The sequence below is a fragment of the Chenopodium quinoa genome, unplaced genomic scaffold, assembly GCF_001683475.1.
Source record: "Chenopodium quinoa cultivar QQ74 unplaced genomic scaffold, ASM168347v1, whole genome shotgun sequence".
Lineage (NCBI taxonomy): Eukaryota > Viridiplantae > Streptophyta > Magnoliopsida > Caryophyllales > Amaranthaceae > Chenopodium > Chenopodium quinoa.
Genome location: NW_018742730.1, coordinates 682,431 through 826,609, shown reverse-complemented (window position 1 = coordinate 826,609; position 144,179 = coordinate 682,431). Strand labels below are relative to the sequence as shown.

The 144,179-nt window shown below is 36.4% G+C and overlaps 9 protein-coding genes and 1 long non-coding RNA gene across 11 annotated transcripts; 5 read left to right on the top strand and 5 right to left on the bottom strand.

Moving 5' to 3' along the window:
- Positions 1-49,891: 49,891 nt before the first annotated feature.
- LOC110723444 lies at positions 49,892-50,572 on the bottom strand. Its single transcript, XM_021902802.1, has one exon. The coding sequence runs from the start codon at positions 50,570-50,572 to the stop codon at positions 49,892-49,894; it is 681 nt and encodes a 226-aa protein (XP_021758494.1).
- A 10,395-nt stretch (positions 50,573-60,967) lies between these two features.
- LOC110723443 lies at positions 60,968-62,137 on the top strand. Its single transcript, XM_021902801.1, has one exon. It carries the CDS (start codon positions 60,968-60,970, stop codon positions 62,135-62,137), a length of 1,170 nt encoding a protein of 389 aa, XP_021758493.1.
- A 583-nt stretch (positions 62,138-62,720) lies between these two features.
- On the top strand, positions 62,721-64,085 carry LOC110723442. The gene has a single exon (XM_021902800.1). It carries the CDS (start codon positions 62,721-62,723, stop codon positions 64,083-64,085), a length of 1,365 nt encoding a protein of 454 aa, XP_021758492.1.
- Positions 64,086-65,985: 1,900 nt separating this feature from the next.
- LOC110723388 lies at positions 65,986-68,025 on the bottom strand. Its single transcript, XM_021902732.1, has one exon. It carries the CDS (start codon positions 67,519-67,521, stop codon positions 66,157-66,159), a length of 1,365 nt encoding a protein of 454 aa, XP_021758424.1. The 5' UTR covers positions 67,522-68,025; the 3' UTR covers positions 65,986-66,156.
- A 962-nt stretch (positions 68,026-68,987) lies between these two features.
- On the top strand, positions 68,988-87,846 carry LOC110723386 (recQ-mediated genome instability protein 1-like). Of its 2 annotated transcripts, none has more exons than XM_021902728.1 (9): positions 68,988-69,872; positions 71,009-71,179; positions 71,833-71,978; positions 73,521-73,690; positions 82,622-83,124; positions 83,555-83,665; positions 83,754-83,882; positions 84,090-84,705; positions 86,795-87,846. In XM_021902728.1, the coding sequence occupies exons 1-8, from the start codon at positions 69,267-69,269 to the stop codon at positions 84,258-84,260; spliced, it is 2,007 nt and encodes a 668-aa protein (XP_021758420.1). In that variant the 5' UTR covers positions 68,988-69,266; the 3' UTR covers positions 84,261-84,705; positions 86,795-87,846. The 2 variants fall into 2 exon arrangements, with proteins under 2 accessions (XP_021758420.1, XP_021758419.1); XM_021902727.1 differs by having other exon boundaries at positions 86,782-87,846.
- On the bottom strand, positions 86,801-89,544 carry LOC110723387 (11-beta-hydroxysteroid dehydrogenase 1B-like). Its single transcript, XM_021902731.1, has 5 exons — positions 89,301-89,544; positions 88,059-88,251; positions 87,427-87,512; positions 87,187-87,318; positions 86,801-87,104 (listed from the first exon to the last, which is right to left on the bottom strand). The coding sequence occupies exons 1-5, from the start codon at positions 89,484-89,486 to the stop codon at positions 86,889-86,891; spliced, it is 813 nt and encodes a 270-aa protein (XP_021758423.1). The 5' UTR covers positions 89,487-89,544; the 3' UTR covers positions 86,801-86,888.
- Positions 89,545-91,601: 2,057 nt separating this feature from the next.
- On the bottom strand, positions 91,602-96,110 carry LOC110723441 (11-beta-hydroxysteroid dehydrogenase 1B-like). Its single transcript, XM_021902799.1, has 6 exons — positions 95,854-96,110; positions 93,194-93,386; positions 92,644-92,729; positions 92,388-92,519; positions 92,147-92,311; positions 91,602-91,934 (listed from the first exon to the last, which is right to left on the bottom strand). The coding sequence occupies exons 1-6, from the start codon at positions 96,034-96,036 to the stop codon at positions 91,602-91,604; spliced, it is 1,092 nt and encodes a 363-aa protein (XP_021758491.1). The 5' UTR covers positions 96,037-96,110.
- A 29,187-nt stretch (positions 96,111-125,297) lies between these two features.
- LOC110723384 (uncharacterized protein DDB_G0286299-like) lies at positions 125,298-132,513 on the top strand. The gene is made up of 7 exons (XM_021902726.1): positions 125,298-126,064; positions 128,423-129,608; positions 129,839-131,041; positions 131,134-131,220; positions 131,315-131,668; positions 131,840-131,899; positions 131,978-132,513. Exons 3-7 carry the CDS (start codon positions 130,352-130,354, stop codon positions 132,050-132,052), a joined length of 1,266 nt encoding a protein of 421 aa, XP_021758418.1. The 5' UTR covers positions 125,298-126,064; positions 128,423-129,608; positions 129,839-130,351; the 3' UTR covers positions 132,053-132,513.
- LOC110723385 lies at positions 127,121-128,469 on the bottom strand. The gene is made up of 2 exons (XR_002511718.1): positions 127,827-128,469; positions 127,121-127,344 (listed from the first exon to the last, which is right to left on the bottom strand). It is a non-coding gene; the product is annotated as an uncharacterized LOC110723385 (long non-coding RNA).
- Positions 128,971-129,471, top strand: LOC110723440 (protein FAR1-RELATED SEQUENCE 8-like). The gene has a single exon (XM_021902798.1). It carries the CDS (start codon positions 128,971-128,973, stop codon positions 129,469-129,471), a length of 501 nt encoding a protein of 166 aa, XP_021758490.1.
- Positions 132,514-144,179: the final 11,666 nt, after the last annotated feature.

Genomic DNA, 144,179 nt, shown 5'->3' with positions numbered 1-144,179 from the left:
TTTAGGGTTAATATGATTATAATTTCAAGTGATCGCCAATAATAGATTTATTTGTGCATTAATATTCAACCAACATAGATAAACAGGTTTAGGGTTAATCCTATTGATTGTATGCTAATCAGAAAGCGCACATGAATACGAGCAGAATAAAGTAGAGGACTATTATTAGGGCAGGTTCAATCTTTTTTATGTTGGATTTGTACCTTCATCCCCGAACCCTTATTTGGTTCAAGACCTATTGGAGTTGACGATCTCTTGGATTGTTAAGGGTGTAACCTTCACCTCGTGGACGGTTTACAAGTTCCTTTAAAAAACTTGTTGGCGACTCTTTTGTTCTATCTTCTTTCCCTTTGGAAGCCACCGTACTTTAGTGTATGATCACAGTGGGGTTCAAGCTAGGGGATTAACGCTTGAATTATTCCCTACAGTATGCAAAGTAAGCATTATGAGCATGAACAAAGTTTCCAAAAGCATGACATATACATACCAACATATATATATATTTGCTAAAAACAATAATCTTTGATAACATACTCAACGTAACACAAGATTCATGGTAAAGTTTATAAAACCTACAATTTAACAAGTCTTAAAAATTAACCATGAATAATCTATCAACATAGGCATGTAAACATTAGGTACTTATCAACACATTGCTAATAGAAATTAATCTAAAACAATAGCCCCATATTTACTTTCTCAATGAACAAAACAAAAAAATATGTTCAAAAAACCAACAAATTGGTAAATAAAATCAATTAACATATTTATAAGTATTAAGTTTCAAACCACAAGTATAGAAAAAAGAAATAGAAATAATCATATCATGTAATGTCACACATAAATAACATGAATTATACCCTAGCCAATAAATTAATAATCATATAACAAATAATACATTATGTACAAAATAATCATCCAACATTATAATGCCAAAGAATCACAACTCATATATTTGTCAGGATGATTATTAGAATTAAAATCACATGCTAAGCATAACCAAAATTAAAAATTAGTTTTAAAAAAACCTCCCTTGAATTAATTCAAGTGTTGAAATGAACATTCTCTGTGGTATGCCCAAATATCCTTTCAAAAAATGCAGCTCAACTTTGAAGCCATAACTCCCAAACGTGAGCAGATATAAACGATCCAAATGTTGAAAATAAATCCTCACATGTCCTAAATAAGCTCCCAAAATTTCAGCAGAGACGGAGAACGGTTGACCTTCGATCAGGGGCCATTTGCGGGACTGCTCTCACAAAAACGTGAACAAAATTTCCTTCAAAACTTATATTTCTTTGCACATTATTTAATCTTCCGATCAATAACCAATAAATATCCATGAAAATAATAATTTTGTTTTCAAATTGTTGTAAAATAAGGTGTTTTTCAAGGCTACAAAAAATAAAAAAACAACAAGATCGAAAAGTTGATCTTCTAATCAATGGAACAAATATGGTGTGTCGTGATGCAAATCAATGACTTGAAAACGAAATTTCGATGCAACCGTGGTGCTCAATTGTATTTGACGACACGTTCCCTAAGACTCACACACCACTCTCATACAAAGGCACTTAGGTGAAGGTTGGAGTCACATAAACTTATGCCCAAAGAGAGAAATGTGTTTAGCTTAATCTGTTTGATGTAATCTTGTATATTTGTTCTTGCAACCATGAAATATACAATGCGAATGAAAAGATCAAGATATTAGAAAGTCAAAAAAGACAATCTTTAATCATATATTAAGGTATATTAATAACCCCATAAACCTCCCATTAATTCGAAGTTAAGAGGAAATTACAAGGAGAAGAGGAAGAGAAAGAGTCATTAGTAATCTGACGTTTTGGCTACACCCGGTGGTGCTCCTGGAAGGGTGACCTTCCGCCCAGTAGGGCGAACAAACGACAAAAATCAACTTTACTCGCGCCCGATCGGGAGGTCACCACCCGATCAGACACCCGGTCGTATAAAAAAGACTTATTCTCGGGCCCGGTCGTGCGAGCTCCACCCTATCGGGCGAGAGGTCAACTAGGTTTCCTCTCTTTATTCCAACAACTTCAGTTGTATTATGTTTGCTAAGATTTGCTACACTATAACTGAAATTAACTTCACCTTATTTTTGTTGAACTGAAATTGTTTTAATTGATTATCGATTATTTTTCTTCTTTAACTTTACTGATTTTACTGAACTGAAATTATTTTTACTAAATAAAACTTATTTGTGCATAAATGAACTTATTTTTATAGAACTGAAATTAATTTTACTAAACTGAAATATTTTTTAAAGTGAACCAAACAAGGCCTAAATTGTAAGTACTTATATATATATTAGCTTGAAAACCATGTGATAATGGATTAATGATTGAAATGTTAGTCAAGAAAATTATCAATAACATAATACTAAAACAGATATCATGAATAACACGTGTCACTTGATGGTGCTATTTTTTTTTTTTCCACCAACAACTTTTAAAGAAAAACTTGTATAAAAAAAATATTTTTTTTAATTATTGTTAAATATCTCTTGATTGATTATACATAGAATTTTCCGTATTTTTACCAAAACAGAAAATTCTTGCCTAAAAATTTTACAAATATATGTTTAGCTCATTATCAAGTATATAGCTATGTAACTAAAAAATATATAATAATAATGATGATGATAATAATAATAATAATAATAATAATAATAATAATAATAATAATAATATAAATAAATAAATAAATAAATAATAATGATAATAATAATAATAATAATAATAATTTCAATTATACATGTATCAGAATCTATTTATTTATCTATAATCATACTAAAACACAAGACACTAGAATCAAATTTGACACGTGTCACTATCTCATCTCCCGCGCATTTTCTAAATAAAGCAATTTCAATAGTATGTGTATTTGACATCTTTTTATTTTCTTTTAAATCTTAGAAAGAGATTTTTTTTTTTGGGTTCTAGTAATGATAATTACCTAAATAATAATAAGTTATGATTATATTTGACATCAATATATAATCATATATAGTGTAATAGTCTTATTTAAACCAATAATATATATACTAAAATAATATGAAGTACAAATTTGTCAAAATTTATTTTGGCCATTATGTAATAATTCAAAATTTCATCTAACACTTTTAATTTGTATTGAACTACTATTTACCTAGCATTAAAGTTGTATTTATATATAGATGATTGAAATGTAATTAGTTAGAACATGAATATTATACTTGTATATACTTTATAGTGTAGATATGTTATTGTAACATACTAATAAACAATCTATTAACATTAAAATAAATAAATAAAGAAAATTATTTCGTATACCCCTAAGGTTTTGAAAAATGCACCGTGTACCCATGAAAATTTTTAAATGCACCATGTACCTTTGAAGTTTGTAAAAAAAAAAAAAGCACCAAATACCCTTATCGTCTAACAGAAGCACATATCATTGACTTATCAAACTTTAATCACCCACACAATGACTCTCTTTTGGTACTTTATAATTATGCAGTAAAACTGCCTACAAACATGTGTTACATTAAAATTTGAACTTCATCTATCATTTTAGATTCTAACTACTACACTAGGGTAAATAATAAATCAGTTCCATAAACCAAGGAATATAAGTAACAGTACAAATCAATCCCTTAAATCAAGAAGAGAATCATTTTTTTAAAAAAAAAATTATTCATTTACTTCATATTTTTACATAGCGTTCTTTTCGCGTTTTTATAACCCTTATATTTTGACCGGGTGTACCGTGCACATGATACACCCAGGTGTATATATGATAAGATTTTCAGTATTTAGTCAAGCTCGCTTGTTGGTGTTGTTGGAGGCATAGACCAAATGATGATGATTGGAACTGTCAGGATACTGGCAACCCTCGTACAGTTCGTGCACTCTGATCTTGGAGTCGCACTTTGTGCTCGACGTTGTTTTCTTATTAGAGACAATGATTGATAGTGGATGTTCTGAGAATTTAAAAAGGTAGTTTGGCTTCTCTATGGCCATGGGTGTTGACATCAAAGGTAAGTCAAGAGGTTTATATACCTTCAGGAGGGAAGGTGTTGACTTTGCTATAGTTTCTTTTCCGGACCATCGCGATGACAACATTGAGATTGGAGGTAGGAAATGGAGATTTGTTGGGATTTATGGTGGGCAGACAAGGCTCTTAAAGGCAACAATTGGGCTCTTATTCATGACATTTTTCTATGCTTTCCTCATCCCATTATTTTTGGTGGCGATTTCAATAAAATAACTAGTGGCAATGAGAAGTCAAGTGGGGCGATAAAACATGTTGGCTTTTTAAAGAGGAGGTTTCTCACGACTCTTGGAATAAATATTCTAGGCACCTGAGTGTGACGCACAACCTTGATATGGTGGCCAAACATCTCTCTTAATAAAGCATGGCTTCTTTTGACAATCTAACCTGGTAAGCAAATTGAAGACGCTAAATAGGCTCTAAAATGTGCACAAAATAATCAGGGAGTTCACCCAAACTTCTAACAATGCAAACTTCTTGAAGCTATTTTAGATGACCTCACGGAAAAAAAAAAATGAGGCTTTTTGTTTTCACCGATCAAGGGTCTCCAAAAACAAAGATGGTGATCGAAATACAAAATACTTTCATCATAAAGCTTCGTACCAGAAGAAAAAGTACTATATTAAGGGCTTTACGGAGGTTGAGCCGAGAGAATGAGGTTGAGGGCATCATCATGAAGTTCTATTATTTTCTCTTCACTACAGGGAGGTTTGATGAGCACTTGGTGGAGGAGTTTCTATATAGTGTGTTGAATCTGGTGCCGGAAGGTATGAATAGCTCTCTTTGTTGATCTTATTCAAAAGATGAAACTTTTATTACTCTCTTCAAATGAGTTCCTACAAGGCCCTTAACCCTAATGGTTTACATGTTATATTTTATTAGACTTCCATATTGTTGGTAATGATGTGACAAATTTGGTGAACAATATTATTTATGGTATAATCTCTCTTAGTCATGTTAACGGGACCAATGTGGCTCTTATCTCGAAAGTGAAAGATCATGCTTGTATTTCTCAGTTTCGCCCCATTGCTTTGTGTAATGTCCATTACAAACTTTCTTCAATATCTGTTGAAAATAGGCTCAAACCTCTCTTACAAGATATTGTTTTTGAGAATCAGAGTGCTTTTGTTCCAAAGAGATTAATTATTGATAATGCTTTGATTTCACTTGAACAATTCCATACTATGAAAAAGAGGGCTAAGAGTTGCCAGTAATTTATTGAGATGAAGCTTGATATGAGCAAAGCCTATGACCCTATAAAAAAGAAGGCTAAGAGTTGCCAGTAATTACTATAAAAAAGAGGGCTAAGAGTTGCCAGTAATTACTGTTAACCAAATTAGGCATTGCTAGAGTTTAGGTTGACATAATCATGATTTTTGCGTCGACGGTGCAACATTCTTTTATTATAAGTGGCAAGCCTTCGGGGTCTTAATTCCTTCAAGAGGCCTCGTCAAGGTGATCCTATTTCTCCGTATCTTTTCATTCTAGCTGCAAATGTACTTTCTAGAACGTTAAAGTTAGCTACGGAGAAAAAACAAATCCATGGTGTTCGAGCTAGTATAAGAGGCCAAAATATTACTCATTTGTTTTTGCAGATGACATCCTACTTTTCACGAAAGCCACCCGATTAAAATGATTAGTCATTTTTAATATTCTCAACAAATACAAAGCAACTTCCGGGCAAAAAATCAATCTGAAAAAGTTGGAGGTTTATTTTAGTAAAGGAGTTGATCTTGCTTCTAGAGTTTCTTAACTGGATTCTTGGTGTGGAAATGGCTGATAATCATCTGAAGTATTTAGTGTTTCGGGTGATTTTTAGAATTCCTCAGACACTAGTCACGTTCATCAGGCAATGAGACTCGGACACCTGCAAAATGAATGAATATTCCTTTACTGAAATATTCGCCTCTGACGATCAAGTCGGTGATCTGAAACGGAAAAGCTAGAGAGAGAAGGTAGAGAGAAGTTGGAGCTATTTAGTGCTCTCTTTAATGTGATGTCACAATCCACCCCTCCCATCATAAATGATTAGGGTATTTATAGGGTGGGAGTTTGTGCCCCTTTAGGGTTTGTACCCTAAATTTGTGTGACCTGATTGGTTACGCAATCAGGTGGTGCCACGTATAGGATGGGGGTGCCGCTTTGCAGCTTTCAATAGTATTTCTCGGGATTTGGGCTCTGATGTAAGAAAGACCTTTTCCTCCTATCTCAGGTGCTCTTTTTGAGCATTAGACACGCGTCATCTTCCCATAGGGACACGTGTCACCCTTTGGGTCAGCCATGTGTCACTATAGGATTAGACCTCGTGTAAGGGGTATTTTTACCCTAAACATTTCCCCTCGGAGGGGGTGGCTTGTACGCTACAGGCTGCCTCCTCTGATCTTCTACTCATCTTGATGCGTCCGAGTTCATGGAGACTGGGCATGTAGCTGAGAAGGCGAACATGCATGTCCGCTCCTTCAAGGTTGGCCGCCTTGGGCTGGATGACTTGTATTGTCCTCCTGAAGATTTTCTATGGAACGCTTGAGTCTGAGAGTTAAGCGGACGAAACATGCCACCTGAATTTTCGGAGAAGAGCTCAGATGCCCGGATTTTCAAGATGAAAACTTCAATTCTGTTCACTTGACCGTCCATTTGGACACACCGTAACTCGTCTGTCTCTTTCTCCGTCTAAATTAACAGAATCATCTTTTTAATTTTTGAATTCTAGGTTAACTTTTTCAAAAAAGTAACCGTTTGAATTCTTGGACGGAAAACATGGATTTACCACTTTGCCCCCATAAATTCGGTCTATAAATAGAAGAGGTTTGACCCCATTTTAGCACTTTAGCATCTTGAGAATTATAGAGAGAAGTCAGAGCTTTTTATAGAGAGAGAGTGATTTTTCCCCTAATCTTCGAGAGCTCCGCCGTGTGATTGAGTTTTCCGGGCAAATTTTTTTAGTTTTCCAGTCAGCCTTCAAGATTTTTCAAGGACTTTTCAAGTTTCCTACGCGAACAGAGGTAGGCCGTCTATTTTCTCTTCCTTCTCCTTTACTTGAATTATTATATATTTTTTTTTTGTTATTATTTTTTAAATCTGGCTCAACACTTGGCTTCATCCGTTTCTCCACATGAGGCTGGCCGTTTTCTTGGGACTGAGGAGTCTAGAGTGGACGGAGACAAGTTGTCTCCTTCATGGAGTGGGTCCAATTCTAGTGTGTACCAACTCACTTCCACCTATTCTTCTCTGTCCCTGCAGTCGAACATGGCAAGGATGAACGAAACGCGCGATCTACACGCGGCCAGAAACCCAGACGGCAGTCTGGTTAATCCTAGAACCACTTATGACTCGAATATTACAGACATAGAGACCGAGTCTACCGCCCATACAACCACTTCCACGGGTACTCATTACTCGGCCGTGGAAGTAACTTCTTCTTTTGAAGAGCGCCAACGAATACAAGGCGTTTCTTCTGCTGCGAGAGTGTCCAGGCAAACCCCTGAACTTAGGTCTCCATAATATGCCAACTCGGTCATGGATTCGGCCGAGTTGTTATCTCGAGAGAGACCTCCTTCCCTTTTTCGGGCGAACGCTGCTGGTCCGTCCGTCTCACATCCTGTACAATCCCATCTCCAACATAGCAGGTCGGACAGGACAAGGGTTGGGATATCCATTAATTTACCGTCTGACCTGCCTCCTCGCAGTGGCCCTTCTATGGAAAATCGGGCAGCCACTGCCAAGGACAAAGGCAAAGGCCCTTAGTGCCTGAAGAGTTTCCCTCAGCTGGGGCGGACATGACTCCAGGAGCCGAAGCTCGGCCAAGCAGTAGATTTGGGCAGAGTGTTGTCCTCTGAGTTTGGGACTGCCCCTCGCCAAGAGGAAGAGGAGGCAAAAAAATGAGGCCGAGGGTGAGGTGGCCGAAGGTGAGGCAGCGACCGAAGAGGACGTCGCCAATATTGACAATTTTAAGGACTCGTACGCCTATACAGTGGGTAGCACGGCCTTAGGCTACCTTCATGAGGGGTTCGAGGAGTACAAGGAATTCCTCCTTCTCGGGGAGGAATTAGAACTGGTAGCGCCAAAGAAGTCTCACTCTGTGGCCACCTGTGAGGACGAGCGGTCGCGCCGCAAAGCTTTTAGCGTCTATAGGGCCCCCCTAGACGCTGGACTCCGCTTCCCCCTTTACCCCTTCGTCCGCACGATCCTAAACGAATACAAATTTCTCTCTTCCAGCCGATGCCAAACTGCTGGTTGAATGTTTTTGGGTACTTAGTGCATCCGCCAAGGCTTCAAGCCGGACTTTCCGATTTTCTGCGAGATGCACTCTATGACCAAGCTAGAGAAGCACACAGACGGCTGGACGGCTGGTTCATCCTTAATACCACTAAGGATTAAATGGTGGTGGTTAACCGCGTCTCCAAGTTGGCACCTCCTCCATTCACCTTCAACACTCTTTCTCCTCCGAACTTCTCGGACGTTTAGTCTAAATAACCTTTTGCACGATTTTACTTGTTTTGATACAAGTCCTTTTACTAACACCCTTTTGCGGTTGTATGCAGATATTGAGAAGATTTTAACATGAAGCTGCCTGAACAGTCTCTTATTGGCACATAAAGGAAGGCCATGCGAGAAGCCATGTCCAGGGCCGTCTCCCTAGAGCAACGAGACAAGTTGCGGGGGATCCATGAGGGCTTCCTTGGCCCTATGATTAACTGCAGCGTCGAGGTGACTTTTCACAACCCTTTTCCGATTTCATACTTAGAGCATTTACCTTATTGCTCTACTAACTTGTTTAGTCATGTACGCAGCTCTTCCTTCGGCTTAACGCCTTCCTCAAATGGAAGGTTAAAGAAAATGAGAGGCTGAAGAGGGCTTGGAATGAGGTTCAGAAGGCTTAAGACACCGTCACAAGGATGACCGCGATCCAATGGATCCACCTCAAAACCCAGATCACCGCGTTGTCCGACAAGGCTGCTCGGTAGACTGAAGACCTAGTCAAACTGGGTAAGGCTCTTGAACAAGAGTCTTTGGCTAGGGAGACTATGAGGCATGAAAGAGATGCGGCCATCCTGGAAGGCCAACGCTGGAAGGAGGGCTTTGAGGCCTCTGAGAAGCTGAAGGGGGATGTGGCCCTAGCTCAGCGGAATCTTAAGGAGGCCTTAGATGAGGCGGATGCTCTTAGGGCCGAGGTGGAAACTTTAAAGAAGTCCATTTCGAACTTAACAGAACAGCTGAAATCACCTCGGCTGCCCAGTGGCGATGAGGTCATCCGCATAGAGCACAACGCTGAAGAGAGGCTAAAGAGCCATTTCTTTGATGCTTTCGAACTTATGGTGGATGCAGGAGACGCCGCCTACTACCAGGAGTGCTTTATTAAGCGCCTTGAGTATATCTGCCTCAGAGAAGAGGCTAAGAAGGTTGGGCAACCTTCTCCTGAGTTGATCGTTACCTCTCCCGAGTCTGGAGAGGACAACGAGGAAGAGGAAGAGGAAGAGGTTGAAGAAAAGGCAGATGGAGGCAGGGAGAAGCTAAAAGAAGAGACGTCATCCCTCCCCTCGGCCAATGAGAAAGAATTGGCCGTGGAGGAGCCTGCCAAGTATGACAATCCAGCTACATAGAGCTCAGGTCCTCTAACAACAGCTGCCAAGCTTCAGTCTTCTTATTTTCAACCCTTAGTTTATTTTGCTTTATGTTTGAACAATTTTATTTCTATTTGGTGTCGCCTGTTTTGAGAGGCTATGTAAGATATTTTACCGCCTCTGAGCAGCTTTATTTTTAATGTTAATTTTGCCGCCTTCTGAGCAGGTTTTTTATATATATATATGTTCCAAACTTAGCAAATTTTTGTGATGATTTTTTATTTTTAACGCTTTATTGCTTTTGTACGAACCTGGGGATATGCCCCTTTATTCGGCGTTTGCCTAGTCCATACTCTGAGTGGTTTGATTGGCTTGGTAGTTCTTATACCTTAAAGGGTATGTTAACTAGCAAGTTAATCAAATCATAGTAATGATTGCCCTTGGACTAGGTGAAGCGCCGAATCAACAGCTTGTGCGACCGCTTGATTGGCCTTATGTGAGCCATCCGTTGAAACTATCGCTCGGAAATACTCAGGAAATTTCAAGTAATATCTCAACTCGGAAATTTCTAAGTTTGGCTGGGCTAGAATGCCTAGGTATGCCCTTGCCCCATTTCTAGGAGGTGAATGCCTTGGACAAACTTGGGATACCTGGTGCCTTTACCGTCTGCCCCGGTGGGGGTCGGACATTTACTTGTGACTTTCCAATCATTTTTTTTTCAACTAATTCACTTAAGTTTTCCCTTTGTGACCGGATTACTATATCGTGAGCAATCTTGTTTAGCCTTTATAGGCCATGTTGCTATGTTGCAAGCAACATCATTATAGTTTCCACTCGGCATTTTAGCTCAAATAATGAAAAGCATACGTAAACAAAATCAGATAACTCAACAATGTTTGACTTTTTCATTAATTTGTCAAAGTTACATTGTTAGGGCCATACGACTTTAATTACATTGCTCGGTCATTAAGACATAGCTATATATACAGCTTTTTGGCTAAGTACAAGGAAAAGACTTAAACATAATACTTTTTCAGGTTGTCCGTGTTCCATGTTCGTGGAATTGGACGGCCATCTAAGGCATCAAGACGGTACGTGCCATCTCGAACTTTTTCTCTGATTCGGTACGACCCTTCCCATTTTGGGGTTAACTATCCATCCTCATTCGCTCGGCCTACCGCTTCCATTTTTCTCAACACCAGATCCCCTATTTTTAGCGGTCGCTTAGACACTCGGCGGTTGTAAGCGCTCGTCATTCTCAGACGATAAATTTCATGTCTAAGTGCCGCATTGCCCCTTGCCTCAGGAAGAAAATCCAAGGTGCTCTTCATAGCCTCCCAATTGGCGTTCTCATCGTATAGCATCACTCAGAGAGTTGGTTCGTACATCTAAATTGGGAGCACAGCCTCTGCGCCATAGACTAAGAAAAATGGGGTCTCCCCTGTAGAGCTCTTTGTTGTTGTCCGTATAGACCACAAAACATTAACTAACTTATCAGCCCACATGTCGCCTGCTTTCTCAAGCTTACGCTTGATACCTTTGGAGATCAGATTGTTGTAGGCCTCAACTTGGTCGTTGGCTTGAGGACGGCCAACTAAATCAAAATATTGAGTTATGCCCTGGTCACTTAGTCATTCCTTGAGTTGACGCACCTCGCAGTGAGGTCCATTATCAAATATCGTGGGTTGTGGTACCCCATAACGAATAATGATTTTCTTACACGTCTGTCCACTTAATTCCTCGGACGGCCTCAACCTCAACCCACTTGGTAAAGTAGTCTACTGCCACCAGTAGGGGTGATAATGAGACTAAGCTATTCGTGAACTATTCGAGCTCGATTCGGTCAAAGATCGATTCGTGGTGGCTCGACTCGGGTTTGAGTTTGGCTCGAGATCTTAACAAGCCAAGCTGAGTTATGCCAAGCTCGGCTCGAAAAGTTCGTGAACAAGCTCGTTTATTTTTTCCACATAAAAAAATCATGTATATAAATAAAAAAAATTTATCAATAGATATTACACAACAATGAGTTAGTATTTTCATTATTAAAACAATAAACTCGTTAAAAAGTAAAAAATTTAATAATGAACAATAAAGAAGACAAGTAAATTAGGGCTAAGAATAAATCAAGGTTGTTCGTGAACAGTTCGAGTTCGGCTCGGTCAACGTTTAGTTAAAGCTCGACTCATAAAGGTTCGAATTCGGTTCGAGTTCGAACAAATTTAAACGATCATGAGCCGAGCTGACCAAAGTTCGAGCTCGGCTCGCCCGATTAGCACCCCTAGCCACCAGCACATACAGTCTTTAGTCGGACGCTGGAGTGTACAGCCCTAAGATATCCATGCCCCATTTTGAAAAGGGAAGTGGACTACTTATGGCGGACAAACTATTGGTCGGACGGTGGATCAGGGTTGCAAATCTTGGGCACTTGTCACATTTCTTTACCATTTTTCTTGGGTCCACGTTGAGGCTCGGCCAATAGTACCCCAAGTGAGTAACTTTCTCAACCAAGTGGCGTCCTCCTATATGCGACCTACAATGGCCCTGATGGATGTCGTCCAACACATCATGCCCCCTCTCTAGAGTCACACACTTCAAATACGGTTTCACAAAAGCCCTTTTAATTAAATAACTCCCCGTTCTTCATGTCGAACCAGGCCGCCTTCTTTTTCATCAACCAGCTTTCTTTTGGATTGTCCGGGAGAATTTCATCCCTCATAGGAAATGATTATGTCCATCCATGTTGATCTTCTATCAATAATCTGAATGGGCTCGGCATTAATACTTCGCTTCTCTTTTACTTCCCAAAGCACCGATCTGGGAGTGTCGCATGATGCCGAGGATGCTAACTTAGAAAGCGCGTCAGCTTGATGATTTTTAGAACGGGGGACCTGCTGTAAAGTGAAATATTCTAGGCACCTGGCCTCTTCTTTGGCCATTTGCATGTATTTCATCATGGCCGGCTCCCTAGCCTCAAAGTCACCATTCACTTGGCTAACTATCAGCTGGGAGTCCGAGCAAGCTTCTACCTTTGTTGCCTCAGCCGCCTTGCACATTCTTAGGCCAACCAACGGAGCCTTATACTCAGCCTCATTATTAGAATCTTGGAATTTAAACCTCATAGTGTACTCAAACTTATCTCCCTCAGGAGACTGACAGATAATCCCAGCGCCGCACTTGGTCACTGTTGCACTAACATCTACATATACTTTCTAGATCTGGTCTCCAGCTGGCTGTAAGTCAGGTCGTGTCATCTCGGCCAAAAAATCAGCAACGGCCTGCCCCTTTATCGCTTTTCTGGGCTCGAACGTGATGTTGAAGCCTCTCAATTCTAAAGCCCATTTAAGCATGCGGCCACTGGCTTCTAAAGTTGCAAACGGCTTCTTGAGCAGTTGATCTGTATAAACCACAATTGAGTGTGCCAGGAAGTACGGCCGCAGCTTCTTTGATGCCATATATAATGCTAGGCCAAACTTTTCAACGGGGGGATACCTAAGCTCGGAATTGTGTTATACGTGACTGATAAAATAGACTGGAATCTGGTGGTCGTCCCTTTCAGCAAGTAGGACCGCACTTAAAGAGTGTTCAGAGATGGCAAGATAGATGTACAACTTCTCATTCTTGAGTGGACTGACAAGTCGAGTCAATGTATGCAGATGACTTTTTAACTGTACGAATGATTCCTCGGCCTCTTCCGTCCATTCGAACATGGCTTTATTTTTTATGGTTTGGAAGAAATATCGGCACATATCCCCTGACCTTGACAAAAATCGACCCAATGCTGCTAGTCAGCCGGTCAGTCTCTGTACTTCTTTGATCGTTCTTGGTGACTTCATGTCCAAGACGGCTTGAAGTTTTTCAGGGTTATCCTTAATTCCACGTTGATCAATAAAAAATCTGAGAAATTTACCGGACTCAACACCAAAGGCACATTTCTTCGGGTTTAACATCATCCTATGCCGCCTGAGTTCGGTAAAAGTTTCTTAAAGATCCTTTAGATGGTCGGCCGGCTCTTTTGACTTGACAATCATGTCATCAATGTACGCCTCCATACTCTAGCCGAGCTGATCCCTAAAGACTGTATTGACAAGTCGTTGAAAAGTACCAGGGGCATTCTTGAGGCCGAATGGCATAACTCTGTAACAGTTTAACCCCTGCTCGGTTACAAATGCGGTTTTCTCTTGATCTTCTTCCCATAGAGGAATTTGATGGAATCCGGAGTATACGTCCACGAAGCTCATTAGGACATGCCCGGCCGTAGAATCAACTAGACAGTCGATTTTAGGCAAGGGAAAGCTATCCTTAGGGCATGCTTTGTTCAAATCTGTATAGTCTACGCACATCCTCCAAGTCCCATTCGGCTTTTTTCCAAGAACCACATTAGCTACCCAATCAGGGTAGAAACATTGCCAAATAAAACCAGCGTCCAGCAGCTTTTTCACCTCGGCTGTGGCCGCCTGATTCCTCTCCTCTCCATGATTTCTTTTCTACTAGCGGACTGGTTTAATGACTGGGTCCACAGCCAGCTTGTGCACAGCCACGTCAGGGCTTTTGCCTGGCATTTTGCTATTTTTAAACACAAACATGTCTTTAAATTCTCTAAACAGCTGGACTAACTCATCCCCAAGCAGACCCATAGCTATAGTGTCTACACTGACCTTCTGACCTGGTTGATCGGGGTCAGCACTTCTGGCGATCGCCGACTAGGGCTTTAATTCTTCTGACCGACCGACGGTCAGTAACTACTATGCTTGATCGGCCTTGGTCACTTTACGCTTCTGGCCGACCTAGTATGCTAGGAGTGAGGGCTCTTTGGCTTTTACCTCGGACGATTTCCCCTGTCCGCGTATTGTTGGCTTTATTGCCAACTGATTACATTCCTAAGCCATTTTTTGACTTCCTTGAATTGAGCCAATCTTCCCGTCTGTCTTTTGAATTATAGCAGCATCAAATGAGGAACGATTACTACCTTAGCTACATTTAGTGTGGGGCGCCCGAGTATGACATTGTAGTCAGTATGGTCTTTGTGAAGGAGTTGTGTCTTCGATAAGTGCAATTACTAGATATATCAAGGATCACTATTATGGAGATAATAAGTTCGTTCTCTTGGGGCGTCATCATTTGTTGCTAGACTATGAGAGATGATCTTTGGACTAGTCAAATAGTCCAAAGACCGCTAAAATGATGAGGTCACACATAAGGGTATTGGGTTAAGCAAGTTAGAGGCCCATTAATGGGCCTCATGAGCAATTAACTAATTATGAAATGGATTGGACTAGCATAGTTAGATTAAAATTAGGTTTTAGGCTTTTTACATGGGCTCTTATTTAGAGATGAGATCTATAAATAAGATCTATACCTAGGGTTGCAACCAAGCAGTCATAATTCACACACAGTGAATTTTGACATCAAGGCAACCAATCTCAAAACCCTAATTCCTCTCTCTAACTCACGGCTTTCCCTCTCCTCCCCTCTGGACTCACGGCCGGCCACCCTTGGTGGCGAGTGTGGTGGTTCGTGGTGGTTCGTGGTTGGTTCGTTGCTCGTTCTTCTCCGTAGAAGGTTAATTGAAGGGTTCAATTGCAACTAACTAGCATTAGTGGAGGTCTTAATCTGTGCCTGTGGACTAAGTAGAGGAATCACACTTGAGGTTCTTTATCTCCCATTGTTTTTGCTCGATTGCACGTGGAATCACGCTTCAAAGGTACGATTATATGTTCTTTATGTGTTATGCATTAGATCTTGGGATTAGGTACTACATGAATATGATTCATGTTTTTCCGCTGCATAGTACCTATAATTCCCCACAGTGGTATCAGTTAGCCTATTGCATTTACGCATATTGACTATAATTCTTTGATAGTCCACAATTTTAGTTCAATTAGGAGGGAGAATAATTTAATTATGGGTCAATTATTATATTAAATGTGATTTAACTTTTGGAATCTATTAAATGTGATTTAATTACGCTCAAAAAATAGCCATGAAGAGGACCAAATTAAGCCCTAGAGCATTCGAAATTTTCAAACCCTAACCCTATTTTTTTCGAAAATTTTGAACCTAATTAGCCCTAAAATCTGATTTTTGTGCTTGATTTTCTGTTCGATTTAGTTTGTTTTATGCTTCATGAATTTAATCTAGTTGATTTTATGTATAAATTGTGAATTTTGCATGATCAATGATTTGATTTAAAAGTTAAATTAAATTGGGGATTTTTTTTCATGAAGAACCCTAGATTTAAAAATTAGATTGTGAATTTAATTTTAATTGGATGAATTAGCATAAAATTTATGTTTTAATTTATCATGGACCACATGAATTTTATTTAACAAAATTTGTTAATTAAAATTGAATAAAAATTAAAAAAAAAAAATTATTTTTGGTATAATTTTGGGCGGCAGCCACGTGACCGCCGCAGGTGGTGGTCCAAGTGGGAGAGCAGCAGAGTCCGAGAACAAAAGAGCAGCAGCAGCAGCAGCACCGTGCAAAGTGTTGCACGGTACTGCTGCCGTTGCTGCTGCACCGTTGCTTCGGCAGCGTACACCACAAGGTGTACGACCACCGTGGCCGGCTCAAGCTGGCCTCACCACGGTGGCTGGTGCATGGTTTTTCAAAAAAAAAATATTTTATTTTAAAAATATTTCAAGATAAATATGATTTATTTTGGATGAGATAAAATATTTTGAAAATATGATCTTTTATTTTGAAAGATAAAATCGATTTTATTTGAATAAAATCTTTTATTTTAGGATAAAATCAAATATTCAAAAGTTGTTATATTTGATATTATTCATATTTTAAGTTGTTAAATTGGTAATTATCCATAATTAAAGTGGTTAATTTTGGATAAGATTTGTTAGGATATTCTGAGCATATTCCAAATGGATAATAATTGATTTAAATAATGTGATTATCCCATGATTAATTTTGGATATAATTGATTGAAAATTTTGTGATTGGCTAGTAATTAGGATAGAATTTCCTAACTTTGTTAGGATAATCTTTGAGGATAAATATGATTTATCTTTTAAGATTAAAATAAGATTTGATTCTATCTCATGACTAGTTTAAAATATATGATATTTTATTGATAATGGTCATGAATAATATATGATATTATCTAATTACATATTAAAAATATGAGATATTTTGGTGTCATGTTTCCTTAATTGTGAACATTCGATGTTGTAGTTTAGGAAAGCATGATGAGTGATTTATTATGTGGCAATTTTATAATATATGATATTGTTTATTTCTATATAATGACTAGTATGGCCCAATAGATTGCTAAATACGATCTGCGCATCGTGATGTATTTTTGTAATCTTAGTACGGTCTTCGTACTGATAAAGTATTTTTGTAATTTTATTTCATTTTATTTAATTTGTATATAGAATAGAATAGTATTACAAGTTGCATTTTATCCAAGAAGCCCATGAAGTGAAGGCCCAAAGGAGTAAGGTGGATGAGATTCATGAAGGTTCAAGTGGGAGTTTTTTGCTTTATTAGTTTCTTAGGATTAGGGGTCATGCTATGTCTTGTTTATGCATTCAGTTTATTATGCATGTTAGATTTTATGGATGTTTTATGATGATGTGCTAGAGTTCACTATTTAATCACAACATAATAAATCTAGGTCCCAGTAATATTGAGGTTGCTTTTCCAATTAAAAACCCGATGAAACCTTCGATATTTATGATAGGTCATGCCTCAGCTGGGTGTCATATTATATCTTAGGGGAGTGGGGGTAAATCACGTTTTACAATTTTAATTGGTTATACTCAACAAGGTTACCTAAAGCGTTTAGAACCTTGAAGATAAGGGTAATAATTAAACATGTGATGATTAATTATTCAACCAAGAGTTACAAAGAGTTGTAATCAGTAAAGAGTTTACTCACCTTGAAAAATGCAATACTTAATGGTGGGGCCTCAGTCCGGTCAACTATTGCACAAATAAAGGATCTTGGAATCATTTTATTCAATAGGGATCAAATTAAAATTGAATAAATGCTTTAAAGTTGCCAATTTAATTCGCTTATGGCACTTTAAATTTTTATTAAACATAATTGAATTTTGCGTTTACTTATAAGTAACATGTCGTTCTAATTTTATTATTATATATAATCTCCTCAATTGAAAATAAAGTTGAGAAATGTTCTCAAAAGGTTAAAAGATAATCCATAAAACTATATTCCAATTTTGCTAAGATGGTTCTAAAAGGCAAGTTTTAGGAATCCATGTCACACGTCTAAGGTCGGTTTTATTCAAAATGTTTGAGTAAAATGCCAACACATCTTCATTTTGAAAAGTGTTTCAAGGGATATAATGAGATGGGAGGTACAAACCCTCTAAAATACAAGTATAAAAGTTCAATAAAAGCTCTTATCTTCAATATGATTGAATATAAGAAAGTGATTGGAAATCTCTATGATCAAAAGTTGATCAAATGACGCTATTCTTCATCCACTTTATATAAGAGTTAAATAGTTGATTAAACTCTATTATAAATAATGATTGAATAGACTTAGCAAAATTATGAAAAATGCTTAAAGTAGTTAAGCAAGGCATCATTTTGAACCTAAGAGAAGTGTTCTAAATGGCTCAAATGGGAAAGGTTTAGGAATATATGAGGATTACATTAAGAAGTTATAGGCCAAGAAGTGCAAACAAGTTTCTACTTCTCAAACTTATAACTACTTACATGTTAAGAGTTGTTATGAACAACAAATGTTTCCGATTAAATGGACCAATTCCAATTGATTAGATACTACCTCATATAGTTGGAATGTAAAAGAATGGAAATGTTCCAATTTAAGAAGTATGTTATAGAAATTGATTTAGCACATTGCTACTTCTTGGACATATGATGTCTTATTTAGTTCTCTCTCATTGAGAATGAGGTTGAACTAAATGAAGAAGTATGACTAAAGGAGAAATAAATCTACAAGTTTAGAAGCAAATGTTTCTACTTCACTAGAATCTACAAGTCTGGAAGCAAAAATTGCAACTTTACAAGTAGAACCTATATTTCACCTTACCTTGTTATTGGCTAGAATTAAATAAATGTTATTCATTCTTGCCATCATCAAAACACCATTCAATGTTAGTAATGACTAAGCATCGAAGATTCAAAAACGTGGAATAAATGTTATTCTACGCTTCATTGAGTCATAATGTGTTTTGAAATTGCTAAGCAGGTTTAAAGTTCTATATTATAGAAATAATTAAACCATTTCTATATATATATAAATTATCTCTAAAATGTCAATTAATTCGAATGAAAAATGAACATTGCATGTGAAAGATCCAAAGGGATGGACTTTCAATATCATTGGATTATGAATCCATTGATATATGTAAATATCATTCTAATTTGAAAGTATTGACAAAGTCATCATTTAGAGAAATGATGATGAGAACTCAAGGTTGAATACATATCGATGTAAGAAAACCAAAGGTTCAAATGCTAGAGATGGACAATGAAACTTCATTTGTGATATGATCATATGTGCTTAGTTGAAGCATAAGTACGAAAATTTTGAAAATGTTCAAAAGGTTCAGTATGAAGTTCAGTATCAACTTGACAAGATAATGATTACATTACAATATGATTGTAATTGTGAAAATTTAAGTCAAGACAAATACTTGGAAACACATTTAAAGTATTGCGATATGATCGTAATAATAAAAATTTAAGCCAAGACCTTGATAAACATCCAAGAGTTGTGAAATCGTTTTACAAAAAACTCTAAAAGAAAACCTTATGAAATGTTCATAAAAAGGAGCTATCAATCTAAATAGGATATATTTTGATAATGGATGTAAATTACCTATCTTCCAACCATTGTTCAAGGGATATACTTTTAAGATAAGCTACAAAACTAAACAAAGAAACATAGGTCAATTCAAAATGTAGCAAAGGTTTCATATGTGATATGGATAAGAAAAATTCTTATTAAGTCTTTTTACAAAGTTAGGAATAAGAGATGTATTAAATCGTTTGATGCACGTTCGATTCCTACACAGAGCACGGGGTACTACTACACAAATCATACTTAGCACAAAATGTTTGTTGCTCAAGTAGGTGCCCTTATGGAAATTGTTCCAAAAGGTCAAGTGGGAGTAGTATAAATCTCAAAAGAGTTCAAGAAAAGCAACAAACAAACATGGTTCAAACCATGGTTGGTTCACCCTATGCTAAAAGTGCCTCCTCAAAAAGGCAAGTGGGAGTATAAGAATCTCGAAAAGTTCGAGAGCCTTGAAAGAGTTCAAGAAAAGTGATTCGAAAATCTTGAAGAAATTTGAGAAATAATCGAATCAAAGCAACAATATGAGCATGATTCACCTCATGTTACAAATGACAACGCGTGGTCTCATTAAGTGCAATGAGATTAATAACCATGTGTCGAAGGTAGTACATTCCAAGTGCACATCCTCAATTGTCGTTTCTCATTGAAAGCTAAACAAAGCTGTTGTATGAGTTTCAATTGTTGCATAAAAACCCACAATGATGACTAGAATATGTAAAACTTAGCCAAAGAAATATGATTTCATATTGACTAAGAGTTCCAAAATATTTATTTTGGAACATGATGATTATGCAAGTAACAATGATGATTTGACAAGTAATAACTCCAAGTGGTTTAAAAACCAGGAAATCTGAAATAGATTCTAAGTCTGTAAGAAAGTGTATGACACTTGATTAATTTTCCTAATTGGGTGAGACCCATTATAAGCAAAACAGACAAGAAAGAAAAATGTTTTCTAACTAAGCAAACACTTGTTAAAGGATTCAACTAATTCATAGTATGACTATGACTACGACGAAAACTTTACATTAGTCATGTTGCAAAGATCTATTAAAGATATTTTAGAGATTACTGCCTTATAAGATTTGGTAGATGGACTTCAAAATAGTTTATTGAAATTGTTCATGAAAGAATATTTGCATATGATACAATCAAAAGTTTGAAGATCCAATAATCCTAGGAATGCATAGTATCATGGAGTTAGTGTTCTTAATTTTGTGAGTTAATCAAATCGTTTGACATTCTCGTAAAATGAAGAAAAGGTCTTGTGTGTACAAGATGTTTAGTGGGAGCTATGAAGTCTTCTTGGTCTAGTATAAAGAGAAAATTATTCATTGCTTGAAGAATCAAGTGGTGGGTAGTGCATTTTTGTATGAAAAACCTTGAAGAGGATGATGAGTACATTTGGGATTCAAGATCTATAGTGATAGGTCTCGAAGGATGTTTGAGCTTGGTTAAGAAGCTTATATTGATAAGATTCTTATAGGGTTCAACATTATATTCAAAGGAGTTTCAATCCCATGTAACATGGCACATTGTTTAATGATTCAATACTTTGAGAAAGGTTGATGAAACTAAGGTTTTGAGTGATGATCCTTATGCAATTTGCAAAGGATGCATCATGCATGCCATGGACTATACTCGTCTATTTGATTCACGTGTTTTTAGAACAAGTGATAATAGGTTTCAATCGAAATCCAATGTGATGTTGGAATACAAATTAGAAATTCCAAAATTCCTAGTAAAGGGATGAAAGAAGATTCTTAGTGTATAGAGATGAATATTATTAAAATTTAGAAATTGCAAAATTCATGTTTATGAGAATGTCTCATGAACTTTACTTACTAAACCCCTTCCATTACCAAAGCATGAGAAACATGCTAATGAAATTGGATTGAGGTAAATGATGTAATTAGAAGTTGTATTTGTTTTTGGAGAAAAATAAGTTACATATGTAATACATTCATTTGCAGAATTATGTTTATCAATTGAAACCAAGTTTCAATCTTATTTAATCGTGATTTCAAGATTAAATAAAATGTCCAAAATAATTATGAATTGATGGGCTCATCAGGTTGATGACCTGTTGAATGAAACCCCACAGGTGAACTAAATTCATACATTATTTAAGTTCCTAGTTCGGAATCATTAAACTGGACATATTGATTTTAATTAATGGACTAGCATGTAAGATTGATTGGATAGCGCAGTTTCATGGGCTATAGGAGCGTAGTGAAGCTCGGTCAATCACATCAATATGCATGAATTATGCATGATCGAACTATAGACCTACTTTGAAGTTAAAGTATAGAGCTTCCGGATATATTAGTGGATTCCTTTAACATGAGTGGAACACTGATTCCATTCAATGGCTGATTTGACTGTGGTACATTCAAACGTCTGCCCGTAACTGGAGATTATAAAGGATGTTTCACGGTTATTTCAAAAGTTGAGTGGGAGCTTTGGTTGCCAAAATATTGGATTGGGTCTACCTATTTAATTAGGAATGTGTCTTGGCCCCTTGAAGAGGGAGAATTCAGAAAATGCATGGTCGTGCTCAAATGGATTACATAGTAACCATTTGTTTTGTAATTCTCACTCAGTTTTCAAGAAAATATTTGTAGACTAATATGATCACGACATGAGATGCAATCATATTATCAAATTGACACACATTGACTTAAGGAATTTGAATATTGCACACTTGTCTCAGACAAGTGGGAGATTGAAGGAGTTATGTCTTCGATAAGTGCAATTACTAGATATATCAAGGATCACTATTATGGAGATAATAAGTTCGTTCTCTTGGGGTGTCATCATCTGTTGCTAGACTATGAGAGATGATCTTTGGACTAGTCAAATAGTCCAAAGCCCGCTAGAATGGATCCTATGAGGTCACACAGAAGGGTATTGGGTTAAGCAAGTTAGAGGCCCATTAATGGGCCTTATGAGCAATTAACTAATCATGAAACGGATTGGACTAGCATAGTTAGATTAGAATTAGGTTTTGGGCTTTTGACATGGGCTCTTATTTAGAGATGAGATCTATAAATAAGATCCATGCCTAGGGTTGCAACCAAGCAGTCATAATTCACACACAGTGAATTTTGACATCAAGGCAACCAATCCCAAAACCCTAATTCCTCTCTCTAACTCACGGCTTTCCCTCTCCTCCCCTTTGGACTCACGGGAGGCCACCCTTGGTGACGTGTGTGGTGGTTTGTGGTGGTTCGTGGTTGGTTCGTTGCTCGTTCTTCTCCGTAGAAGGTCAATTGAAGGGTTCAATTGCAACTAACTAGCATTAGTGGAGGTCTTAATCTGTGCCTGTGGACCAAGTAGAGGAATCACGCTTGAGATTCTTTATCTCCCATTGTTTTTGCTCGATCGCACGTGGAATCACGCTTCAAAGGTATGAGTATATGTTCTTTATGTGTTATGCATTAGATCTTGGGATTAGGTATTGTATGAATATGATTCATGTTTTTCCGCTGCGTAGTACCTATAATTCCCTACACTTTGACCACCAGGAAACAAACAACCATGTCCCTTCCTTCCCTCTTCTGCCCAAAACGGACGAGCAGATCTATCTACCCGACTAGATGAATGACATTTCCCCCAAACCCAACCAAAGGGTGGGTGACGTCTTTAAGAGCATCTTCTGGGAACCTTAAATTCTTCAGGGTGGCCAGACTGATGATATCGAACGAGCTTCCCATATCTATCAGTATGCGGCCCACTTTCAAGTTGGCCATCTTCATGATGAACACCATAGGATCGTTGTGCAGAGCTTTGACCTCCCCTCGGTCGGCCTCGCTGACGGTTACTTTGGGGAAGGGTTCGGACTTCACCACGTCCTCCTGCATCACCTTTCCCAATTTCTAGGAGTCCTGCTTGATTCCCTTCATGGTGGGGCCGCCTGAGGCAAATCCCCCCGTTATTACGGCCACAAAGCCTGAATTAGTACTATCACCATTGTCTTCCTTGTCATTCTTCTTTTTTTTTTTACTTGTCGTCTATCCGTGTGTAGGTGAACTTGGACTTCATTACAAACGAGTTCAGAATGCCCTTCTCGGCTAACTTGTCCAACAGCCTCTTCAAGTTTATATAATCGTTCGTGTCATGCCCACATGTTTGTGGTAATGACAGTACTTGTTTTTGTTCCTGTACTGGGCCGATCCTCTCAACGGATTGGGCTTTTCAAACTCAAACTTATCCTTAATTTCTATCAGGATAGAGTAGCAATCCTTGTTGAACTCGTACTGAGGCTCATACCTCCTGACTTTCTTTGATTTTGGCTACTGGATGTCGGCCACCCAGACTTCTTTCCTTTTGTTTCCTTCTTTCTTTTTATCAGCCGAGTCTTTCTGAGTAGATTTTTTCTTCTCAACCCCTTTGGCCGGCGCTTCTGCTTTTGTAAGTGAACAAAAGTCATCCGCTTCAATGTAGGCCTTGGCTTCCCGCAGAACGCCTGCGTATGTCCGAACCTTTTTTCTTACCAAATCAAACTTAAAACCATTATGCCTTAATCCCCGAAGAATTCATAGTAGGCCATTTCATCCGGCAGATTATGAATTTGGGCTTTTTCTTGGTTGAACCTCTAGACAACGAACGTAGGCCCTCATTTTTTCCTTGCACAATTGTTGCCATGTTGAGACTTGTCTTTCGAGGCAGTATGTTGTAAGAGAAATTCCCTACGAACAGCAAACTGAGTGTGGTAAAGCATTTGATGCACCCGGCCGGAAGGCTATTGAACCAATCCTGCACCACACCCTTCAAAGTGGCCGGGAAGCATTTGCACCAAACAGTGTCATCTACGCTTTGTAAATACATTAGGCTTCTGTACGAAGTGATGTGTTCCTCAGGGTTGCCCGTGCCATCATAGGCGCCCACAAGTACACTCTTCAGCTTCATTGGCTGAGGAGAACTCAAAATATCTTGCAAAAATGAAGCAGCTTGTCACCAAGAGTCAACAAGCGCATCTGCCAATCGATTGGTTGAGGTTGCGTGGCCGGCCCAGCCAAGTATGGAGCCTGGCCGAACGTCTGGCCATATGGCGCATATTTTCCGAAGTCCTGGGGACTAGACGGCAACATGTCGTTAAAAACCTGAGGGGACAAATACTGAAGTAGATATACTGGAATGGGGGTTGGAGTACAAAAAGCTTGACTCCTTCTAGAGGTGGCCGAGTTGGTATGTTGGGAGAGAGAGTAGTTAGAGAATTCATCCGGCATTGTTGGAGTGGAGGTCGTGTCCGAGAAAGTGGCACGTTTCCATTGTTTATGCCGAAGGTAGTCTCTTGCGTCCTTCCAGCATCGTGACGGCTCTGGCTCTTCTCTTCAAGGCTGTCTGCCCCTCCCCCCAACCGACTGGTATTTCGCCAACAGGCTAGACAAGTTCATCTGTGGGACCCTTGGAGACCTTTCATGCGGCCGGCGAAATGGGGCCTTCCCAACATCTGTTGCATCGGTTTCTTTGTTCTGAGTTTTCTTTGGAGCACCTTGTCCCTCTTTCTTGGGCGCCTGCCTAGAGGTAGAGGCTTGGTTGCTCTCAAACTCCTTCTAAAGTTTGTTAAGTGCGACCTTCAAGGAAGCAGCAGTAACTGGAGGATCCCCAGCCTCTTGAAATGAGGCGGTCAAAGGATCGCTGGAGTGAATTGTAGTGACTATGTCCTCTACATTACCGTCCTCACTAGGACGAGGGCTGGTATTAGGTGTCTGGCCATCTATTGCCATAACGGACGAGTGCCCCCACAGACGGCACCAAATGTTTCGGGTGATTTTTGGATTTCCTCAGACACTGGTCACGTTCTTCACGCAATGAGACTCGGACACCTGCAAAATAAACAAATATTCCTTTCCCGAAATATTCGCCTCCGACGATCAAGTCAGTGATCTGAAACAGAAAGGCTAGAGAGAGAAAGTAGAGAGACGTTGGAGCTATTTAGTGCTCTCTTTAATGTGATGTTACAATCCACCCCTTCCATCATAAATGATTAGGGTATTTATAGGGGTGGGAGTTTGTGCCCCTTTAGGGTTTGTACCCTAAATTTGCGTGACCTGATTTGTTGCGCAATCAGGTGGTGCCACGTGTAAGATGGGGGCGCCGCTTTGCGGCTTTCAACAGTATTTCTCGGGATTTGGTCTCTGATGTAAGAAAGGCCATTTTCTCCAATCTCAGGTGCTCTTTTTGAGCATTAGACACGCATCATCTTCCCATAGGGACACGTGTTGCCCTTTGGTTCGGACACGTGTCACTATGGGATTGGACCTCATGTAAGGGGTATTTTTACCCTAAACATTTAGGGTTACCAATTGAGGTGGGGAGGAAAAAAAAAGCCTTTTTTGCTTTTGTGAAAGATCAAATGGAAAGAGAAATTACTATCGAGAGCGAGCAAAGAGGTTCTTTTGAAATCCATCATTTAAGCCATCCCAACATATCTAATGAGAATTTATAAATTCCCGTTGATTTTGATCCATGAAATTCATTCTCTCATGGCTCGATTTTGGTGGGTTACGAACGTCAGAGAGAGAAAAATCCATGTAAAGGGTTAGGACTTTTTGTGTCAACCTAAATGGCTGGGTGGTAGGGTTTTGGGGACTTGGGTGTGTTCAATGATACCCTTTTAGGAAAAAAGCTTTGGAGTTTAGTAACTAAGGAGGACTCACTGCTCGGATGATTGTTTAAGGCCAAATATTATCCAAACAGTACAATTTTAAATACGGCTTTAGGCACTTGTTCGAGCTATTCTTAACGTAGCTTATGAAGCTCAAAAGCTCTAATCCTAGAAGGTATGTTGTCGAGAGTTGGTAACGACAAAAAAATAAAGATCAGGGTTGACAAGTGGCTGCTTGATAATGAGGAAAGATTTGTTACCAGCAAGAACATGTGAGTGGAGTGCTCATGTGTTGCTGATTTGATCAATGCAAAATTTAAATTTGGGGAAGGTGGAAAGTGTTTTCAATAAAAGTGATCAGTATCTCATCCTTGCCATTCCCATCAGAAAAAAAGACTCCCTGGGGATTCTCTAAAGTGGGCATGGTCGAAATATGGGAGCTATGAAGTCAAATCGGCCTGCATATCTGGTATGTCTTTAATACTTAAGAACTTTTAAAATTTCTGGTCTTAACTATTGAAATTGAAGGTTACCTTGAAATCGTGGCGTGCTTGAGCAACGACATCTAATTGAGGTTTAGAATGAGAGTATGTCATTCATGCCACAATTTCTTGCCCAAGTACCAGTTCGCGGTGGAATCAAAGTGGCTACTCTAAAGTTTAAATTTGGGTTCAACTTGGAATTTTGGGGTTTTCATACTCCTATAGTTTATAAGCTAAGCAAGGAAAGCTATCAAAGGATCTTGTTTCTCTCTTGGTTCGTTTGGTGCATGCGAAACAGATGGGTCTTTGAGAACTCTTGTGAACCTAATAGTTTTATTTTGATAGACATGGCAGGCTGGTGCTGGATTGTTGTGAATATACTGAGAATATGTATGAGAAAGGAGATGCATTTTTGGCCTCAGGTTAGAGTGGTGTAGACTCCTCCCCCACCTAAGGTTATAAAGATCAATGTAGATGCTTTAACCAAAGATGAGGGGTGGATTGGTCTTAGAGATGTTGCTCGAGATAGCTCCGATAAAGTTCTCTTTGCTGAAGTAAGAAGAGTGAAGGCAAGGTAGGAGCCTCTTGTAGCTGAGGGTAAGGATGTGCTTTGTGGCTTAAAGAAGGCAAATGAGTATGGTTACAAAAATATAATTGTTGAGTTAGACTCTAAGACTTTGATTACAAAGCTGAAAAATAACTCTTTTACGCTCTCCACTATTGATAACATCGTCAAGGATATTGTTTTGTCTAGCTCTAATTTTCCTTCCATGTTTGGTCTCATGCTAATCGATATGAGAATTTCGTAGCTCACCACTTACCTTGGATACTATGATATAATAATATGCACTAAGAGACTTTCAAAAAATAAATTATGATTGGTAGGTTTCTGTCCCGTGATCGTCCCGCGTAGTCATCTCCAAGACTTTCATTTGAAATTTTGCAAGTTTTTGTTTTGACTAGCTACCTTGTGAGGATCCTAAGGGTGATAACGAGCCAAGCCTGCTATTTGATGCTCGGCTCGGTCAAACTCAACTCGAGAGAGCTTGACTCGAGTTCGAGTTCGGCTCGATATTGTAACAAGCCAATCCAGAGCTATTCATGACTTAGCTCGAAAACTCGTGAACAAGCTCGTATTTTTTTTATATTAATATTTTATTTTATTATATTCTAAATAATTTTTTAAAAAACAAAAAGGGTTTTCCTATATAGTAACCATGTTATTTTCACTTTTCTACATTGTGTCCCAACATATATCACTTTCCACACTGTAACCCCAATATACATTTTGTTTCCATACGATGGATGACCTTACCATTATCCCACCGTTAAAAAATTCCGTTAGTGGGGTCCACTCTCCATTTATTTTTTTTTATGGATTTGCGCGTTGAAAAATGTTCCGTTAAAAATTTTAGGTGCTATTTTAGTTGTTAAAGGACCAAATTGTGCCCAGATTTGGCAAAAAAATAACTTAAACGCCTCGTTTTTCTTATTAAGAAATATCTCGATTTATGTGCTCACGTTTTAATACACAAAACGAGACTTTTACATTATATTTTTGTGAAATCTGAGTTCAACTTGGACCCTTAAGGGCCAAAATAGCCCCTAAAACCATTAACGAAATATTTTTTCAACAAGTAAAACGATAAAAAAAATATTAATAAATAGAGAGTGGGTCTTACTAACGGAAATTTTTAATAGCAAGGTTACCATATGGAAACAAAATGTATATTGGGGTTATAGTGTGGAAAGTTATATAAGGGTACAACGTAGAAAAGTGAAAATAATAAGGTTACTACTACCTCCGTTAATTGTTTAGTGCAACTTTGAGGGGGTTTTCGGTTACCAATGCAAAATTTGAGAGGCATAGATTAAGGGTAGATTTGATAAAGTAATTAAAGTTGAGAAGAGAGATAATGGTAGGCCACCCCCATGTGTTTTGGTGGGGAAATCAGTCCCTTTTAGAGGGAATGACATTCCCACTGAAATTTTCAGCCAAAATTCAAAAGCTTTGAATTTTTGGGTGGGATTTCAATTCCCTCCAACATTTTTTTTTTAAAAAAAAAAAAAAAAAAAAAAAAAAGGCTCACCATTAAAATTTCATGGGACCATTCCCACAATCCATTCACTGTTTGAGAGGATTATAAATACTAGCCCCCAACATCCAAAAGCATTTAATGTTCACCCATTAATTACAAACATCAGTTTTCCAAATCATGAAACTGTTTGACAAAAGTAAGCACTAAGTACCCTAAATTAGCCCATAATTACACAAAAAGTTAATTAGTGCTGCACATATTCTTCAATTAATTCCGTCATTATCATTGCTTAGAAACCTTCATCATCTACACAAAAGGGAAGGGCTACTTCATCTTCTCAAAAACCATCATCAGCTAGCCCTTCAACATCAACAGCAATCTGCAAACACACACAAAACAGAGCAGCCATGGCAGATTTTGATGAATCTCTGTTCTTTGATGTTGATCACTTATTGACAGAGGAAGAGTTGGCAGGATTGTACTTTGATGTAGAGGAGGAGATGCAAGATGAAGACATAGAGCATTATGACTCTGAAAATGAAAATATGCAGCACGAGGAAAATACACAAAATGGGACTCATGAAGCAGAAACAGAAGCTGAAGTTCAAGACATGCAAGAAGAACAACAAGGCACTCGGAGCATTAACAGAAAACAACTTACCATGCAACAAAGAAAACAGATTGTTGATGCAATGTTGATGAAAATGCAAGATGGTAACTTACCAAGAAGGTATAAAGTGCAATTTTCAGTTCAATTCCATGTTCACAAATCAACAATCACAAGGATATTCGCTGACATTAAAAAACAAATGGCTCAGGGAAATTTGATTGATGTCAGGTCTAAGAAGATAGGAAGAACAGGTCCAAAACCAAGGGAATTCACAGATGAATTTTTACAGTCAGTGCCCCTTCATTTAAGGCAGACTGAAAGGTCTTATGCATCAGCACTGAAGATATCTCATGTCACTCTTCATTATTTGAAGAAAAAGGGAAGGCTGAGAACACATACTGCAAGTAACAAGCCAGCATTGTCATCTGACAATAAGGTAGCAAGAATGAAGTGGGTTATATCTCTTATTAACCCTGTTTTAGGAAATGAGGACCCCTCATTTGAAGATATGGACAGAGTAATACAATTGATGAGAAATGGTTCTACTTGAACCAGAAAAGAGGAGATTTTATCTCCTACCAAGTGAAGAAGATCCATACATGGCACAGCAATCAAGAAGGTTTAAGTTAAAGGCCATGTTCATGGCACTAATTGGGAAGCCACTGTATGGGCCTAATGGGGAACTCATTCATGATGGGAAGTATGGGATATTCCCATTTACAGTTCAAGAAAGAGCTAAGAAATCAAGTAAAAACATAGCTTCAGGAACAATGGTCACAAAGGCACTCCAAAATGTCAACAGAGAAGTAATTAAAGACATGTTACTTAACAAATTAATACCAGCTATAATTGCTAATTGGCCTCAGAGTCTGCCTAAAAATGTAATCATTTAGTGGGATAATGCAAGGCCACATCAAATACCAATAGATGATGAGTTTATTGCAGCAACAACAACAAATGGATTCAACATACAGTTTGTCTTCCAACCAGCACAATCACCAGATTTAAATGTGTTGGATTTAGGATTGTTTAGGTCTATTCAATCATTACAGTATCAGTCCTTTCCTAAGAATCTAGATGAACTTGTTCAGAAAGTTATTGACTCATACAACCCTTTCAAACCAGAAGTGAACAAGTACATATGGGTCACATTACAGAGATGCATGGTCAAGATACTTAAAGCACAAGGGGTAACAAGTACAAAATCCCACACATGAACAAGAAAAAACTTGAAAATCTGGGTACCCTGCCAGATGTTGTGCAGGTTCAGAAGGAAGTAGTAATTGAGGTTGTGGAGTATCTAAACACAATGTTTAGGCCAGCACCTCAAGGTAATCATGATGTAGAAGAGGACATGGAGGTGGATGCAGACTAAGAAAAGGAAAGAAACAGACTCAGAACATCAACATGTACTGCCACACATAACCATCTATAGTGTTTAGTTCCTTTTTGGTCATTTTATTTTGTTAACCTTGTTAATGACTAGGTGGTTAGGTGTATTTTGTTTGTTATGATGTGATAAACCACTAAGGCAGTGATATGTTAGTTCTACTGTAATAGGATTTTTTTTAGCCACATTTTGAATTGAATGAAGTAATGAATGCATTATGAGGTATGAAAATGAATCCATCAGAAGAATAATTGAATGTTGAATACAGCAAATCAAACAAGTTTACCTCAACAACCATCCCATTATTGAGATAGTTGGAGCAAATGACTTGTTCAAATTGTAATTCAATGGAGTCCCTTCATCATATGGATTGCACATAAAACAAGGTACTCAGATAAAAGTGGGACTCCCTACTGAGTAGTACACAAGCACCAATGGGGGACTCAAACACAATTTAACCCCAGCCCACAACAGCAGTATCTAACTAGCATCATCATTCATCAATTAAATTTTCTTATCAAGCCATAAGTAATTCATGCCAAATAATACTACAATAGCACCAGTCCAAACAATCCACCAACATCATCAATCAACCAAAATGTGCATAATCCAACCAACAATGTAATCAAGTTCACCAAATAACCAACACAGCAGTAGAGATCAGCAACAACAGCAAGGTAATCAAATTACCAACACAAGAGTAGAGTCCAACAACATAATCAAGGTAATCAAATTGCCAACACAAGAGTAGAGAAGAGCAACCAATACACAACAACAATCCCCTAAGAAGGCAACATTGTCATTAATCAAATTTCATTAAAGGGCATATGCAATTTCAGCACAATAATACAACCACAACAACAATCAGAACACTTTACCATAATCCAACATCCAACAAGCATCCATCAGAACACATAAAAATATAGGTCAGTAACACACAACATAACCCAGCATTCTCTGCATACTCCATCCATCAACATAAACAACCTAAAATGCTCAGCACAAAAACCATAGTCCACCATCCAACAGAATCATATTCAATAACCCAACAACAACAATTAATCATACAACATAACCCACAAAAAAAATCATTCAACTTCCAATATGAAGCATCAAATAGGAACTCATATGATAAACAAGTAATGTAACGCATCAACCAACAACCAGAGGCAGAACAATTAAATCAGAGCAATTAACCAGCACAAAATCATAAGATCAGAAGCAGTATATCATAACATCAAGTAAGAGGGACTCTAAAAATTAAAGTGAAGAAATTAGGGTTAGGAATCGTTACGAGAGCAGTTAATTGGAGGTTTGAACCCTAGGGTTCATCCGCCTCACATAGCAGTGCACAACAGGGACAAAACAAGAGCCAGCTTCCGGTTCCTGGGAAGGAGGTGCCTCATCAGCCTCCTCATCAGATGAAAGGACGATGAGCTTCTCATCAAGAAGCCCACGCATCCTTCTCAAAGCAACACGCGCCGCCTTCCAAGTAGCACGCACCTTAGAGGGTGGCCTTTCCCTCTTAGATTTAGGTTTTTTTTGGAGCCACAACACTCCCCTCTCCACATTCAGAAACCAGATCTACAGGAACCTTAGAAAAATCGATGGACTTCCTACGGGACTCACCGAGTCCCTCCTCCCTCTTTTGTCTTTCTTCCTCGTCAATACTTTTGAGGACTTGACCCAGAGCTCTATATGTGTATAAGGTACAGTAGGGACCCGTTTTGCTGGACTCATAAAAACGGCGAGGGAAGGGTGAACCAGTCTCAAAGCAGTGGATGAGATGCTAGATCAGATTCTCCTCTCCTTTATCGTTGGTAGCCATGTAAGCATCCTTCAAAGGATCCAAGTTAACCATTATTGAGAGGGGACGTGTGTTTGAGAAAGATCAAAGGAGAGAAAATTAGATCTGGAGAGATGAAGTGGGAAATCGAAGAATAAGAGGAGAGAGAAAACCCCAAATGATGAAATAGGGTTCATCTGGAGAAATCTCCAGAAGAAATAGAGGAGTCAAAGCATCGTAATTAATTTTAGGTGGTTGGGGATGTGAGTAAATGAAGAGTTTGGTGGGAATTGGGGTAATAAATGGAGGGAGTCATTAGATTAGGGAATCTGATTAGATTAAGGTTAGTGTAAGGTTAGTGTAATTAGATTAGAGTAAGGGTAAGAATTAAAAAAAAAAAAGGGTTAAGTAAGGGTAAATCAGTAATTTCATGCTTTTTTTAGCTAAATATAGAAAGAAAACAGAAAGTTGCACATAACTCCGATCATCCCGAAATGGAAAAAGTTGTACAAAATAATTAACGGAGGTAGTATATAGAAAAACCAAAAATAAAAAAATAAATAAATAAATACATTAAGACTTTTGGCCTTTTGGGGTAATAGCCTAATGGGGTATACGTATTTCCCAATTTCCACATTGGGCCTCATGTTCGTTTTATCAATTACCCTCAATCACATCTCATTTTACTCTTTCGCCCCCAAGAGTCTCTTATTGTAGCAAACGTGTATAGTAATGATAATAGTAATGTTTCTTTTAATTTGTTTTCTTCTTTTGATTTTAAGTTTTCCTTCTTTGGATTTTATTTTACCTTTCTTTCTTTGGAGTTTGGTTGTTTTATCTTTCCTTACAATAGGTAAGTTTTTCCCGTTTGGCTTGAGGGGGGGTCAAAAGTCTTGGTCCTTTGCCGAGGATTTCTAAATCTCTACCTACTTGATACCACTTTGGTCTCTACCAAGTGGGGACCAAATGTACTATAACAGACACTTTTGTCTTTAGTGGTTTGGCATTGATTTTAACGTGGATGGTATACCAACAACAACCAAGTTAAGCTTAGATGGTATTCTTCTTTGATACCAACGAACTCTTAGATGGTATTACTTTTGATACTATCTAGCACCTTTTCAATACCAACGAACCTATTTATATACTAATATGAACTGATGTTTACTTGTTTCTTAATTAATGACTTTTAACGGTACTAGTTATCACAACTCTACTACTTATACATTAAAATAAGTTATTTTAACAGTTTAATAGTCCACCATGCTTCGCAATAATAATTCTTTAACTAGAGAGTTTTGACCAATACCTGAACTTAGTTGACAATGGAACCTCCGGCGTTCTGAGCTTCCGGCTTTACCAAGGTAGCTAACCCCAACCCTGTCTTCCTTAGATCAGGCTTAGCACAGATCTATTTCGTTTCCTACCTTAGACCGTAATCTCTAATTAAACAATCCTTACTGTGTTTATGATGGAACTTTTTTTTTAAACGGAAAGATAACTCATTTGATATATAAGCCTCAACGGGATAACTTTCCCTTCTTGAACGAAGTTTTTATTTAAATTGAAAAGATTACAACACTCATATATTACAACACACACACACACAAACTGAAAGCTTAAACAGACATAAGCTGAACTAGAGTTTTCTCTACTTTAAGAGAGATGGAGAACCAATCTGTCTCTTAAGGTGAGTATTTTTCTCTAGAGGACTCTCTAAATATTTCAGAGTAATTCTCTAGATAACTCTTCCAACTCTGCCTTCACTTCTTGGCCTAAGTCCCTTTATATAGGGAAGCAAACTTACATAGGATCCTTATCCTGACTCGGCAAGCAATTTTACACCATTGCTTTTTACAAAGATACAGAAACAATTAATAAAACGTGGCTACAGTAAAGATGCCTTGAATTATTGCTGGTGTGGGCTCATGCATTCATAATTTCATCCATCATCATTTCTTGTAGGCCTCCCTCACTATCTTTACTGTCTTTGTAAATAGGATTCTCTCTGCAAAGGTCTGCGACACATTTGGATGCATACTCTTCATCCCAACTCATGAATGCTTCAAACAGATACTCATAACCTTCAAATGACAGAACCTTTCCTCTTTCGATGTCTTCTAAATATTTGTAGATTGACTTGGTGTTGTTTATGCCATCTACTAAATATTCTTTCATCTCGTTAGGCGCCACAATTGTTGTGTTACCAACATGAAACATGACAAGAGGAATTTCTTTCCTTTTTATAAAATCGTTAAGATATTGTGAAATGTAGAAAAATCCCAATGCTCTTGCTTAAGTTGGATTTCTAACAGTCTTCTGACGAATTAGTATGGGATCTTTGCAATACCTCACTCCCCCAAATACTATTAAGTAATGCAGGGGACTAACTTTTCCTTCTTTAACTTCGATATTAGCACATTGTACCTTTACGCTTAACCGAAATTCGTCTTTTTTGTCATCACAATATTTTCGAACCTTGTTGAATGCGTACTGCTGGAACTTTGTAAGTCTTGGAAAGAAAGAGTCATCAGGATTAGGGAATTCATAGAAATCATGTACCATTCCATAATCCCAAGCCTTATAATGTATACTAATGAATGGAGCATTTTTATTAAGAGGATATGGGTAGATTCGCAATGATGCAACTTTAGAGTTTTTGGGAAACTCTACTCTTTCTCCCCATAGATCTCGAAGATCAAAGAATTTACTGAACCTTGTAGCCTCCAACTCGTACCATGTCCTAAAATCTTTATCTCTTATTTTGTTTAATATTGTATTTCGTACATTAGGAATGAGCTGAAATAACATAATTGTTATTTCGAATATTAATAACCTTTGGATTGCCCAATGGAAACCCTTAATTAAACCATCTCGCGAACGTTGTTTTGCTGATATGATCAAGCCTTGCATTAAGGCCCAACTGGAGGGTGAAACCCGCTCCATTGCCTTTTCGGTCTCATCAATGAGAGTTTTCCTCTCTACATCCATCTTTTGAAGTTGGTATGCAGGAGGTTTTTGTGTAGTCTTGAGCTTCTTGGACGACATTAGCTAATTCTCTGGTCAAGCTGTCTGCCAAAGAATTCTTTGTTCCCTGTATATTTTCAACAGTAAAAGAGAATTGGTTAAGCCATAATTGCCAACGCATGAGTCTCCCTTGCGCTTGCATATTAGACAAATTCTTTTTAACAAAACCGAGTATGCCTTTGCAATCTGTTCTTATTGAAAATCGTTTAGGGTCTAAGAAGATTAGAAACTTCTCGATCCCCCTAATAACTGCAAGGATTTCCTTTTGCATTGTAGGATAGTTTAACTCAGCTTTGTTAAAACTTCCACTACTATATCTGCAAAGTCTTTCTCCTTCTTTTATTTTTAACACAGCACTCCAGTGCTCATTACTAGAATTTGTTTCAAGGATCAAATCATCTTCACTAGTAGGTAGTTTTAGTACAGGAAAATCTTTACACATAACTTTTAAATCTTGAACAATTTTGGAATCACTTTCCTTCCAGTTCCAAGTTTTTTCTTTCTTGAGTTTTTATTGTAATGGCTTTCTTAATAAAGCAAGTTTTTCTATAAAATCAGAAGCATAGGTTAAACACCCTAGAAACCTTTCTAGTTGTTTTCTATCTTCAATTTTATCGGGAAATTTTTCAATCTAATCTAGAATATGTTTTTGTAGTATTATTTGTCCTGCTTTAATTTCTAATCCTAGAAACTCAATTTCTTGTTTAGCATAAACACATTTATCTTTTCCAAGGATTATACCACGCTCTGCACTTTTTTTACTTACTGCTTTAAGATCATTTCTATGATGTTCTAAATCTTTTGAAAATATTAGAATATCATCTATATAGACCAAACAACAATGATTAAGTTCTCTAAAAATATTATCCTTTCTTCTCTGAAATATTTGTGGAGCATTTTTTAATCCAAAAGGCATTACTAGCCATTCATAATGCCCTTGAGGGGCACTAAATGCAGTTAATGGAATGCTTTTCTTCTTCCATTTTAATTTGCCAGTAGCCACTTTTACAATCCATTTAAGAAAACCATGTGGCTCCTTGTATTCTATTAAATAACACAGTTTTATTAGGAATATAATAGCCATCAAAAACAGTATCATTTAGTTGTTTATAGTTAATAACCATTCTAGCTTTACCTCTTTTTTCTTCTGCATGATTTCTTACCATGAATGCTGGACTATTATGAGGACTTTTGTTATTCCTAATTAGCTTTTTATTAAGCAATTCTTTTATTTTTTCATCAAACTCCTGAATATCTTGGTAGGTATAAACCATTTGTCTCACCCTAATAATCTTATTGGGATTTGTTAGAGTTATCTTAGCAAATGCCTTATCCTTTTCCCAATGTTCTAAAGGATTTGTTGAATATAATTTTTTGCATAGTTTTTCTTCTTGCTTATTTATCTGATATATTGATGATGAATCACACTCAGAAATTCTAAGTGCAACCTCTCGTTGTGTAGGAGTAACCCTATCACCACGCTGGCTGCGTGTAAATTCCATTGTCTGATGAGTATATGCCTTTGTTATTTTCTGTATGGGAACAGAATGACCATTAATAGTAAAGATTATTTGATCAATAGTTTGAATGCATGGAGAGTATAACCTTTGAAAATTATTTCCTATTATCATATCATGACTAGGCTGATCAGTTGCCCATAAAATAGGAATAACACATTGAACTCCTCCAATTTCTATCTTTAAGTCTTCAATTATCTCTGTATGCATCATGACACTATTATTAGCAATTCTAACTTGCATAGGATTTTTGGCCTTTTTCCATAAGAATTCTGGAAATAATGATCTTTTTCCAAAACATGTAGAACAACCACTATCAATATATGCACATAATTTATATTTATTGTAATCCTCAATGCATATATCAATTGGAATATAAATGCTATTAGGGTTAGTACTGGATATTTCATTATGAGCTTCCATTTGCATATTAACTTCATCTTCATATACTGGTTCACTCACAGTTTTGGTTTTATATCCAATTACCTTCCTTTTATCAATAGGATTATTTGGATCTTCATTTAACTCGAAATTAGAACATGATCCCATATCAATGCTATGTCTTGCTGGTTGTTTTAAAGCTTTTTACTTTCATATTTTTCATTTAGTTTCTTTAGTAAAACTAATATCTCTTCTTCATCCTCTTCTGGCTTTTCTTCACCTTGTTTTCATTCTTATTATTGTTGAATTTTGTCTACTTAGACTTGGTGTTCTAAGACTCAGATTTCTCTGTATTTTAGGTTTTGTATTCATTCCAATATGAAGTAATCTTGATTCATCAATTAACATCTTACTTGATCTATTACTAACTGCAGGGTTCATAAAGAATTCCTCCCAAGTTTTTTCAATTTCAATTTCATTAGGATTTACCTTTATAGGTGTAATTTTCTTCTTAGGACTTCCTCCTTGCTCATATTTCTGGGCATCGACTATTTGTTTCTTAAAAGATGAGTCTATAGTTTTTGCCAACTTATAAAACCACCTTCCATCTTAGTTGTATGGGTCGTGTTCCTTTATGCATTTTCACTCCTTCTGTTACTAACTTAATAGCTAAAAATTTGTTCGCAAAGGAATCTTCTAAGCTCACATAATATCTAGGTTCACATATATAGCTTACCGTTCCTTGACTTAAGTTACATGTGATACCACTAATTATTTGATCATAAAATTCCTTATGTCTAATGTCACAAATAAAACTCAAGCATTTAACATCCTTGCCAAAATCTTGCAAAGGAGTTATGTATACTTGTACTGCACCAATACAAATATAGCTATAATTTCCTTTTTCTTTATGTTTTTTAATACTTTTTCAGTTTATGATATTAATTTCGGCTGCCTTTTGTTCACAATCTTCTATTACTATGCTTCCTTCCATTTCCTCACATACATACTTAGTTCTAGTTTTAAAGAAAGAAGTTTTAAATATTTTATCTTTAGTAATCTGGGGAAAATTCCAGCTTTCTTTATTTACTTGATCTAGGTCATTATCTTCAAATGAATACTCAGCTTTTTTAGTTGACCTATTTTCATTTTGCTTTTGTCTTCCTCATTGTCATCTGACTCTGAATTTTTTAATTCTTCTCCTTCCATCATGTTATTTATTTCTTCATAATTTTCATCTTCAAACTCATCACTAACTTCAGGCTCTTCATTATATTCATTTTCTTCTTCTATGATTTCTACTATTCCTTTATTATTACTTAAAGCCAATTCTAAAGCCTCGTCTTCTGGTATTTCTATGTAATCCCAACTTCCTAAGGCTTCAATTAGTTTATGATTAGTTTTCTTGCATTCATTAGCATAATGTCCTAATTCTCCACAAGACCAACACTTGCACGTTTTCTTTTTCTCAGGACAATATGTTGCCTTTCTGAAAAACCTACTTGGTTTTCTATATTTATTGTTTAGGGTAAAAATTACCCATGACAAATGGACCAATCCGGACCTGCCACGTGTCCACCACGTGGGCCAATCAGCGTCTGCCACTTGTCACCCTAAGAGGTCCAATATGGACTGATCAGGCCACGCCACGTGGCCTCCCATATGCCAAATAGGCAAAATGGCCACCAAGGCCCAAAGTCCGAGAGAAGCCCAATTTGCCCTGGTTAACCTAAACCTAGGATTGGCACTCTTCTCAAGACTATAAATACTTAATTAATCCTCATTAAAGGGGATTCAGCAATTGATGACTCTCACCTAGAGAAGTCTAAACACATTGATCACTCCTCCCCTAGAGGAACAAGATCTCCCACCTTTACTTTCCGCATTTATTACTCCTCAAACAAGTACTAACTTGACCGTTGGAGGCGGAGCTCCCACCACAAGGAGTCTCTGTTGTTTTGCAGGTACAGGCGCAAGGATACCAGTCCCGGAATTGTAACTCTCCCGCAGGACATCAGAAAACCCCGAAACATTTTGGCGCCGTCTGTGGGGAGAGTACTTTCGAGATGGTATCACAGTCTGTACCGGTTCTAAGTGAGAAGCGTTCCATGGACGACCCCCTGGTCCAGTCAGACTAGGATACCGACGAAGAATATGAAGTTGAGACTCACACGGCCCCTGACGGGTCCCTCAGAGCTCGACGCACCCGTCCCATCGAAAGGAGGGAACGGGGAGACTACCTGGCTAAATCTAGTAAACCAACCGGCCCGCCGCCTGATCATCAACAGGCGGCCGAGGGATCTGCCCCTATAACCAGGAATGAACTCATGGCCCTCATGAGTAGTTTCAAAGGAGAGATCCAAGACTTGATCAATAGAAGGGTGCATGTTCCTGCAAAGGAACAGTCGGCCAGAAGACCCTCCCAATCTGGGAGGAAGAACCTGCAAAGGATCGGGAGGCGACTACTCACCCTATACCTAAGGGGAGAGAGGCGCCAGTGATCGACCTAACAAAGTACCGCTTCCCTTCTCTAGGGAAGAGAAAGCCCATCCGCCTTATTCAACTGGATGGATCAAGGAAAACATACTCTGATGCTCGAATGATAATCGAGCAAAAGAAGAATCACCAACTGTCATAGTCGGCCACTACTACCGATTTTCAAGACAGTCTTCATAATACCTCCATGAGGTATACCCAATCAAATTACGAGAGCCAGATAGGCGGCACCTCCCGTCGGTCTGGATCCCATAAAAACTAGTCGGCCCCGCATGTGCCACAAACGCCATACGGCCGAATAACAGGAGTCGGATGGTCAAGCTTGTAGGCTATTATTATTATCAAATCATTATTATGATTTTGAATTAAAAAAAAAAAAGAAAAAAAAAGGGCGACTTGTTTCTTTAAATCTGTTGAGTGGGGCTGTGCTACTTGCAACGAAAGCCAACTAATTTCACACTCCAATACACCATAAACGCCATCATTAATTCCCAAGTATTTGCTATGCTTTATGAGCTAGTCCACTCAATTTGGGGATGATGTCAGGCGGCAAAGCTCCACTAGTTTATTAACTATTTTATTAATTAGTGGAACAAGCTTGTCCATTATCTATTCGTCTTTCATTTTCTATATAGAGAAGCTAGCTTACTTGCATTATGAGAAAAGACAAGTGTAAAGTTAGATGGGAAAGCAACTCACTTGTGTATCCTAAGCGGCACCTAGGCATCGTTCCTCAAGCTATCAAGCAAGAGGCAGCCAACCATGTTAAAGCAGGCGACCTTCACAACAAACGCAACAAGTGTACGTATAGCTTGGTTGGTTAAATTTAAACAACTAGCATCAAGTGTACGTATAGCATCAAGTATAAGGTGTTTGACAACACGGCCGCAAAACAGCCAGCCTAATCCAAGCCATCAAACAGCCGGTGATAAATGAGGATAGCCTTGAGAAAGCTAGATGAATTTGAAGAAATGGCGTTTGTGTAACACTCCTAAAGCCGATTACGGTACGACGCTAACAAACAAGTCCTCGTAACCATGAAAGAAGCCGGCATGCTCCACATGTAACCTCAAGCTAAGTGATTCTTGAATCTCGAAGTATCATGGGCAAACAGCAGAATATCAAACGGCACTCCAAGAACAAGCGACTCTAAATGCCGAGTCGAATGAGTTCGTGTGTATGTACAAAGTAGGCGGCTAAGCGGTTGTATGTATGTAGGGGAAGCACTGTACCACCGACTGTTAAGCCATCAAGAGAAGCTAACAAACCCCCCTTTCTCTCATACAAGCAGTAGCATCATACCATCAATAACCATTATGGTAATTAATACAAGCGACAAGCGTATGATTGAGTGTGTACCGTTCACACTTAGTGTATGAAGACCATCTAGATATGGCGATGGGCGAGTAAACTCACCTTGTGGGAGCAGCCAGATGCCGGCACTCTTTAATGAACAGCGGCTAATATATAATTGGCAAGAACGCTATGAGGACAGCCGACACATCATGGCAAAATAAACCGGCCTTATCACCAATTGTATCACTTGCCTAGCTTACCAACTAAATTGCTGAGAGCCGATGGCGTTCAGCCCAGCCCCAGCCAGGCGCATGTGTTAAGTACACCGACTCACCTAAAACAGTCGGCACTTGGTTGAAAAGGCATGAGCTCAAACTCAAACTCAAGTAAAATGCAAGTAAAATGTTGAACTCAAACTCTCGGTTGCCGGCTGCGCACCTTGGTTATTAATGGTGTCCGAAACCGTTTAACACCAAAAAGTTCCTTGTTTGAGAATGTGCAAGACGATATCTCAATGTCGAACTTCAAGCTAGCTCTAATAAAGCAGCATATGCGAGAACGAGAGAATGTTATGCATGGCTGGATACGCAAGATGGGTATGGACGCCTGAATTTGAGAAGTCGTTTGTAAATTTTCAGAATAGGCGGCCCTCGTTGCCAGTCCACCATTGAGGCGCCCGCACAAGCCAAGCCGGCCTTAGGCTACAACCGGCATTAGTGGTTGAGCACAGAGATGCACCTAGCTAGTCAAGCCTTTGGCTGTTTAACTACACCTAGTGTCCTCGCTAAACTAATGAAAGCAGGCGTCAAAATACAAGGCTCCCAACTGCCTCAATACAGCCAGCTTTATGACACCTATGCTTGAACAACCGGCTCTTAGGCATCGTTCCTCAAAGCCAGCAGGCGGCAGCCGGCCCCAACCCAGCCACTAAGCACCCGGCCTGCCAGCTCTAAACAGCCGGCTGTTACACGAAAGAAATTATCATCAAGAAAATTATCATGGGTACGAGTACAACTAGCATCATTATGCTAAGCCCAACATCATCATGATCATGCATCGTGATTTTGAAGCTGAGAAGATTGGATGTCTTGCCAAATGAAAGCAAGCGGCATGCCGAATGTCTGGTGGTATGATTATCATGGTTTCGTAGCCTTGGTTTAGGCGACCTCAATCATTATTATGATAAAAAAAAAAAAAAAAAAAAAAAAAAGTATAAGATGCCCTAAAAAATGTTGCCTAAGGTTATTAAACCAGGCAGCATAGGCGGCACTCTATTGAAGACCGTCTTTCTTCGTGGATTACCTCCACTTGTTTGCATGACAGTCTATCAGGCAAGAAAAGCGGCATGAATACTAGCCGACCCCCTATACAATGAAGTCTCGTAGCTATGAAAGCAGCCGACTCTCATTAATAACACCATCCATCCTTTATGGAAGGGAAATAGGTGATCCATCTGCTCTAACACTTGAAATGATTTCAATACTTGATACTGATTTCAGAGGGGCATGCCACATGTACCTTTACAGTCGGCTACTCTCCATTGAGTATTTTACTCTTTATCTTCAAAGGGGCATGTCGCCTGTACCTTTATGGGCGGCTACTCTCCATTGGTTATTTTACTCCACCAGAGGGGCATGCCGTCTAGACATACAGTCGGCCACTCTCCATAGAAGAGGGACGGCTGTTTCCAAAACAGACAACCACCCCCTTATACTTAGCTAAAAAAGATTAGGGCCAGGCCGACCATGTGCCTAAACAAGCGGCTGCCCTCTTCTTACTTAGCACCTACGTTCGCCAAGAACTAACCAAGGCCACAGGCCCGATGATCAGCCCAGGCGCCAGGCCGACTGATCCTCCCTTAAAATTTAAACTAATACGACTTGTCCCAACATTATAGCAGGCGTCCGGCGGCATCCCTCCGGATGAAATTCGTCGCAGAGAGCAGCTCCCTTTTGGGTGGAACATTGCTCTATAAACTAAGTACACGGCACCTAGACGACTGTCCCCAAGGACAACCACGTAGCCGTTTTTGAGACAAGGATAACTCTATCACTAACCAAACCAGTGGTAGCAGTTGACATCTGAGTCGGATGACCCCCTGTATTACTTGGGATAAATGCAGAGGGTACCACTTGAGTTAATAGCCAACAAACATTGGCGAATCAAAAGGTTCAGCCGGCCTCCGCCGCCTGGTACCTTTACTACTCAAGCAGGAGTGACGGCGACTGAGTAACACCAAAGTCAACTCATAGGCACTCCCTCAAACTTGGTATGGAACCTAAAAGGTTTGAGTAGACCGCCTGTTTTTTGGCAAACAAGGGCACTCAAACCCCTATTCCTACTAGGTAACCACTCCTTGGGTTAATAGCCAACAAACATTGGCGAATCAAGGGGATCAGCCGGCCTCCGCCGCCTGGTACCTCTACTACTCAAGCTAGAGTGTGACGGAGACTGAGTAACTCCCATGTTAACTCATAGTCACTCTCTCAAACTTAGTATGGAGCCTAAAAGGTATGAGTCGCCCGCCTGTTTTTAGCAAACAGGGGCTCTCAACCACTACTCCTGCTAGGTTAACAACCTTTGAGTTAATAGCCAAGAAAAACTTGGCGAATCAAGGGGACTATCCGGCCCCCGCCGCCTGGCTTCCCTACTACTCAAACAAAAGAGGCCAACGGCCGAATAATGCTAAATGCTTACCCTTGTGCAATAGTTGACAGTCCACCTGATCAGGGGCTATCTGCATAGTGGGGCAAAGAATCGGCATCTGTCTAGTTCGGCGGTAATCATTATTATGATTGATTAACCTTGAAAATGTCATACCGCCCAAGGTATCAAATTTTTCTAAGTTAATCAAGTCCATCTCCCATTAGAACTAGACAAGATGCCGACCTAGCAAAGCTTCGAGGGTCTAACTTTCGAAAGGAGCAATCCCTCCTGGAAAGAGAAATTACTCCTTCCGAGGGGCAAATGTTTAGGGTAAAAATTACCCATGACAAATGGACCAATCCGAACCTGCCACGTGTCCACCACGTGGGCCAATCAGCGTCCGCCACTTGTCACCCTAAGAGGTCCAATATGGACTAATCAGGCCACGCCACGTGGCCTCCCATATGCCAAATAGGCAAAATGGCCACCAAGGCCCAAAGTCCGAGAGAAGCCCAATTTGCCCTGGTTAACCTAAACCTAGGATTGGCACGCTTCTCAAGACTATAAATACTTAATTAATCCTCATTAAAGGGGATTCAGCAATTGATGACTCTCACCTAGAGAAGTCTAAACACATTGATCACTCCTCCCCTAGAGGAACCAGATCTCCCACCTTTACTTTCCGCATTTATTACTCCTCAAATAAGTACTAACTTGACCGTTGGAGGCGGAGCTCCCACCACAAGGAGTCTCCGTTGTTTTGCAGGTACAGGCGCAAGGATACCAGTCCCGGAATTGTAACTCTCCCGCAGGACATCAGAAAACCCCGAAACATTTATGTTTATAATATTTCTTCTTATAGGTTTCTCCTCTTGATCGGTCAAATTTATTTTTCTTATAGTTCTTTCTTTTATTATAGTTTTTTCTTTCACATCCATAGTTATTTGGGAAATCCCAACAAGTGAGAAATTGCCTCTTCATTTGTTGAGTTCCTGCAACCTCTCTACACTTCTTTTCAATCCACTTTCTAAGGAAAGCAATCCTGTTACCTAGGGCATCCCTAGCTAAAAAATTTTCTCTCCATTCTTGATGTTTTTTACTGATTTCTTCATTAAGGGGACTTGGTAATTTATCATAGAACATTCCAAGATTTGTTTCATTTTCACCAATTTTATAATAATATGTTTCAAACTCCATAATGTAACTTTCAACATATTTCATATTATATATGGACAAATTACTTAACTTTCTTTGATATTCCATTCGTTTTTCATTAGGATCAGCTCTTGGACCAATGAATTCTAACTCAAGTATTGGCATAACTGCCTAAACATTCTAGTAGGAGATTCACTAGCTGTTAAAGTAGTTTTGACTTCTTCGTCTATACCATCGTACCAATCTTCTACACAGCCATAAAAACTATGCTCGATATAATTTAAGAAATTTTCAAAAGTCCAGTCAGTGTTTAGGTTAAGTACACTACTCATGCTCTTTTTCCACTAATCTAAAACATTTTATCTATCTCTTACTCCGTCTAACTTAAGTTTATAACCAGTTTGACTTATGGATTCCAGAGTCACTTCTTCTTGTTTAGGTATTTGAGTAGGCATAATCTTGACATTAAACCGGGTAGTCTTCCCTGGTATGTATCTTGGTCGTGTGCAACTTCCTTCTCCTTGATACCTAGGTCTTTGGATAACATTGTTTATATTAATATTTTCATTAATAATTTCCTCACCAACATCATTATTATTCATTACTCTTTTACCTAGTTTATTTTCGATCTTTCGTTGAACAACTTCTATGGGTAGAAAGTCTAGATCATTTAACTTCATTAATCCCATTTGTTGATATAAATCTTCCTCTAAAGTAGCATAATTATTTCCCTCTATTTCATTATCAGAAGCAATCCCTTTTTTAGAAATTAAATTCATGATTCCGTTAAGCTTACTAGGGTCTTCTTCTTTGTCGAATAGAACTTGTAATTCATTTATTGTTTTCTCCTGAAGACGAGGGCTCATGTTTAGTTTCTTTATTCTTTTCTTGGTTACTAGTAGGTCTTTTAGGGAGTGTTACAGTAAACTTTTTATTTTTATCTAGGTTTTGGAAAGGATATTTATATTTATATGAGACGATTTTATCTTTATTAGGTGATGCTTCTTTTCCAAATTGATGTCTAACTTCGTTTGTTAAAGCAAGTTGAACTTGTTTACCCTGCTCGTTTAGATCGCTTACTTTTTTATTAATATCTGTTGTGGTTATTGATATCTTATTTTCGATATTAATACAACGAGCATGTATATTATCAACTTCCGATCTTAATTCGTCAATTTGATCTACTATATAATTAAGGACTGGGCCAAAATTATTAGTATTTTCAGGAATATGATAATAATGCTTAAAATCAGGTTTCTTACACTCAGTAGAGGGCCTAGTGTTCTCCAGTTTTACTTAATTATTAATGCCTTAATAATGCCTTAATTTAGCTTTTAACCGTATGGCTCCGATACCAATCGAACGCTGCTAGATATCAACAAAATTTTAATTAGGACACCAACTATAAAACTATTTATACCATCAACAATACTTGTTATTTTATGATACCAACCGCAGTATTATGATGATACCAACGAGTTATATGATAGTATTTTAATACTACTCGGGATGGTATTGTTTATATATATTGTTGGTACTTACAGATAAGGTACTCTTTTTTTTTTAATTACGAGAATGACCTTACTAGAGACCACCTTAGTCTCTACGTACTTGACACCAAGAATTTCTCGTCCTTTGGCTCACTCCTTCATTTCGCTTGTCATCTGATCCAATCAATCAATCATTCAACCAAGTCTTCTGACTAAACTGTTTGCTCGCTCATTTGGTCCATTTGTCCTATGAGGCTCCTACCAAAAAATGAAAGGTTTTTTTTTTTTTTTGTCAAAATTTGTTTCACATAATTATTTGATTGCTGTGTTATGAGTGATAATAAGATTAATAACTTGTTCCACTCACCTTAATTTTAGTTCAGCTCCATTCAATTAGTTTCTAATTTTCTTCTTTCAAAAAAAATTCATGCTAACTCTATTCAATTCAGTTTAAATCTAATTAATTCAATTCAATTGTTTTCAGTAAATTGTTGAAATTCCAATTTAATTTTCTTCTCTTATAAAATATATTCAGAATAGGCCCTAAGTTAGATTCCATGTCATAGTTGCTATGAGCCTATGAGCAACGAACTAAAATTTGTTCTCATTTATTTAAGTTTAATTTCTTATATCAGTTTATTAGTTAATGTCCTTACACATCGTATTATGAATTAAGATTATGTCCATAATTCAAGTCACTAAATTTAGATTGATCCGCCAGTGAAGCAAAAGTCACAACAAAGCACAGAACATTTCGTTCCTGAGAACAATTCAATTCAGAAGTGGAAATGATCTGTTATCTCACCAGTATATACATAAAAAATTACTACTTGACAAATTTAAGATGTTAATTTTATTTAACTGTTGCACTAGATAGAAGCTAATCAAATGAACAACAGATTATCAAGTCAAAACTTCACACCAATCCATGGCTTAACCTATCTTAATAGCTATGCAAACTTTTAACTGCCAAAACTAATGCAACAATCCCTTCAACTACCAAAAGATCAACTCTTGAATCCAAGAAAATTGGTGAACTACATCTTACAAATCTAATGCATCAAAGAAGATCAAACCCCTTAAAAGAGCTATTCCTTTCCCTCTATATTCACATTTTGATAAAATAGAGCAATCCAATTCATGTTACCAGTAAAAAATGTTGTCATTCACAGTATCCCAAACTCATAATCCCAGCTTACTGATAGTAATAAGCTGAACTCTAATACAAGAGTGGGTTTAATATCGGGTGCTGCATTCATCCCTAAGGCACTACAATATAGCCAAAGAGTCAAACTTCAGACCCTGTATCAATACTCGTCCCAATTTAATTATCACATGACCAATTCAAATTTCACTATCAACGTAACAAATAATCCCGAACATGTACAAAAGTAAGTCGATAAAGACGAAATGTAAACAGAGAAATAAGTAACAGAAAGCCCGTGAAATTATCGAGCAATCTGTGTCGCAAAATCTGTTCACAATATTTGCCCAACAAAACGAAGCACCCAACTACAAGGAAGTTAAGCACTAGATACCTTGGGCAATATAATAAATTGATGATAAAATTTATGCAACCTCAGCCGAAAGATGGTGAATATTTATACGATTAATCACTGAATTAACTCAGGAATTTTTCGGATAATTTTTCATCATTGATTGCATTTGATTAATTAAAAATAACAAAAATTGTTCGCAAATCATGTTTTTATTGATAAATTGATTATCAAAAAAAAATTGAAACTGATAAAAACCCAAAAAAAATTCATAAATTAAATTGGTTGAAAAACGCAAGAGAGATCAGATGGTAGTGCATGTAAAAAGAATTCATCAATTTGAATTCAGAAAATATATTGGGTAAAGTATATCCTCACATCTCCTTGCAAAATATATTCAGAAAAAATGTTTGATTTGAAAATTAAAAAATGAAGAATCAGATAAAAAATGGTCAATCACCATATTACAGCATCTAATTGAGATGCTTGTAAGACTGGGGCGACATGAAATATCATCATAGTCAGGCTCATAATATGAAAAACGAAAGAGATTGCTGAGAAAGTTTGAAAAGGTTTTAGATGAAAACTGCACAATTAAAGACGGATGAATACAAGAAGAAATTAGGGTTTCTGAGTTTGTTGTGATTGAGAATGAGTTGTGGAGGGATTTTATAGTTGGAACTTGGAAGTACTAAGCAGCCCAAATTAGGGTGCGCTCTATGCTGGGCCGCCAGCCGCAGGCCCGCAGATATTCGAGTTTCTTAAATTGAACAAAGAGGTGAAGCATATGGATATAGTTTTTTTTTTAAAGGAAAAATTAAAAAGAATAATGTCACGTTTGACACATCTTTTCAAAATAATCATACATTTGCGTATTTCAGAAATAATTTCACCTTTGTACGGAGTATCCCATATTCTCAAAATAGTCTTTTTCATTTATTGACCGGTTGATTGAATTGGTAACCTGTTTTAAAGGGTAATTTGACACGTGTCACTTTTTAATTGGATTTTATATATAATTTTTTTAAACAATTAAAAACTAAACAAAAAAATATCTTCTTCTTCCCACCCATGCCGAAGTAAACCACTCGCCGGAGTAAGCCAGACCTAGCCACCGTCTTCTTGGATTCCCTCCTCTTCCCATGGCAGCAACAACAACTACCACAACTAGGGGTGTTCAAAAAAAACCCGACCCGATTGTCCTGACCCGATTTCCCGATGACCCGTTAAATACCCGATGGGGAATTTAAGAGAAAAAACTGTTTTTTCGGGTCGGGTACCCGACCCGGGAAAATTGCCTTGTATCCGGGTCGGGACATAGACCGATTTGCTAGGGACGCGGGTACCCGACTACCCGTTAATAGCATTTCTACTGTACTTTTTTTCTGTTTTAAAATTGAAATATCCTTAGGGTTTTTATTCTCTCTCATATCTTCTCTCTTGTAGCCGCCCACTTACTCGTATGAGGCAACCTTTCTCTCTCCTCTCCATATGACTCTTTATTTTTTAATTTCTCCAGCAAAGCAACCACCTTACCTCACTATTCATCAATTGCATTTACTTCCCATAAAACCCAGTCACCCACAACAATGTTTTGAAGGTATTCATGGTCGCTTCTTGTTCAAGGGAGATGGGAAGCAAGGTTGCTCATGATTTGGGAAAATAATGGTGGTGGTAGGAACGAGGGAAGAAGAGAATTTTTTGCGTGCCTTGTAGGGCGATTGTTAGTGTTCAATGGTGGTGGTAGCAAGGTTGTTCAATGTGTTCATTTCTCAAATCTTTCATAGTTTCATAGGGAGTAATTAATTATTGGTTTTATTCTACAAATTATATATTGAATGAATTCTTTTCATATTTTTTTTAAGAGAAAGAGAGCATATATTACTTGAGCAAAGCCCTAAATATAATACAACCTAAACATTAGTAACTTGCAGATGTCCAAAAGGCAAGTTAACCACTGGAACAAAACATAAACAAAGTAGCAAAGGATTAAAAGTTTAAGCATGTATGATGCTCCAAAAACCATTACAAAACAAACTGCAGGCCTAAGCAATAGCACCCATTGCACGAATATCAGCATCATAAGCTGCCTTTACACTAGCTGGAACTGTGTAGTGAGGTTTGTGACCAATATGCATATCCATAGCATATCTCGAAAGATAGTGAGCTACAAAATTAGTCTCTCTAGGAATATGGTTGAAGATAATGGTCATATCCTTGTTTCTCAGCAACCTTCCCACATCAATAATCAAAGCAGCAAGCTCATGGTGCATATCCTCTGGCTCCTTGTTGAGCAATCCTTTGATAGCTTGAGCATCTGTTTCCACCTCCAAGAATCGAACGGGAATAGCTCTTGCATAATTTATACCCTCACGAAGAGCATACAATTCAGCTGCCAAGGCAGAGACAACATTGTATTTACTGGAGAAGCCAAAATACCATTCCCCCTTATTAGTTCTAAACACACCACCACCCCCACCTTCCTCTGAATTTTTCCAAGCTCCATCAGTGTTGAGCTTTAAGAATCTAGTTCTTGGGGGTTTCCAGCTGAGAGCAATAGAAGTTGAGCACCTCATATCCACCATTGGACTTTTACCTTTATCAGTTCCCTGCAACACAAAGTTAGTGATTTGATAATCAATTATAAATCTGTTGAACACAGAATTACAATTGTAAGTGTCATTGTTAAAAATCACTCCATTTCGAAGCTTCCCAATATGCCACATTTCTATTGAGAAAATAGCTCTCCATTTTTTAGTATGAGAAAGATTGAAAGCCAACCAACCATTCCAATCAGAATTCATGAAGATATCATATATGAACTTGGGAGGTGGCTTTATTTTTTAGAAAATCATTTTCCATAGGATGATAGAAGAGGTACAATCCCTGAAGAGATGGATAAAAGACTCTGAATGAGACTGACATCTGGTACAAGTGCTATCAAAATTTGGAATTTTAGAGGCTAAGACAGAAGTTGTAGGAATAAGGGAAAGGATACAATTCCACATAAACATTATGTATTTATAAGGAATTTTCAACTTCCAAAAGATTTTCCAATTGAAAGAAAAAGGGAGGGTAATGGGGGAAGGATTAGTAGTATGATAGTAAGCTGATTTGATAGTAAAGGAGCCAGAAATATGATGTTGCCATCTAAGGTGATCAGGAGAAGCATCCGAATCAATAATAGAAATAGGTATACTGAGAATGAGAGGGACAATGAAAGAAGGGAGCACATGAATAATATTATCAAGAAACCATTTCCCATTTCTAATAATGTTAGAGACTCTCTAATGAGCTTTGGAATCAGGGACTTCAGAAGACATGATCATATATAAAGGAGCTTCCCCTATCCAATGATGATACCAGAGAGAAGTATCTTCCCTATTGTCAATTCTAATAATCAATCCCTTAGATAGAATGGATCTACCCTTTAAGATATCCCTCCATATAGGGGATTGAGAAGAATTGGGGATACAGTCCAGCAAATTAGGTCTCCTGAAATATTTGTCTTTGAGGATTCTAACCCAGAGTTTATCAGGTTGAGTTAGAATCACCCAGCAAAGTTTTTCCATGAAACAAAGATTCCATTCTTTCAAAGACCTCATTCCTAAGCCTCATAAAGCAGTTGGGAGAGTAACATTACCCCACTTGGTTCTTGGAATGTATCTAATGGACTCAGTTCTATTCCAAAGAAACCTCTTACATTGCTTTTCAAGATCAACAAGGACAGAAGAGGGAAGAAGACCAGTTTTCATAGCATGAAGAGGATAGGAGTTAAGCACAAATTTAATCAAAGTGCACCTGCCAGCCATGTTTAGAAGTTTGGCCTGCCAACCTTTGATCTTATCAAGAGATTTAGTGAGTAGATCCCAGTAATCCCTTTTTTTAGGTTATTAGGACTAATGTTGACCCCTATGTACTTACCAAAAGAACAAGAGGATTTAAAATTAGCTATGGAAGCAATTTGAGATCTTATATAATACTCCATTTTTGGTGGAAAGATAATACTGGATTTAAGGTCATTAATCTTTAGACCTGAAAAGGCTCCAAATTTGGCAAGAGTATCTAACATGATTTGGAGATTAGAAACTATAGCTGGACCAAATAGGAAGACATCATCAGCATAAAAGAGGTGAGAAAGACTATGATTTTTGGATAATTTGAGAGGTTTCCACTCCTTTTTTGACACACTATCCTCAATGATCAAAGAAAGACTTTCCATACACAAAACAAAAATATAAGAAGAAAGAGGATCCCCTTGCCTGATACCCCTAGAAGGAAGGAAACTTTCAGTGACTTCACCATTCCAAAGAACTGAAATAGAAGTAGAAGTTATACGGCTTATAATTAGGTCAATACAAGGCTGAGGAAATCCATGATGATGAAGAGTATCTAAAATAAAAGACCACTCCAAACAATCATAAGCTTTGGTTAGGTCTAATTTTAAAGCCATAACATTCTTCCCCTTTTTACATTAATGAAAAAGATGAGCTACCTCTTTGATAAGGATAATATTATCCTCCATACACCTCCCTTTGATGAAACTAGACTGAAGAGGGCTGATGATTCTATGAAGAATACTTCTTAGTCTAGAGGAAATGATCTTGGTTACAACCTTGTATATGGTGTTACACAATCCAATAGGTCTGAAATCAGTCATTGCCATAGGATTATCCTTTTTAGGGATCAAAGTAATATAAGAATGATTAACATCCTTAGGAATACAACAATCCCTAAAAATTTGAGAAATAAAGAGATGGATATGGGCACTTAGATGATCCCAAAATTTTTGGTAAAATATGGGTTGCAACCCATCAGGACCTGGGCTTTTTATGGGATCCATTTTAAACAGATTAGATTTAACTTCATCAATGGAAGGGATGGAAACCATAAGATCACATTCAACCTCTGCAAGACCAAGGATACCAGGGCATGGAAGAGACTCAACAGGTGAAGAATTGGAGGAAGAAAATAAAGAGATAAAATGATCTCTGGCTAAACTCTTTAGAGAGTCATTATCCTCAATCAAATTTCCATCTAGATCATTTAAAGCAATAATTCTCCCTTTATTTACTTCTTTTCACCTTAGCAAGAATATGGAAATATTTAGTATTATAATCTCCAAACTTCCTCCAATTCACACCAGCCTTTTGAGCCCAAATGACTCTTTCCATATTATATAAAGCATTGAGATCAAGAAGAAGTGACTTTTCCAAATTAATGAGGAAAGAGGAATACTTAACAGCCAATGATTTTTGAATGCCATTAAGTCAGGAAAGGATTATTTTTTTTCTTTGACTAAGATTACCAAAAATGTTAGTATTCCAATTATCAATATTAGATAAAAACCTAGCTCGACCATCCAAAAAGGGTAAAGGAATATTATCATCAAACCATTGAGAAACAAAGAAATCCTTAAAATTAGGATGTTAAAGCCACACCTCTTTACATCTAAAAGGTCCTTTAGAGGGAGGAATACAGAAGGAAACAAGGATTGGGCTATGATCAGAGTAAGTTCAAACTAAGTTAGTTACCTGCACTTGAGGGAAAGAGGCAACAAAAGCAGCATTGGCTATAGCACGGTCTAGTCTTTCCCGAATGTGAGCTCTTCCCAACCTAGCGTTCTCCCAAGTATAGGGGTTTCCCCTGGCTCCTAAGTCAATCATCCCAACTGCATCAGAGAAATTATTGAAATCATGACATTGCGAGCTTCGAAACACCCTACCACCCTGCTTCTCTTGCTGAGAAGTAACCTCATTCAAATCCCCTACTAATAGCCAAGGTGTAGATGAAGGAGGAAGGTTATTTTGCATGGAATTCCAAAGTGGATGTCTCTCAGCAGGTACACTAGGAGCATGCAATCCAGTTATAAGCACTTCAGGTTGGTGATTATGAAACTTAAACAGAGAATGAAACTTCTCTTCAGAGTTAGTATACAACAAAAGATCTAAAGTGGACTTCCAAAAAACACAAATACCCCCTTTTAGACCTACAGAAGGTATAACTCTATGATCATAAAACCCTAATCTCGTCTTCAATTCAGAAGCTTTACCAGCACCACATTTTGTTTCAAGAAGAATCAAAATGTCTGGCCTATGAGCACTGATCAAATCCCATGCATGAGGCAAGAAATCATCATTAGTGACCCCTCTCACGTTCCAAACTATCAACTTCATTTTCAACAAAGGAAGAACTTTCTGGGGGGTTAACCTTGGAAATTCATTTCAGAGAGGGTTTGGAGGAAGAAAGAACTCCTCTCAATCCCTCCACTGAGCCCAATGACCCAGCCCATGCACGTCCTCCACCTTCACTAGAGATATGTAGCTCCTTATCACCATGTTTTTCATCGGCTGATGAACATAAAAGAACTGAGCTTGAATCCCTAAGACCTCCTCTTGAGTTTGGTAGATCGCCATAAGGTAGCCCAGCTTTGCCATATCTTGTCCTTTTGTTACTAAGCGCAAGGGAGTGACCAGAAGCCTCTCGTATGCTCTCTTGAAGTTCATCAGTCGATCGTGAGACGGCCATTGGAGTGACAGACTCATTCGTGCATGAGGAGGTAGCATCTCCTCCTTGCGCCTCATGGCATCCACGATTGCCATAGCCGAAGCTGACTGCAGAGACTGGCTGGCTGGAATTCGAATCGGAGTGCACAGAGGTCTCGGCACCTGAGGAAACAAGGCTAGGGTGGTTTGAGGGGATGGCAGCTGCTGAGAAATCCATTTCCTGTGGAACAGAGGTGATTGGAATTGGTAAGTTGTGTGAGGGGGAGGAGAGGCCAAGGGAGATGGAGGAATCTGAAGTTGGGTTGATGGAGCAGTTGAAATCGGAGGAGGGTTGTTTGGATGAGGCAGGGGAGCAGGGGAAGTTGATGGAGGGTGAATTCTGGAAGGCACTGGCTTCCAAACTGGGGTTGATTGAGCAGGAGAATTCGGAGACACTTGGGTGAAGGTCAGGGATGAGGGAACAATTATCTTTTTGTTTTCCATTATTAAAAACAAGATTAACAGAAGGAGAGTCACCAGAAATGGAAAAACTTGAGCTAGAAGATTTCTTAGTAGAGTTAGGTGAGGAAGTAAATGCAGGAATAAGTGTTTATTCTTTTGTAGAAATATTTGATGGAATAGGGGAAGGCAAAATCTGGAAATCAGTAGAGGCAATATATTGCATGGGATTTTCTACTGACACTGAAGCCAAGTGTTTATTTTGAGGAATAATGGTACTATTAGAAGCTAGATCATCAGAGTTCAAAATAGCACAAGGGGTAGTAGAACTAGAGTTAATTTTCATAGTTGAAGTAGTTGGCATTAACTTTTGAACAATAGAATGCTCAGACGCTTCATCTCCTGAGGTATTAGTATCCAAAACCTTCCATAAATGTCTCGAGCTGTGGGAAGATTTATTACTCAAGTTCACAAGCTTTTGATTTTGAACCTTGAGACCCTGAGTCTTGTTTTTCCCTGGATGATTGTTAGGAGCATTCCTATTGGATATTGGAGTGGGGTGAACTTTTGTCTTATTCCTTTTGGACCCAGTTACTAGCGTCTATGGACCATAGGAATCAGAGTCCAAATCAGAAGCTTCATTGTGGGCCCCAGAGCTGGATCCAATTTGTGGCCCACTATGTAGACTAACTCGATCTGACAATAAAGGAAGTATATTCGTGGTGGGCTTCTTAGAATTATCCACAGTATTCTGATGCATGATTGAAGAACTAGGAGAGTTTGCCACATACCTACAATCTTTCACCACATGCCCAATCTTGCCACAAGAAAAGCATAATGCATGAATATTTTCATATTGAACCTGTTGCCATCCACCGCCAACATAAACCTTGGTAATGAGGGGATTAGCCATATTAAGCTCAATACAAACCCTTGCATATCTAGCCCTTGATAATTTATCAGTTGCATAATCCACCCTAATAGGTTTACCTACCTTAGAAGCTATTTGGAACAGGGCTTCCTTATCATAGTACTCAACAGGTAGTTCAGGGAACCTAATCCAAGCAGCCATAGAATCAAAATTTGTAGTAGAAGACTTGAAATTAGGCTTCCATTTAGCAACCACAAGATAATGATCCAATATAAACCAAGGTCCACCATATAGAGCTCTTTCATAATCATCCAAACAGGAAAATCAAAATAAATACACCTGATTCCCAACATCTATTGTTTTCAGTGTACCCTTGATTTTCCACATAATGCGTGCTCTTGATGACATAAAGGCTGGTCTAACACTCAAACCCAAGCATTTACCCATGAGAGCAAGCTTCCATGGTTCTCTTAACCTTGATAACAACTCGGGATCAAACTTTACTGCCAGAGTAGAGTTAGGTAACTCTTCTGGCTGTTCTTCCCAATCCAAAGAGGTCATTGCAATATTTCTAGCCTCACTAAATCATTGCGAAGAGCTAGCCACTGCTTCCCTAAAAGATATAGCTGGAGATATTCCCACAGGTGGAATTATATATGGGATAATGATCATCACCAGTAACATGATGAACATCAGGAAGGACATCCACCATCTCTTCCTCATTACCAGGAGTAGGATTAACTGACATGAGCTTACCCTCTTCCATTAGATGGAAGAGCTAAAAGAAAGTAAATACAACTTATAAAGTCCCACTAGAGCAAACTCCCAAGGTCCCCACACCCCTGGGTGTGAAGAACACCCTTAGTTATTCACAAAAGTAGACAGTACAAGAGGTTTACTTAGACAACTAGAGAGAAGTTAGAGAGAAAATTCTAGAGAGAGAACTTGAATTGTACGTGGACATATAAATCCCCATAATCAAAGTTTTTTTTTTACTTTTCATGATATGTAAATATGATTATTTGATTACATAATTAAGGATGAAGATTATTATTGTCTTTGATATGTTTTGCTACTGGGTTCTTTTCATTTCATGACTCTTTTTTATCAAAAATAAAATAAAATAAAAAGAGATCCGGGTACCCTATGTCCCGACCCGAATAATTCGGGTACCCGAAACCCGAGTACTCGAGATATTCGGGTCGGGACATGGGACAAATTAACAAGTACCCTAATCTCCGGGTACCCGGGTTTTCGGGTACCCGAATACCCGGGTACCCGGATTTGAACACCCCTAACCACAACCACCACCGCATCAAACACCGTCTTTATGTAAAATTACCACGTCGTCCTCTCTGAGTCCAACTCCCTCCCTTTCAATGGAGGACTTCAATTCACAAGAATCAATACAACCCACTTCATCATACCCTCTTTCCCGTCGAACCATCAACAATAATCCCGACAGCCACAACCACCAATTAGTTGTTGATTCGACTCGACACGGGTATGAAATCTAGGTCGGAATAGGTTTTTTTAACTCAGATACGACATTGAAGAAAAAAGATAAAATTACGTAGTTGTTTAAGCTCTGCAACTTTCAATGACTTCTTCTCGACATTTATATTTTTTTCCTCTATTCTATCATGTGCATTTGATAAAAGTATCTTAATTTTTTTATTTTTTTTTAATCTTTCCTTTCTCCTATTCACATAGCCGTAAGTAGGGGGTGAACACGGTTTGGTTTGGTGCGCTTTGAGTCCAAACCAAACTAAACCACAAAATACGATTTTGGTAAATTTTTCAAACCAAACCAAACCATATTAGTATTGAAACTAGACCAAATCAAACCGTAATAGTATGGTTTGGTGTGGATTGATTTGCGATTTATGATAAGACGACATTTTTCCCTACAAATTGATAAATAATACTAATCCACTACACCTTGTTGAATTTTGATTTTTCATTTTTTTTATTTTATTATTTTTAATATATACTACCTCCGTTTTTTTATTAGTTGACACATTTTGACTTTAGCACTATTCACACATCTCTCTTTGACCATGTTTTGTTAGACATATGTGAAGAAAAATATAGTCGAGTGAGATCTTGTTAAATTCGTCACAATATATATATTTTCAAAATATCAACATTTTATAATTTTTGTTTATCGGAATTTAAAGATATTAATGATTGAATTTGTGCATTGTTAAACGTGACTAAAGAAACGTGTCAACTAAAAAGAAATGGAGGAAGTAATAATTATTTTTATTTATTTAAATATTAAAATGTGGTTTATTGGTTTACGGTTTGGTTTGACATATAATTTTTGAAATCCAAACCAAACCGTAAACCGTATTTACAAAAAATCTGAAACCAAACCGTATTTTATAAATCGTAATTCAACCAAATCGCTAAAATACGGTTTGATCTAGTTTGATTACGGTTTAGACCAAACTGTGTACAACCCTAGCAGTAAATTTAAAAGGTTTATATTTTTTATTTATTTATGTTACACTAAGGTGGTGGCCAGGTTTTTGATTCAATATGTGAGAGTGCTTAAAGGCCTTAAACCCGGTCAACAAATTTGAGCCTCTATTATTTTTACAATAGTATCAATGATAATTATTATTGTACTCCATTCTTTTTTGTAACTCATATTAAATGTGATTTATTAGTTTATTATTACTATTATTCTTTATGACGTATCTATTTTTCTTTTAAATTGTATACTCCGTATTATATAATATACTAGTACCCGTGTCTAAGATCCGGATAGAGTCTTCGTATCCTAATTTTTAGGAGATGCTGTACCAGACACTTGGATCTGTACCCATACCCAATCTCCTAAACGAGTATACTTATTGTGGAATTTAACAATTTACTTGGGGCAATATGGTCATTTAATACTACGCTTTTGGTGTTTTTTATGGTGGAATATTAGGAGATATTTGTTTAGCAGAGTGGTATGAGTTTGAAATCAAGAACTAGCCTTCTGGCCCGTGCAATGCATGGGTTATTTATATAAAATTGTATTGAGATAAGTGAGAAAATATCAGTAAGTCATTATAGGGTATAATATGTGATCTGAAAAATTGTATTGAGAGACAAGTGAGGAAATATCAGTAAGTCATTATAGGGTATAATATGTTATCGGAAACATGATTAAAGAAATTAAAATTTTGGAACTTTATTCGAAAAAGAGGCTTAAATAGATGGTGGAAGGGCTAAAATTAAAGAGAGAATAGGAAAAGGTTGAATTAAAGGAGAGAGATGAAGTGTGTATGAATGATGAAGTATAAATTTAATGAAAGAATTAAAAAAAATGGTGTAATAAAAAATTAATAGTGTAAGATGACATATGACACTATAGTTAGAGAAGTGTAATAGATGGGGACATGTGTCTTTCTTAGTTTTTTGGTTATAGTTTTTAAATACTAAGTATATATATAGATGATGTAAAGGTGGTATTGGGTTGGAATTTGATATTTAATACATGTATTTGGTTCAATTTTGAAATGAGATCTCATCCTCTCAGGGGGTGTTTGGTTTGCAAACTAGTATGGGGTTGGAATCAGGAATGAAACCATAGTGGTATGGGTTTGGAACTCGATTCTTAATACCATATGTTTGGTATGATTATGGAATGCAATTTTTTTCTATTATTTGATACCTAAAAGAATGGAAATGAGCCAAACCCATCTCTCTCCAAAGTTTCTAAACCCATACTTTGGGGGTTTGAGGTATGAGTTTGAAACTCTTAAAATCATAAAACAAACACAAGGTATGGGTTTAAACCATTCTAAACTCATATCTTAATTAAGTGAACCAAACACCTATATATTTGAAACCTAAGGGAATGAAATTAGCCAAACCCACCTTCCCCCTGGTATTGATTTAAAATTCATACTTTTAACAATCAAACATATGACATGTATTTTAGGACCTATTCTAATTTATTAAAATGAACTGATTTATGAGAGAAGGAAATTAAAAATTGGACTGAATTGAAATTAAGCTCAAGAGAATAGGCCTTATTCATTCTAAACCCATACGGCACTACCTCATACCTATATTTTGTGAACCAACACCCGCAATTCACTTCATATACTAACTAGTTTTGTGCTCGTGCGATGCCCGGGTTGTTTATTGAATTTTAAGATTAATTTTTAATCTATATGTAAAATTTTAAAACATATCATTGATACAAATTTAGTTAGGAAATTATGTGTTTTTAATTTTGTGACAATTTAAACTATGTAGTAGGTATGTAATGACTAATAATAATAATAATAATATTGCTGAAAACATTTCTTGACCCATAACCTGAAATAATGACCCTGTCCGAAATAACTCGTGATCCGACCTGATTGACATGTAAGTTGTTTACACATGTTTACACATAGTAATAAAATTATATTAGATTTTGAAGTATTATTATTTTAATTGATTAGAATATATTATAAATAATAGATGTGATACATTTTGAACTAATTCCTTCGTTCCAAAAAAATATTATGATCCAAAAAATAAAATTATATTTAAATTTATGAGAGTTATAATATAATGTAATTATTTTTTGAATAAAATTATAATTCAATTTATAAATATTGGTACTTTATCGAAAATAAAACTCTAAATTAACAATTTTATCTTAAAATTTTATCCAAATTTGATTGAAAATAGAATTCTAAACGAACTTTTTTATCCTATAAATTAAATTCTGTATAATTCTATCCTACGTAGCGTGACACTTGGCAAAAAGTTAGAACGCCAAGTGTGTTGTCTTGTTCTCTGACTAAAAGTTTAGCTTTATATATTAGTTAGAGCATGAATATTGGAGAGGATATCTATCCTCTTGAAGGTCGTTTTTGCTTAGGTGAACATATCCTCTTTGATGCTGGGAATTATTGAGGATCCTTGAGGGGAGGAGGATGCTCATGAATCCTCTTCTGTTGAAGGAAAGTGAACCTCGTCTACCGTGCCAAGAGGATGACTAAAAACAGCGTTTCAAGCAAAAATACAATGCAAACGGTGACGTTTTGTTAAATTAAAAAAAAAGGAAAAAAATTAATCTTCTGACAAGTGGCAGCCACTGATTTGTTATATTTGTTACATGATTTTACTAGCACAAAAATCTTATAACGGTAATTAATAACAAACGGTAACTTATTTAAAAAAACTGATTTCACCAACAGCTTTATTTTTTTTTTCCTCTATAAAATGAACCTAATTTTGGCCATTTTTTATGCACTTCAATTTTTCATATTTTTCCTCTCTTTCCTCTAATTTTAAAATTTTCTTCTATAATGGATCCAAATAATCCTAATTATGGAAGAAATATGAATTTCCCAACTGAATACAATGCAAATACTCCCCCTTTTGATCCAAATATATTCAATAATCCACAATTTCAAGCTGCTTTGCAATGGTTTGGTAGCGACCAAAGACCTATAAACCCGAATTATACATCCCAAATTCCTCACCAATTTCATGGGGGTTCATCTTCACAAAATGTCCCATTATTTCCCATGTCCCAATATTTTACCCAACCCATGGATCAATATCCAAGAGTAAATGTTAGTAGCACTGCTTCTCCAACAGAAGATGTACGGGAAGCGCAACATCTAGAAGATCTCGATGATGATGTTGTTGACATTACCGGAGAAGACCTCAATGATAAAAAAGCTACTGCATGGAGTATAACTGAGGATAAGGCGCTTGTTTCAGGCTACATCAACGCCGGTGGGAATGTTACCATAAATACGAAACGAACTAAAGCCGGTTTATGGGCTGCAATTGGGAAGTTATACGAAGAGGCACGGGTAGAGAACCTTGAAGAGATAAAAGAATGGACCATTAAGTCCATGCAACAACGTTGGGATTTTATCAACAAATGGGTTTCAAAATGGGTTATGGCGTACAATTATATCCTACGACATCCGAAAAGTGGAAACTCAGGCGGAGACGCTGTCCAACGTGCCCATGAGTATTATGCAAAACTCAATCATGGAAAACACTTTACTTTGATGCATTGTTTTGAAACAATGCAAAATTGTCCTAAATGGGACCCACATATGGTCCAACAGCTTCCTTTGGAGAGCGAGGGAAGTGGGAAACGATCCAAACCAGAATCACCAAGTGTGGGTGCTGGAAAAAAGCGGCCTATGGGTATAAAAAAATCAAAGAGTTTAGCTGCAGAAGGTAGTAATTCTTCTACATCGATAAACCTTGAAGCTTTCAACACAACTCTTGACGAAACTAGTGATAAGCGGCTTGATCAAGGAGAACGAATGATCGACTTGATAAGTAAAAGGAGCGAAGATAGGAAAAAGCTAAAGGAGGAGGAGATGAAATTTAGCATGTTACGTTCGTTGATGGCAAAACCCGTCCTCGATGAATTTGAAGTCGAAATGTACAAGAAGCTTAGAGAGGAGTTTAGTAACAGGTTTTTTTTAGAGATATTAGTTAAGTACTAGTTATTTTTTATGTATTACGTATTTAATCTTTTAGTTTCTGTATCAAGAGTTTATCTTTCATCTAACAACATTATGTTTAAGATTTGTTGTAGTACTTAAGATGTAATCGTACGTAGTAGTAATTTTAATCGTTTGTATTTTTATTTGATATTAGATGTTGTAATCTTATGTGTTGGAGTAATAATATTATGTTTCTATTAATAAAAAAAACATGTAATTTTATATCTTATCTACCAAAATCCCTCTGCTAAAAATCTTATCCTCTGTAAGAAAATCTCATTTTATCTGCCAAAATATGAAAACTTATCTGCCACAAAATCTGACCTTATCTACCAAAAATCTTATCCTTCTGCTAAAAATCTTATCCTCTGTTAAAAAATCTCATTTTATCTTCTAAAAAATCTTATCCACTGTTTAAAAAATCTTATCTTCAGCTAGAAAATCATATCTTATGGTAAAAATCTTATCTTACCAGATTGCAAATTATTTTTTGTAACTTTTATCTCAATTGCCTATAAATTGACCTATTTCACTTACAACACTTCTACTATCACAACTACAACTACATATTAATAATTTTAAAATGAGTAGTAATTCAAATTCTTCCACTTCTAGTGATGAAATCTATAACTACATGTTGCTTGATTTTATTGAGGAAAATCGGCAACAACAAATCATAGAAGATGCATTGAGATATGTGGTTAACACCACCATGCAACAACAAGAAGAAGATGTTCCACGTCAAAGAAAACGAAGGGAAGTTATACCACGTAATCGTGAAGCAGCACATGATCAGTTGATTGCTGACTATTTCAGCGAACAACCATTGTATGGTGATGATAAGATTCGACGTAGGTTTCGCATGCGGAAACCTCTATTTACGAAGATAGTGAACCAACTGAGTGAAACTGATCGATTCTTCCAACAACATCCAGATGCCAGTATGCGTTTGGGCGCTTCTCCAATACAGAAGTGCACAACGACTATAAGGATGTTAGCACATGGCTGTGCAGCTGATCAAGTTGACGAGTACCTCAAGCTTGGGGCAACTACGGCTAGACATTGTATCACGCACTTCGTTGACGGAGTGATTCGTGAATTCTCAGCAGAGTACTTAAGGAAACCAACCCCTGAAGATATGAATCGCCTTCTAAGAGAAGGAGAGGAAAGAGGTTTTCCTAGTATGTTGGGAAGTATCGATTGCATGCATTGGGAGTGGAAAAATTGTCTAGCGGGGTGGAAAGGGATGTATCAAGGGCGATCAAAAACGGCGACGGTTATCTTAGAAGCTGTTGCATCTTGTGATTTGTGGATATGGCATGCCTTTTTTGGTACACCTGGATCCTGCAACGATATAAATGCCCTTCAACGTTCACCCGTCTTCGACGACATTTTAAATGGTCATGCTCCACAAATTCAGTTTACCGTGAATGGAAATACTTACAATCAGGGGTATTATCTCACAGATGGGATCTACCCAAAATGGGCAACATTTATAGATGCAATAACTGCACCGCAAACCCCTAAACAACGATTGTTTACTACCAAACAAGAGAGTATTAGAAAAGATGTAGAGCGTGCATTTGGAGTGTTGCAAGCTCGATTTGCCATTATAAGACGTCCTGCTTTGGCATGGAGTGTCGAAATGTTGTGGAAAATTGTTATGGCGTGTATTATCATGCACAATATGATCGTGGAAGATGAGCGCGAAAGTTATCTTAATTATTGGGATCCTAATGAGTTTGCTGCTGAACAACTCGAGTATTTAGCAGGAACTTCAAACCGAAGAGGAACGACTTTCACCGTAACCCCGCGCTACCAAAATCCTAATCTAACCACATTAATGGCTACACCAGAAAATCTCCACGATAAACAAACTCATATGTCACTTAAACAAGATTTGGTAGAACATTTGTGGGCAAGATTTGGGCATACTAGTAATCGGTAAGGAAAAATGAGGATATTTAGTTATTTGTCTTTAATTTCTTGTATTTGTTGTACTTTAGTGTATCAATTAGTGTTTTTATTCCTAACTCCATGTGTTATTGTATCAAAATGTTGGTAAAGTATGGTAATTTTTATTATGTATGCTAATTATGGAATACTAATTATTATTATTATTATTATTATTATTATTAATGTTATTATTATTATTATTAGATTTTATCATTAAAGAAATCAATAACAAATAATCAATAATAATAAGGTGGAGCCATATTTATATATAAAATATACGGATATTTCACCAAATGCCACTGACAAATTTAAAAATTCATCAAATGCCATCGCACTTTTCTGAATTCACCAAATGCCACTCAGTTTTTTAAAAATTCACCGAGTGCCATTAATGACCAACGGCCGTTAACTCCGTTAGTCATTAAGGGTTATCATGACACATGTCATGATATTATTGGTCCATTTATCTTTATTAATAAAAATTTAAAAAAAAAAACTGAAAATATAAAAAAAAAATCAGAAAATTAAAAAAAAAAAAAAACCCCAAAATTATTTCAAAAACCCCGACCAGCCAAAACCCCCATCAGCCACAACCACCCTCCTCGCCACCGTTCCCGCCGTCCCAGCTACTGGATTCTGTTGTCCCACAGCACCGACGCCGCCCAAGAAGCTCTCCCGCAGCGCCGACCACCTAGAAGATCCCTCGCAGTGCCGACGTCGTTCCTCCCCCTCCCACGAAACTCCCTCCCCACAAGCACGAAACTCCCTCCCCACCGCCACAAAACCCAGTCCTCAACCCTCAAAATCCTTTCTCTGTCCCGATCCCAGCCCCCTTCCCTTCCCCAATCCCTTTTCCGGCTACCTCCCCTTCCCCACGCTCCGATTTCGACCCTTATCCCTTCTAACTTGGCGATTTTGGCCCTCCTCCTCTTCACAACCTTGATTTCGTTAATGGTTATGGTGGGTAAACGGATAGGGGAGGGTTGGAAAGCAGCTCCGAGTTGGAGAACGGCGCGGCAAATCTGGCTGCTCTGGGCCTCGTCTGGCTGGTGGTAGGGGTGGCGAGGTGGTTGAGGTCACGGTGGGGCTAGGGTCTAGGGTTAATTTTAGATTTTACAGGGTCGGGGAAGTTTGTGTGGGTGGTTTTTGGGGTCGACGGTGGGTTAGGTGGGGCGCAAAAGGGTCGGTCGGTCGATTTTCGGTGGTTAAGGTGGTGGCCGGCCGTTTTCCGGCGATATAAGGGGAGGGGCTAGGGTTTGGCGGTGGTAGGGGTGGCTGGGAAAATTTTGGGGTTTTTTATTTTATTTTAATTTTCTGTTTTTTTTATAATTATTTTCTAATTATTTTCAGCTTTTTTTTTTAATTTTTATTAATAAAGATAAATGGACCAATAATATCATGACATGTGTCATGATAACCCCTAATGACTAACGGAGTTAACGGCCGTTGGTGATTAATGACACTCAGTGAATTTTTAAAAAACTGAGTGGCATTTGGTGAATTCTGAAAAGTGCGATGACATTTGATGAATTTTTAAATTTGTCAGTGGCATTTGGTGAAATATCCATAAAATATATTGAGAGCATCATTATTGGTGAACACAAAAAAATGGTTCATGGGTCACTATCACCCTTTCTCTCTCATCCACATCAACCCAACAAACCATTTACAATATTCACTCTTAACAATGAACACTAAATAATGGTTCATCATCAATACTCCCTACCCCACCTTATTTTATTTTTGTAAATATAATCTTTTTTGTTTCATAATTATAATTTATTAACCCGATGTCAATGTAATTAATTGACGTATTTAATATTTTAATCGTGATTACTAATTAAGAAATTATCGCATTTTTTTATCAGTTTTTTAAAAAAATAATTCTTGTGATTAATATTTTTTAAACAACAACGCAGCTAATTTTAATTAACAAAAAAAAAAAGAGGTACAAATCGTGATTACAGTTCTACAACTATAATCTAGTACATTTTATTTTAAAATAAAAAACAACTACACATCGTTTTGTAAGATGTCCTTAGGGATAACCATTTGTTGTAAACCTAGTTGCCTAAGTTTTCGTTGTTACCAAATTTATTCCATATATGTTCGACCAAGTCGTTTTTTAGCTGCAAATGAGTCTGTTGATCCTCAATCTCTGTTCTACGATACAAGTATAAGCCGATATCCACAATACGATCAGTACGGTACTCGGTAGTGTCCTCATTAGCGTTGCCTCCAGCATTCATAAACTCATTGGTATTAACGTTATTTTGATACGTCTCTCGTTCATCTTCAACGATCATATTATGTATTATGATGCAGGCGAGCATGATATTGTGGAGTATGTCGGTATCCCACGCCAAAGACGGATTTTTAATAATGGCAAAACGAGCTTGAAGGACCCCAAATGCGCGTTCAACGTCTTTCCTTGCAGCTTCCTGGTGTTTTGCGAATAAACGATCCTGACGAGTTTGTGGTCTCGTAATGGATTTCACAAAAGAAGCCCATCTAGGGTAGATTCCATCAGTAAGATAATACCCATTCGTATAATGATGACCATTGACTACGAAGTTCACAGGAGGTGTTCGACCCTCTAAGACGTCTTCGAACACAGGGGATCGATGAAGCACATTAATATCGTTGCAGCTATCTGGCATCCCAAAGAACGAATGCCATATCCATAGATCTCTGTCCGCAACTGCCTCTAGTACGAGAGTTGCAACTCCTTCTCTTCCTTGATACTGCCCCTTCCATGCGTGTGGACAGTTCTTCCACTCCCAGTGCATACAATCAATGCTGCCTATCATGCCAGGAAATCCACGTTCTTCCCCAATACGTAGCAATCTTTCCATATCTGCGATGTTTGGACGACGTAGGTACTGATCACCGAACAGGTTGATGACACCTTCTGTAAACTTTTGGAGTGCCAATCGTGAAGTTGCCTCACTTATACGGACATACTCATCACAAGCGTCTGAAGCACACCCGTAAGCTAGTTGTCTAACGGCCGCAGTGCACTTTTGAAGTGGAGACAAACCAAGACGACCTGCCGCATCTCGCCTTTGTTGAAACCAGGGGTCATGTTGGGTCACTGCGTTGAGAAGGCGCTCAAACACATGTTTACGCATTCGAAACCGGCGCCGGAACAAGGAACTTGGATAAACTGGGACTTCCGCGAAATAGTCATTGTATAACCGTGCATGACCTTCTTCGCGTCCCCTATCCTTTCGGGGCTCAGTAGATTTGCGTCGGCGTTGCTGAGTGGCAGCTTGAATAATTGGTGGAATGTACTCATGCATTACGTGTTGTATCATAAGACACACTTCATTACGTTGTTGAACTCTAAGCTCCCTTCCCTCATCATCCGAGTTAGATGAAGATGAAGAGGAATCGGTTGAGCTTTCGTTTAAACTGTTTGAATTCATTTTGTACGTAAGAAATGTAAGATAGAGTGAGGTTTGCTAATAGTAACTGCAAACGATTTATGTGTTTGTGTGTAAAAAAAATGAAAGAATGGTGTTTATTTATAGTGAACTAATTTGTAATTCTTCTTCAGAAATAACTGAATATAAAGAGACAAAGATCACATGGGCTATGACAAACAATGAATTACAACCACACAGAAATTGAATGGAGAAGAAGGGTTTCACATGGGCTATGACCAACACTGGATTAGAACCACACAGAAATTGAATGGAGAAGAAGGGTTTCACATGGGCTAACAAAGGGGAAATTAAGATACTGACACGATTATATATAAAGAGACAAATTGATATAATTGAATAAACAGAATAAGATCACATGGGCTATGAAAATGGGAAAGTGGAAAAGATCCATTTTACTGATTAATTGATAAAGTACAAACATAAGGAAATGAGTACAAGAGGTTGAACTGGAATTGAAAACTTATCACTACTGATTGAAGAACAATAAAGGAATTGAACACACTTAACTACAATAAAAATAAAGGACACTAAGCATCATTATTGAAACGTTGAATATTGTTCCGAAGTATTACTATCATTTCGTCTTCCCACTGTTCTCGGTTTACTTTCTGTTCTAGACGAGATAGTTGCTATTCGGGATCATATTTTGACCCAAATTTTTTTTCTTCTTTCTATTTGTTTTGGGGTTGGTATTAGCATCCATAATTATAATTTATATTTGAAAAAAATAAAAATTTAATAATAATAATAATAATAACAATAATAATAAAAATAATAATAACGATAATAATAATAATAATAATAACGATAATAATAATAATAATAATAATAACGATAATAATAATAATAACGATAATAATAATAATAATAATAATAATAATAATAATAATAATAATAATAACGATAATAATAAAAATAATAGTAACGATAATAATAATATTAATGATAATAATTAAAAATAATAATAACAATAATAATATTAATATTGGTATAAATAATAATAATATTGGTAATTATAGAGGGGATTTTTGAAGAGAAAAATATAGTAGAAAAAAATGAATTTTCAAAGTTGAAAAAAGTATATCAATATGGGTGTCTATTTATAGAGGGGAAAAAAAATAGAGTCGATTACAACGGATATATTTAAAACAGTACACACGTGTCAAGCAGCGGCTGGGCCAAGTGGCGCGCTCCCAGCCGCTGATTTCTATTTTTTTTCTGACCTTTAACAGCAAAACGACGTCGTTTTGCATGAATATCAGTCCAAAATATTGGTGGGGCCCACAGTGAATTAATTCATGCAAGTGCTTGCTCCTGCAATCGAACCCATGACCACTCAACATGAACAATTAAAGAGTTTGCCATTAAGCCACCACCTTATTTGTTCACTTATTGTGAAATATTAAAATGTTCACCCTTAAAGATGCTCTGAGAGGATACCCTTTGATGTGGAAAAAATAAATGGAAGAGGATGGAAGAGAGGAAAGAGATAGTGAAAAATGAGGTGGAAGAAAGAGAGTATGAGGTGTAAAAATAGGGTAAGGAGAGAGAATGAAAGAGAGGATAAAACCATCCTCTCCAATATTCATGCTCTTATATGATATACTCGTACTACTATTGTCCTCTTTCCATTTGGAGGGAAAATTATTTGCCTTTTCATTTCTGAAATCCTACTCCCTCTCCTCTCTCCCTTCTCTGTTCACTGCACTTCGAAGTTCAATTCAATGTCTAGAAGGCGACTTCGTACCGTCTACACCTCCGACGAAGACGAAGATGTTCCACAACAACCTCCGTTACACGAAAACCCTAACCATCCTCAACCACCGCAACAACAACAACAACCGCCACAACAACATGTCAACGAACGAATGACGGAGGAAGATGACATTGAAACTCCATCTCCAGACCCTATCCCTAATATCAATTCTGTAACCCTAAATTCCACCACCACCACCACCTCTACAACCGCCGCTACCACCGCCGTCTCCGAACATCCGTCACTTCAGGTTTCCGGTGAAGATTTTATGGATGTTTCTGATAATCTCTCTCCTCCGCCGGTGGTTACTGCTTCTTTCGCCGCTTCGGGTTGTCCGGTTAATGATCAATTGAGGAGAATGGGGGTGAATTTGAGGAGAGAATGGCTTGATTCTTGTAAATTAGGCCTTCAGAATACTGTCCCGGGTTTCGTAAATTTTGATGTTGAAATTAAGGCTAAGCTTTGTTTTGGGCAGATTTTGAACTCGGATATGAATTATTCTGGTGCTGGAATTCTTCCTGAAAATGTGAAGGATTTGCATCTTGTTGATCTTACTGGCCCTTTTGTTCTGCAGGTAATGATTTTTTCAAAGTTAATTTTTTTGGTCTAATTTGGCTTATAGATTTTATATTTTATTTTTGATTTAGGGCTTTTAAGATTTTATATTTTATTTTTGATTTAGGGCTTTTAAGATTATACTAGAAAGCTTGATGATATTTTGTTGCTGATAACTTGTGAATTATGAACTTCATTTTTAAGTTTGAAGTGGCGATTTAGCAGTCCTTAGAAGTTTATAAAGCTTAAAATTTAGCAAGCTAATTATGTTTTCGTCAAAAAAAAAAAAAAAAAAAGCAATTATGTGTATCATTTAGTACAAAAGAAATACTAGTATAATTATTGAGTAAAAGATGGTATATGTTATTTTTTTGAATTGTTATTGATAGCATTTGATCAATGAAATAAATTACATTATCATTGGTCTCTAGGGGGTATTCATTTACACTTTGTTTGGATAGAAAGAAATGAAAAGAAAAGAAGAAAAGATAAAAGGAGGGAGACAAATTCTTTTTTTGGGTAAAAGGATTAGGGGAAGGAAGGGGAAGGAGAGGGAGAAATCCATTTTTCCTCGCTCTAATAACCGTAATATCTCCAAAACTGAAGAGATTTGGAGGGAAGATGGAGCTCACCTCCCCCTCCCTTTCTTTTCCCTTCCTTTCCTCCTTTTTTCCCTCCCTTTCCTTTCCTTCCTTCCTTCTTCGCTATTTAAACACATCGTTAAGTATTCAAGAAGCAAAATTACTAGACTTGATAGTCAAAATTATTCAAAATGGCTCAAGTTTTGCAAACTTGTGTATTATATATGTTGATGTATCTAATCAATCAATCAATCAAAACCTTGACGCATCTGATACAAAAGTTTAAAATAGAATCAGTTGTAGTCAAACACTTTATAAATGCGAAGATGGCTGGAATTTGCATGCTTTTGATGACCAAAACACCAACTAAATTGTCTTATGCCTCACCAACCCCCCTCCTCTACGAAAATGAAGATACAGCAAAAAGGCTAATGTCAAATCTTTTCCAAGAATTTAGGGTATCATTGGTGATTGGGGGGGAGGGTGGGAATGTGAGGTTTCACTGTACTTGTTGTCTTGTCATGAGTTATATAATACTTCTGACTACTACACAATTCGGATTTTTTTTTCGTAGGTTGATGAAGTAGTCAATATTAGTTGTCCTCTGAAGGAGAGGTACAAGAATGCACCTTCAGGGCATAAAAGATGCCTCAAGCTCTCCATGACCGATGGCGTTCAACGTGTATTTGGCATGGAGTATAGGCCTATCAAAAGTCTTGAAGCCCTTGCACCTGCTGGGTTTAAGGTTGACTTGCTCTACCATCTTTAATGCATTTGTTTTCCTCAAATCATCATTTTAGTATCTGTCATATTTGTGTATATGTAATGCTTCTGGTTATGATTGGTCTGTAGACTTGTTTCTTGCTAAGTTTATGATTGGCGGGTGAGATTTATCCACATGGGCAGCCTATTGTTTTGATTTCTGACCTTTAATTTCTATGTTGCAGTTCTGCTTTCCACCCAAATGGCTCCTTGTCTTTTTATAGAAGAAAATATTGTGTGTAAAAGACAAAATAAGATGGAGTTCTATGGAGGTTTTTATACAATTGAGTTGATAGAAGTCACAGAACTCTATGTCTTGATAATTACGTATTATGAGATTTTTTTTTTTTGTATTGGCATTTTACCCCTGAAGTTGGTCTATCTTCATATTATTAAGCAAATCTTTGTTTTTTGGGACTTGTGACAAATCCATTCCTTATATTTGTTCATGACCCACTGGAGAATGTGGTCAGACACATTCTAAACGAAAACGAAATGCTGCTTATATATCATCTTAAAGCTCATTTTAATGTCTATGATTCTGTGAAGTATTGTTGGATCTGATGGTGCTTCTTTTGGCAACTGTTTGATGTTTTTCATTTTGACAGGCTAAACAAAGTTGGTGTTCTTGTGTAGGTTGCCATTCGGGATGTGAATGTACGGCGTGGGATTCTGATGTTGGTTCCTGAAGTATTGGAAATTCTTGGTGGCTCTGTTGAAGAGCTTGAGGCAGCCAGGCAGAGGCTCGTTCAGGAAGTTAACAAGCCTCCAAGGGGAAAAAGGTATAAACAAATGGTTTTGTTAATGTTTTATTTGTAAGTGAAAAGATTTTGTGCTTGTCTCTCTTTTTTTTTTGTGTTTCATTTGTTTTATTGGTTTTGGTTAGATTTTGATGTCTTCTATCATTAAATTCAGTGTATATGACTGACATACTTCGTATGATATACTAGTTGCATCATTTTGATGAATTCCTGAAGAAAAGTTTCATGTTGATCAGCACTTTGGAGTTTTGTAACCTATTGGGACTATTGCTGCTGTAGCATTATGTTGAAAATATTTTGTATTATAAGATAGAAATATCAATTTAGAATCTGTAGTAATTGGCCAATCTAATCAGATAAACGAAGAAATTTTCGAAAGCATAGATTGTGCCATATATGCGTGTCATTTCAATCTAAAAAATAAAAAAAAATTACAATATGACTGGAGTATCAGTTTGATTAAAATACATAGATAAGCTTAAATATATAAACTAAAAAAGAGTTTAATTTGCAATCATAGACCAATGCTTATTATAATACTCAGTAGGACGTAGGTTTTTGCTACAGAATCTCATCATCATTATACCAATGGAAACAGCTCGAAATATGTTTGAAAATAAGATCTATATTTAATATACTTATATAACAACATACTACAAAAAAACTATGTAAAGCTTTGTGAAATTATTTAATAAATTGTTACAAGACTCTTTATAATTTATAGATAATTCTCCTTTTGTTCTACTAAATACCTTTCTATTTACTATAGCTATGGATAATGAAAGATGAAAGTGGAAAGTGAGCATTGTTATTTTTAATTTTATTTTGTACTTTTTGGATAGGAAATAGGGTGTTTAGAGCCTTGAGTATTATTATATTGTGTAACTGAATCCATATGGTGCACTAGTGATGGAAGATCAAATGGAGGGAGTACAATCTTCCTAAAGTATGAGAATACGTTTACAATTTGGAATATTTTAGGTTTTTATATTTTTAGTTTAAATTTTATTTTTATTATCTAACTATATTGTACAACTTTATATCAATATCTGTATTGTTTACTCATATTATGTTTTAGCTGCTGCAATGCACAAGTTTTAATGCTGGTACTATTTCAAAGTTTATTGGGTATTTGGGTGTGATGCTTGCTTCGAATTAGGTTGATATTTGAGTCATGTCTTCAGTTGATTTGTTTGAGTTTTAAGTTCTTCAATAATTGAGTTAAGTACAAAGTGTTTCTTTATATTTCTGGACATTAATAGCACATAAATAAATGTTTAATTTCCTTTTGTTTGATGTGCTAGGAAAGAAGGTTGTAAAAAATAAACATAGTTATAATTTATGAAGTGATCTTCAACGTAAACATGCTTAGAATAATTATAGTTGACACATTTCTTATCATCTGTTATGTTAAAAATTCTATTTTCTTATGTTGACATGTGTTTAGAATGGGTATTATCCTACTTTTTTGCTAGCACAGAAGCAAGTTGGTGAGCAGTGTTGAAGTTTGAGATATAATTTTACTTATTTATTGTGTCTTCCTCTTAAATTAAATGTATCCAGAACAAGAAATGGTATTGTTCCTCCATTGTCGGCGAGAGCAACTCGTGCTGCTTGGCCACAAAATGATGTTAGTAATGAAGCCATGCCATTGGATGATGCTAATCATGTCTCAGGGAACACCACAACTTCTATGCTACATGCTGCAACTCAGTTTCGTGGAAATACCTTGGGTAAGCTACTAAGCTATAGCTTCGTTTATTATTTTGATGGTTTGATTGGGAGGACATAGATCTTTCCAATTTGTTTCGAAATTGCTGTCCTAATTTGTTTGGGCTGTTTCATATCTATTGTTGTTTTGTATGATTAATGTACTCTTCCACATTCACCTTTTGTTCTCTATGAATTGTGTTTATGTATTCACTACTTAAAGGTGGGCATGGGCTGTGCCGGCACGGGTTCGGCATGACACGGCACGGCGGCACACCTGTGGGCCGTGCCGTGAACACAAATTCTAGATTTGGCACGGGCACGGCACGAGGCACGACGGGCAGCACGGTGGCCGGCACGCCTCGCCGGCCCGCCACGTGGCACAGCCGGGCACGACACGACACGAGGCCCGCCCGGCACGTGCCAACTAGCCGTTTTCTAACAGCTCTAAAACAGCTAGTTATAACGGCTAGTTTTTGTCCATTTTTCCCACCCAAAATCCCTATAAATAATTAAATACCCCATTTCTTTCTCCAAAATTTTCACAATTCATAAACTCATCTCTTCTCTCTTATTCTCTAATTCCTACAATCTTACTCTTTCTCTTTTGTCTAAAGAAAAAAAAAATTCCTACTCTCTTATAAATTTACATTTTTACTATTATTAGTCTACTACAAAAAAAAAAAATCTTATATTTACACTCTGGAAATTATAAGTTTGAGAAATTTTAAGTTTGGGAAAGCAATTGAAGCGTCATTGTAAGATCTAACTCAATTTTATTTTAATTTGTTATAGTTATTATTATTGTTGTTGTATTTTCTATTTTTATTGTGGAAAATTTAGATTGTTAGTTAAATCTCTCTAAGGCGGGACTTGGGCTCAGGACAACGTCGTTCCTAACCTCTCCTACCTGGGATCTCATTGATCTAAATAATCTACTATTATTATAATTATTTTTGAAAACTTAATTTATATAAAAACTACTTACTAATTCTTATCGCTATTGTTATTATTATTGCTGTTAATTGTTATTATTATTGTTATTGTTAATTTGTTATTGTTATTTGTATTATTATTGTTGACATTGTTGTTGTTATTATTATTAAATATCATGGCATCAAACTCGAACACTTTCTCCTCTAGAAAAGCCAAGTCAAAACGTAGGGAATCACCAAACCTAAACACTTCAATGCCCCCCTAACACCTTTCCCTCCCCTAACATGCCCTTTCACTCCTCTAACTTGCCCTTTCCAAACACTTTCACCTAAACATGGGCAACGGGCCGAACCGTGCTGCCGCGGGCCGTGCCGCGGTGGGGGGCGTGCCGTGCCTAATTTTGGCATACCCCAACCCACGACACGGCACGGCCCACTTGCCTGGAAGGCCGTGCCGGGCTGCGGGCCAAACCGTGCCACTTTTTGTTTTTTTGTTTCTTTTTTATAATAATAAATGTTAATAAAAAATGATATATATATTTTTTTAGTACAACTTAATTTTATATAAATAATGTGATTAATTTATGTTTATGTTAATGTTAATATATTTTGTTTTGAACAACTTTATTTTAATTAAGGTTATATAAATTATTTATCTAATTTTGTTAAAGTTTATATAAACAAATAAAAATAATTTTATTAATTTAGCAAAAAACAACAATGCATATAATAATAATAAAAAAACGACGAGTGCGATAATACGAAAACACAAAAAATCGAAGAATAACTTATTTTATTATATGCCGGTAGCCGGTACGATAAATCGATATTACAAATAATTTATAATAATTAAAAATCGTACAATATTTTGTGAATAACTTTATTTATTATACGGAATACGAGGTTCGATAATACAAAAATTGTACAATAGTGTATAATGTAAATATGTAATAATGTAATTATTATTTGTCTTCGTCTTCTTGTGGTTCAAGTTCATCGGCCAATTGAGTTGATTGAGAAGTATGAAAGCTAAAAGAAGTCAACGACCTTCATCGTCGTCTTTTTGTGCATTAGTACGATCTTGAGAACGAGTTTCGGCATCCAACCAATCCTTGTAGCAAACACACATTTCAAGAGTGTTTCGGATTTTAGTCTTGTTCTTCTATCGTCTAAAACCCGTGCCGACGCACTAAAAGCTCTTTCGGAGGCAACGGAGGAGACTTGGATAGCAAAAATATCACGAGCCATTGCCGACAAAATTGGATGTTTCATGGTTTGTGATTTCCACCAATCAAGGATGTCGAGACCAAACTTCTCTTCATCGTCCATGCCTTTCATGAAGTCGTAACTTAGGTACAATTGCAACTCCGAAACATCGCTTTGTGTTCTCCTAGTTGATGGTGATTTCGTACCTGAAAATTTGGACATCATGTTAGCAGCTTGTGCAAATAAACCTTTAGCCCGTTTACTTACGTTTTTGGATGTTTGAGAAAGGGCAAATCGAGACACAGTTCCATATTTACTTTCATAAACTCTATAGAAAGAGAAACTCATTAGTCACCTTATTTTTAAAAGTTTCAACATCATCTTCAAAATTCATGTTACTATTATAAATATCAATTAATAAAAAAGTGCCATCGTATTTTTGCCTAAGATCTAAAATAGAAGCAAAAATATAAATCATAGGAATATTAGTGTACTATTTACGCCATTTTTCCTCCATTATTGGAAGATATCAATGATAATCATGTTCTGATTGGTGTTTGGCAAAAAGTTGTGCAAGTAAACAAGCATTGCTTAGAAAAGAATGGGAACAAAGATTATATATAGAAGAAAAACAATGTGTCATACTATATAGTAATTGTAAAAACTGCATATATTTTTCACAATTAGCCCAATCATCTTCTAGTAAAGCACATTGTGCAAATTTCATATTATGACTCAATATTTCATAGGTGGAGCTCCACCTAGTTGGACAATCCGGTGCTATTAGTATAGTCTTTATCCTTTGTTGCCCGCAAAAACCTTTCCATTCTTGATATCTCAAGTTAGAGCTATTAATAGACATAATAGCATTCCTTATTTTGTGATAAAATGGACCAATTGCTTGTGTTCCATCCTTCACACACAAGTTAAGAACATGACAAATGCATCTAACATGAACTTCATCTCCATCTAATATTACATCGGTCAATTGGGGTTTAGCCAAATTCGCACTATATGTCATGTAAGTTGCATTATCGAAAGTCATATACATGATTTTATCCTTAAGACTATATGCATCAATGACTTCCATTAAACGTATGAGGATATTCAAGCATTTTAAAATGAATAATGCGCTTTTGTAACAACCAATCATTATCCAACCAATGACAAGTAACACATAAATAGTGAAGTCCGTATCCACTATCCCATGCGTCGGCAGTTAAAGAAGCTATACTAGGAAGATTACCCATTTCCTTTAATATTTTCAATTTATACTCTTGATAATTTTTCGTGGCAGCAGATCGAACGGTTTTCGAGAGTTTGGGTTGTAGTGCTCGGTTAATGTAGTTGTTAAAGGCATCTTTTTCGGCGAAAATAAAATGTTGTTCGGCATGTACAATCATTCTCCCAAGTTCATATTTATCTCTCATAACTGTAAATGAAGCCTTGTGGATGGAATTGTGAAAGTTTGGATTGGGTTGGGTTGGATCATTAGATGGTCCACCATATCTTTTTGAATGTCTACTAAGGTGTCCTGTCCCTCCCTTGGTATCGGCCGAGAAAATTTTACAACAAGTCCGACACCGGGCTTTGGTTCCATTTTTACTTAATTGATAATGTGCCCAAACTTCACTCTTTCGGTTGCTTTGAGCAAATTCCTCTTCGGTACACCACTTTAATATGTTAGGATTTTGGGTGTTAAGCATTTGTATGGATTGTTCACTCGACCCGGAGGCTTGTGTTTGGCTACCTTGGCCTTAGGTATTAGGAATAGAAAATTCATGTTGTGATCCGTATAAATGAGGTGAGAATTGAGTTTGTTGAAATCTCGAACTAGGCATAGTCCAAGGAGCTATATCATCCATTTGTTCGTGCCCTCCCGTGGTTTGGGGATGAAAGAAAGGGGTTGAAGTAAAGGTGGGCACGGGTCGTGGGTGGCACGGGCCCGACACGACACTAGCACGGCGGAGCACCTGCGGGCAATGGGCCGTGCCGTGAACACAAATTCCAGATTCGGCATGGGGCACGACGGGTGGCACGGTGGCCGGCTCGCCGGCATGACACGTGGAACAGCGAGGCACAACGTGGCACAACACGAGTCCCGCCATGCACGGCCCGGCCTGGCATGGCCCTTGCGAACTAGCCGTTTTCCAATAGCTCTTAAACGGCTAGTTTTTGCCCATTTTTCCCACCCAAAATCCCTATAACTAGCCGTGCCTGGCGGGCCTCGTGTCGTGTTGTGCCGGCCACCGTGATGCCCGCCGTGCCCCCGCCCTGCCCGTGTTAAATTTGGAATTTGTGTTCACGGCACGGCCCACAGGTGGGTCGCCGTGCCGTGCCGTGCCGGCGTCGTGCCGGGCCCGTGCCCACCTTTACTTTTACCCCTTTCTTTCATCCCCAAACCACGGGAGGGCACGAACAAATGGATGATATGGCTCCTTGGACTATGCCTAGTTCGGGATTTCAACAAACTCAATTCTCACCTTATTTATATGGATCACAACATGAATTTTTTCTTCCTAATACCCAAGGCCAAGGCAGCCAAACACAAGCCTCCGAGTCGAGTGAACAATCCATACAAATGCCTAACACCCAAAATCCTAATATATTAGAATGGTGTACTGAAGAGGAATTTGCTCAAAGCAACCGAAATAGTGAAGTTTGGGCACATTATCAATTGAGTAAAAATGAAACCAAAGTCCGGTGTCGGACTTGTTGTAAAATTTTCTCGGCCGATACCAAGGGAGGGACGGGACACCTTATTAGACATTCAAAAAGATGTGGTGGACCATCTAATGATCCAACCCAACTCAATCCAAAATTTCACAATTCCATCCACAAGGCTTCATTTACAGTTATGAGAGAGATAGAGATGAACTTGGGAGAATGATTGTACATGCCGAACAACCTTTTATTTTCGCTGAAAATGACGCCTTTAACAACTACATTCACCGAGCACTACAACCCAAACACTCGAAAAACCGCTCGATCTGCTGCCATGAAGAATTATCAAGAGTATAAATTGAAATTATTAAAGGAATTGGGTAATCTTCCTAGTAGAGCTTCTTTAACTGCCGACACATGGGATAGTGGATACAGACTTCACTATTTGTGTGTTACTTATCATTGGTTGGATAATGATTGGTTGTTACAAAAGCGCATTATTCATTTTAAAATGCTTGAATATCCTCATACGTTTAATGGAAGTCATTGATGCATATAGTCTTAAGGATAAAATCATGTATATGACTTTCGATAATGCAACTTACATGACATATAGTGCGAATTTGGCTAAACCCCAATTGACCGATGTAATATTAGATGGAGATGAAGTTCATGTTAGATGCATTTGTCATGTTCTTAACTTGTGTGTGAAGGATGGAACACAAGCAATTGGTCCATTTTATCACAAAATAAGGAATGCTATTATGTCTATTAATAGCTCTAACTTGAGATATCAAGAATGGAAAGGTTTTTGCGGGCAACAAAGGATAAAGACTATACTAATAGCACCGGATTGTCCAACTAGGTGGAGCTCCACCTATGAAATATTGAGTCATAATATGAAATTTGCACAATGTGCTTTACTAGAAGATGATTGGGCTAATTGTGAAAAATATATGCAGTTTTTACAATTACTATATAGTATGACACATTGTTTTTCTTCTATATATAATCTTTGTTCCCATTCTTTTCTAAGCAATGCTTGTTTACTTGCACAACTTTTTGCCAAACACCAATCAGAACATGATTATCATTGATATCTTCCAATAATGGAGGAAAAATGGCGTAAATAGTACACTAATATTCCTATGATTTATATTTTTGCTTCTATTTTAGATCTTAGGCAAAAATACGATGGCACTTTTTTATTAATTGATATTTATAATAGTAACATGAATTTTGAAGATGATGTTGAAACTTTTAAAAATAAGGTGACTAATGAGTTTCTCTTTCTATAGAGTTTATGAAAGTAAATATGGAACTGTGTCTCGATTTGCCCTTTCTCAAACATCCAAAAACGTAAGTAAACGGGCTAAAGGTTTATTTGCACAAGCTGCTAACATGATGTCCAAATTTTCAGGTACGAAATCACCATCAACTAGGAGAACACAAAGCGATGTTTCGGAGTTGCAATTGTACCTAAGTTACGACTTCATGAAAGGCATGGACGATGAAGAGAAGTTTGGTCTCGACATCCTTGATTGGTGGAAATCACAAACCATGAAACATCCAATTTTGTCGGCAATGGCTCGTGATATTTTTGCTATCCAAGTCTCCTCCGTTGCCTCCGAAAGAGCTTTTAGTGCGTCGGCACGGGTTTTAGACGATAGAAGAACAAGACTAAAATCCGAAACACTCTTGAAATGTGTGTTTGCTACAAGGATTGGTTGGATGCCGAAACTCGTTCTCAAGATCGTACTAATGCACAAAAAGACGACGATGAAGGTCGTTGACTTCTTTTAGCTTTCATACTTCTCAATCAACTCAATTGGCCGATGAACTTGAACCACAAGAAGACGAAGACGAATAATAATTACATTATTACATATTTACATTATACACTATTGTACAATTTTTGTATTATCGAACCTCGTATTCCGTATAATAAATAAAGTTATTCACAAACTATTGTACGTTTTTTAATTATTATAAATTATTTGTATTATCGATTTATCGTACCGGCTACCGGCATATAATAAAATAAGTTATTCTTCAATTTTTTGTGTTTTCGGATTATCGCACTCGTCATTTTTTTTTATTATATGCATTGTTGTTTTTTGCTAAATTAATAAAATTGTTTTTATTTGTTTATATAAACTTAAACGTAATTAAATAAATAATTTATATAACCTTAATTAAAATAAAGTTGTTCAAAACAAAATATATTAACATAAACTTAAATTAATCACAATATTTATATAAAATTAAGTTGTACTTAAAAATATTTATATCGTTTTCTGTTTACATTTATTATTATAAAAAAAACAAAAAAACAAAAAGTGGCACGGTTTGGCCCGTGGTTCGGCACGACACGACCCGCCAGGCACGTGGGCCGTGCCGTGGGCTGGGGTGTGCCAAAATTAGGCAAGGCACGGCGCGGCCCACCGCGGAGCCGTTATGGCACGCCCCCCATCGCGGCACGGCCCGACCCGCTGCCCATGTTTATCACTACTTCCTTTTTTTTTTTTAATTTAATTATTGCATTTCCTAGTGGATGGCCTATTACTAATTTAAAATGATAAAAAGGGAGAATTTTAGACCAAAAACCGCATGTGATTAGAAATGAGAGAAATGAATATAAAGAAGTGGGTTGGGCAAGGGCAAACTTGTAACTTTGAGTATCTATCATAATAACATAAATTCTTAGGACTTGTACTTCCGGTCCTTTTTTGTTCTTCCCATTTGGATTCTTGGCACTATTCAGAAATTTCTAAATTACTCTTAATGTATATAGCATATCCTAGTCATAAAGGGTATTATTTGATTGAATACTTTATTTGTAGGGGGGTGTTAAATACCGCCATCCAAAATTATCAAAACCGCCAACATTTAGTGTGAATGGACAATCATGTCCTTAGTACTTCACTACTATCTTCCCTCTTGCCATCAATCACTAACACCTTGACACCACCACCCTAATTGACGACTAACACCACCACCACCACCACCCCCACCACACTAACCGGCGACGATCACCACCGCACTAGTGACCCACCACCTTCCCTCCTTTTTTTATTTATTTTTTAATTTCAGATTTTCAGGCAATCGCGGTAACCAAAGCCCAAAATCAATTACCGTGTATGGTAAACGGAGCCCAAAACCGGTTACCGTGCATGGTAACCGGTTTTGGGCTCCGGTTACCATAGAATCGATTAAGGTGCACGGTAACCGGTTACCACGGTTGCCTAAAATAAAAAAAACCACCACCTTCACGCCGACAGGGAAGGTGGTGGGTTGTCATAGAGGGGGGTGTGGTGGGTCATCGGTCAAAAGGGGTTGTGATCGCCGGTTGGAAGGGGTTGTGGGTTGCCGGAAGGATGAAGGGATGGTGAAGTAGTAAGGGTATGATTGTCCATTCACACCAAATGTTGGCGGTGGTGATCATTTTTGTTTGCGGTGTTTAGCAATTCAATATTTGTATTGAACATATGTATCTTTATTACAGTAATATGCAACTGTTGATATACTTGATCAAAGTGGTGCATTGGTAAGCGTGCATAAAAAAAAAGGTAGATAAGAGGTAGTATATATATTTTTAAGTGAACATAAATTCAGTTTGCTGTCTATTATTCAAAACCTCAGTTTGTCAGTTTTAATAGAATTTTTTTTTTTTTTTTTTTATTATTATTATTTTTTTATTTTAAATAAAAAATGCTGTTTGTTAATGCTATCTATTAAATGTTGGATCCTTTACTGGTGAGTGTATTGTTGGTTTCTGTTTTCTTTGATTTTGTGGCTGAACTTTTAGAGATTGCTCATTTTGTACTCAAATCTAGATGATGCATGCATGGTTAGATCTCGAGTAAGTTGCTTGTGTAAGGTCTTTTAATCTATTGACTTATAACTTTCATAAAGTTTATTTTATGTTATGATGCATATAGAGAGATGTTTTCAGTAGCAGTTGTGTTGCTAGCTAGATGTATGAATTTTTAGTTTAATATACCTATTTGTTGGTTTTCCAAAAAGATTTCGAAGTTGTTTAACACAGTAGTTTTTTTTTGCTCTCTCATTCAATATTTAAGGAAAAATGTGTGCTCACAATTGCATATGAAATCACGTATAAAGTATGATTTTGCTCTTTTGTGGCAGGTGTTGATCCAAGCAGTAGGATTAGGCAAGTCCCTCTGGCAGGCAGAACTGTTACTGAGCTTCCATCAGAAAGATCTGACCAACATTCTCTAAGTAGAGACTCTGCTCAAGTTTACATCAGTAGAGAAACTGCTCAACGTTATAACAGTGTCGAAGCTGGTGTGCTTCCTTCAAGTAGGGAAACTACTGAACCATTTAATAGTAGGGTATCTTCTGAGCATCTTATTAGCCGAGAGACTGCGCATTGTTCTATCACTATAAATGCTCAGAAGTTTCCTACAGCAGCCGAAGGTTCTGAGCAACCTCCTGCTAGACAATCTACTGGGATCAATCCAGTTTCTGCCATTGCCATTGAAAATGAAGATGCTCTCTTGCTTGATTATATGGAGCACCCATTTATATTAAGCGGAGAGAAGGAATTACCTTTCATATATTTGGCAAGTCTGTCAGCAAAATGGGCTGCTGTGCAGGGTAACCAGCCTTCTGTCCGAGGGAAGATCAAGGTATGTGTTTGGATTTTGGATGTTTCTAATTTCTATAGGCTCTTCAAATGCATAATTGACAATAGATGTATCATATTGCTAAGATATTATGATGTAATTCTTTTGCAAATAAGTATGTCCACTTCGTCATTGTTGAACTTGATGTATTTCCTAGCAGATTCTCTCTCCATTCCTTGACTCTACCATGACCTTTTTTTTTTGTTAAATTCAGTTGTTATTCATAAGTGTAGATAGCCTACAATGTAAAAATGTTGAAACTAAGGTTTGGTCGATACTTATCTTCATTCTTATACAATTTTTTTGATCCTCTGATGTGTTCTTATATCTAGATAAAATTCTATTTAGAAGTATGAATTTATATGTGTGACTTCGACCATGCACTATTTGGGCACATGTTATTAATTGTGATCTCTAATATTAAATTTTGCAGTGCATTTTGACTGGTGTGAATAGATTTCGGTACAAGGGGCGATCTACGTTTGAGCTTCAAGTTTATGTTGAAGATGGGAGCCTTATATCTGAAATCTTTATTCACCATAATGTGAGTTGAGTTGTTGGCTTGCTTCTGTTATGCACTTATATGTGAAATTTGGGACACACTGAATTGTAGTATCATTGTCTTTTATCAGGTTGTGCAGAAAGCGATAGGTTATTCACCTGAAGAGGTGAATGCTGCTCTTTCCTCCTCAAATGAGAAAGTAGTAGGAGACCTGAAGAGCAAATTGAATCAATTTCAATTATTCTTAATGAATTTTGAGGCAAGCTCTTTTAGAATTCACTTTTCCTCTTAGCTTTTGCATTTATGCGGTGGTTTTTAGGATGTTTAATCATAGTTGTTTTCCCTGGAAAGGGATGATAGTCATATCTTGGCTTCCCACTTCCCTGGCCCCCTCCCACCCCCTTCCTTTAGTAGCTATCTCAATAGAAGAAAGAGCAATTGTTAACTCATTTTTTCTCTCTTTCAGGGTACGATGCTTGTGGAGATGAATGAGACTTCTACGTACCCGATTGCTCTTGAGATGAACCAAAATTGTCCTGCATCAGATGCATTGTTACTTTTGAAAAGACTGAAGCCTGCCTCTTCTGGCCCAATGTCCCAAAATAGCCAGTTAGATGTGATCAATTTGTCGCCTTGAGCCGACAAATGCACACTGTGGTTCCTTTCTTGATTATTGCAAACAGAATGATATGAAAATTCTTAGATATGTGAATAGGTGAATCAGTAAGAGACTAAGAGTGTATCTTGATATGTATGGGTCACATAGAGGCATCTTTTCAAGTTGCTTGCTTTCTAAGGTTGGGAAGGTGTTTGCTATTTGTACCCTGTTATGATTGGGAGTTGAGACTGCCTTTTGCAAGTATGATGCTGAACGGTGACATTATCTGAAAGGCTGCAGTATCTACTATTTATTCTACATTAATCCATTTTGGAGCATGGCGGAATTTGATTTGGTCAATTTTGGCGGATGAAAGGTTTTCTCCTGTTTGGTAATATACTGAAGTTCAAAGGTCTCGGCATCTGTCTCCTTCAAGATAGCATGTTCACAACCTAGCGATCTCCATTTTTGGAGATCTATAGAGGTACATGTACATTTAAACTCATATTCTATATTCATTTGCGAGAATTCTTCTTACTACAAGTTACATAACCTATTAGCTGTTTAATTCCTGTTAAAGGATTTTAAAGTTGTTTGCTGACAAAAAATGCTATCATGCATTGTCACACCTCACACATTCCCAACATTGTTATAGCAAAGCTCCCCAACATGGTTATGATTACTTTCCCCTTAAAAAAAATGGTTTTGATGACCCCCATTGTAAAAAGTGATTTTGCATACTTGCTGGGCTAGTATCATCAAAATCCTTGGATAAGTTTGTATTGGTATTGTTGCAGTTATTAGGAAAAAAATGTGGGATTGGATGCCATGTGTAAGGGTACTGAGTTCGGTCACACCAAGTGGGTTATGGGCTCAAAGGTTGAATACTGGTAGTTGTGGGTTTTGAAGGGCTGGGTTATGGGCTGTGATACCAAGTGTAAGGGATTGAGTTCGATCACACAACAAAGTCAATGTAACAACAATGTTTTCTGATTTTAACTAGCAAATCAATAATGAAGAAAGCTTTTAGATTGATAATGTTGGAAGGGTTACAAAAGATAATTAATAGCTTAAGGTATCAATCTTAGATAGCGAGCTTAGCTCACAACTCTCCAATAATGGCTTTAGGCCACAACTCTCCAAAAGGTTTACACCAAATTTCTGTCTACCTTGTTCTTCTTCCCTCTCTCTATTTATACAAAGGTTAAAAAACTACAAACCTAGTAATACTAAACTTCCCAAATTGCCCATACTACATTTGATGACTATTTAACATACTAAACTACCCATAATATCCTCCCCTAAGTTAGTTCATTACACCATGGCAAAGTACACTTGGTTGTATGAGCAACCAAATTCAGCCAGCTAGAGTTGGATGCAGTTATTTGCTGCTTAGTATTTTTTTTTTTTAAAAAAAATTAATGGTTACACTATTTTATCTTGGAGACTAGGAATATGGTATTCCATGGCTAGTGTATAGTGTCCGCCTTAGAACATATGTATTGGTAATTTTGCCAAGGGGGCCGTTAATTTCAGAAGTCTCAACAGTCTATAAGTGCATTCCAACATAAAATTTGTTGTTATTCTGCATATGCAATTGTCACTAGGAAGTCGCCTAGAAAAAAAAAACTGTTTTTCCGCCTGTGGGACACCTCAATCCAATGGTTACAACTGTGGACTTTTGTCATTGGATTGAAGGTGGATACATGACCTTTTGTAATCCAGTAAGATCCAGGAATTTCTTGCTAGGCGCTTCTGTTGGCGGTCTTTCAGGTCCAGCCACTAAGAGCATTCGGTTGCACCACTCTAGTACTTCAGGTAGAAATACCTTCCATAGGATTGTTACCCTCATCCATGATGGCACTGTCAAATATTTGTCACCACGGCGAGCACTATCTATAATGGCCTTTGCACATCTATCCGCTGATGTTACTGGGACTGCACTAATTTGTACCTGGCATAAAATATGCAGCAGATGACTAAATTCAGTACTTGTGCTGTAAACATATGATGTTAACACGTTGTAAAGATTGGTTTAGATGCAGTTTTGTGGAGAACACTCTGCTACCTAAGATGCAAACATCATGTGTTTCCACTTTTTTTTTTCCTCTCTTTGAAAAGTTTGGTTTATATGATATGTAAATATATGATGTTTACACTTCGAAAAGACTGGTTAATATAAGAGAATTTCACCAATCTCAGATTAGAATTTTAATTATTATCTACACTATATTCCATCAGCTTTACCCCACTTATGGGATTAAGGCTTTGATTGATTCCATCATCTCTCGAGACTGTCTTACTACACTTTTTGTTAGATGAAATTGTGATTAATGTTTGTTTCAGAAGTTTTTATTAGATATAAATGAGTTGATCGAGTTTAATGTAGGTTGCTCAATCAAATTTCTTAGTGTGAAGTATAATTAGTGTTTCCTACGAATTTAGTAAGGCCATCATCAACTTCACAGTATTTTTTCTAACGAGCTTGATTAGTTGCTGTGGTATTTCTAGTTACCTTCTATGTTTTTATTATATATTTTACTAACACAAGTGTTTCTAGATATATTTTGCAGGTGACATGAATGAAAGAATTCATTGCATAGAAGATTTGCCTTATGCCTTATATGATAGACATCATGGTATATGCTGTAACTGAACATAGTATCATTATCTTATTTTTTGAAATGCAACTCTAGAAAAGATACGAGGCAAACTTGCATCTCTCATATTTTGATCAAGTACCATTTTGCCATCCTTTGAGAGGATCTTTCCTTTGGTCAATTCTGATTCAGTCAGCCCAGGAGTTACAATTGTGATCCCTATGTCTCCTCCAAGCTCAACTCTCAATGTCTCGAAGAAGCTTAAAACTGCTGCTTTACTTGCCTGTAAGGGCCATAGGTGAACAAGTGAGATGAAGAAATAATAAACATAGAATCGGTTTTATCAAGTATGGTGAGATGTTCACAGAGTAGAAAGCCATTCGTGGAACAGGCAACCAGGCTCCAGACGAGGCAGTAACTATTATCTTGCCTCTGCTTGCTTTTAGATGTGGAATTGCAAAGTGGGTACTATACACTGAGCCCCAGAAGTTCGTTTCCTGAAAAGATCTCCAGGAGTGGTGAATCATTAAAATAAGCTGTATCGGCTTAATGCAAGGGTTAAACCAGTATACAGAAGCTGAAAAGTATTAATGAACAAGATTTACCATCACAGGTGCAACATTTGTTATGTCAGGGAATTCTTCTAACATGCTCATTGTGGAAATTCCAGCATTGTTCAACAAATGATCCACTTTCATTGCAGGGTGCGTGAATGCAAGGACAAATTGTCAATTACAAATTGTTAAATTGCTTGTTTGCTATGATTCCCTCCCCCCACCCTGCCATAATGGCTCATTGTATTTACGTACTTTATGGTATATTATAAATGATAGAAGCTTCGTCAATAAATATTCACATGTTTTCATTGTATCATAAAATTCTAGTGTAATGTGGATGATCAACTTACACCCCGGGGGAGCTGGGAGGGGGGGGGGGGGGTTATCCTGATCAAATTGTGTACGTCATTGTCCTGTGGCTCTCTACACCAATTTAAATAATATCGTGGTTTAATTATATTTTTTGCATCTAGTGTTTGAATGTAAGATGATATCTTTTCTGTACTAAATAATTATTTTGGTTATGAATAATGTTACTGTTGTGTAGCATACATGTAAAAAATCTTCTTGTAGTTATATTTCTGTTGCACTAATTAATCCTGTAGTAAATTCAATATGTTATGCATTAATGCATATACCCATGTAGTCAATGCAAAGCTTTAAGCATAAACTTTACTTACATCCACCAAAATGATTCACTGTTTCATTGATGAAATGCTTAGATTCTCCAACTTTAGTAACATCTGCCGAGATGACAAGAACATCAGGTGCACCAAGATAACGGCTGGTTTCAGCAACATCTTGGAGACGTTGCCGCCGTCTGGCTACAAGGGCTAATTTGGCTCCTCTCCTTGCATACTCATATGCAAGATGCTTTATTTGAGGATCAAAACAAGTCAATATCATATTATCATCTGTGAGAGAATGACAAAGTGGTAGTGCAAACTAATACAAAAGTATTTCCAATACAAAAATACACATCAACTTTACTTTGCCAATTTAAAAAAAAAAACCAAGTATTGGGATGCAAACAGATTAACAATGCCATTGGTAGAATAACATGATAAATTATTCTTACTTAAATATTGTCTAGAATTATATGTCTAAAAGACCCGTTTGATATTTTGTAGTGGACTAGTGGTAGAGGTAGAGCCGTAGAACTGATGATTTATTTTAGCAATTACGGAAAAAAAATAAAAATTCATGGCAATATAGGTAATGCTTCTCTCTCTGTCATTTTCTTTACAAATTTTCGTTACCATCTATTATCATTTTAAATGTAGTACTGTGTATGGGGTAATGAAAATTTATGCACGAAACCACATATGTTGGGATTTATTTTCATCGCCATGGTGATGAACACGTACAAGAAATCCTAACAAAAATTACATACAACTCCATTACCATTTCCACGATTTGTGACATACGGCGAAATGACAAATGTGGCGTAGGTTTTTGTAATTGTGATTTAACATATTGCTTTGCCTAGATACAACTAGATTTTGTGCACTTCATTTTTAAAATATTGTTTATTTGACTTTTCACGATCTTCAATCCAAAGTCATAAAATTTGAATCTCGCGCTATATGCTTAGAATTTTGACGTGTTAATTATAACAACGATTAGGTTTTCTACTATTCATTCACTATTCATTGACTACGCATATTAATTTAAAAGTAAGGAAAAATATAATTAAGTGGAGTCTTATTAAATTTATCATTATACTCTCACAACATCAAGTTTTATATTCCGAAGATATTAACGGATAAATTTTTATTAGGGGAAATGCCCAACTCTGAGCCTCTAATTGCTGCAACAATAAAATAATAAACATTGCTTATAAATAATGCTAAAGTCAAACATGTTGCATGTAAAAACGAAAGGAACCATAGAGACAACAAACAATTTAGGGATAGACGAACCTCGCCAATGCCGGAGGATGCTCCGGTAATGAGCACAACTTTTCCGGACACATTTTCGCTGAAGATGAAATTTAGACTTGAGAGAAAGAACTTCAAACATAAGAAAGGTGGAAGAATAAAGATTAGTGCTATGAAAGCTAAGCATGAAGTTGCAACGTCTAGAATCTGATTTATAAGGTTTTTCATAGCTAATTTAGCTTGTCTTGTGTATAAGAGAAAGAGAGGGATCAAAGGTGGGTGTGATATTAAGTGATTTAGTACACTAAATTTGGCATGGAAGATGGAAACTCGATCCAATTTCCAATATGGTGTGATGTGGCAACAATTTAGACCTTCTATACGATATGTAAGACACGTTAGCAAGGAGTATATTTTGTGCGATTATATTAGGAAACACAAATACACCTATACAAACACAATGTAGTATGTTAAAGATGTAATATGTATGATGAATTATGTAGCAAATTTATCAACTCCTATACAAATTAATGACTTGTATAATCAATTTAATAATTTAGATCAAGTGTTCAATAATTTATATCGATAATGCTTGTGCTTATATCTGTTAATTTGTGACTCGAAATCTAGTAGGACTGACTTTGAATGCAGATATCCCTCAAATTATAAGTGATTTTGAGGTGATTCAAGTTGGAAGTGATAGCTTGGTTCAAGAGCTTTCCAATGATAATATTCAATTATGATAAGAAACGAGAAAATTATGACCGTTTTACAAAGACTTGACGAAGTGCTTGAGTGCCTAGTCGAAATCTCAAAATTTTAGGTCCGGTTTTAGCTTAATTATTTTAGGGATGATATCCTAAAATTATATCTTTTCTATGACGACTATTTGACTATATATACTTGGGGAACAATTTTAGGGTTTAATTAAGGTTTCTTTATGTTATAAAAGGACCCCTTAGCTGATCAATTAGATCATACATTTTAAGCCATTATTAGATTTAGGACTCCTTGTATTATTCTCTCGTTATTTCTCCATTATAGTGAAGAAACTCTCGAATCCCTCACTTATGGATGTAGGTCTAATTTGACCTAACCACGTAAATCCTTGTGCTCTTTGTTTATTTTCTTTATTGCTTTTCTTGTTCTTATTTTTTATTGACTTGTTCCGCATTGATAAAAGACAATTACACCCCTTATTTCCTAACAATATCAACAATTTTGTAGTTTAAATTCGGGCAATGTAGTGACTTGTATCAATAATTTTATGGCTTTAATCAGCAATTTAATTAATAATTCATATTAACACCTTAATAATTTAATAACTTATATTGATGTTTCAATTGCTTGTATATGTCAATAATTTTAGTTTAGTATAAATAATTTCAGCTCAGTATAAATAACTTCTGTTCAGTATAATAATTTTTGTTCAGTAAAAATAAGTTTTGTTTTAGTAAAAATAAGTTCTGCTTAGAAAAAATTATTTCAGTTCAGTACAAATAATTTCAGTTCATTAAAAATCAGTAACTCTAAAGAAGAAATATAAAAGAGAATAAGTAAAAATAATTTCATTTCAGCAAAAATAATTTCAGTTCAGTAATATTAATTTTAGTTTAGTAAAAATAATTTCTTTATATCTAAAATAATTTCAGTTCAGTGAAATTAGTTTCATTTCAGCAAAAATTAGGTGAAGTAAACTGGGCCTTATTAGCTTGTACTACTAATATCCAAAATTTTATTGCATATATCAACAATTCGTAAGCTTATATTGTCAATTTAATGACTTATTTCGACAATATAATACTATTCATGTATGGCTTGTCCAAAAAAAAAAAAACTATTCATGTATGGCAAAATTGTCAAAAAGTAGTTTGTTTTTGCTTGATTTTGTATGGTAACTGGTACTCCCTTTTTCTCTATGTTTTTGCCCATCGTCTTCAAAATGGGTGTTAAAAACGTAAATATTCGGTAACAGACTATATAATTTCTTATATATTAATGGGAATCTATAATCAAAGTTATTAAAATTATACCAATTATTAGGTATGGGGCAAAAAAATAAAGATAAAAAGTCCCTTACACAATTTACTTTTTGCCAAAAAATTACACATCTAGCCGAGAAGGATCGTACAAGAATAACTCTTACTTAATGTATGAGATTATGGTACATAATATAATTATTTCCTAGAGTAATAACTTGCATTTAGTAGGACATCCAATGAACCAAGTAATATAATATAAACTAGCCCAATACATAATTTGGTACTCGTACTATGTAATACAACGTATAATTGTTGCAAGTCCATGATGAAAGAACCAACAGTTTTTTATATTTTTGGCTATCTAGACTATTAAGACACAACAAGCAATACAAGAGTAACATATTACTTGGTTTTTGACTCCGGGTGAGTAGACTGAAGATGGATAAACCATAGCCCTTAACCCGGGGAGATCCAATATCATCTTGCTTAATGAATTAAAGGGTGAATCACCAATCTTGATAAGATAGAACGCCGAGAAAAACCAGTCTAGGAGCTCCGGAGTGAATGCTTTCCACCAGCTTAGTACCCTATACCATGTTGGTTCCGTCACATATCTATCACCCCTACATGCACTGTTTATTATGGCCTTCGCGCACCTTTGTCCCGTGACTATTGGTGATGCACTCACTTGCACCTATGATTAATCACAAGCTTACTCACATAAGAAAATAGTATACATAACCTTATTAGTATTATTTTCCATTAAAATTTTGTGGTTAACATACATATATGTTTAGGGGAATTAAGGAGAATTTCCTTTATTCAAAATGATTAAATCAATTGTTGGAATTGATTATGATTACTACTGATAATAACAAATTAGAAATAAGATCAATAAAATCTTACATCTCTCAAGTTCACATCCACATTCATCAAACCTTCGGGTGCAAGGTGCTTCCCTTTTGTCATTTCAGACTCTACAAATCCAGGAGTTGCTATAGTTATTTGAATATCTAACCCGAGCTCTACCCTTATTGTCTCATAGAAGGCTATCATTGCTGCTTTGCTTGCCTGAAAATTATAACATTACCTTAAACTTATAACCAAGTCGTGTATTTTATTGATTGTAGACGAAGACAATTCATACATTGTAAATGCTCATTCGTGGGGTCGGCAACCAAGCAGCCGAGGAAGACATGACAATGATCTTTCCTTCAGTTTTTCTAAGGTGTGGAATTGCAAAATGAGTTACATATATAGCACCCCAAAAATTGATATCCTGCAAATAGTGATAAATATATAATAGTTGAGACCTAAATGACTAATGCCATATTCTGTATATTTCAAATTAAACGCGGGAAAAAGAAAAATGGATGTCGTACATACTAAAAGAAAGAATCTACCATGATGGATGCTGGTATAATGATATCTTCATAATCTTCAAGCATGCTAATTGATGTAATGCCAGCATTATTCACCAGATGGTCCACTTCAATTAACAAAATCAATATATCATCAACACAATAAATTGAAATCTTAGGGCATCTTTTCTTTAGAAATAAAATTGCAGTGAACTTCTTGGCAATAGATAATATAATGAGAAATTGTTAAGATAATAATTAATAAATTAATAATACAGAAGTGTCAAGAATAATTGTCTTACATTGAAGGAGATCAAGGTAACGTAGCATAACTTATAAGTTTGGCGTGCTACTCCATATATTACCAATTGTTTTTAGGTTGTAGACACGTAGGGCTTTTATGGTATAGTCATGTTGTCCGTGGGAGTAGGCTTGGTTTAGCTAAATGAAGATTTATCCAAAATAGATGCATCTATTGAGTTCTTATATTAGAGCCACCCTTTGAAGACCTGGCCTATTGAGAATATTATTACCTATCGGGTGGCTAGGAGTGTAAGATAGATATAAAATATTAAAAGCTAGTGCAACTTACCCCTTCCGAAGTGTGATATGGCGGAATCAACAATTCGTTTGCAATCATCAACAATTGAAACATCGGCAGTAACTGTAATAGAATCTGGTGAACCAAGCTCAAGGCACATATAGGCTACATCTCGGAGGCTTTGCTCTCTTCTCGCTGCTAGCAATAGGCATGCTCCTCTTCTTGCATACTCATATGCCAATTGCTGCTCATACCACGTACATTAAATGTTAAATGACAACACTAATTCACCCAAAAAATTACTACTTAAAATAAATTAACTCAATCAAAATGATCACAATTAAAGGATGAATCCCAATATTATTCTCTCCAATTCATCACAACATTGATTAAGGTTTTTTTTTTTATTTTTTAATTTTTTTTTTTATTTTAGTTATTTTTTTTTTAATTTTTTAATTAAAGAACTAAGCGAAAACCAAATTACAAGATACACACCTTTTGACGGAATTTAAAATTCTCACATTCTCATATAATAGTACCCCCTCAACTATCTATTGATCTTCTAAGTTATCGGGCCATATTTGACATAAAACAAGGAAAGGAAGAATCAAGTACAATGATTTTTTTTTTTTTTTTTTTTTTTTTTTTTTTTTTTTTTGACGTGTGTATGATGCCCAGCCCATCCTACTTTAATCGTCACACCAAAATCTGCAATTATGTACTGTGTAATAAGCTAGTTAGATATTCTTGAATTCTTCTTAAAAGTTAATTTCTAACAATAGACATTCTTCCTTAAAAGACTCTAGTGATCATGATGGTACCAACCTTGAAGGGATCCTTCTTAAACAGCTCCTAGCTTATTATGATCGAGTATACCAGTTAAAATTTCCACGTGTTACATATTTAGAGGTCTACGTAATATTAATGTTTTTAAAGGTAAAGAGTAGAGGCCTTAAATGGAGGGAACTAGTGTTCATAGTGGTCGATTTTTTTTCCTTTGCTATTGTCAAAAATATATATATATATAATATATATATATATATATATATATATATATATATATATATTATATAATATATATATATAATATATATATATATATATAAAGTGGTCGATTTTTTTTCCCCTTCCTACAACTAATTAAAAACAAGGCCTGTGGCACTATATTAAATAGTCAAATTGGGTTTTGACACACTTTATCATCATTGTCACATGTATTGTTCTTTATAGCTAAATATCTTTAATTTTGGATTGAATTTTTTTTATAAAATTACATTAATTCAATACACATTATTATGAATCTAATAAGATCCTACTCGATAAATTTTCCTTATAAATAATTATTGTACCAATAAGGTCGGTTCTTCATTCCGTTCCATTTCATCACTTCAAAAACCAACCTTGAATTTGTTACAATGTTTAATTTTTAATATTTTATTTAACTAATATGTTATCTATCGAACTTATATATTAAAAAGCGTTCCTAAAAAAGTTTATGTGCCACATGTGCCATGTCACTATGTCACCACTCAATAAGCAATGGCAATGTGCCATGTCACCATCTACTATTTTTGGCAATGTTAATTAAAAAACACATAGAAAGTGGTTTGAACCCCTAACCTCATGGAACAAATATCACATGCCTAGCCATCTTAACTAGGAATAATTTATGATCTATTCATTCACATAAATGTATATAAATGTAGAAAAAAAAAAACGCCCAAAATAAAAATAAATGAAACTCATATTACTCTTTAAATTCTTTTCAATATTTTAACATTATATTCTAAATTACTAATACTAAAAAATTCAAACTCTTTATTAAAAAAAATACACTTTAAGTAACATCCAAGGGCAACACACTAGTTTATAAATTAAATATGATCCTCTAATATGTTGTTGAATTTATTACAATGTTTAATTTTTAACATTTTTCTTTTAATTTTTACTAAATGTGATTAATGATTGATATCGATGGTCAAAATTTTGCATCGTCAAATGTGAAAACAGCATTAAAAAAGAAGCGGGTATATGGTAACTCCATTACACAAACAAGTTGTATTACAGAATAAAATGAAATGGTAAATATAAAAATAATAAGAGGGCGGCTTTGTTTGAAGCTAAGGGTATTGGTGTATGCTTATTTTGATGATTATTGCTCATTTAATCATCAAATGAGCAAAAAATACTGCACCATACACCTAGGTGTGCATAATTAGGACAACATAACAACTAACCAAGATTTTCATAATTACGATACTCTTGATGTCTCTAATTGTTAGCTCTATATAACATTTGAGCTATTATTGCACTATTTACTCATATAATAACATATCCTCACTAATAACTAACCCTACTTGGCTACTTGCATAGTTGCATGCATTTATAAAAGTGAAACTGTGAAAAAGACAAATACATACATCCAACCCCCTTGTAGAATTTCGGTCCAAACCTTGATTAACCACATTTTTTCTATGGGCCAAACCAATTAAGTTGAAAGAAATACTAGTTATAATAAAGTGAGATAATGTGACAATTAATTCAAATCAAAGATTTAAAAAAACAAAAAATAAAAATGTAATTAAAATTAAAAATTAAGCCTAGGAGGTTCTTAGGAGGATGGCTAGTGGCTAACTAGATCCAATCTTGATCATAACTACGATTGCAACACTAATTAAGATATTAATTAGTCATGATTTAGAATTAATTACCTCACCGATACCGGAGGAAGCGCCGGTGATGATAACAACTTTTCCGGCAACATCTTCGGAGTAGATTGAGCTTAAGATAGAAACGGAGAACTTGAGAAATTGAAAAAGTGGTAAAAAGAAACAAAGAAAGAAAAATATAAATGGTGGAGCTGCTATGTTCAAGATTTCGTTTATCAAATCCATCTTTAATTAATTGTATCAAATGTGCAAATTGATTATAACAAAACTTATAATGTAGAATTCTAAATGGCATTGATAATTCGTGTCAATTTTCTCTCTAGTTTGGTGTCATGCTTTCATGCAACAAGAAAGACACGTGGTAGCTAATTCAAATTTCAATTTTTTTTTTTGTTTTTTTTTTTTTAAAAAAAACTAGTTCAAAGCCATTTACTCGAGTAATTAATTTTGTGAGATTAGGCTAGTGTAGATTAAAGGAGTAATCGCACAGTAAAAAAAAAAAAAAAATTAATTTTGCAAAAAATCAAGGATCTTTTTTGCAACAAACCAACTTATAATATTTATTTATTATTTTTTTTTTTTTGCAATGATGTACCTTAATCTTTTTTTTTTCGTTTTTTACAAAAATATACCTTAATGCCGGAAAATAGGGTTTGACCCCTTTTTCCGGCGTTGACTATCCCAATCCACCCACGAAACCACCTCTCCCTATCCAACCCACCACAAAACCACCCTTTCACGGCGTTGACTACCCTATACCCACCCCTTTAACAACGTTGACCATCCTAAGCGCTCCTCTATAGCCCTAGCCACCTTTCTCCCTCCACTGTCAATGTCGACACCTCCTAGCCGGCTCCCCAAACCCTAAATTTACGCTCGAACGACCGTAAACCCAGATTTCACGGGGTGGTGGAAAGAAATGAGTTTCATTTCGTTGGTGGGGATGAGGTGGGGAGGCGGTTTAGTGGGTGAAGCTAAGGAGGGGGTGAATTTGTGAACTAGGGTGGGATTGGGGTGGTTAACGCTAGAAAATGGGGTTTGACCTCATTTTCCGTCATAAAGGTATGTTTTCGCAAAAAAAAAAAAACAAAATGATTAAGGTAGTCTTTGCCAAATTAAAAAAAAAAACAAAATAAAAATTGTACGGGGTTTTCTTGTAAAAACTCAATACTTCATTACGATTATTTTAAAACAAGAAATTGGAAGGACACTTGTCCTCTTCCTGTTTTTCCTGTTTAAAAATAATTTTTTTTAATAACAAAAAAAAAAAAAAACAATCACACATATCCCAATCCCTAATCATGCCTATTAAAAAAAAAACAAAAAAAAAATCAATCCAACATCACTACCATCCCAATTACCAAGTGTCAGGGTTTGCTTCTTCGACCCTCCTTGCTGAACTTTTTGCATGCCTTTTGGGATTGCGTCATGTTAAAGATAAAGGCTTCACAAGTGTCAGGGTTTTTACTGATTGCAGTTCTGTTCCGAATCTGATTGACCGTCATACAACAGATTCAATTTCTGTCATTTGGATTCTACGTGAGATTCGGCAGATTGTTCGAAGCTTTTCCAGCTGTTATATTCAGAAGGTTTCAAGAACGGAGATTGGTTATGCTCATTTTCTGGCTGCCCTAGCCCGCTGTCGTCATTTAATTTGTTCACGTTTTTAGTTAGTTTATTCTCTTTGTAAAAAAAAAAAATAATAATAAAAAAAATATATATTATTCATGCCTTTTCGAAGTATAGTTATCGGATTATTAAATTGTATCTTTTCGATTTATTTACCTTTTTTTTAAAAAAAAAAAATCAATCAAACATATCTTCCATCCCAATTCCCAACTATATTACTCATGCCTTTTTGAAGTACAGTTACCGGATAATTAGATTTTATCTGAATCATACGGAGTACTATGTTTAGAAATAGATTTGTTAAAATTAATAATTTAAGTAGTATAGATAAGTTCTTATTAGTATAAAAATCAATAATTTGTTCTTAGTCTGGTGTCTCCAGCCGTCGTTGCCGCGGGGGTTTGGGTTTCTCGGGCGGGTATTGGCGGTCCGGGTTTTACTGTCAGGCGGCATGTGGGTTGGGTTGGTGAACCTCGGAGCTTTGGTGGTTGTGCTCGGAGTGGCGGCGGGGTGGGTTGTTAGGGTTCCGTTCGTAGTTCTTGTTTTTAAGTTTCTTCCTGTTTTTTCTAATAGTGGTGTGTGTAGTGTTTGGGTTTCCTGTTTCCGTCTTTGTGTGTTATTTGGGTTTGTTATTTTTTCTTTTTGCGTGGTGTGTTGGTGTGCTATGGGGTGTGCAGATTGGTGTACCGATCTTCTGGTGCAGGATTTGAGCCGGGTTTGTTGGCTATGGGGCTTTGGTTTGATCTTCTGTTGGTTAGGGCTAAAGGGTTATGCTTCCATGCGATATCCGTGTTTAAATCGGAGATTGTCTTGTCAATGGTGAAGTGTACGACACCAATTTTGATTTCAGGCCGAGGAGTACAGGATTCTGAGCCAATGAAGGTTCTCGTCAGAAACTACAACATATTGCCAGACCCCCTTGCAAGAGGCTGCGTAGGACAACGTTATATGAGCCAAGGGTATTCCAGAAAGTCATTTTGCGCGTGCAATTGTAGTTTCCTTTATTTCGAACTTGTAATTGGTTCTTTTGTCTTTGTATTGTTCGATTACGATTTCTTATGTAAGTGCCGTATGGCTTATTATTAATGAACTTTAATCTCCCCCCTTAAAAAAAAAAATACGCTTTGAACTATTTTCTACTACTTCTATAAGTTCTATTAAACCAATTACAATAATTTGAGAAGTATAGAAAAGTTCTTATATTAGTATAAATACCCTTTGAACTAATTTATAATTCCGTAAGCTTTTTATGATAACAACAATAGTAGCTAAACTTAGAGTTCAGTTATTAAGTTAAATAAAAAAAAATCTAATATATACAACTGTTAATACAATCCAATGACTTATCTAAGGTATTTGATAATAGGAAATCCAAGTTTCTATGTATACTACTACTACTATTATTATTATTATTATTATTATTATTATTATTATTATTATTATTATTATTATTATTATTATTATTATTATTATTATTATTATTATTATTATTATTATTATTATTATTATTATTATTATTATTATTATTATTATTATTATTTTTGAGGGAATACTCACTGCTACTATGGAGTATTAAATATGTTGTACATGTTTTTTTATTTGAAAAAAAAACTATTTTGTTTTGGTAAAAAAAAGCCTTAATTAGGTACATTAATCAATTATAGATTTTGGTTTCAAAAAAAAAAAAAAAAAAAAAAAAACGTGTTTTTTTAAAAAAATCATGTGTCAAAAGAAAAATCCCTTTTTTTTTTGAGTGAATAATGACTACTAATTAAATACATTGTACATGTTTTGTTTTTTATTTAAAAAAATAATTTATGTTTTCGTCTTTCAAAAAAAAAAATATTATGTTTTGGAAAAAAATTATAGATTTTAATTATACGTTTTTAAAAATCCTCTGTCAAAAGAAAATAACCTTCACAAATTTACCATTTTGTCAATTCATTTTTAAAAAAAAAAAATATAAATATAGAAATGCTAAACCAAAATCAGTGTTTTATATCAAGGAATGTTAATTGTTCATAAACCCAAAGTAAATTCCTTTCTATTTCCATTTTATGCATTTATATTTAAAGTTTCACTTATGTATGATCAAAATTTGTTATTTAAAGTTTCGCTTATGCTTTTATATTTAAAAGTTTCGATAATGCATTCATATTTAAAGTTTCAATTATGTATGATCAACATTTGTTTTCCACATTTAACACAATTGCTATGTTTGATTTGCATGCAAAAAGGTCACCGTGAACCAATAGTGAGTGAAGTTCAAATTGGGTTATAAATTATCTTTAGGTAAGCATGTTTCTTCTATTTTATGTATACTGCAGAACAATGAAATAAATTGTTGCCCTTATATGTATTTGTAATGTGGAGTACAAGATGCCTATATAAATTGTTGAACAATTTCCTAACACTATTGTTATAATATTTCCTATTACTATAAGATTCGATAGTAATGTTTACTTTTTCTTTTACTCCCTAGTTTACAATAAAAATGAAAATAGACAAACATTTTGTTTGGTTATTCTTAATTTTGTTGATAAATTTTATGGCTTTATTCTATTCTTCTTATTATATATGAACTCATTATGTATGATGTTGAAATCCCATATTATTTTAATTATAAAAAATTATGATACAATAAACAACTGTGCATCGCATGAATTTAAGACTAGTTTCTTACAAAAGGTGGTTTTTTTTTTTTTTTTTTTTTTTTTTTTTTTTTTTTTTTTTTGGCAAAATTACCAAAAAATATATACACCCAGTTGTAAGGTTTATTAAAGGCTTTTTTTGTTTTTTTTTTTAAAAAATAATTTTTACTCTTTTTAAATTTTGGAATTAATTTTAAAATGAGAAGAAAAAAAAAAACATTTGGGTTCTGAAATATATATAAATATATATATATATATTATATAAAAACAAATAGGACAATATTGAGGTAATTTTGAGGGTTTAATGACAAGTAATAAAAGTACCTTTAAGAACTATAATTATATTTTATTCAGGACTTTTTATGTCAGAAACTATTTAATAAAACCTAGATATAGTGAAAAATACCTAATTAATAAAAAAAAAGTTGTAAAAAACTACCTAATTAAAATGTATGTAGTAAAATAATATCTATGTCGAATTTCCACGGTTGGCCCACCGCAAAACACTCCCGAAACCATCGCTTTCATCTCCAAAACTAACACAACTTGCTTAAAATTGCCTCAACCACTCTTAAACCCCAATACCACCACCTCGAACCCCCAAAAATCACCATCCCAAAGCATGAATCTACCTTCAACAACTCGTTGTGTCCTTCAACTACCCCGAAATAACCTAATCACCTTGAAAACCAACCTCTACAGCAGTTTCGGGGTGTTTTGAGGTAAATCAACACCGTAAAATTAGGTTAATGGTGAAAATTTGGTCAAAAGTAATATCTTACAACGCAACATTTTACCTTTTATGATGTAGTTTCTCACAAGATTTAGGTTTTATAAAATAGTTTTTGACAAAAAAAACCTTTTATTTAAGAAAAAAAAAACCCCCCGCAAAATTGAAAACAATAATTGTCTCAATACATTATTATTATACTAATAATTAAAAATTTCTTTCGAGTCCCCATATTAGCACCTTCAGTGGTACTCTTTGGGGGCTTTGGTTATTTATAGAAATAATAGGGTTTTCTCTCTTAATTCACTTAAGGCAATCGCTTTGCACATTTTGGATATCCTACATACTCATACCATCTAATTGGATGAAGATTCAAATTTGGAGAGTTCTCCCTCTCCTGTTATTGTCGCTGGTTTGTCCCTACCTGGGTTTTATGTGGCATATTTAGGGATCACTTATACAAGCCCAGACTCGGTGAAGATACAAATTGATGGAATGTGGTTCAAAGACACATGAAGAGCAGGAATGGGTTGGTGTCTTGACAACGTTGATCCTCTAGATGATCGGATTATTGGGGGGAGTAATTATGGACTCTGCACGTACTTCATCCTTGCACTCCGTAGATTTGATTTGTTTGTACGGCTTAAAGTAGGCTTCAAATGCTAACATCCAGTCACCACTTGTGTTTACTGATTCTTATAATCTGGTTACTCTCTTAAGGGGTGATGGTCTGGGGACATCATTTTACTTTGACTGATTCGACATAATCAATTCCTATGGTCCACTTTTACTGATGTTGTATTTATAAGGCGGATAGAGAGCGTGTTCATCAGGCTCACCAAATAGCAGGGGACGCTACAATACATTTAATTTGCTTTAATAGTAGTGTGTAGTTTTTTTTTTTATTTAATTTTTTTTAATTTTTTTTTATTGTTGTTCCACCTTTTCAACCTTTGTTAAAAAAATAAATAAATTGTTTTTCTTACCAAATACTACCCATCACTTGTGATATTTAGCCAATGTTATATGCATTGAAGGACTATAAATGCCCTAACATATCTTGTTACTTTTAAATTAAGAGAATCCATATTGGTGTAGTAGCTCACAATATCTCTCTTTAATTTTAATTCTTCAAATCATATTCCACTAAATTGAGTCATTATTATAAGTCACTCATTTATTTTTCTTACAATGTTAAGCTAGTTCACTACAATAAAAAAAAATTATTTTATGTTAATTTAGGGCACAAAAATTAATTGAAAATGTTAAAATTTGCCACTTGTCATCTTATTCTTTGTCACTTGGCTCGTGTGCCGAGGCTATCAGTTACTTGAAAGAGGGAGGAGCCTCACCCCATGAGTCACCTTTCATAATGGTGAGCTAGAGCACAATAGAAGAGAGAGTATTTTGGAGAAGGTCTTGAGTAACCCATTATGGGTGCTCTAAGACTTTGTTATATATATATATATATATATATATATATATATATATATATATATATATATATATATATATATATATATATATATATATATATATATATATATATATATATATATATATATATATATATATATATAAGACGACTTCGGCAATTGATCACTTATAATATTTAAAACTCTAAATTAAAATTATAATAGGTAGGAAAATTTGTCAAAATTAAGCAAATCTTTGCTCGGTCTTCCCAAAATAAGCAAACATATTGATTAACTCAAAATGAGTTGACTTTTGAAGGATGTTTTCTTTAAATAGGTCAGATGACCTTCAACCTTCTCAGTAGGTCACTTTTTAAAAAAAATAAAAAACATTAAAAAAAACCCACAGTGCCACCCCCACCTCCAACCAGAGTACTGCCCCCGTCGGCCAGCCACAACACCACTACACCATGGTAGAATTGCCCCTGCCCCTGCCCCTTCTCCCCACCTGCGAACCCTTCTCACCACCACCAATCCATCTTTCTCCTTCCCCTAATGCAACCCGACCGTCTTCTCACTGCACAACTCACAACAAACATCAGACCCTAAATCGCCACCAACGCTTAGCCAACATTGCAGCAACACCAACAACAACCAAAACAACGAGCTACCATCGTCAATTGCAAAATCAATGTCCTCATAAACCCACAAATCCAACCATTCCACTATTCCTAACACCGAGCTACCATCGTCAATTGCAAAATCAACGTGTTAGGTGGAGGTTAATTAGTTTATAACAACAACAAAAGGGGAAAGGCGTATCATCAATAGTGGTGTTAGGGTGGGGGATGGTCTGCGAAAGAAAGGGGAGTCGGATGGGGGGGTTAGTTTGTGACGAAAGGGGGGATTTGTTAGCAACGGTGGACATATAAGGAGAGGGAAAGGGAGCTCCGGTGGAATAAGGGGGCGCTGGCGGGGTAGTGGACGGTGGCAGGGAAGGAGAGGGAAAGGGTTTTTATTTTATTTATTTTTATTAATTGAGATAATTAATATTAATCAATTAAAATTTTAAAATGAACCAATCATGTTAGAACACACAGCTTCATCAACCAAGCAATCGGTTAATTCTAAAGCCAACCTGTTAGAAGATACTTTATAATAGTCGACTTATTTTGAGTTAATAAAAAAGTTTGCTTATTTTAGGAAGATCGAGTAAAGATTTACTTATTTTTGACAATTTTTTCTAATATATATGTGAACAAAAATATAATCTCAAACCCTACTTCAATTTGACTTTGGAGATTTTTTAGAGAAAAAGGAAGTCAAACTCATGCTCAAGGGAGTACACAAGCATGACCGGACCTGAAAACTGTCCGTAATCGGACCTGTTTGGACCAAATTGATGGATTCTGGTCCGATCTCGATCTTTAAAAATCAATGATTCTGGGTATTTAGTCCGTTCCGAGTATACTAGACCTGAAATACGATGAAACTGTATTTCTTTTTTAAAATTGCTTTTATTTTATTTAAATCAACAACGCAGTTCACAACTAACAACCCTAACTCCCTAAGCCGCACAGCTGCACACCCCCTCACTCTTTCACTCACTCTTCTGTCCTCTCACGTGTTTACCTTAGCCGTGCCCTCAAATACTCCCTTCATCCACCGCGACGATCGTATAAACCGCGTCGGCGCGTGAAAACTCCTTACACCAGCAAAAACGCCCTCAAGCCTTCAACGCTTCTTGCATTTTCGACCTCAACACTTGAGGAAATAACTATCGGCCTCATTGCTCAATACCAATAGATTGAAATCACTTATCTGCCACTATTATTTATTTATTTATTTTTATTCTTTGTTCAATATTAAATGGGTAAATTCAAGTTTCTCTCTAAGATGAATCTGTGAATATATCTCCTCTCACAATCTAATCATTTTATTTTATTTTTTAAATGATAAAAGTAAAATAATAGAGAGGCAATAAATCCATCCATAAAGTTGTGAGAGGAGATAAACTAGAATTGTTAATCCCTGAGATTAACTGGGGCTCCCTCATATTAAATTAAAATCTTGAATTAAGTGGCCAAGAGGGCCCACTTGGAGACTTGGGATCTCAGCAGAAAATGCGAAGGTTGCTTAAAGCTGGCCGACCGATAGGCAAAAGAAAATCAACTAATATAAAAATCAATTATATGTTGAATTAAAATTGATGCTTGATATGATTTTTTTATTTGTGCATTTGATTACTTGTTTTACTAAGAAACAAAACTATCCCTATTTATTATTATTATTTTTAATTTTTAAATAATTTTATAATTTTTATGTGAAGGTTGGTAAAGTTGGTTTACATAAATTTATACAGTACTGTTGTTAAATTTTGTTTTATTTTTTTTTCTTAAGTAAAAAAAAGTGAACAAGTCCAAAACCAGACGAACCCAAATCAAGTCTTGACCGTAATCGGACTGAATGATTCGATTTCGATCTCCAATCCTTAAAAAACCTCGATTTTAGATCAGTGTAAATTCCTACTCATACTATAGCACATGCTTCCCATTACGCATAAAATTACAAAATTTCTTTTTCCCTATAACCTCTGACATACCCAAATCTAAGTATCATTACATTTTTTTTTTACTTTTTTTTTCACCAAAATACTAAAAAAACTATTCACGTATATAAAAAATAAATTAAATATTGTAGAAACTTATGTAACGATGATAATAAGACCTTTTCCGAAATCTTTCAAAAACAATTTCATTTTCATGATTTAGTGTAAATCATAGATCAACATTTTCAACTATTTTTCTTCACTTTTATTTTGAAAACAATAATTTTTTTGGGGTAGTTGTTTTCCATTGTACAAGCACTCAATTACTACTCAAAAGCTGGTGTTGAACACATCTGAAGATGATTAAAATTTGTTCACTATGGAAATATTCTATTTTTTTTAAAATAAATATGTTCATGAGTTAACCTACCACAACTGATTTACAATAAGTTTAATATTTTCTAAAATTCAAAACAGTTAATACTATAAATTAGTTAAAGTAAAATTTGTAAATAGTATCATTTATCATTTATGAAATATTTTACTTAATTGAAATTGTTTGTATATATTTATAAAGTGAGATACTAAACTAATAGTTACAAGTGGCTCTATCTTAGGCAGTAGAGAAATTTGTGAAAAATAATCTTTTAAGTGGTCGCTTTTTGTAAGGGAGAGCCCCAATTTATCTTCATGATAAACATGAGATGTTTATCTTGTCTTGAAAATAGTGTAGAATGATTAAAATAATAATTTTTTTGACTGAGTGGCATCTAGCTGTTTACTTTATCAATTTGCAAAAGTAAAGGACATTACTCACGTTACCCATCTACTTCCTTCATTCTCGTTCTTCCTACATTGACTTCTCCATCATCCTCCATCTTCTTCTTCATTCTGCAATCTCCACCCCTTACAACCAACACCACTATCTCCGGCAACTTCGCCGCCAAATATAATGAAAACCTTATGAAAAGGGTGAAATTAAGGGCATGGTGAACCCCTAAGGGTAAAGGCATTATCTTCCTCCATTGAAGCTAATTTCGAGCTTCACTTTTTCCATTGAAGCTTTTGAAAAATTTCTTGAAGCTTTTCTTTCATTAACGTTGTGCTTCACAAAGTTAACATTGTTAAATTCACATATTATTGAAATTACAAGACTACCTAGACATAATTATATAATTAGACAATTATACCCTCATGATAAACAAAATTTGTTTATCATGAAGATAAACTTGTATTTCCTCTTTTTGTAAAAGAAACTGTTAAGTGAAAAGTTGTGAAAAATGACTTTTTAAGTTGTATTTATTTAAGGGTACTTGGTGAGTTTTCTAGGTGGTCAACGCCGGAGCTTCGGTGTTGACCTTTACGTGTTACTCACATGATTTAAAAAAAAATCAAAATTTTGGGATAGAGAAAGGGGAAAAAAAATGAAAGGGTAGTTCAAATAGGAGGGAAATTTGGGGGAACTTTGTTTTCTTTTTTTGTTTAACTCACATGACTAACACGTTAAAGTCAACGACAGAGCTCCGACGTTGACCACCACATAAAACTCACCCTAGCTAAGTACCCCTTAAATACGAAATACTTCATCTATTTTTTTTAGTTGACACCTTTCTATTATCACGCTTGCCAACGCAGATTTTTAAAGATTAATATCTCTAATTATCAACATTGTAAAATTATAAAAAGTGGATATTAATAAAATATACATTGAAACGATTCAAACAAGATCCAACATGAATATGTTTTATCGTATCTATAAACTACAAAAGCGAGTCAAAGCTTGTTGTGTGAGTAGTGTAAAAGTTAAACAGTGTCAGCTAAAAAAAAATGGAGGAAGTATAACTTAAAAGGTTCCTTTTCACAACTTTTCACTTAAAATGTCCTTTTTCACAAATTTCTCTAAGCAATATACAGAAATGTTACTAATCCTAAAGTTTCTGGCCCTTTTCCCCTTAGATGTAAAGAGGTTTGGCTTAAATATACTTCCTCCGTTTTTTTATAGTTGCAATAATTTGACTTTTACACTATTCATGTGTTTCATTTTGACTAGATTTGACGATTTATACATAAACAAAAATATAGTCATGTGAGATCTTGTTAGATTCGTCTTGATTTGTACAATTTTAATATCTAAAATTTATAACTTTTACATATTAGTAATCAAAGATATTAATGATTCAAAACATGCATCGGCAAGCGTGAAAAGAAAAGTGTTGCAAGTATAAAAAACAGAGGAAGTGTAGGGAATATTTCAAGCATTACCCCAAACTTGAACCCCATTGTGATCATATACTAAAGCCCGGTGGTGTCTAAAGGGAAAGAAGCTAGAGCAAAAGAGTCGCAAACAAGTTTTAGGGACTTGTAAATTGTTCACAGGGTGAAGGTAACACCGCTTAACGATCCAGGAGATCGTTAACTCCAATAGGTCTGGAACCAAGACTGGAAGTTCGGGGATGAAGGTACAAATCCAACCTAAAAGAGATTGAACCTGCCCTAATAATAGGCCTCAACTTTATTCTTCTCGTATTCATGTGCGCTTTCTGACTAACATGCAATCAATAGGATTAACCCTAAATCTGTTTATCTATGTTGGTTGAATATTAATGCACAAACAAAACTATTATTGGCGATCACTTGAATTATAATCATATTAACCCTAAACAAGATTAATAATTATCTTATTAAGCGTGATTACAAGTACAAATTCCCTTAAAACATGCATAAAAGGTGTGATCAAACAATAATAATAAATATAATCAAGCAACATAATAATAATTAAATTATATATAAGCTATCCGTCAATTAATAAATAATATGAAATAATTCGTAAAACAATTCGTAAATTAATAAATTACGTGAAACAATTCGCTAATAAACAAATTGCATTAAATTATATAATTCAACACAACATTAATTATCATAATCATAATTATCATAATCATGTTAAAGCATAATATTAATAGCAAGATCATAGGCATGATACTAATAAGATTAATAACAAACCCTAGCATGTCACTAAACAATAAAGATCAAATATATAGCCCTAACATGATACTATCATGATATTAGGAAATAAAATAAGAAGCATTCTTTTAATCATACTTGATATTAGGAATTTTTAATTGTCACCCTAAACATGATACTAGGAAGCAATAAATCATCATAACATGATACTAGGAATCAAAATAACAATATAAGCATGATTTCTATATCATAATATCAATAAAGCAATTAAAGCACTTACTTGGATGCCTCGTACCTCTTTTTAATAACAAAATACACACGTTTGAATCGTGATTTCTATATCAAAATAACAATATAAGCATGATTTCTATATCATAATATGACCCAGTTTAGTATTTTGGCCATAACTTCCTCATTATTCATCGGAATTGGCCTTATAATATATCGTTGGAAAGGTCTTTTTAAGACCCATCCAACTAAACTATTATTGGATCCTTATAATGGACCAAACTAAACTGGAATGCACAATTTTCATAAATAGGGTAAGAAAAGAAATATTTTCAAAAACAGAAAGAAGAGATATTTTAATAAAAACATCCTCATCACTAGAATTTTCACACTTTCGCTTTGTTTGATAATCAAATGACATGAAAGGTATTCATCACTGGGTTTGGTTTTGGGGAGACACATTTGGGTGTCTACAGAAGCCCCCACTTTGACTGAGTTTTGAGAAACGCAAGTTTCGAAAACAAAAGTCAAAGTATCGATAGGGACGGAGAATGATTCAGAACGTTCTGCGATCCTAAGTCATTCTTGTAACGCTGATATCTGCAAAACTAGCGTTAGTTAAAACAGATAGAGAGTTAAAGAAACGTGTATCTTGCACTGTCGAGCACACGTCTCTGGGGTAACCGATTTGTTGCTGCATTTGTTGTTGTGACAACTTTCCACAAGCTAGGAACGCTATCTTGCTGTTTTGATGTTCACTCGCCTCTGAACAATAGACCTTTTTTTATATGTCCACGCGTCTCTGAACAAAAGAGATTCGATATGATATGCCCACGCGTCTCTGAGCAAAAGAGATTTTTCCTTGAAAACTAGTGACAACCATCCCAATCATAGCAAAAGTCTCCGAAGACCACCTCATCACGAACCGCCCTTCAAATCTCGGTGACAACCTCCACAATCTTAGCGAATGCCGTCGAAGACCGCCCATCTCGTGCTATCTTCTCAAATCTTGGTGACAACCTCTACAATCTTAGCGAATGCCGCCAAAGACCGCCCATCTTGTGCTATCTTCTCAAATCTTGTTGACAACCTCCATAATCTTAGCGAATGCCGTCGAAGACCGCCCATCTCGTGCTATCTTCTCAAATCTTGGTGACAACCTCCACAATCTTAGCGAAGTGCTGTCGAAGACCGCCTATCTCGTGCTATCTTCTCAAATCTTGGCGACAACCTCCACAATCTTAGTGAAAGCTATCGAAGGTCGCTTTATCTCAAACCGTCCTTCTCAAATCCAAGATAGAGACTTTTCTTAAAGCTCCCCTATTGAAAGTTTTGTCATCTTAAATATTCAAATCAACCTTCCATCTCTAGAAAATCTTTTTAAGAACCATATCTACGATTCTTAAAGGCTTCAAATTGATTTGTGAAAATCTTCCATCTTAGGAATTCTCTGTGAACCATTATGTTGGTGCCTTTGAATTGTGAACCTGTATGTCGGTGCTTTTATTGCTTTATGAACCATTATGTTGGTGCCTTTGCAATGAGCCAATGTTTAGGCGCTTTAATCCAAGTGAGGCGATCTTTTATCAGGTCGATCACTTTATGTGATTGTAATCAAGCCAACTACTTAATCATGTAAAATTGCTTATAGGGCTAAATGGCGTACCAAGGAACCTAAAATTGTTGTATGAGGTCCGCATAATCTAATATGGGGGCCACACATTGTGTCGCCGCACCAGCGCCTGCTGGAAGACTCTGGCGCCGCACTTTGCTTTTGTCGATAGGCGGCAGATGTTGTCTCCAGGCGACAGCTTTGTCATCTAGTGCCGGAGTCGGGTCTTCCTTATTTTGCCCTTGCTGCTGCTATTCGTTGCTCGATTTCGCTTCGAACATTGAACTTGGTTGTTTCCTTTCAACCAAATCCGCTCAAATATTTTGTAAATTAAAGCTCTTTATCTCTAATTTACTAATCCATGTAACTCCTCTCATCTTGGAAGGATCTAATGAAATCCGGGAATGTTCTTGCTTGCTGGGATGCACCTGCATTTATATATTTTACTATAGGACTTTGCTAATCTCTTTAATTATCTTAGGGTTAACCTAAGGCTTAGTGTTGCTTGACTCATTGACTTGACCCGACTCAAGGTATAAACTTGACTTAATGATGACTCACTTCGTGTGACTCGTGTGTGCATAGTGTTGACTCAATGTGATAACATAACTCAATGTGTACATGACTCGTGTGTGCATTGTAATGTGATCGTGCGACTCGAAAATGCAAAAAAGCAAAAAATTTCCGTCATTTTTGTGGAGGGTACCGACTTTCTCCCGAAAAAGAAAGACGCAAAAAAGAATCAAAGTTTTTAAAGGTGCATGTTGAATGTGCTTAGTCAAATGTTTTGCAATGGATTAATTCATCCTAGGCTATCTCAATTGTTGTCTCCATGATGAAAGTATTTGGGTAGCTTAGGCACAGAGGCTAAGCACTTCGTACTTTGTGATGCAATGATGAGTGATGAGCGATTTTTACATGACAAGGTATGCTTCAACGTTATGTTAAGATTTCATGACAAAGGGTTCCTAAGGGAAAGTATATTTGGTCATGTATCTATGTGAAAGTGATACTAAAGTTAGGCCGCAAGGGCTAAGTGTGTGGGAAAATATTATTTCAAGAAGAGTCAAATGATGGTGACTCTTTAGGCTAGGTAAGCTAATGATGTAAGGATCAAGCCCCCAAGTCTAGCTCTAAGTAGATAGGGATGAGCATTGGAGATCCCTTGATATGATCATGATGTGTGAATGTGAATATGAATATGAATGCATGTTTATTACAGCCGCACCTCGATGTGAGGTTGCCTACGTATCCGTTAGGAATCAGGCTGAACGTAGCTCTAGCCGAACCTCGCACAAGTATGTGTATACCTTAAAAAGGTCTTTTTTAAGGGTTGTAACGTGGTTAGGCCAAAGGTTTGAAGAAGAAGGGAATAAAGGCTACAGACCCTAGATAAGCCCCCAAGGTGTGCAACCTTGATTTTGAATCTCTATATTTTTATGCTTGAGGTTTTTAAATCTTTTTTTTAGCTCTCTCTCTTTTTTTTTTTTTTTTTTTTTTTTTTTTTTTTTTTTTTTGCTTTTGCATTTTTTTATTTTTATAAGTGTGGGAAATTCCAATCATGCAGTCTATCACTCACTTGGAATTCATGTTTCTCAGGCACGATACTGAGCACTCGATAAGAGACGCAATCTGAGACGTGTTCATATCGAAGACATGTTCATGTCAAAGACATTGGAACACTTGCCCTTTTGCACACTTTTATTTATTGTTTTTGCTTATTTTTTTCTATTTTAATCTTTTGAAGTCACTCAAGCTTTTTAAAATTGCATAAGTTGCACATTGTCCCATCCCAAGGTTAGGTAGATGTGGGTTGAAGAAAGACAGGTCTATCGTTAGACGAGGCTCAAAGTGGTTTATCAACAAAGGATTGCATATTTGAAGGGTAAAAGATGATATGATGTGGCTACAAGGGGTGCCTCAAATCATTTGTATACCTTGTGCTTAATTCGACAATTTTATTTATTTATTTATTTATTTATTTTTGGTGCAATGCCATGATCATATGCAAGGAAATAAATGCTCATTTTATTAAAAAAGTGAAGGGTAAAAATCAAACTCTAAGAAATAAATTCAGGGAGGATGAAGGGTGCCTATGCTAGACTTATTGGAGAAAGGGTTTGAAAACAAAGAAGAAGAAAGCATGAAATCTTGGTGAGAAGCTTGCCTTGTCCATTTGTTTCATCATTACCCTCATTTTTTTTGTTTGTCAATCACATGACTCAAACTCGATTCAACATGAATGGATGGAAGAAGGTAGGAAGAATGAAGGTTGTGATATGGAGAAAGCATGTATAGAATGGAAAGATGATGTAGATGGAGAGATATGAAAAAATTAGGAATAGAATGTACCCCCAACTCAAATGACGGAAAAAATCGACTCATGCATGAACCTAAGACATGGTCATGGTGGCATATACAAAGTGTGTGCTAAACTATTGAGTGTAGGTGACATGTTAAGACTCATGTCATGACCATGTGGCTAGACTCAAGCAAAGACTAAGTTAAGACTTCACGTATATGCATTAAACTGGACAAGATGTTGTATTTTAGTCATAACTTTTAATATGTGACTCTTATTAGGATGAAACCAACTCCAAATTAAAGATAAAACTCGGGGCTACAGATCCATTGTTTGTAAGACTCGTAACTCTTCCTAGAACTCCAGCTATGACCAAAACAAGTTGACGTTTGTGCAGTATACGAGAATAAAAATTCGGGTTGACTTAAAGGAACTATGACTCGATTTTAAGTTTAGTTTTTTAGCTCAAATTAATTAATCAATTAATTAATAAAAGTCTTTTAGTCCTTAATTAGTTTATTAAGACTTATTTACAAACACAAGTCAAACCAAACGGTTAGTTTAGTCACATAATAAGTATGCACAAGTAATCAAGTAGGCACAATATGATGCAATGAGTTTGCAACCTAACCATGACTCTAGTTCTCTGAAGTTCGGGATATGGGTTAGTCAAAGAGGGTCCATGGTTAATTGTCCAGAAGCATCGCGCGGAAGTGTAGGCGTCGCTCGAAGTGCGCCTACGTTGAAAGCATGTGTGAATATGATTGGCACTCATAGGAAGTGGGAATTGACATTACTATTAGGGACAAGGAAAGTAGGGAGCCGCCAACAAGTTTTTAAGGAACTTGTAAACCGTTCACGGATCATAAAAAGGCAACCACGAATAAGGGACAACGATAGGCAACAACGATTGACCCGTGAAGGTTACACCCCATTCATAATCCATGAGATTACTAACTCCATATGGTTCGGAACCACGAAAGGAGGATCGGGGATGATGGTACGAAGTGAGTCATGGAGTCACATTCACCCGTATTGGCCTCTACTCGATTCTTATAGTGAAAAATGATTCCTGCAATCTCAAAGGCATGCAAACAAAATATTCAATATGCTCCAAACTATTATTAGGCTAAATTGGTTAAATATTAATGCAACACATAAATCTAAAAAATTATTTATCACTTGAATTAATAACAAGATTAAAAAGGAACCTAAGCCAGCTGTCAAAATTATCTTATTAAGCGGGATTTTCAATTACATATTCCCTTTAAACATGCAATATGGTGATCAATAATAACAATAGAATAAACATTAATATTGGAAGCAATTCAACAATAATAACGTTAGTCAAATCAAATAATAATAATAACCCTAACCATGATACTAGAAACAAGAATAAAAATAAGAGTAATTAAGTGAATCAATTACTCACTTTCTGCGTTTCCTTAAATTTCTACATCATGAATAAACCATTAGTAACTTCAATAAAAATAAATCAAATGGAAATTAAATTAAATAAATGTAGATTTGATTTGGTCCAAAACCTTAGTTATTTATACCTTTCACGCCTTGGTTAAAGTATAGAACTTTGGGAATTGTATGAACTCCTTGGAGTGTTTAGGGGAAGTATTTTGAGAGAATAGGGTGGCTAGTGTTTAGGCTAAAGAGAGAGAAAAGAATTATTTGATGATCAAGATTTTTGATGATTGAAAAAGGGGAGATATGACCTCTATTTATAGAGAAAAAAGAAGGGTCGAAAAAACAAGATAAGATCTGAATTAAATCGAAATAAAACTCGATAGACTGCAATTTTTGCGGTTTTTGTTTTTATCATATCATTTGATCCAGAAATCGGAATAAGATGAATAAGATATAGTTGGAAAGCTATTGAAGTCTAAGTTTTAACACAATTAAAATCATATTAAAATACCTTGTATAATAAAAGATATGGCCGAAATAGTGAGACGGTGTCAGTTTTGGATAGAGTTTGATATTTTATTCATATCTTTTCCGTTATAGCTCAGAATTGATATTATAATGTATCATTGGAAAGATAATTTCAAGGGCTATCCAACCATATAAAATATGGATAAAAAATATGAGGTATGAAAATAATATCTGTCTATCTTTGAACATCTTTCAATTCGGATAGAATTAGGACTTTCAAAAAGAAAAGTTTTATTCAATTTCAAACTCTTTAATCTTATCTTTTCAAAAAGGATAATTAAGATATTTTAGAAACTTATAGAATCTTATAATTAATCCTAATTGGTTTAGGAATGGGATTAAATAATTTGGACCCTCCACATGATCATTGGGTCGAAGGTAAGGTGGGCTTAGGTTCGGTTTGGGCTCAATTTAATATTTTGGCCATAACTTATTCGTTATAACTCGGATTTGGGCTTATAATATATTGTTGGAAATCTCTTTTCAAGCGCCATCCAACTATTAAATCATTGAACCCAGATTATGGATCAAAATAAAATGAAATACACGTTTTTATAAAAAGGACAAAAAATGATTGATTTTAAAGGACACGAAATGAATTATTTTGGGTTTAAAGGCACGAAAAGAGGAAAATAAGTTATGGTTTGGGGAAATGGGCTAGGAATTAGGTTGGTTTATGAAATGGAAATATGGATTTGAATATGGATTTAAGCACTCCAAAGATTAAATACTCAACCCGACCAATAATGGCGGTGAAAGGTGTTCATCATCGGGTCTGGTTTTGGGGAGACATTTTTAAGTGTCTACAAAAGATCCCACTTTGACTGAGTTTGTAGAAACGTTAGTTTCGAAAACGATAGTCAAAGTAGTCGATAGGGACGGAGAATGATTTAAGACGTTATGCGATCCTAAATCACTCTTTATACGCCGATACCTGCAGAAAAATGTTAGTTCCACAGATAAAAGATTAAAGGAATTGAATTCTTATCTGACACAAGTGTATTGGTGACAAATGAGTTTGGTATTTTCCTATGCTTGAAGGAATCCACCGGATGACGTTTGTTGAAATGCTTTCCATGCTTGAGGAAAGACGACAGATGAGTTTGGTAGCTTTCTAAGCCTGAAGAAACCTACCGGATGACACTTTCCATGCTTGAGGAAAGTCGACATATGATTTTGACGTTTTTCTATGCTTGAAGAAATCCACCGATAATGCTTTCCATGCTTGAGGAAAGCCGACAAAGGAATTTGTTGGTTTTCTATGCTTGAAGAAATCCGCCGAATAATACTTTCCATGCTTGAGGAAAGTCGACAGATGATGAGATTGCAAGTCTCTGTGTATCGAGAACCTTGCGCCATGAAATGATGGTGGTTCGATTGTCCCCGAACGTGGGCTGTAGATGATACGCTTGTCCCCGGACGTGGGCTGTAGTTGGTTCGCTTGTCCCCGAACGTGGGCTGTAAATGGTTTGCTTGTCCCCGAACGTGGGTTGTAGATGGTCCGCTTGTCCCCGGACGTGGGCTGTAGATGGTCCGCTTGTCCCCGGACGTGGGCTGTAGATGGTCCTCTTGTCCCCGGACGTGGGCTGTAGATGATCCTCTTGTCCCCGGACGTGGGTTGTAGTTGGTTCGCTTGTACCCGAACGTGGGATGTAGATGAGACCTGCAAAAATAAATTTGCAAATGGACTCGTATATATTGTGATTGACTTGACCACTGACTTGACCTAGTTTGACTTGATGTGACATTACATGTGTATGACTTGTGAGTGTGTGTGTGTATATGTGTGTGTGCAGACACAAGAAAACGAAGATGCAAAAAGCAAAAATTTTCCGTCAATTTTTGTCATGATACTAGTGGAGGGTACCGACTTTCTTCCGAAAAAGAAAGATGTGAAAACTGAACTTTTATTTTTGAACTTCCCTCAATGAGAAACTTTTGAAAAAGTTTTTTTAAACCTCGCCAAAAAGAAAAGACGCGAAAAAAGGAAAGAAGTTTTGAACTTCCTCGTTGAGCAAGACAAAATGAATCGCATAGATTGAATTACTTTTCTTTAAAGTAATGTATGCATGATGCATGTCCTTAGGCCAGGAGGCTAAGGAAAATTACATCATGTGACATGATGAATGAACTTAGGTCATGGAGCTAAGCATCATATATAGTGTAAAGAAACGATCTTGAACGTCACTTAGGTCTGGAAGCTAAGCCCGTATATAGATGAAGTGATTATTGCATAATGAACGTTGCTTAGGTCAAGGAGCTAAGAACGATATGCTTTGTATATAAATGTTGCTCAACATATTATGCGATACATGAAATAATGAACATTGCTCAGGTTAGGAAGCTAAGCAAGTATACAATGTTTCTTTTAATGAATGTTGTCCCGAAAGACGATGAAACATGCATAGTGTTTAAACAAGATTTCATGATAAAGGGCTCTTAAAGGGAATGATGATTGATATGGATATGGATGTGTGAGTGAAGTGTGTGAATGTGATACTAAGGCTGGCTGCGAGGGTTATGGTGATGGAAATATATGTGAGAAGAGTCAAAGATGATGACTCTTTAGGCTAGGTAAGCTAATGTGATATGGGTTCAAGCCCCCAAGTCTAGCTCTAAATGGGTAGGGTCATAGGATTAAGAATTGGATATTCTTCGACTCGATCATGCATATGAATGTGGCCGCACCTCAATATGAGGTTGCCTACGTATCTGTTAGGAATCAGGCCGAACGTAGCTCTAACCGAACTTTGCACAAGTGTGTGTACACCTCAAAGAGGTCTTTCAAGGGTTGTAATGTGGTTAAGCTGAAGGTTTAAGGAAGAAAGGGGTAAAAGGCTCAAGACCCGATAGAAGCCCCCAAGATATGCAATTATGTATTAGACTTTGCAAGTTTTATTTTTCATATTTTTTTTTTGTTTTGAATTTCTTTTTTTTTTTTTTTCTTTTTTCCATTTTTCCATTCTTGTTAATCAATGTAGGCAATCTCAGATTATATGGTCCATCACTCACTTAGCATTCATGTTTCTCAAGCACGGTACCAAGCACTCGATGAGAGACGCAATTTGAGACATGTTCATATCGGAGACATTGGAACACTTGCCTTTAGACATTGTTTTTTATTTTATTTTATTTTATTTTATTTTATTATTTACTTATTCTTTTCCCTTTTTTTTTTAATTTGAACTTGCTTTCTGACTGTTACACAAATTGCACACATTCCATCCCAGGGTTAAGTGAATGTGGGTTGAATAAATAAGGTCAATCGTTAGACGATGCTCAAAGTGGTTGACGATGAAATGGATATGTGATTAAATGGTTAATAGGGAACGACAGGGTTCCAAAGGTGCCTCAAGTCATTGGTGTATCTTGTGTTTAGTTCGGCAATTTTTTTTTTTCTAATTACGTGATCGAATGTAAGAAGAGATGCTCATTTATGAAAAAGGTAAGAAATGTGACAAATAGACACATGGATAAGGAGAACCTATGCTAGACTTTTAGGGGGAAGGGTTTGAAACAAAAGAAGAAAAAAACATGAAATCTTGGTGAAAAGCTTGCATTGTGCTTTATCTTCATGGCTGTTTATGAGTAACTTCTTGCCGCCTGGTGAGGAAAAACGTTTCTTGTTGTTGATGCTTTGATTGGAAGGAAAGAAAGAAGGAGTGATGTTCCCCTTATTCTTCCGACTATTGCCTAGCGATTTTAGACTCAAGTACTGTGTAAGGATGAACTCACTTAATGCATTCACTCAATACTCGAATGGGAAAGGAAGAGTGTATGAAACATGCAATTTTGAAAACTGATGGGAACTACTCCACTCATTCCTATCACTATGGAAAGCGATGCATGCATGGTCCTAGTATACGATCATAAACAATATAATGCATTACTCGAAGACCAAGTGTGTGCAATGACTCAACATGAGTGATCAGGTGAGTTTATTAAGACTCGTGGTATGATCGCATGGCTAGACATGAGGACGTTGTGAAAAACAAAGGACCCAATGACAATAGCACGGAAGACTAAAAGACAAACTAACTTGATTAATTTTGTCCAATTTTAATGTTTATGCTATTTAATAGGTGAAAACGGTCCATTGGCAATTGTTAGTCATAAATAAGATCAACCACAATCAAAGACAAAGAACACATGTTAAGGTTAGCACAAAAATCGATTACAAGAAAATAGGAAGAGAACTAGAATTCTAGAAGAGTTAGGACTCAAGGATATAAAAAAATAATTAAATAAAAATAAAAATCTATAATCCTATGTTATACGAGTTGACATGGATTAAAGGACTTGGCTAAGTCTAGCTTGAAACGAAAAAAAAAACTAAAAAGAAAAAAAAAGTTGACGCTAAAAAGACACCTAAACTGGACAGGCTGTATTATATCGGTTATAACTTTTGATTAGTGACTTTTATTGGGACAAAACCAATTTCAAATTAAAGATAAAACTCGGGGCTACATATCCATAGCTAGCACGACACGTAACTCTTTCTAGAACTTCGGATATGACCAAAATAAATTGGCTCTTGTGCAGTATACGGGAATAAAAATCCGGGTGACTCAAAAATAATAATAAAAAAAAAATCTATGGCTCGACTCTAATAATAAAAAAAAAGTTTGATAAGAGAAAAATATATAAATAAATAAATAAATAAAAAGTAAAAAAAATGCACATATAAGCACATTGTCACGCATGATGCAATGAAGTTCGCAACCTAAAGTCAAGTTCTATGTTTGACTATAGTCAAGCTTATTTGGGTGTCAAAGGGTACCATGGTTAAGAGTTTGGACGCGTTAGCAAGGCAGCCTCTCTTGAGGGTGTATGCCAACGGGCGGCTCCGCGAGTTCGTGATGAAATCGAACTCGACTCCATGGTTTGGGTGGATTTAAAAACTCGGATGAACCCGTATTGGCATGAACGTTTTCGGGTTGATAGAGCATAAATCCCCCGGGCTAGCCACATACGTAGAACACGTACTATTGTGGAAAAATAGGTAACCTAAAAAGTATATGCATATGTAACAATGACAATTAAATCGCAGGAATACAATTCAAGAATCTTTCAAGTCTCATCCACTCATCTCAATTAAATACCGATCACTCAAATCGATAAGTAACCAAGAATCGGTCCCCAGTGGAGTCGCCAAATTGTAGGCGTCGCTCGAAGTGCGCCTACGTTGAAAGCATGTGTGAATATGCTTGGCACTCATAGGAAGTGGGAATTGACATTACGATTAGGGACAAGGAAAGTAGGGAGTTGCCAACAAGTTTTTAAGGAACTTGTAAACCGTTCACGGATCATAAAAAGGCAATCACGAATAAGGGACAACGATAGGCAACAACGATTGACCCGTGAAGGTTACACCCCATTCATAATCCATGAGATTACTAACTGCATATGGTTCGGAACCACAAAAGGAGGATCGGGGATGATGGTACGAAGTGAGTCATGGAGTCACATTCGCCCGTATTGGCCTCTACTCGATTCTTATAGTGAAAAATAATTCCTGCGATCTCAAAGGCATGCAAACAAAATATTCAATCTGCTCCAAACTATTATTAGGCTAAATTGGTTAAATATTAATGCAACACATAATTCTAAAAAATTAGTGATCACTTGAATTAATAACAAGATTAAAAAGGTGTTCATCATCGGGTCTGGTTTTGGGGAGACATTTTTAGGTGTCTACAGGAATCCTTACCTTTTGAAGGGTTGGCGCGAGTGGATGAGACACCGCGAGTTAAAAACTCGCTTCCATGGTTTAGTGAATTCAACGTTCTCGGATGTACCCGTTGTTGCACAGAGCGTTCAATCAGGTAGATGGAGCATGAATTCCCAGAGGGTTATGTCCATATGTAGAACACATATGGGTTTCAGAAAAGTGAGAAAAAATCAATCAGGAATTAGGATCGAGCAAACAGTGCTAAACACTGGTCAAAATTAGAACGCATATTTCTGGCTCGGTATTGGAAGAACTTGGCGCCAGCGAACAAAGGTCGTCGCCGCAATTTGATTCTGTCTCCTGGCGACAGAGTCAAATCGTTGGCGACGGACTCTGTTATCTGACGCTAGTTCCTACATGCCTCAGCAGCTTTCTGTGCTCGATAAAATTTTCCAATTTTGTGCAGCATTATTTCGATCTTATTTGTGAAAGATATTCCTCAAATTTCCTACGTGTAAAAATCCTATGTTTTTAAATCATTACGGATGGCAATGAGATCTTTTTTATGCATATGACAATAATGTTAATCAAAATTACGCACATGAAATACTTAGAACTTTTCGAATCTCATCCACTCATTCTAAATCATTGCCAAAATAAATTTTAGGAATTAAAATAGAAATCCTCCCCAGTGGAGTCGCTAAAAACTGTAGGGTATATTTCAAGAATTACCCCAAAGTTGATCCACACTGTGATCATACACTAAAGCATGGTGGCGTCCAAAGGGAAAGAACCTAGAGCAAAAGAGTCGCCAACACGTTTTAGGGACTTGTAAACCGTTCACAGGGTGAAGGTTACACCCCTTAACGATCCAGGAGATCGTTAACTCCATTAGGTCTGGAACCAAGACTGGAAGTTCGGGGATGAAGGTACAAATCTAACCTAAAAGATATTGAACCTGCCCTAATAATAGGCCTCTACTTTATTCTGCTCGTATTCATGTGCGCTTTCTGACTAACATGCAATCAATAGGATTAACCCTAAACTTGTTTATCTATGTTGGCTGAATATTAATGCACTAACAAAACTATTATTGGCGATCACTTGAATTATAATCATATTAACCCTAAAAAAGATTATTAATTATCTTATTAAGCATGATTACAAGTACAAATTCCCTTAAAACATGCATAAAAGGTGTGATCAAGCAATAATAATAAATATAATCAAGCAACATAATAATTTTCAAATTATATACTACCTCCGGTACACATTAGATGCAACTTTGGAGCTCTCACGGAATCCAAGATAAAATTTCATAATAATTAATTAATGAATCAAAGAGTAAGTAATTAAAGGTAGGAGAGAGAATGAAGATAATTAATCACCACCACCACCAACAGCAGTCAGCCCACTAGGCTACCACCATAGCCAGAACCACCACCACCACCACCGTAAAACCACCACCACTCACCCAGTTCACCGCAAAACCACCACCAACAGTAGTCAACCCACTAGGCTACCACCATAGCCAAAACCACCACCACCACCATTCACCTAGAACCACCGCAAACCACCAGCACTCACTCAGTTCACTGCAAAACCACCACCACTCACCCAGAATCACCGCAAAACCACGACCGTACTAACCCAAACCATTGCAAAACCACCATTACTCACCTAGAACCACCGCAGACCCACTTTGCTCACCAATAACCACCCCTTAACCAACCCGAAATTAACCCCCTCACCCCAAAACATCAGAACTCATCTCCCACTCACCCCGATCCATCTCGACCCACCCTTACTCACCCCAAAACAACTTAACCACGCTGAACCCACACCACCATAAACCTGACCAAGTCCCGTCGAACCCACCCTGAAAACCCCAAAACTAGTCAAAACGTTCCACCACTAACCTCGATCTACTCGAACCTACCTTGAAAACCTCTTAAACCACCCAATACAAGCCCAACCACCCCTAGTTCATCAGATCTAAAGATTTGATTCAGGATTTGATTAAGAGAAGAAGAGAGAGAGAGAGAGAGAGCTAGAGAGAGAGAGAGAGAGAGAGAGAAAAGAGAGAGAGAGAGAGAGGATCTGATTCTTGAATTGCGACAAAGAGAAAATGACTGCGCGCGCGATGTTGAAGGTGGTGGTGATCGGTGACGTTGAAGGTGGTCGTCGTCGGAAATGTTGAAGGTGGTGTTCAGTGATGTTGAAGGTGGTGGTCTGAGGAGTTGTGAAAGATGAATGGATGGAAGTTGAATGGATTTTTTGAGTTTAGGTTGATTGTTGATTAAATTTTATTTTGGGTAAATTGAGTTTGGTGAGAAGAATTATGTTAATTAAGTTTTATTATTATTTAATGAATTCTAATTTAGTTGTTTAATTGCGTTTATGATATTTTGAGAAGGGCATTTGAGGAATTTCATTAAAAAGAATTTACTAAAAAAAAAAGAATGGGAAAGTCGCATCTAATGTGAATTTTCCGTTTTTGGCAAAAGTTGCATATAATATTTTCCGGAGGTAGTATAAGTTATCCGTCAATTAACAAATAATATGAAATGATTCGTAAATTCGTAAAAAATTCGTAAATTAACAAATCACGTGAATTAACAAATTACGTTAAATTATATAATTCAACACAATAATAATCATCATAATCATGTTAAAGCATAATATTAATAGCAAGATCCTAGGCATGATACTAACAAGCTAAGATTAATAACAAACCCTAGAATGTCACTAAACAATAAAGATCAAATATATAGCCCTAACATGATACTAACATGATATTAGGAAAGAAAATAAGAAGCATTCTTTTAATCATACTTGATATTAGGAATTTTAGTTGTCACCCTAAACATGATACTAGGAAGCAATAAAACATCCTAACATGATACTAGGAATCAAAATAACAATCTAAGCATGATTTCTATATCATAATATCAAAAAAAGCAATTAAAGCACTTACTTGGATGCCTCGTACCTCTTTCTAATAACAAAATACACACGTCAGTAACTTCAAGGAAAATATAAAATTAAACAATTAAATCAAATAACTGAAATAGAGAATCTAAAGAAAGCTAAGTTTAGACTAGATTTGGGACCAAACCCTCAGAAATATCAAACCTTTCACGTCTAGGGCGAAGACAACTTCGAACTATGCTAGGTGTATTTAGATCTTGTGAATGCGGAATTTTGTTTGAGAAAAACTAGTTTAGAAAGAGGGAGAGAGAAAATATCAAGAATTTCTTGATGAGAATTGGTGAGAAGAATTGATGATTAAAAACGGAGGTCTAAGGACGCTATTTATAAAGAAAATCAACCGGATATGATAAAAAAGAATCAGAGTTTCGAAAAGAATAAAAAATGACGCTGTCGCCAAATACACGCTTGTTTCTAGACGACAGAGCGCTATCGCCAAGCGCCAGGGTCTGTCGCCAGGGCGACAGTCCTGTCGTCCGGCGCTGCAAGACACTTTTTGCGGATTTTGTTTTTATCATATCTTTTGATTCAGAAGTCCAAATAAGTCATATAATATGTCCTTGGAAAGCTCTTGAAGTATCCTTTCCAACACAATTAGAATTAGATTAAAATCTTTTGTAGATATAAGATATAGCCGAAATAGTGGAAGGGTGTCAGTTTTGGATAGAGTTTCATTATTTCATATCTTTTTGGTTATAGCTCGGATTTAATATTATAATATATCATTGGAAAGATAATTTAAAGATCTATCCAATCATATAAAATTTTGGATAAATATTATAAGGCACGAAAATAATATTTGAATATATTCCACTTCGTACAAAACAACGATTCTTAAAAGGAGTAGTTTTATTCAATTTCAAACTCTTTGAAACATAATTATCAATCCCAACTCCATTAGGATTTAAGAGAACCTTCTAGAATATTCTAAAAGACTATAATCAATCCTAATAGCTTTAGGAATAATAATTAATAATAAGCCCTCCTCTAGATCATTAGGCCGAATGTAAGAACCAAACCGTGCCCAGTTTAGTATTTGGGCCATAACTTCCTCATTATTCATCGGAATTAGGCTTATAATATATCGTTGAAAAGGTCTTTTCAAGCCCCATCCAACTACACTATTATTGAACCCTTATCATGGACCAAACTAAACTGTAATGCACGTTTTTCATAAATAGGTAAGAAAAGAAATATTTTCAAAAAAGAAAGAAGAGATATTTTAATAAAAACATCCTCATCACTAGACTTTTCACACTTTCTCTTTGTTTGATAATCAAATGACATGAATGGTATTCATCACTGGGTTTGGTTTTGGCAAGACACATTTGGGTGTCTACAGGAAGTATGTTATTTCATGATTTTTGCCTCAATAGTTGGTTTCCTACTAATAATAATTTGATTCGTGGAATTAATGTGTATTGTGCTAATGTTTAATCTTGGAATCACAATGTTTTTGGTAATTTTAAAATAGAAAAAAAAATAGATTTCTTGCTGGGATTGATGGTATTCAGACTTCTCTAGCTAAAAGTTACTAGAGTTTCCTTGATAATTTGGAAAAAGAGCTTATTCAACAGTTGGAGTCCATTTACAAAAAAGAAAGGATCGTTTGGGCTCAAAAAGCGAGTTTTAATCGGAGGAAATTCAATGATCTCAACACTAAATACTTCCGCCAAAATTAAAAAATATTACAAATTTTTGTATGTGGCTGGCCACATGGTGCGACAAGGGTTATTGGTTTTGTCAGGGGTTACTTGTAGGTGTTACTTGTATTCTGGAGTTACTTGTATGAGAGTTACTGATTTTGGTCGGGGTTACTTATAGGGTGTTACTAGTTTTGTCAGGGGTTACTTATAGGTGTTACTTGTATTATGGGGTTACTTGTATGGGTGTTACTAGTTTCGGTCGGGATTACTTGTAGGGTGTTACTGGTTTTGTCATGTGTTACTTGTATTCTAGGGTTACTTGTATGACTGTTATTGGTTTTGATCAGGGGTTACTTGTAAGGTGTTACTGATTTGGTATGAGATTTTGGTTTGGAGTTACTCAGAATACAAGTAACCCCACGATACAAGTAACCTCATAATACAAGTAACACTCTACAAGTAACCCATACAAGTTAACCCATACAAGTAACCCCAGAATACAAGTAACCCTAAAATACAAGTAATGGTGCCGCACCATGTGGCTTGCCACACTAAAAAAACATCTGAAAAAATATAGAGGAACGATATGATTTGGAATTAAAAGATATGGCTTCACCTTTTTCAAAGATATCCTTACCTCCAAAATTAGCGATGATAACAATCCTGATAATTTTGCTCCTAATACTTGCATTTCCAGTGAGGATTCTTTATCTCTGAATAGAAATCCTTGTATTGATGAAATTAAGGAATGTCTATTTCATATGGAACCCATAAAGTGTCCTAGGCCGGATTGAATTATGGAAAAAAAAATTTCAACATTTTTGGGACGTGTTGGAGGATCTATTTTTGAGTTTTTGAATCAATAAATTAATGCTTTCGTAATAGTTGCATTCATCCTGAAATTAATCACTCATATATTGTTGTGAGTTTACACCTATTGGGTTGCGCAACACAATCTATATGCTTATTACTAAACTTATATCTGATAAATTAAAACCTTTTCTTAATAAGCTTTTTAGTCCTCTTCAATTGAGTTTTGTTAAAGGGAACGGAATAGAGGACAATGTTACTGTGATTAAAGAAATAGCTCATCTCTTCAATAAGGCAAAAAAGGGAAAGAATATTGCTACTCTCAAACTTATCCCTCTAAAACATATGATAGCTTGGAAGGGAGCTTTATCAAAAGCATTCTTTAAGATTTCAAGTTCCCTACTCCTTAAGTTGATCTCATTATGTGTTGTATTACCAAACCTAGAATCTCGATTTTATGGAATGGTGAAATTACAAATGATTTTAATCCCTCTCATGGTATTAGGCAAGGAGATCCTATGTCTTCCTACATTTTTGTCTTATGCCTTGAGAAACTTTCTTCTTTGATTGAGAGTAGTATTAAAACAAGGGCGCGCCCCAGTTTCTCTCTTTGAGAAACATTTACGTTTCTCTAGTGGCAAAGTGGTAATAAATCGCATAGGGATTTGTAAAGAATTGTTTTTTAAACCTAAAGAATTGGTGATTGTGCGTTCCACCGAAGCAGATCTCGTGGCACATTGAAGACGGAGAAAGAGGCGGAACTTAACGACGTTATTCGACAATTGTCCAATTTATCATTAACCCCATCACTAACTCCAAAGTAAATACATGGTAAAAGTTGAAGTAACTGCGTCCAGAATTACCCAAGCCACGCAGTAGAATTTTCAAAACCCTTTGTTGAACGGTTACCGGAGCTTATCTTCATTGTTGTAATCTTATCCGATCAAAGTGGTGTCTTGGTTGTAGATCGAGTGAGCAGGTGGTGTGGTGCGCTGTCCAGATCTGAGGTGGTGCTGTATGTAAATCGGGCGACCAGGAGGTGTGGGCTTGATTGTAGATCTGAGGTGCTTGATTATAGATCTGGAGGTGGAGAATTGAAGCAATGGAAGGTTAGTCTCGATAGTTCTCGGTTTTTCCATATATGAAATCATATGGTGTTTGTTAATTAGGTTATAGTGTTGAATGTTCTTGACCGTATAATTGGTGAAATTTGTGATTTATTATAATATATTGTGTTCGAGGAATGTCATGCTTTATGAATTAGTGTAATTGGGTTGTAATCGCTGATGGTATAATCGCAGGTGTTGATTTTTTTTTATGGTGTAATCGGTGTATATTTGGTGATTTGACTGTCTTGTTTTATTTGTTATTTATTTAAATGTTGGTTCTATTTGTGAATCTGTATGTTGTTACTCAATGAAATAATTAAAAGTAACGCAATGCCTGAGTTAAAGAATTGTGATTTTCTGATATCTGTTTACAGAAATCTGACTGTGTGTTTGTAAACTAAGGATACTATGATTGTGTAATTTACTATGATTGTTATTATTATTATTATTACCAGGTGATTTTGGTGTGGAAACTGAAACTGATGTCCTTTCCACTGAAAGGTGTATTGGTGTGGGGATTGATGATGTGGGTAGTGGAGTGAAATTCAAGGTCGGGTTAATGGAAGGGGAAGCACTTATTGAAGGGGAAGGGGACTTAGCAGGAGTTCTGGATGGAGCAGGGGATATGGATGGAGATGGTTTGGAGGAAATTTTTATTGAGGATAGTTTAGGTAACAGTTTAGGGGGCTTAACTAGGGATGTCAACGGGGCGGGGCGGGGCGGGTTTTTTGCATTCCCATCCCCATCCCCGCCTCACATTTCCATCCCCATCCCCACGGCGGGTCTGAAAATTATCCCCATCCCCGCCCCGGCGGGTCCAACTCCAAAACCACCCCTGCCCCATCACCATGTGGATATCCATCCCTGTCTCAACCCCACGTAATCCCCGCCCTGTACCCACCAACTCCCCACCTTAAATCCACCACAAATAACATATTTAAACCATTATAAAAAAAATAAAAAAATATGTACTACAGTCTACAGGCCTACAGTTAACAGCTAACAGCTCAAATAAAAAAAAAAAAAAAATTAGCAGTACATACTTAACATAATTAAAAAAAAAAACACAGTAACTAATATAATACACTCTAAACAAATAAATGTAACTCTAAATTGTCTAAAGTCCAAATATTAAAAATACATAATAATAACTCTAAGCCTTCAATTATTCTGTGTAGTGCAAACTTCACTTGTACTGGAATCGATATCTCATGTTTCAAATTCTTCCACTAATTCTCCCACCAATTTAGCATATTCATCATCCTTGTATTCTCTACAATCTGAAAATTCAATGTGACTTAATTAAAAAAAATAATAATAATATTATTAATTAAATAAGATTTATAACCACCCACAATTAAAGAGACCAGAACAAGGGTAATAAAAATAAAAGTATGCCCTCTGTCCAGAACTTCAAATTAAATGAAATTATCAAAACATTTTCTAAACTAATATCAATATCATGCAACTCAAAAGTACAAGTAATTACATTATACTCGGTGTAGCAAATTAGCAACATGTATATCCTATAAACTAAAATTTGTAGTAACTCATAAATCATAACACCAAACAATTCAAAGTATCAGACGAATTAGAGTCAAATTAAACATTCAGAAATAGATTAGTTAGAATCTAGGACAGAATTATGGCTAATCAATTTCTTAGTTGATTTGTCAAATTCTTTTTCATCAATAATTGGGGAAAAAATAATTGGGAAATTAAAATAAATAAAAAAAACGAGTAAGAGAGATTGAGATAGTACCGATTATATAGGAAGAGGTAGGGATTATGTAGATCGGAGTGTTGATCAGCGCACAACTCAGCGGCGAGATTCAGAGGTGGTGATTGTATGATTGATAGAGCTTGAGAGGAGAGGAGAGGAGAGTGAATGAGTGATAGTGTCGGCTAGGGTTGAGAATGAAAATGAATATGGTTTTTTTTTTTTTTTTCTTCTAGAAGTCTAGTGTCTAGAGACTTCCTTAATCAAGTCAGTAACATTATTTTTTGCTGTATAATATTTAACGAAATATGTTATTGCATTATATGGGACGGGTCGGGTATAATGCGGGTATGGGTCAGGTGTGGGGTTGGTCAGGCGGGGCGGGTATGGGGTGGGTCAGGCCGGGCGGGGATGGGGCGGGTATTACTTTAAATCCACCCCCGCCCCATCACCCATGGCGGGTATGGATTTTAGACCCATCCCCGCCCCGCGACCCGCCAAAGCTAGACCCATCCCTGCCCCATCGGGGCGGGGATGGGGCGGGTCTCCTACTAGACCCGCCCCACTGACATCCCTAGGCTTAACATCTGGAGATGTAATTGAGATGGGTACTGATGTGAATGGTGTACATCATTCAGAGATTGGAGAAAGTTCAGACAGTGCTCGATATTTAACTCCTATGAAAACAATTCAGACGACTGAAACTGTAGTGGCAAGCAATCAAATAACGGTCCTCACTGTCATTGAGCCTCCTAGGGTTGGCATGGTTTTCAAAACTTGGCAAGATGTTGAAAGCTACTACAAGGATTATGCTGAGCAACAAGGGTTTGGAGTTTCAAGGGTGCAAGGAGTAAATTCAAAGAAAGACAGGACTAAGAGAATTGCTAGTACATGGAGGTGCGAGTGTTGGGGAAGACCCGACATGAGGGCATTCAGGGAAGCGAAGAAGCATGCAAAAGAAATGGAAATGATAGGACCAGGGGCAGTTGTTCTTCCTGATGTATGTGAGGCTGATGAGACTGTGAAAGGAAAGAGAACTTAAAAAAAATGTCTATGCAAAGCAAAAGTATACGCCAGCCTGAATGATGAGGGTGATTGGGAATTGAAGACGGTTGTGTTAGAACACTCGGGCCATAATCCAACCCCAAGTAAGGCGAAGTTGGTGAAAGAATATCGCATGAAGCAAATGACATCTAATGTTAAGAGGAAGTTGCTGAAGTATTTTGATCAGGGAGTTTCTGTGTCTCAGTTTCATGGGTGTTTGGGGACAGATGTAAATGGGATTGATAACTTTTCGTTAACTGTGAAAGATTTGCAGCATGAGGTATATAAGGCGAAGCGGTTGAATATGGTAGGTGGGGATGCGGTGGCCATGATGGATTATTTTCAGAAAATGCAAAGTGGGAATCAGAATTTCTATTATGCTCAAAGGTTGGATGAGCACGGGCGTCTCAAGGATGTGCTGTGGATGGACGCGAGAAGTAGGGCGACATATGAGGATTTTGGAGATGTCGTCTGCTTTGACGCCACGTATCTAACAAACGAGTATGAGTTGCCGTTTGTGAATTTCATTGGAGCTAATCATCATGGACAGTCCTTGCTGCTTGGCTGTGCGTTAGTTTCTCGTGAAGACTGTGACACATTTACATGGATCTTCCAGCAGTGGCTAACATGTATGAATGGCTGAGCCCCAGCAGCCATACTTACAGATCAGGCAGCTGCTATGCGAAGGCCGCTACGCGAAACCATGCCAAATACACGCCATCGGTGGTGTATTTGGCATATTCTTGGCAAGATTCCTGAAAAACTCGGCAAGTATGCTAGGTTAGTGTTTCTTTATTCATCATATTCAGTCCTTTACGTGTGTTAAGTATTCAGTCTATGAATTTCTGATATAAATGTTGTAAGTTGAGCTCCTTTTTTGGCTTGGAGAACTGTCTATTTTTCATTTGTCAATTACATTTAAACAAGGAATATCGTGATTAGTTGAAACTTTGGTGGTATTTTGTGTGTGCTAAATATTGTCATTTGTAATGTACTATTTGTGTGCACAGGTACAATGATTTCAAAAATCCTTTGAAGGCGGTGGTGTATCAAAGCTTTACTCCTGAAGAGTTCCATAGCAATTGGGCAGACTTTATTACTGAGTATGAGCTTCAGGATGACCCCTGGCTGGAAAGCCTTCACAAAGAGAGCTACATGTGGGTCCCTGCCTACATGAAAGAATATTTTTGGGCGAGGATGAAGACCACCCAGCGGGTTGAGAGCATAAACAGTTTTTTCGATGGGTTTGTGAATAGGCACACCAAATTGCATGAGTTCCCACGTAAGTATAGCATGGCGTTGGCGAAGCGTGTTCGTGATGAGATTAGCGCTGATAGCCGTTGCTCTAAGTATGTTAGGAGGTTGGTCAGTGCTTTTAAGCTGGAGAAGTTTTTCCAGAAGATATACACGGATAAGAAATTTCTAGAACTGTAGACTGAATGTGCAAGGATGTCTTACTGTTATGTAAGAAAGGAAACTGTGATAACTGATAATGTCATTGAATATGTTTTGGAGGATAGGATATGGATTGTGCCCCTGGAAGCAGTAAAGAAGTGATAACTGACGGTCGGAGATTCTACACTGTAAAATTTTTTGGTGCCACAAAGGAGGTGATTTGTGACTGTCGGAAATTTGAAACACATGGCATTCTTTGCAAGCATTGTATCAGAATCTTAGATCAAAATTTTGTATTTGAACCCCCAAAAAAGTACATTTTGGATCGCTGGCGGAAGGACATCCCCCGTAAGCACACCCGGGTGAAGGTGCCATATTACGATCCTTCTGATGATGTTGTGGGGAGGAGATTTAACAAGATGATGACCTGTTTTGAGCTGATTTGCGATTCGGCTGCAATGGTTGGTGATGAAGCTGTTGATGTGGTCATGAACAGTGTATCTAAACTCAGATCCCAAGTCGATGAAGCCTCCCGTAAGAAACGGGATCAAACTAAGGCCATCAGGTGTATTGCTGCTAAGAACAGAACATCACCAGGTCAAGCGGGAACCACATCGTCAGTCGGGATGCCTGATGCAGCCCAACACACTAATTCGGAAGGCAATCCGCTTGATACCCCATCAGGTGTAGCTGCAACTGCTAATGTGAAGGATCCCATCATAAAGAAGAAGCGGCCAGGTAGGCCAAAAGAATCTAGGCATAAAACGTTGGCCGAGTTAGGGTACAGAATACCAAAGGCAAAAGCGAAAAAGGGCAAGGTAGGTAATCGTTTGTTGCATATGTCTTATGCGTTCTGATAAACAGTATATGCAGTACTGAGTGGTTGGTTTTTACTTGATATATGCTGCAGGGTGTGTCACCCGATGAGTATCTAACTTCCCCTGCTGAACCCCCTACCCAAAGCAAGTGCAAGCGTAAGGGACAGACTTTGATCAAGGTATATGCAGTTAAGGTGTTCATCTGTTTGTGTTTTATTAAGTTTTCACAACTTGCAGGATAACCTTGTTTTACTAATTCTTTTTTAACTCAAGGCTGGGAATAACAAGAAGCAGAAGAAGGGCAACATCAGTACTCAACCGATGTGTAAAAATAGGCCCAAGGCAAAGGCTAGCACCCACAACGAGGCAACTGGCAGCAGTACCCCTCCAGTTCTAAAACCCAAGAATTACACCAGGAAAAAGGCCAAGTCGACCATCCCTTCAGCAGTAAAACCCAAGGCCAACAACACAAACTCAATGGCCAAATCCACCATCCCTTCAGCTGCAAATCCCAAAGCTAAAACAAAATCAATTGGCAAGTCCATCACCCCTTCACAACTAAAATCCAAAGCCAACAGCAACACCAAGCTCAATTCCAAAACCAGTGATATAGCCAACACATACAGGGTATGACTTTGGCCTCCAAATGTTTATTTTTTTTTATATCTTAATTTTTTTTGTTAGGTGTACAATGTAGGGCGACATTGGCATTTTATCTGCTGTTATCTATATGCAATTATGTATCTTCTTTGGTTCCTTCACTAAGATACTTTGTGAAATGTTGGGTTTTTGTTACAGGTTACCCCAGCAACTCAGACTTCATGTGTTCAAGTTCCTGGTGAAAAGGGAAAACTACCTGTAACATACTTAACACCCCTTTCCTTTGTTTCTACTTTCATATTTTGTGTCACTTATCGTTGGCTTCCATGTTTGTAGGCTAAGCGGAAAGGTAAACCCCACGCCCTGCTTGACAGTGCTAATTGGGTATCTGACTTGTCGGCCACATTCTAGTGCTTCAGCACAGACCACGTATACAACTCTTGGTGTCAGCAACAACTGGATTCATACTACCTGGTGTACACATATATTAGGACACCGATGCCTAGATCAGAGCTATGTTGTTGATGATGCCTGCTTCGCTTTAAGTGTTAGGTGTTTTTGTCATTTGGTACCTTGTCGTCAGTCACATGGCCTCTTTATTTTGCTTAAACTGAATGTGCAACGTGTACTTTGTGGCCTTTTGCACCTGTTTAACGATTTTCCCTACTGCTTGCTTGATGTCCTGTGATCCTCTTGGATCTGCGTTTAATGGTTTCTTAATACGTTGGATGCTTGTTTGAGAATGTATGGTTCCGGAAAAGGCCTAAGAGGCTGGCCCATTTGTTTTGGGTTGATCAACCTCTTTTTACGCACCAAAACATTCCTCAATTCCTTTGTCGTGGTAGGAATTTCAAGTATTGGTTTTCAATTCATTCCTTCAAGTTTAATGACGCCCCTATTTTGTTAAATTAACATTCACCTGACAAGTTCTGCATTGATTAACCAATTCTGTTTGTTCTAAATTTATTCCTTGTGCAATTGCATATGAATCGTTTTCCCCCCACCCTCATTCCATGCGTGTTCTGTCTTTTTGATAGGCTTCATAAAATGCATTTCCATGTCTCTGTTTTTAAGTGTCCATTTTCTCGATTTATGTCCCTATTTTACCAAATATCATATTGGTGCATTTATGTTTTAATAAACGAGTAATTATTTTTGGATTTGCTTGTTAGTTTCTGGATTTGTTCTTCCATGTATGCTACTGGTAATTTAATTTTCAGTAGAAACTTGGCTTCAGTGATATGTTTTAATACAATTGTTTGCTCAGTGTTCTTAGGGGAGTTTGTGGATTTCCCATTTTTTCTCACTACACCTATTAGTGTTATGCAATTAACAATTAGTTAAACTTTAAACATTTGAGTTTTTGTGTTTTCTTGTCAGTGCATGACTTCGAAATTGTTACTTACTTGCTCTGGCACACACGACACTTCACAAACATAACACAACACATTCATTACTTCATAGTTATATTACATACCTAAACAGTTAACCATTGAACTTAACTAGGCCTATTATGCCTCTCCTAAACAGAAATCATACTTATATTACACCTTAATTAGAGACTAGACACCCTCTAGGCTACTATAAATCCTACAAAAGGCATCTGAAGCACAATTAGCAGAGGGTGAAACCTAATTTTTACATTAAACAACACACAACTTAAGGACAAAAACCATCCTCCTTGTCACCGAATTTACGAAACACTAATCTTTGTAATGACTATGACAAGGCCAAAAGCAAACTTCCATGGCTGGTCTAACAGTTGGTGAGAACGAAGAGCTCGTCATCGTTCTTCACTTTAGCCCCACGCACGGTGTGGTATGGACTGAGCAACTTGTTATCATGCATCATGACTATGTCATTTGGGTCGACGCCCATCTCCTCACCCCACATCTAAAACAGCTTCCTAAAATGACAGTTGACACGAAAATGGAACATCATTCTCACTGGACCCTGCTTGATCCTTGCATCCATGTTGAAGTCCAGATTCTGCATTGTAAATGGTTTCATTTTAATTATAACATATTCATGTGAAAAGGTGGAAAACACAGGGATATATAACAGATACCAAATTGAATTCATAAAAAAATTAATAAAGGAGGAGCATTTTTACCTTAGGCCGAACAAAAAGAACATCACCATCGCGAATACCCGCCCTCGCAGGTGTGTCTGAGCTTAGAACCATGCCGTCGGCGTTTCGAAGTGTGAAATCGCTGGGGAGGCGGTCCACCTTCTCAGCGTAGTCGTAGTAGACCCTTTGGAAAGTTTGGCTGACCCTCATGCAGTACTCAATCCCAGGATCATTTGCTTTCATGCACTTGACTGTCACCGTTATACTAGGAACCAAGACAGTTGGTGGGTGGTTCAACACTACTGGTTGCGCCACCTGTGCAGCGCCATCTCCAACAATAAGTGGCTCTTCACCAGGTAGTATCACATTTGCTGGCCCAGGAGCGGCCGGTGCATCAGGTGCAGCTTCTGTTTGCTGGGCTCCTCCGTTGTCATGTTGTTGTCCTCCAGCAACGTTTCCATGAGCAACTAGGACAACGTCAGGTTCAACGTTATCAGCAGCCACCATATCTGCATCATGGTTTCCAGAACCAGGAAGTGACTCACCTGGCTTGGCATTCCAAGCAGCTCGTTCCTAGCTAGCCGCTTTTGCCTAAGGCGGGCAACCGTGTTACCAGTCATGGCTATCGCCAAGAGTGAGGTACGTGGCCTCATCCTCTTCCTCCGGCGGCGAGGATGCGTGGCCGTTGACATGTCGCTCTCGGTGGGGGATGTAGAGTCACCCTCATAAGAACTATCTGGTGGAAGGGGGTTTGAAAGGGAGAGTGGAGTCATTTTTTCTTTCTTTCTTAGGCTACGTTTGGTATGATGTCTTAGGTTTTTTGTAGTATGCTTGTCTTAGTATATGTGTTTATATAGTGGTAATGGTTATTGCAAACCCTAGCTTGTGTGCTAGATATTTGCATTTGTGTGTAATATGTTTGATAGAATAGGGCACGTACTTTTAAGACCCAAAGGGTTATAAATTTTAAAACTAAACCCAAAAAATGTTTTGAACAAATATTCATTTAACGACCTATCAACATTTCACCGATTATTTTGTTTGAACTTCGACTGTTGAGATAGCACGTTAATAAACCGGTATTCCATGAGATGACCCTTATTTGCGTATTTAACGTATACATACATATATTTACATATAATAAAAGTAAATAAGCGTTGTTATACTCACACATTTAACGTTTGCTTCAAAGGTTACATTTGCTATCGTAGTCTTTGCATATGCAACACACGATGCTAACACCTTTATTGAAATAAACAACACAGTGATTATATAGTAAATTTAAAGAAGCGTTGTTAATACTTCCATATTTTATGCGTACACATCTACAACATATTCGTTATTGAGACATATACTTCTGAATTTCTTTGTTTATTTTAATATCTGTAAATGAAAATTTACTGATGTCGTATACGTACTCACTCTGTACTTCCTCTTTTTTATTAAATTCATTTCAAATTAACGTTTTGCATTATCAAAATTGTTCTTCACACATTGTCATGGCTAGCAATTGTGTGTGTGTTTTTGGGCTTTGTATCTGGGCTGTCCCACTTATATAATATCTGTCAACACTTTCATTTCATATTTCCATCATTTTTTGGTTTTAATCAATATTCCAAACTTGCAATTTTGCTTTGATCCCAGCCATCCAATTGTTGCATCCAAAAAGTGACTGAAATTTGTTGTTCTTATCCAACCAACATCAACTACTTTCCTTATCCCATGCCACCATACTTTACTATGACCTACGCCACCCTATACAAACCCAGAACGCCTATGCTTGGGAAATCAAATTAAGGCATGGTAAAAATATGATAATTATGTACGAATGAACTACAACATTTAATGCAAAGCAACGTTGTTCAAGCTTCCTGAACAAGCTACCACACTTCATTTCTAATCTATCAGATTCACTCTTCACTTTATCCAACACGCAAAGCGTGATATACCAATTTCATAGCTTCCATTGCAACTCCAATCTTTGCTTCCTCTCTCGTAAATGTCCATATGTCTGTATTGATTTGACAAGTCAGTAAGTGTACTGATGCTTACCTGGTTCCAATGCGGACGTGAAGAGTACCCATTTTCTTCTCGTAACTGTAATTTTGAAAGAGTATGAATCCATTTGTTAAGAGGTGTTAATTGAATTTGATTAAATGATTGAATCCCTCGGATAACAGTTGTTAATGAATATTGTGATTGCACAATGCAATCACCAAAAGCTAGATTTCAGAATAACCGAGTAATGTCTAATGAAGGAGTTTTATGTTAATTGTTGTAATTTATTAAATTTCGTTATCACAAAAGTGGATTTTAAAAAAATATGTAAACCATATTACTATATATTGATTGAAATATATGCAGTAGAAATTAGCTTATGTTACGTTTTAACTTTAGCTTTTAAACTGAAATATTTATCTTAACGTTTACTTAATCCAACTTTCTCTCTTAAGCCCACTCTTAATCTTTGCATTCTAATTTATAACTCAATTTTAGCCAATTTGGTTAAATGTCTCCACTTATATTTTCGGTATCATGAATGTTTCGTTGCTACAGTACAAACTTAATCCAACTTTGTCTGTTAAGCCTACTTTTAAGCTTTGTTTTCCAATTTAAAAACCCAATTTTATGTACAGTTAAATTGCTAATTATTTACAAACCATAATATATATCTGACATACTCGTACTAGTTAATTCGGCTATAATTTCCCAGTTGTTTGCTTTACCCCTCTTGAGCTCTTTTTTTTCATCGATGAGTTATTTTTCTCAAAAAACTTCCTAAATTATTATTAAACAGTGGGATTATTTTTTCCTCCTCTTACTGCCTCAACTATTTGTATGGTGATATCTTAAACAAATTACAAAAACGTGACACTATATGCAAATTAATAAGTTTGAAAAATTAGGCATGGCACTATTGTAATGCATACCCAAAACTTAGAGCATACACAATGGTTGCCCAACCCCATCTTGGTTATTGATTATTTTATTATTTTATCCATCTTCCACCTCACTTATAACCACTCTTATAACCATTTAATAACCAATGTATGTCAATAGTTAACCATAATATTTTGGTTATACATTTTCTCTCTCCTACTTTTACCCAACCCCACCACACAATTTATTACTTAAATTCTATTATTATTAAATAATGCATTTGGTAATAATCATTCAAAATTAATAATTATTTATTAGCATACATTAATTAGATAAAATCTCAAAAATTTAAAAATAATGCAATTTTGATATTAATTAGTACGTAATTAGTCGTTAATTAAGACACAAACAATAACTTAATTTTTTTATTAATAATGACATTATAATATAAAATTCATTCACATCCTCAAACAACAACTTATTAAAAATATTCAAACTACAAATCAGACCTTAAGTACATAAAAAAGAACAATAAAAAAGGAATTATTTGAAATCAACCAACATTACGACAATAATCAACCATACACTAATACATTAGTCTGAGGGGAACAACTTCTTCAACAAAGTGCTCCTTAATTCTTGATCTTTCGAAGATAAGTTTGGCTTTGAATCGAGGTGTTTAAATAACTCCATATTAATTTTTCTTTGCTTCCTTGCTTCTTTCTCCCTTTCTAGTTGCAACCTTGTAAGTTCAACTTCATTTTCTGATTGCCTTATAAGGTTCATGTTCTGGGCAGTGTCCAACCATTGTTGCCATGCTCCACTTGGCATGTTTGGCACCTTGCTCTTTCCTTTATTTTTACTAGATTCGTTGCTAGAAGGAAAGCCTGAATACCCAATATCACCACTGGTTGGTGTTTCTGGGTTTGATGAAGAGGAGTAGTTTCCAGCTTCATTGATACGAGATCTCTTTGAGTCACTTCCTTGAGTGGATGTCTTTTCCTTGCATTTTTTAACGACATCTTCACTTGGTTTCCATGCTTCATGTTGTTTTAAGATGTCCCAAACATGCTTGTCTTGAAAGGTTTTAGAGCATAATGAAGACTTTGTTTTGTCGTTAGCATATATACTATATGCTAATTTCATAACATCTTCATCATTCATACCACTTCCCTTTTTTGATTCAGCATGAGCATGTGAGCCACAAAATTTAGAACATGAAGCATTAATCCTTCTCCAACGGTTTCTAAGTTGCTCCGTACCCCTCATTTTCAACAAATCTTCTCGTGTTACCCGATCAGTACCTTCTTCGAAACACCTTTGTTTGTATAGTCTAACATTATTATACATTTCTTCAATTTTCCTCCAAAAAACATCCCCCTTTTGGTTAGTGTTAGTTTTTTTATTTTGACTAACCTCAAGCCAAGCCTTCACAAGAACCACTTCTTCAGCTTTTGACCAAAAAAATTTCCTTCCATCTTGATTGCCTCCTTCATTACCTCTTTCATTACCTTCGCCTTCTTCAACTTCTGGTTCATTTTCGTCATCTGATGCATTCGATGTGTATGAACAATCGAAACTCGGAAATGCACCATCACCTTGTGACATAGAAAAATGTTGAGACATGGGAAATGTTGAATCAATTTGAGAGATTTGAATATTTTCAAAAGATGGGATAACATTTGGAGAATTTGAATAATTAGGATTTTGTGGTGGTTGAAAAGGAAACGGAGTGAAAGTACTTGGATTTGAGAAATTGAGATTTTGTGAACCGTAATTCGGAAAATTTTGAAAATTTGTATCTAAATCTGAGTTGAGATCAATTGGAAGATTAGAATAGTAAGGTTGAGGATTTGGATTATTTTGGGGCTGTGATGAGTTATGAGATTTTGTGGATTTTTTTTTCTGTTAGATTTTGGAATGTTCATCTTAACACAATTTGCCAATAAGAAGAGTAATTTTCACTTAAAAAAAAGTTGTTTCAAAATACTTCAATATTGGGCTCATTTTATAGAGAAAAATAAAATAGAGCCGTTGGTGTATTTTTTTTTTTTTCAGAATTGTATTTTAAAAATTATGGCCGTTACAAAAATTACAACGGTTATAAATTCAGAGCAAATCTCAACCATTGATATTTGTATTACGTGTCAAAATCTTAGCCATCCATGTCAACCAAAAAGCAAAAAAAAAATTGCATGACCATATACATAACCGGTTATTTGAATAACCTGGTTATTCAATTGATACCCCAATAATTTCTCTCTCCTCAATATTTTATTAATATTTTCATTTTCTCTCTCTTAATAACCACCCAAATAGTTAATGGCTGTGGATACTCTTATGCTGTAAAAATTATTACCTAATTTAATCTGTATATGTCAATTCAACGGCTCAACTCATATATTATTACCTAAATTAATCATATTAATCTGTATAAGCTTTCTGTTTAGTAGTGTCTAATCTGTATAAGACAAGTGATCCTCTACACTAAGGGAAATAAAACAAAGTGAAAGGACAACAGATATATTAACTGCAAGCTTTCATGAGATAGAAGTTAGCAACATCATTCTAGCCACTAGGTGTTTCTAGCTAGGTGTTTTTTTTCTAAATCAATAAAATCAAACAGCTCAGCACATAATCAGTTCGTCTTTGAAAATGACCAAAACAGCAATTGAACAACACTGGAGAATGTGTTACCATTACGGTGGTTTCAAAATAGGTGTAATTATTGTTGGGTAACTAAATTATTATGAAAAATTGAATAGTGTAATGTAAATTAGAATTTGGACATGTATATTTGGAGAAAAGTTATACAGTACCTACAAGAATACAAGGTGTGGAACGAATTGAATTGATATGTGGGTTATTAGGCCTAATTAAAAGGTTAGTTATTATATTTGTGGGTTAGTGTCTGTTCTCATCATATTAATTAGAGTTTAGTTCATAAGAGTTCAATTTATGTCTAATGATATTGCTAATGATATAAAGTCACATTTCATACTTTTAAGCTTTTATGACAATAATAATAATAACGACTATTTCATGAAATTCCACTGAGCAATTTAAAAATTCACCAAATGCCATCGGACTTTTCAAAATTCACCAAATGCCACCGAGTTTTAAAAACATTCACAAAGTGCCATTATTGTCTAACGGAGTTAACTCCGTTAATAACAAGGGCTTAATCATGACACATGTCATGATATAATTGGTCCATTTATCTTAATTCATAAAAATTAAAAAAAAACAAAAAATTAAAAAAAACCCAAAAAATTTCCCAGCCACCCCCACCATCACAAAACCCTAGCCCCTGCCCTTATCTCGCCGGAAAACGGACGACCACCACATTAACCACCAAAACTCGACCGGCCGTCCCTTTTACGCCCTACCCAACCCATCGCCGACCCCCAAAACCACCCACACAAACTGCCCCGACCCAAAAAGCCAACATCGAGCACGAGCTTTGGCAATAACATCACCACCGCGCAAAACCAGTCATTTCCTCCGCCCTTGAAACGACAAAATCGGCCATAGAATCCGACCATTCTGGATTTCCATGGTCGATTTCGGCCGTTTGAGGGTGAAGGGTTTCCATAGTCGGGTTTTATTTTTGGTTTCCATGGTCGATTTCGGTGGCTATGGTGATGCGTCGTGTTGGTGCGTGAGGTGGTTACGGGGGCTGGGGTGGGGATCACGGCGAGGGTGTCGGGTAGGCGAAGTTCTGTAGGTTGTCGTCAAGGTGCTGGAGTCGGGCAGGCGAAATTGTGGGCATTGCGTGAGACAATTGCAGTGGCTGGGGTGATTTATCGGGAGGAGGAAAGGGGGATTCAGTGGGGTCAGTCTGGTGGTTATGGTAGTGGGAGGAGGAAAGGAAGATACAATGGGGTCAGTCTGGTTGCGTCGTCGTCGGTGCGGTTGTTCAGGGCTGGGTTGCGCCGCGGTGGGGACTGGCTGGAGGCAGAGATATGGTGGTGGCAGTGACAGACGGTGGTTGGGGCTGGGTCATGGTGGGTGTTTTTTTTTTTTTAAGTTTTTTTATTAAGTAATTAATTTACTAATTTAATAAGCAACCAATTAGAATACACCACGTGGCATAATTAGCCTTAATGACTAACGGAGTTAACTGCCGTTAGTCATTAATGGCACTCGGTGAATTTTTTAAAAACTCAGTGGCATTTGGTAAATTCTGAAAAGTCCGATGGCATTTGGTGAATTTTTAAATTACTCAGTGGCATTTGGTGAAATAGCCGTAATAATAATAATAATAATAATAATAATAATAATAATAATAATAATAATAATAATAATAATAATAATAATAATAATAATAATAATAATAATAATAATAATAATAATAATAATACTTTTAAGAGTTTTTTGTTGGTAGTTTATATATGAAAGGGGAAAGTCGTTGGATAGTTGGAAAAAGAAAATCGGACTTAAAGTAATGGGTCGAAATTCAGTTTGTAATTTGTCTTTTTGTTTACGTGACTCGAATTGTAGTTATCTGAACTTAGGGTGAATTCTTAATTATTTTAGTTGTAATTTGAAACTGTTATCACGATATATTACACATGAATTGAAGCAATTTGAACTTAGGGTGTGTTCTATTCACCTCATTTTGTCTATTATGAATTTCTCTTAACTTATCTGAAGTTACATGAACTTATCTGAACTTCAACTTATTAGATGTTATTCAAAGTTATTTTAGATGTAATTTTACTTTAGTAACTCTTATCTAAACTTATTAAACTTGTACCGACTAATGTGAACTTGTTACACCTGAAATAAGTGAAAATAAGGTATACTAAACATACCCGTAACTGAATTTATCTAAACTTGTTACACCAGAAATACGTGGAAAAGAAGGTGAACAAAATAGATCTTAAGCTTAGATAAGTTCTCGGATCATGGTAAATCGATTCCGGGTCAGATACGAGTCTGATAAACTCTAGATCGGTTCACTTTCGGTTCGGATTCAAAAGGGCTTTTACCGGGTTATTTCGTGTATTATGCTCAACTATATTTACCATAAAGTATTATGCTGAACTAAGAACAACATTACATTATTACTACGTATTTATTATAACTCGTTTAATTGATTTTTAACAAAACGCGCAATTTGTCGGCTGCTTAAAAAAAATGGAGACAACAAAGCTGAATGTGCCCTTGGTAAGGTAATAATAACTAACTTCAGTCTTACATATTAATTCAACGTCAACACTACTTAACCATAATAATAACTATTGCGATTTAAAATACAACGTCAACGAACGCAAACACCAATACCACACTGCGTAAACCATAATAATAACACACGTAACGAGGAGTGAACCTCCTAATCCATATTCTAAACACAAAGTTTAAACTAAAACAACGACCACATATTACTTAAATTAAACGCTAATTCTTCATCAACGACCTGCCGAAATATGTGTCGACAGGGCTTCTTCCCTGATGCTTTAGGGGTCAAAAAGCTTCTTCCTTGATGCTGCATGGCCTTACAAAACAATAACAACAAATATACTTATTTTTTTAATTAGGTGTTGTTGAATTACATTAGCAAATGTACATAATTTGTGTGGCTAAAATTGGATCAAACCTGTAGGCGTAGCTCGAGGCTACCAAACGCACCGAATGGACGGTGCACATTCAATTTCTCCTCCTTCCACATTACTATAACACCGCCGCAAAGGCCAACACCGGGGTAATGGATGTATTCGTAATTTCCATCTAGCCTAGACACAATGTCTATTACATTTTGAAAGCTCTGTCTAATCTCGGTTAAGACTACCACTGACGGACCATGCAACACGTACATTTCATGAAAATTAGCCAGTAAGGATTCACGTGCTAGGTCTCAAACGTTCCAGCATACAATTTTAAACTTAAGTGGGAGTGGGCTAACGTTGCTCTCAGCTACAAGGAACAAGGAGTCCATGTCTATTGTATGGTAGCCAGGTTTTTTTTTGGTGTCTTGGGTATACGAAACAACAATATTGATTACATTTGGGTAATCGGGTGTGGTTATAACTTGAAATGCATCAGCGTATGAGGCCATATGCATTCGAAGAGGCCACATATCCAATTTAAATGGTGTAGCTTCATCAATTCCCAATACCGGATTAGGATCTAGAGCGGCCATTGCTGGCAACAGCTCAGTTGGCTTAGCCGGGCCGCTAAATGGAAAGGCTCCTAAAGCCCATGTGACAAAATGCTTGAACTCCGTCCTTAACGGATACCAATCATTAATATTTGGAAAGTGGGCTGGTAATAGGGTACCATCAGCGCTAATCTTGCGCATTTTTAGGTCATGATGGTTCAAGTTGGCTGTGCTAGGATCTAGTATTAAATTTCCTAGCATCTCAGCCGATAATTCGGTCAAGACCACATTTCCACCAGCCTGACATTGGTGGAAGTACTCGAAGGTAGTAAAGTCACACTCAGGCTCTACACCCTTTGGCTGGGCAACAAACATCAGGACTGGACTACCATCAGTTCTACGCGCTAGTCTGGCCATTATTGTTTGGTTTTAGTTAGGGAAGTTCAGTAATATAATTTGCAGGGGAGAATGGGAGTTGTTTGCATGCTAGGGCTTATGTCTTATACGTGTACCAGTGTTGTTGTGTGTCCAGTCATATGTCCTGTAAGACAAAAGACATTAGGTTGTACGTATTTTAATAACATGTACATTATACGCGTGCGTATAGACATTAGGTTGTACGTATTTTAATAACATGTACATTATACGCGTGCGTATAAATCCGGGGATAATACGAATGCAATACGAGTACTACCATGGATAGTCACATGCGACTATTTTAGCTAGGGTTACAAATTTGCATTAACTATCTGTATTTCATTTAAAATAAAAGCAATAAAAAATCTTGTTTCATGACAGTGTCCTAGCAAAGTAAGAGCTTGTTATAGGGTAGTGGCCTAGTACCTGTTACATCGCTATGTTCAAACTCAGTCATCAAAAATATTCGTATCCATCTTCCTCGGAGTCCGTGCCTTCAAGGAAACCTCTATCATCAGATATGGGCAAAGCAATTCCACTTTCCATGGAATACCGCGGCTGCATTTGTAAAATTTTAGAAATATATTACTTTACTACACAAAAAAGCAATACACTATTAATTTTTTTTTAACTTAACCTATAATTTGTGATATGGAAAATTTCCAATGTTAGGTCTCAAAAGGCGCCTTTCAAATGTGAACGAAATTCTGTTTTTTTAAAAAGAAGGCAACAAAGAAAAGTCGAAGAAAAAACTACAAGCATCACAATTGCAGTTAATTTTAAATAAACAATAGGTGTAGTTCGTTCCGTTAATTGATTCTAATCGGTTTCTCCGTATTTAGGGTTAGATCAACTATATTATTAACTCCATTGAACAAAAAAATTATTAGAATTTATTTTATTATTATTATAATCTAATAAATTACTCTAATATTTATGTTCTTCAGGATAATACGACTTTAAACACATATCAATAGACAAATATCGACACTGTAGTTGCTATAGAGTAACTTATGGTGATTTTAATGGAAACTATATGACCGTAGAGTGTATCTTGCTTTCTGGTG

Coding starts and splice junctions, on each gene's coding strand:
- LOC110723444 (XM_021902802.1), bottom strand. CDS start 50,572: ATGTGGCATATTGGGAAGCTTCGAAATGGAGTGATTTTTAACAATGAC.
- LOC110723443 (XM_021902801.1), top strand. CDS start 60,968: ATGGATCCAAATAATCCTAATTATGGAAGAAATATGAATTTCCCAACT.
- LOC110723442 (XM_021902800.1), top strand. CDS start 62,721: ATGAGTAGTAATTCAAATTCTTCCACTTCTAGTGATGAAATCTATAAC.
- LOC110723388 (XM_021902732.1), bottom strand. CDS start 67,521: ATGAATTCAAACAGTTTAAACGAAAGCTCAACCGATTCCTCTTCATCT.
- LOC110723386 (XM_021902728.1), top strand. CDS start 69,267: ATGTCTAGAAGGCGACTTCGTACCGTCTACACCTCCGACGAAGACGAA. Junction 71,979..73,520: donor AAGCCTCCAAGGGGAAAAAG/GTATAAACAAAT, acceptor AAATGTATCCAG/AACAAGAAATGGTATTGTTC. Junction 83,883..84,089: donor TATTCTTAATGAATTTTGAG/GCAAGCTCTTTT, acceptor TCTCTCTTTCAG/GGTACGATGCTTGTGGAGAT.
- LOC110723387 (XM_021902731.1), bottom strand. CDS start 89,486: ATGAAAAACCTTATAAATCAGATTCTAGACGTTGCAACTTCATGCTTA. Junction 88,252..89,300: donor CATCCTCCGGCATTGGCGAG/GTTCGTCTATCC, acceptor CCTCAAATAAAG/CATCTTGCATATGAGTATGC. Junction 87,105..87,186: donor CACGAATGGCTTTCTACTCT/GTGAACATCTCA, acceptor TGGCCCTTACAG/GCAAGTAAAGCAGCAGTTTT.
- LOC110723441 (XM_021902799.1), bottom strand. CDS start 96,036: ATGGATTTGATAAACGAAATCTTGAACATAGCAGCTCCACCATTTATA. Junction 93,387..95,853: donor CTTCCTCCGGTATCGGTGAG/GTAATTAATTCT, acceptor TGGTATGAGCAG/CAATTGGCATATGAGTATGC. Junction 92,520..92,643: donor TTATACCAGCATCCATCATG/GTAGATTCTTTC, acceptor CACTATTTGCAG/GATATCAATTTTTGGGGTGC.
- LOC110723440 (XM_021902798.1), top strand. CDS start 128,971: ATGACATCTAATGTTAAGAGGAAGTTGCTGAAGTATTTTGATCAGGGA.
- LOC110723384 (XM_021902726.1), top strand. CDS start 130,352: ATGGATTGTGCCCCTGGAAGCAGTAAAGAAGTGATAACTGACGGTCGG. Junction 131,221..131,314: donor AGGGACAGACTTTGATCAAG/GTATATGCAGTT, acceptor TTTTAACTCAAG/GCTGGGAATAACAAGAAGCA. Junction 131,669..131,839: donor ATATAGCCAACACATACAGG/GTATGACTTTGG, acceptor TTTTTGTTACAG/GTTACCCCAGCAACTCAGAC.